The sequence below is a fragment of the Neovison vison genome, chromosome 12 (assembly GCF_020171115.1).
Source record: "Neovison vison isolate M4711 chromosome 12, ASM_NN_V1, whole genome shotgun sequence".
NCBI lineage: Eukaryota > Metazoa > Chordata > Mammalia > Carnivora > Mustelidae > Neogale > Neogale vison.
In genome coordinates this window covers 96,420,625-96,540,771 of record NC_058102.1, presented here as the reverse complement: position 1 = coordinate 96,540,771, position 120,147 = coordinate 96,420,625, and the positions used below count along the sequence as shown (strand labels likewise).

The following is a 120,147-nucleotide window of genomic DNA, read 5'->3' as shown; positions in this document are numbered from 1 at the left end:
CAAAATATAAGAATAATCATGTAAATTACCCAATATGAGTTTCAGATCAGGTTTTGTTGCCATAGGACTTCCAGAAGTACTGGGTTTTAGAGTTGCTTTGATTTGTCTACTGCAGATAAAAGATTGTGTACCTACCAAAGGTACACAAAGTCAGATCATGTGGGGCCCTGTAGGCCCTGGCCAGCTCTGGACTTCACTCAAATTGTGATGGTAAACAATGAGATGCTACTTCACAATCTCTAGGATGGCTTTAATAAAAAAAAGACCATAAGTTCTACACAATATGTGACAAAGTTGGAACCCTTGTACACTGCTGGTGGGAATGTGAAATGATGCATTTTGGAACACAGTTCTCAAAAGTTCCAGTTAACATATGACCCAGCCATTCTACTCCTAGATATATACCCAAGAGAACTGGAAATATATATTCACACAAAAAGTTGTTGTATATGAATGTTCATAGCAGCATTATGCACACTAGTCAAGAAGTAAACAATGAAAGTGTTCATTAACTGGTGAACGAGTGTTCATTAACTGGATAAACAAAATATGGCATATCCATACAAAGAAATATTTGGCCATGAAAAGAAATGGGGTGCTGCTATATGCTACATTGATGAACCCTGAAAACATGCTAAGTGAAAGAAGCTAGTCATAAAAGACCATATGTTTTATGATTCTATTTACATGAAATGTCCAGAATATGCAGATCTATAGAGATAGAAAGTAGAGTAGTGTTCACCTAGGGATAGGAAGGTGGGAGGAGAGGGGTGTGATTGTTAAATGCATGGGGTTTCTTTTAGGGGTAATGAAAATATTCTAAAAGTGATTAGTGGGGCGCCTGGGTGGCTCAGTGGGTTACGCCGCTGCCTTCGGCTCAGGTCATGATCTCGGTGTCCTGGGATCGAGTCCCGCATCGGGCTCTCTGCTTGGCAGGGAGCCTGCTTCCCCCTCTCTCTCTCTGCCTGCCTCTCTGCTTACTTGTGATCTCTCTCTGTCAAATAAACACATAAAATCTTTAAAAAAAAAAATAAAAGTGATTAGTGATAGTGACAGCTTTGTGGACCATACTAAAAGCAGTTGAATTGGGGCATCTGGGTGGCTCAGTGGGTTAAGCCGCTTCCTTCGGCTCAGGTCATGATCTCAGGGTCCTGGGATCGAGTCCCGCATCGGGCTCTCTGCTCAGCAGGGAGCCTGCTTCTCTCTCTCTCTCTGCCTGCCTCTCCATCTACTTGTGATTTCTCTCTGTCAAATAAATAAATAAAATCTTAAAAAAAAATAAAAAATAAAAGCAGTTGAATTGTATACTTTAAATCATTGAATTATATAGTATGTAAACTATAGCTCAGTGCAGCTGTTATAAAAATAAAGCATGAAAAAATAAAGTGTGATGGTAATCCGTGAGAGTTGTTTTTCTTTCTTTGTTTTTTCCATTGGAGACTTTGGAGCACAGCAATGACATGATCTGACTTAGATCTGTGAGTTCAGGAAAAATCTTGGCTATTCATTTTATTATACCACAACTAGCTCTGAAATACTAGATGAGTATTTCCTGACTTCAAGAACCTGTGTGCCTCCTTTGGTATTTCTCCCGTACCTACACTGAATTGACTTACTCCTTACATATATTTATCATGAAAAAGGAAATCATATCAATATTCTAAATGGAAAACAAATTAACTTTTGCCATAAATAGAAGGTAATTTTAAAAAACTACTTAAGCTTTTAAATTAAAAAAAAAAAAAGTTGGGGGGGGGCGCCTGGGTGGCTCAGTGGGTTAAGCCTCTGCCTTTGGCTCAGGTCATGATCTCAGGGTCCTGGGATCGAGCCCCACTTCGGGTGTTCTGCTCAGTGGGGAGCCTGCTTCCCCCACCCTCTGTGCTTACTTGTGATCTCTCCCTCTATCAAATAAATAAATAAAATCTTTTAAAAAAATAAATTAAATTGGGGCGCCTGGGTGGCTCAGTGGGTTAAAGCCTCTGCCTTCAGCTCAGGTCATGATCCCAAGGTCCTGGGATCGAGCCCCGCATTAGGCTTTCTGCTCCGTGGGGAGCCTGCTTCCTCCTCTCTCTGCCCGCCTCTCTGCTTACTTGTGATTTCTCTCTGTCAAATAAATAAATAAAATCTTAAAAAGAAAATAAAAAATAATTAAATTAAATTAAAAAATAAATTTAAAAACAAAAGTTGGGGAACCTGGACGGCCCAGTCAGTTGAGTGTCTGACTGTTGGTTTTGGGTCAGGTCTTGATCTCAGGGTCATGAGATCAAGCCTGTGTCAGTCTCCACACTCAGTCTCCTTAAGATTTTCTCTCCCTTGCCTTCTCCTCCTCCCCCACATGCTCGCTCTCTCTCTAAAAATAATAATAATAATAATAATAATAATAATAATAAATCTTTTTAAAAAGTTGATTGCTATTTTTTATCACCAAAATGATTTTTATCACCAAAAGTGATACTACCTGGAGTCATCCTATATATATCCACTGGAAATGTCTCTTGAGCTGTAAGCTTATGAGGTTAGGGACAATGTCTAGATGGTCAATTATATTGCCTGACATACAGTAGGTGCTCAACATTTGTGGATAACTAAACATGCTGGGCTTATTGAAAAGTCAGGGATGAATGAAGTCTCCTTTGTGTGACTAAGAATCACCTGTGCCAGTTGAATAAATTTCATTCCTAATCCTACCTCCACAAAGCAGGATTCAAAGATCTTGAGTGTATGGGGCACCTGGCTGGCTCAGTTGGTAGAGAATGTGACCCTTGATCTTAGGGATCCTGAGTTCCATCCCCATGTTGGGCATAGAGTTTACCTATAACAACAACAACAAAGGTCTTGAGGGTAGAGTTTGGGAATCTGCATTTTAATAATTTCCCAAATGATTCTGATACAATGGGTCTACAGACCATACCTTGAAAAATATCAAAGAATTGTACTAGAAAAGAAAAAGAATATGCATGATTAGGTTTTCTCTAGTTTGGGAATAGAAACATGGAACTTATGGAGTTACTTCAGTCATGATTGGTGGTGAAGGAGTCCAAGATCAGTTGAGAGAGAGGGGAAACCAAAAAAGAACTGATTGGGAAAAGTAAGGGTGGCTGAGGGACTGAGGGTGTTGAGCAAGAGGGCAAGGTCAAAAGGCATAGGGGATGTGGTAAAACATATTAAGAAATATTTAAGACCTATAACAGATACTTTTATATCCACCTCCCAGCTTAAGAAAGAAAGGGTTACCTGTAGAGTTGGATCTGTCTGTGAATTCCTCACCGATTGCATCCCACTCTCTCCCTCCCAGTGGTAACCACTACACTGAAGCTAACTTCATCATTCATGTGAATTTCTTTGTGCTGATATTTTATATATATATCTTCACATTTTACATCCAACTGAAAATGTTAAGTGGACAGATACAAATGTTTGGAGTTTAAGGGAAAGAGGCCTAGGCTGGAAAAAATTGGGGTATCATCACTTTATAATTGGTTTTTAAGTCATGAAATTGGATGAAGTTGGCTAGGAAGGGAATATATAGATGGGGAGATGGGGAGAGAGAGAGAGATAGAGAAGACTAGAGACTGAATTCTATATACTTCAAGGTTTAGTAATCAGGGAGAGGAGGAGAAATCAGCAGGAGAAAATAGGAAAGGCCAATGAGGTAGGAAGAAAACTAGGATATGATGAGGGTCCTAGAATTCAAGTGAAGAAAATGTAAGAAGGAGGAAGTGATCAACTGTGCCAACTGCTGTTCATAGGTTAACTAAATTAAGAATTGGGAATATGGAATTATTGGTGACCTTGGTGAGAAATTTTAATGAAGCTGGTCCAATGGTAGTGGGTTATCAAAACTTGTTAACATTAGTGTCACTAAAGCTGGTATACAAACCCCCACTGTTAAATTTGACTGGCTTAAAAAAATTTTTTCAGTGAAGAGTTGGAGGCAAAAGCATGATCATAATAAGTTCAAAAGAGAATGGGTAGAACGTCTCTAACATATTATTGTTAAATATGATCCTAACTGTAAAGAGAGAATGGGATGGGAGAACATTGAAGACATCTTTTTCAAACAGATTTGCTAAAAAAGGAAGGAGGACAGTGGCTGGAACACTGCTGTGGGGTCAAGACAGGGATTTTATAAGATGGTAGAGGGGCGCCTGGGTAACTCAGTCCAGAAGTCTCTGCCTGCGGTTCAGGTCATGATCCCAGGGTCCTGGGATCGAGCTCTGCATTGTGCTCCCCACTCAGTGGGAAGCCTGCTTCTCCCTCTCCTACTCTCCCTGCTTGTGTTCCCTCTCTTGCCATGTCTCTCTGTCAAATAAATAAATAAAATCTTTTAAAAAAATGGTAGAAACATCATCATGGTTGCTTAAGGATGGGAAAACAGAGAAATAGAGAAAAGTAGGTGATATTGGAGACAGAGAAAGCCATGTACTTGAACAGACAAGGGGTGGAGTCCAGGGCGCGGATGAAGAGGTTGGCCTTGAGTAGGAGCACAGACAGTTTACATAAATAACAATTTAGAATACATAATGTAAAAGCAGATGGGTTGTGTAAGGACCTATTTAGCCAGAGCGACTCCATCTTGGCTAAAAGCCATTTTGTTGTTTGTGCAGTAAAACTTAAACTGACCCTGCCCTCCCCCCACCCCCCACCTCCCAAGAAACTTACTTAGAAGCCAGTCTGGGAAACCAGTAAAATATGGTCGGCCAGTTCCTGATAACAGAGCCCAGAATACAAGGACGAGTCAGGCCAGGTGGAGACATCCAATCAATAAAAGTACACATGCTGTCTCCCTAACCACCAAAGAATGTAAACTCCGCCTTTTTGGCGCCAAACTTAAGCGCCAGTTCTAACCAGAGTAATAGATTAGTTCAAACAGCTACTAAAGGGTAAATTGTAATTCAGTTGGCCACCTGCGTGTGACCTAACATGGCTATGCAACTTTCTCTATGTGTTACAATCTCATTGGCCACCTATGTGTGGCCAGGCTTTTGCTCTATATAAGGTAATCTGTAAGATGGGAAGTGGTCGCTCTCTTCAGAGGCGGCCCTAACCAGTCAATCAATTCTTGAGGATGTAAGATGGGGAGGGGTCGCCCTCTTCAGAGGTGACCCTGACCGGTCAGTCAATTCTTAAACCTGTAAACGGGGGGGTGGTCACTCTCTTTAAAGATGGCCCTGACCAGTCAGTCTAACTTCAAATGCTTAACATAAAATAGAGCTTTGCAGAACTTTCACTTTGTCTCAGTCTCGTTCCCCTGGCCGATCAATCTAACTTCTAATACTTGTCATAAAATAAAACTTTAAATAACTTTCACTTTGTCTCAGTCTTGTTTTGTTTAATAACGGACCTAACATTGGGGGCTCATCTGGGATTAAATGACGAGAACTGAGCCAGCATCAGAATTTCTGGGAAAAGCCTCCGGAGGTAAGATCCTGTCTGTCTGTCTGTCTGTCTGGTTGCGGAGCTCCGGGGGTATGGCCCACTGGAGAGAAACTGGACGCAGTATTGCTCCCAGGGCTGGAGTGGATGTGGGGACGCCCCATCCCTCCATTGGTGGATCGCCAGGGATTTGAGTCCCCATAGGCAGGCAGGGGACCAAAAAAATCCCCACCAGTGGCAGGTTGTGTTTTTGAGTTGGGATTATATCTTGCACACCCTTTGACTTGATATCTGGTTGAGGAAGGGCCACTGGGTCTGTGGTTGTCTTTGTTTTGTCTTTTTGTTGTCTGTTGTGTTGTTTGTTATGCTTGAAGGAATGGGGCAAGCAGAGAGAAAGAGAACTCTGACTTCTATCTCTCCGTTTCTCCTAATAGATATGAGGCTTCTCCCTTACTCATTTCTTGTGTTAATGGCTATAACTGGAGCCAACTGTGGTTCATCTAACTCGAGACAGAGACTTCAAGGAATATTCCCAAGCAGCTACCAAAACTCCCTTTGTTTTGGAGACGTTCCCTGTCTTCTCTGGCCCGATATGGATAGCCTAACCCCTCCCTCCTTGCTGGCGGGAAAGCATGGCATCTGCTCCTCTGTTGAAACTAATGAGCTCTAAAACTGGAATCCTTTCTCTGCCTTCTGGCAGCACTTTGTTCTTCTGTCTCCCCCTTCTGTTTCTACACCAACCTGGGTCTTGCCTGCATAGCTGGCCTCTAGACCATCCTCGGTGCTTCCTGCGCCATGGCTCTTTCTCTGTCAAGGAATGAAAAGAACACCCCCTGAACCTAACATCCCCCTACTCCAGATCTTCCCACCCGTGTCTCAGGTAAACATTCTAAATGAGTGGGCCCAGGTGGAAAGTGAATCTGTATTTGAGCTAAGTTAAGTTTGCTGGTTTAATTAAGATAGACATGTCTTTGAAGTTACAGCAATAAATGTGAAAACTTTATTCTATCAAAGTTTACTTAAGGTCAAATAAGCTCATGTTATTTGTTAAAATCTGTTAGCAAAAAATGACTGGACTGATGGTTAATTGTCTGTCTCAAAGTTTTAATGGGTAATTGTTAAAGTACCTTTCAAAGTCTTTGGTAACCTGAAACTTTAAAGTTTTGGATGACAAATTAAATTAAATTATGGACATCTAGGTCTTAACCAAATGGGATAAAATGCTAAAGCATTGAGTACTCGATATAGGTTTGTGCCTTTGACTTCCTAATGCAAAAAAACTAAAAATATTTAAATCTGTTGGTAAACATGTTTTGTGCTTAACTGATTCATAATTTGCCTCCTAAAGAATTCTGTTATAACAGTTCACAATTGGTTTATACTTAGTCTTCACTAGAGATTAAGATGTTTCTTTTTTTTTTAAAGATTTTATTTATTTATTTGACAGACAGAGATCACAAGTAGGCAGAGAGGCAGGCAGAGAGAGAGAGGAGGAAGCAGGCTCCCCGCTGAGCAGAGAGCCAGATGTGGGGCTCAATCCCAGGACTCTGAGATCATGACCTGAGCTGAAGGCAGAGGCTTTAACCCACTGAGCCACCCAGGCGCCCCAATTAAGATGTTTCTAAGAGTACAAAATTCTACTAAATGTAAGACTGATGAAAATTTAAAAAAAAATCCCTGTATGTAGGAAAGTAGGAGATATGTAAGAAAGATTTAAGAAATAAAAATTCATTTTGTTAAAGATAAAAGAAGGTAATTTTGTCCTAAATGAGAAGGTTGTTTGGAAGAAAATGGCTTGGGACAAAACCTAAATGCAAAAGCAAGTTGTAGAAGGTTTGTGAAGGGAAATCTTCAGAAAAGGAATTTTAGGTATGGTCAGGACAGACTAAGATTAACTGTACACATGAAAAAGAGGGCCTAAGAGAGTGAATAGTTTTATCTTAAGGTAAAAATATCTGGTCGCTCCAGAACATGAAAGGAGATAAACTTGAGGGTATGAAATAAGTCATAGAAGGCTTAGGGAAAGTAACTTTTATTTGCCTTGGTTTATGGGTTTAAAAGAAAACAATAAGGGGCGCCTGGGTGTCTCAGTGGGTTAAGCCGCTGCCTTTGGCTCAGGTCATGATCTCAGGGTCCTGGGATCGAGCCCCGCATCAGGCTCTCTGCTCAGCAGGGAGCCTGCTTCCCTCTCTCTCTCTCTGCCTGCCTTTCCATCTACTTGTGATTTCTCTCTGTCAAATAAATAAATAAAATCTTTAAAAAAAAAAGAAACAATAAAATATGTTGAAAATTTAACCATGTTAGATCAGTTTTGGTGAATTTATTCACAAGAGAAAAAAAGGCTAATGAATCTTTTCCTGTAAAATGTTTCCATTCAAATGAGACATAGTATTTATTTTTTTTAATTTTTAAAAAGATTTTATTTATTTATTTGACAGGCAGATCACAAGTAAGCATAGAGGCAGGCAGAGAGAGAGAGAAGAGGAAGCAGGCTCCCCGCTGAGCAGAGAGCCCAATGTGGGGCTTGATCCCAGGACCCCAGGATCATGATCTGAGCCGAAGGCAGAGGCTTTAACCCACTGAGCCACCCAGGCACCCCAAAATGAGACATAGTATTTAAAAAAGAAAGACTAAAGCCCTGTGTCATGACAAATCTATATTGGTGATCCACTCAAGTACAAAGTTTTCCTAGATTAATTGATCTACTGTTAAGAAGAGAATGTAAATGGTTTTCTCTTTACCTGCCCAGAAAAAACAGTTTCTATGTTTTGTTTTATCAGGTATTTAACATCCGTAATCCTATTTAGGCATGTATTTTAAAAGATTTCAACAAACTTCCTCAAGATTAAAATATTGAGCAAAATCTTGATTCTCTTATAAAATGAGTTTTGTCTTAAAGGAGATTCACATAAAGAACTTTCAGGACAAAGACAGGTCTTTGATATGTTAAAAATCCTAAAACTGAAACAGGTAAAATGTCCAGAAGTAAAAACTGCATTCAAAGTAAACCAGAATTAGTAACATGGGAATAAACAAGCTAAAAGATTATAATGTTATGTCTCTTAATGTTTTATCTCATTTTAAACATTGCTGGTTCTCTAAAGTTTGCTTTTCCAGACTAAGGGCATTTTTTTCTTAAGTTATCTATAACTTACAGAAATGTAAAAATACTCATTTGTAAAGAAAGCAAGACATTCAACTTTTCTCTCTGTCTGAACCCTCTGAAACCAAAGGTCTCAGCAAGTATCCTTTCTTCCATGGTAATCAGTCATTTGCATAAGTTCCATAAGAATCTGTTCTCCTAAAAAAAAAAAAAAAAGAATCTGTTCTCCTTGTAACAGGACACTATTAAAAACTCTAGTTATTTTACCAAGACTTTGACTGGAATGTCATATTTTAAAAAGACTCAGACAACTTAAAGGAACTAAGGTTGACTTTATAAAACCTGGAGCCATAAAGCCCCTTGAAATTGTTGGCCTGATACCTTGCTTACAGAGTTCCCAGCAGCCTCACCAGGTGAATAAAAAAATGTCACTTCCTGGAAGGTGCAGGAACCTCAGGATACTTTGGGGACCTCAGTAAGAGAAATTTGTCCAAATCAACAAGTATTGCAGGCATGTCTGATAGCAAATATATGGCTTGGCTTCTGGCCTAGAGAGACTCCTTATAAAATTTCCAGCAAAGCAGATTCTAAAAGATCTATATGATCACTCATTGTTCTTATTGAGTTTATGTAGATAATTAGGCCAAATTTGTTAAAACTGGAACTGTTTTTTGGGGCACCTGGGTGGCTCAGTGGGTTAAGCCGCTGCCTTCGGCTCAGGTCATGATCCCAGGGTCCTGGGATGGAGCCCCACATCGGGCTCTCTGCTCAGCGGGGAGCCTGCTTCCCTTCCTCTCTCTCTGCCTGCCTCTCTGCCTGCTTGTGATCTCTGTCTGTCAAATAAATAAATAAAATCTTTAATTTTATATAAAATTAAAATTATATAAATTTTATATAAAATCTTAAGATTTTTTATAAATAAAATCTTTAATTTTTTTTAAGATTTTATTTATTTATTTGATAGAGAGAGATCACAAGTAGGCAGAGAAGTAGGCAGAGAGAGAGAGAGAGAGAGGAAAGCAGGCTCTCCACCTAGCGGAGAGCCCGACGTGGGACTCGATCCCAGGACCCTGGGATCATGACCTGAGCCGAAGACAGCGGCTTAACCCACTGAGCCACCCAGGCGCCCCAAAATCTTTAATTTTATATAAAATTAAAATTATATAAATTTTATATAAAATCTTAAGATTTTATTTATTTATTTGACAGACAGAGATCACAAGCAGGCAGAGAGGCAGTCAGAGAGAGAGGAAGGGAAGCAGGCTCCCCGCTGAGCAGAGAGCCCGATGTGGGGCTCGATCCCAGGACCCTGGGATCATGACCTGAGCCGAAGGCAGCGGCTTAACCCACTGAGCCACCCAGGTGCCCCAAATAAATAAAATCTTAAAATTAAAAAAAAAAAACTGGAACTGTTTTTCAAATAAATTGGTCCTGATTTGGCTATCACTAAAAATGAGGACTATTTTAGAAAAATATTATGTTTTAATAATACACCTTTAGGGACACCTGGGTGGCTCAGTTCGTTAAGCGGCTGCCTTTGGCTCGGGTCATGGTCCCAGGGTCCTGGGATCGAGTCCCATATCCGGCTCCTGGCTCGGCAGAGAGCTTGCTTCTCCCTCCCACTTTGCCTGCTGCTCTCCCTGCTTATACTCTCCCTTTCTGTTAAACGAATAAATAAAACCTTAAAAAAATTCTTTAAAAAAAAATACACCTTTATTGATGTTAAATTCTAGATTTGATTGTCTTTAAATGTTTGTTTACCTAAACTAGACAACTTAAGGTAAACTTCAGAAAATTACACAATAGCTCATTTGTTGGTCTTGCCTTTACCAGTCAGTTAGCTCCAGATATAAGAAAGAAACTTCAGAAAATTAAAGAATTTAAAGAAAAACAATCTGACTGAGTTAATGGGAATAGCAAAAAGATGTTTAAGAACAGGAAAAATATGGGCACAAATATATGTTAGTTTTTTTTTAAAGATTTTATTTATTTATTTGACAGAGAGAAATCACAAGTAGGTGGAGAGGCACGCAGAGAGAGAGAGGGAAGCAGGCTCCCTGCTGAGCAGAGAGCCTGATGCGGGACTCGATCCCACGACCCTGAGATCATGACCTGAGCCAAAGGCAGCGGCTTAACCCACTGAGCCACCCAGGCACCCCTATATGTTAGTTTTTATGGATACCTTTTCAGGCTAGGTAAAGGCTTTTTCCACCAAACATAAAACTGTAGAAATAGTAGCCAAAAGCTACTAAAAAATAATTCCTAAGTTTGGATTATCTCTCATGATCGGGTCAGACAACAGCCCTGCATTTGTGAGTTCAGTCTCACAAACATTGGCCAAGACCATGGGCACTAATTGAAAACTACACTGTGCCTACCGGTCCCAAAACTCCAGATAAATAAAAAATAATAAACCAAACTCTTCAAGAAACCTTGACAAAGTTAATTCTGGAGACTGGCAGTAAATAGATAAATCTCCTTCCCTTCACCCTCCTTAGGGCACAATATTAAATTAAATAATACATATGAGATCTCTTGACAAGTTTTCTCCCACTTGCCAGTAATCCTCTATAATCAGAATATTATTACAGATGATCCTTACCATGCACAGAGACATTTCTTCACTGTCAACACTGGATTCAGCTGCCTCCATCTTTCGTAACTCCCCTACATTCCTCAACTGATCAATGTTGACCCAAATAGATAGGGACAACTCTACGCCCCTATTCAGCAGGAAGAAGTTACAGAAGATGAGACCTTCCACCTTCAACTACCTTAAAGATTTAAGGGTCAAAATTGTTCAGGCAAGGGCACCTGGGTGGCTCAGTGGGTTAGGCCGCTGCCTTCGGCTCAGATCATGACCTCAGGGTCCTGGGATCGAGTCCCGCATCGGGCTCTCTGCTCAGTGGGGAGACTGCTTCCTCCTCTCTCTCTCTCTCTGCCTGCCTCTCTGCCTGCTTGTGATCTCTGTCTGTCAAATAAATAAAGTCTTTTAAAAAAAATTGTTCAGGCAAAATAATAAAAGAACAAAAAACTAACTGATGGATTAACACACTATTCCTAAAAAAGGGGGGGGGGTTCTGCATAACCCTAAAAAAGAAATGCTGCTTCTGGATAAATCACTCTGAAGTCATTAAAAACAGTCTGACAGGGCACCTGGGTGGCTCAGTGGGTTAAGCCGCTGCCTTTGGCTCAGGTCATGATCTCAGGGTCCTGGGATCGAGTCCCGCATCGGGCTCTCTGCTCGGCAGGGAGCCTGCTTCCTCCTGTCTCTCTCTGCCTGCCTCTCTGCCTGCTTGTGATCTCTCTCTGTCAAATAAAATAAATAAAATCTTTAAAAAAAAAAACAGTCTGACAGCTGTTAAAAAGACTAGATGAATGCAAACAACAGCAAAACTCCTAGGGATAATATAAAAGTTTGTTCAACTGGTCTCTGTAAATAACTTCCCTAATATCAGCAATTGCAGGCCCCTGGTTTTACTATTACTAATGTTACTTTTTGGCCCCTACATTATAAATGCCCTAATGTCATTTGTACAAAAAATTGAAACGATAAAAATGTTAGTCTTACATGCTCAATATAAGCCCTTACAAAAGGAGGACATAAAACTGACTGAAAAGGGGCGCCTGGGTGGCTCAGTGAGTTAAGCCGCTGCCTTCGGCTCAGGTCATGATCTCAGGGTCCTGGGATCGAGTCCCACATCAGGCTCTCTGCTCAGCAGGGAGCCTGCTTCCTCCTTTCTCTCTGTCTGCCTCTCTGCCTACTTGTAATCTCTCTCTGTCAAATAAATAAATAAAATCTTTAAAAAAAAAACTGACTGAAAAATTGAAAATTTGACTAATCTCTAAAGAAAAGGGGGGAATATAAGGACCTATTTAGCCAGAGCGACTCCATCTTGGCTAAAAGCCATTTTTTTTTTTAAGATTTTATTTATTTGTCAGAGAGAGAGAGAGAGGGAGAGAGAGCGAGCACAGGCAGACAGAGTGGCAGGCAGAGGCAGAGGGAGAAGCAGGCTCCCCGCTGAGCAAGGAGCCCGATGTGGGACTCGATCCCAGGACGCTGGGACCATGACCTGAGCCGAAGGCAGCTGCTTAACCAACTGAGCCACCCAGGTTTGTGCAGTAAAACTTAAACTGACCCTGCCCTCCCCCCACCCCCCACCTCCCAAGAAACTTACTTAGAAGCCAGTCTGGAAAACCAGTAAAATATGGTCTGCCAGTTCCTGATAACAGAGCCCAGAATACAAGGACGAGTCAGGCCAGGTGGAGACATCCAATCAATAAAAGTACGCATGCTGTCTCCCTAACCACCAAAGAATGTAAACTCTGTCTTTTGGGCGCCAAACTTAAGCGCCAGTTCTAACCAGAGTAATAGGTTAGTTCAAACAGCTACTAAAGGGTAAATTGTAATTCAATTGGCCACTTGCGTGTGACCTAACATGGCTATGCAACTTTCTCTATGTGTTACAATCCATTGGTGGCCAAATCTCTGGTGGTTACAATCTCTATGTGTGGCCAGGCTTTTGCTCTATAAAAGGTAATCTGTAAGATGGGGAGTGGTCGCTCTCTTCAGAGGCGGCCCTAACCAGTCAATCAATTCTTGAGGATGTAAGATGGGGAGGGGTCGCCCTCTTCAGAGGTGACCCTGACCGGTCAGTCAATTCTTAAACCTGTAAACGGGGGGGGGTGTGTGTGTGTGTGTGTGTGTCACTCTCTTTAAAGACGGCCCTGACCAGTCGAACTTCAAATGCTTAACATAAAATAGAGCTTTGCAGAACTTTCACCTTGTCTCAGTCTCGTTCCCCTGGCCGATCAGTCTAACTTCTAATACTTGTCATAAAATAAAACTTTAAATAACTTTCACTTTGTTTCAGTCTTGTTTTGTTTAACAATGGACCTAACAGTTTCTTTGCTACTTCTTCTCAGTGAAGTAGGAGGCAAGGTCATCAGCTGAGAATGAGAATACAGGGAGGGGGAGTCAGAGGTTTGAAGAGAGAGAGAAGAAAGAGTGGAATAAGCATCCGGGAACGGAAAATGAATGGGCTAGGAAGTACACACTGATGAAGTATGATTGCTGAGTAGCTTTTGAGGTTAGAAGGCATGAATGTGAAGTGAGACCAGTTGGCATGATTACGTATTTTTTCCCCAACTCTTCGATTGCATGAGTGTCAATCCAAAATGGACAGAGAATTGGGGCACCTGGGTGGCTCAATTGGTTAAGCATCTGAGTCTTGATTTTGGCTCAGGTCATGATCTCAGAGTCGTGAGATCCAGCCCCGAGTCAGGCTCTAGGCTGAATGTGGAGTCTGCTTCAGATTCTCTCTCTCCCTCACCCCACTACCCCACTCCTGCGTGCTCTCTCTCTCAAAAATAAAACAAAACAATGGATAGAGAATTGGATTTAGCCAGAGCTGTGGGTTAGCCAAATGAGCACACTAAAGTGAAGGGGAAAAAGAATTGAGAGTATATTCCTGGGAGTGATTATAATGACCACCATGGGAGTTAAGGTGGATCAGAAGGAAGGATAAGGACGCCTGGGTGGCTCAGTGGGTTAAGTAAGCATCTGCCTTTGGGCTCAGGTCATCATCTCAGGGTCCTGGAGTTGAGCCCTGCATCCTGCTCTCCGCTAAGTGGAAAGCCTGCTTGCTTCCCACCTTCCAGGCCTACTTGTGATCTCTCTTTGTCAAATAAATAAATAAATAAAATCTTAAAAAAAAAAAAAGGAAGAAGAAGGAAGGATAAGGCATGAGGAGGGTGAGGCCCAAAGGAAAAGGGGTAGGTATGATCAACAGGTTTGAATTTTGGTTGGTACTAATGACAGTAGAGCTGGTAGAAATAGGAAATCAGAGAGTAGGATGTTTAAGATGGAAAATACAGTGTGTTGGGTGACTCAGTTGGTTAAGCATCTGACTCTTGATTTTGGGCTGTGGTCTCTGGGTCATAAAATTAAGCCCATCTTTAGCAGGGACTCTGCCTAAGGATTCTCTCTTCCTGTCCCTCTGCCCTTCTCCCCTTCTCTTTCTCTCAAATAAATAAAATCTTTAAAAATAAATAAAACAGGGGCACCTGGGTGGCACAGTCTGTTAAGCATCTGCCTTTGGCTCAGGTTGTGTGGGATCGAGCCCCACATTGGGCTCCCTGCTTGGAGGGGAGCCTGCTTCTCCCTCTCCCTGTGCTGCTCCTACTGCTTGGGCTCTGTCACTCTCTCTGTCAAATAAACAAATAAAATCTCTCTATTTAATTAATTAATTAAAAATGGGAACTAGAGGCGCCTGGGTGGCTCAGTGGGTTAAGCCGCTGCCTTCGGCTCGGGTCATGATCTCAGGGTCCTGGGATCGAGTCCCGCATCGGGCTCTCTGCTCAGCAGGAAGCCTGCTTCCCTCTCTCTCTCTCTCTCTGCCTGCCTCTCTACTTGTGATCTCTGTCTGTCAAATGAAACAAATAAAATCTTTTTTTAAAAAAATGGAAACTATCCAGGGTCTTTAGTTACTGGTCAAGGGTCCTTTGGGGAGAGCCCATGGTGAAAGGAATGTTGAAGGTGGGGATTTTACTGATGATGAACTGTGACTTCATAGGGCCGTGAAAGAGGAAAACAATCAAAAGGAAAAAAGCAAAGTCTTTTTTCTGTCTTTTTTTTTTTTTTTTTTGAGTGAGAGAGAAAGCTTTTGAGCTGGGGTGGGGTGTGGCCAGAGAGAGAGGGAGAGAATTGTTTAATTAATTAATTAATTAATTTTTGACAGACAGAGATCACAAGTAGGCAGAGAGGCAGGCAGAGAAAGGATGGGGGGAGCAGGCTCCCTGCTGAGCAGAGAGCGTGATGTGGGGCTCAATCCCAGGACCCTGGGATCATGACCCGAGCCAAAGGCAGATGCTTAACCCGCTGAGCCACCTAGGCATCCCGAGGGAAAGAATCTTAAGCCTACTCTACACTTAGCACAGAGCCTAATGCAGGGCTCAGTCTCACAACCCTGAGATCATGACCTGAGCTGAAATCAAGAGTTGTATGCTTAGCTGACTGAGTCACCCAGGCGCCCGTGAAGGGAAGTTCTGAGGGTATATCCTTTTCCCCAGTATAAAGCATTACCTGGCCTACCTGGATCCAGGCCATCTGGATTAAAGTTGGGTTAAAGATGATGGGGCAGAAGCAGGAAGCCAGTTTCAGTACTGAAGGTGATCACAGAGGCAGCATAGTGCAGTATTTAGGAGCTCAACTTTGGAATCCGACAGACCTGAGTTTGAGTCTTTCTTTTGTTGTGCTCTGTGACTTGGGGCAAAGTACTTACACTCTCTGATATTCCATAACTTTATTTAAAAATTCTAGGGGTACCTCTCTGGCTCAGTTGGTAGAGCATGTGACTTTTTTATTTTTAAAGACTTATTTATTTATTTATTTATTTATTTCAGAGAGAGTGGGAGCAAGGGAGGGGGAGGGGCAGAGGGAGACAGAGAACCTCAAGCAGACTCCTCACTGAGCAAGGAACCTGATGTGAGGCTTATTCCACAAAACCAAGAGTTGGAAGTTCAACCTACTGAGCCACACAGGCACCCTGAGCATGTGACTCTTGATCTCAGGGTTATGAGTTCAAGCCCCACATTGGGTAGAGATATTGCTAAAAATAAATAAATAAACTTAAAAAAAGATATACTAATTAGGGGGTGCCTGGCTGGCTCAGTGAGTAAAGCATGTGACTCTTGATCTTGGGGTTGTAAGTTCAAGCCCCGTTTTGGGTGTAGAGATTATTTAAAAATAAAATCTTTAAAAGGGCCCCTGGGTGGCTCAGCGGGTTAAAACCTCTGCCTTCAGCTCAGGTCATGATCCCAGGGTCCTGGGATTGAGCTCCACATCAAGCCCTGCATCTGGCTTTCTGCTCAGCGGGGAGCCTGCTTCTCCCTCTCTCTCTGCCTGCCTTTCTGCCTGCTTGTGATCTCTGTCTGTCAAATAAATAAATAAAATCTTTGAAAAAAAATAAATAAAATAAAACCTTCAAAGATTTTATTTATTTGTTTGTTTGAGAGAGAAAGAGAAAGCAGGGGAGGGAGATGGACAAGCAGATTCTGTGCACTGATCATGGAGCCCAACACAGGGTTCAACCTCACAGCACTGAGATCATGACCTGAGCTGAAACCAAGAATTGGGTGCTCAACAGACTGAGCCATCCAGGTGCCCCTAAAAATAAAATCTTTTTTTAAAAATTGCAATAGCTATGCTTCATAGGACTGTTTAGAGAATTAAATGAAATAATATATGCAAGGGACTTTGCATAGAACCTGATAGGTAATGTACCATTACAAATGGCAGTAGTTATTATTCCTGGCCCAGTCTTCAGTTTTGCTAGGTCTTAAAAACTCAGTTTTAAAAATTGTTTTATTGTGGGTAATTGATAAACAGTAAACTGTAGATATTTAAAGTATACAATTTAAAAAGTTTTGACATGTGTGTATACCCATAAAACCATCACCATTCTCAAAATAATGAACATATGGATCACCCCCAAAATTGCCTGGGAGTGTCTGCCTTCCGCTGAGGTCCTGATCTCTAGGTCCTGGAATGGAGCCCCATGTCGGGCTCCCAGTTCAGCAGGGAGTCTGCTTCTCCCTCTCTGCCTCTCCCTATGCTTGTGCTGTCTCTGTCTCTGTATCTCTCCCAAATGAATAAATAAAACCTTTTTAAAAATTGCCTCAGGGCGCCTGGGTGGCTCTGTGGTTAAAGCCTCTGCCTTCCGCTCAGGTCGTGATCTCAGGGTCCTTGGATTGAGCCCCGCCTTGGGCTCCCTGCTCGGCAGAGAGCCTGCTTCTCTCTCTCCCTCTGCCTGCCACTCTGCTTACTTGTGCTCTCTCTCTCTGTCAATTAAATAAATAAAATTAAAAAAAAAATTTCCTCTTACTTCTTTGTAATCTCACCATCCTGTCACTCCAAGCCCCCTCCCAAGGCAACCACTTATCTGCTTTTTGTCACCATAGTTTGCATTTTTCTAGAATTTTACATAAATTAAATCATATAATATAAACTTTTTAAATCATGCCTTTTTGCATTCTGCATAATTATTTTTTGAGATTCATTGTTGCATGATTGCTTTTTATTGCTGAGTAGGGTTTCATTATGTGGATTTACCACAGTTTATTTATCCATTCATCTGTTGATGGGCACTTGCATGCCTTTCCAGTTTTTGGCTATTATAAAACTGCTATAAACATTTATATACAGGGGTGTCTGGGTGGCTCAGTTGGTTAAGCCCCTGCCTTCAGCCCAGGTCATGATCTCAGAGTCCTGGGATCGAGCCCCACATCGGGCTCTCTACTTAGCAGGAAGCCTGCTTCCCCCTCTCTCTCTGCCTGCCTCTCTGCCTACTTGTGATCTCTATCTGTCAATTAAATAAATAAATTTTTTAAAAAAAGAATTTAAAAAAAATTTAAATTTTAAAAAAATTTTTAAAAAAATTTAAAAAAAAATTTAAAGTTTTGCATAGCTATTTTTAAAAAAACTATTTATATACAGAGTCTCGGTGGACATATGCTTTTGTTTCTCTTTGGTAAATACCTAGGAATGGAATCACTGGCTGGATGAGTCACACTGTAAGTATATACTTAACTTTTAAAAAAACTTAAAAAAATTTTTTTTTAATTTTTTAAAGATTTTATTTATTTATTTGACAGAGATCACAAGTAGGTGGAGAGGCAGGCAGAGAGAGAGAGAGGAGGAAGCAGGCTCCCTGTTGAGCAGAGAGCCTGATGCGGAGCTCGATCCCAGAACCCTGGGATCATGACTTGAGCCGAAGGCAGAGGCTTTAACACACTGAGCCACCCAGGCGCCCCATATTTTTTTTAATTAAAAAAAAAACATTTTATTTATTTATCTGACAGAGAGAGAGAGCACAGGCAGGGGAAGTAGCAGGAAGAGGGAGAAGCAGGCTTCTTCCCAGGCTGAGCAGGGAGCCTGATGCAGGACTTGATCCCAGAACCCTGGGACCATGACCTGAACCGAAGGCAGATGCTTAACCAACTGAGCCACCCAGAATTCCAGGCAATATGAATAGTTAGATGGGGAAACCTTGTCTACATAGTACCCGGCATAAGGTCATACATAGGCCCTGAGGAAACATGCCTATACATTGTATGTTATGTAAAGGAGACTGAGGCTCCTCCTTGGACAGAGATTTTAGAATTATAATTTAAGTCATTCCAGAGGTCACACCATGATCCATCTGCTCTGCCACCAGTCAGGTTTAGCTCAAAAGGTCTGGGTGGGGGCACCTGGGTGGCTCAGTCGTTAAACGGCTGCCTCGGCTCCATGATCCCAGGGTCCTGGGATTGAGCCCTATACCGGGCTCCCTGCTTGGTGGCAGGAAGTCTGCTTTCCCACTCCCACTCCCACTCCCACCGCTTGTGTTCCCTCTCTCACTGTGTCTCTGTCTGTCAAATAACTAAATAAAATTAAATTAAAAAATAAGATCTGGGTGTTCTGAGCAGTGGGAGGTCTTGTCAGGGCAGTCACCATCACCTGGAGGGTGGTTTTGGGTTTCATTTGTCTGAGTTAAGGAAAGAGGGAAAGAAGAGCTTAGGAAAAAAAAGGTTAGTGAGGTGGTGGACAGTAAAGGACTAGTCATGGGGTGTAGCTGGTGACAATAGTGCTGTCTTCTTATGGTTTTTAATTCATTTCTCCATAATAACTAATGATATTGAACATTTTTTCAGGTGCTTAATTGACAGATATATCTTTTTGGTGACTGTCTGTTCCAATCTTTTGCCCATGTTTTTAAAATCGGTTTGCTTATTTTTATTGAGTTGGTTTTTGGTTCTTTTTTTTAAGTAATCTCTACACCCAACATGGGAGTTAAACTTAGAACCCTGAGATCAAGAGTTGCGTGCTCCACTGACTAAGTCAGCCAAGTACCACTTTACTGAGTTTTGTGAGTGCTTTGTATATATATATATATATATATATATATATATATATATTTTTTTTTTTTTTTTAAATAAGTTTTTATTGAGAGGGGTGTTTTTGTTTGTGGGGTTTTTTGGTTTTTTTTTTAAAGATTTTATTTATTATTTCTTTGACACAGAGAGAGAGAACACAAGCAAGGGGAGCAGCAGGCAGAAGGCAAGGGGGAAGCAGGCTCCCCACTGAGCAAGGAGCTGGATGAGGAACTTGATCCCAGGACCGTGGGATCATGACCTAAGCCGAAGGCAGACAACGGACTGAGCCACCCAGGCATCCCAGGAGGGTTTTGTTTTTGTTTTTGAGAGTTCTTTATTCTGAAGACAAGTTATTTCTTAGGTATGTAACTTGCATATTTTTTCTTCTACTTTGTGACTTTTCCTTTTATTCTCTTTTTTTTTAAAAGATTTTATTTATTTATTTGACAGAGAGAGATCACAAGTAGGCAGAGAGGCAGGCAGAGAGAGAGAGGAGGAAGCAGGCTCCCCGCTGAGCAGAGAGCCCGATGAGGGGCTCGATCCCAGGACCCTGGGATCCGACCAGAGCCGAAGGCAGCGGCTTAACCCACTGAGCCACCCAGGCGCCCTCCTTTTATTCTCTTAACAGTGTCTACTGAAAGTAGAAGTTATTAATTTTGTTGAAACAAATTTGCTTTCTTTTATAGATCATGCTTTTGGTATTGAATCTAGAATAGTTTCTTTATTCAAAGTCACGGAGTTCTTCTCCTGAAAGTTTATAGTTTTAGATCCATGATGCACTTAAATTTTTGTATGTGCTACGAGATGGATCAAAGTTCTTTTTTTTTTTTTTTGCTTATTTCCAATTTCCAATTGTTCCAGCACCCAATTGTTGAAAAGACTATCCTTTCTCTATTGAATTATCTTTGTACTTTTGTCAAACATCAATTGACTATATATTTCTAGACTTTATTCTGTTCCATTGATATATTTATCTATCTTTATACCAATATCATTATCTTTTTTTGAAGATTTTATTTATTAGAGAGAGAGAGAGAGAGAGCACAAGCAGGGGGAGCAGCAGGCAGAGGGAGAAGTAGGCTTCTCACTGAACAAGGAGCTCAATATGGTACTCAATCCCAGGATTCTGGGATTGTGACCAGAGCCAAAGACACATGCTTAATGGCTGAGCCACCCAGGTGTCCCCGAATATCATTATCTTGATCACTGTAGTGAGTGTTGAAGTCAAGTAGGGTAAGCTGCCAATTTTGTTCCTCTGGCAATTTATACAAAAAAAAAAAAAAAGAAAGAAAGAAAGTTTGAGATTTGGGGGATTGCACTGAATGTATGGATCAACTTGGAGAGAATTTGACATATTGGGTCTTTCCACCAAAGAGTGCAGAATATCCCTCCATTTGTTTAGGTTTTCTTTAATTTCTCAATATTTTATAAGAAAACTCAATTTTGAAAGCTCACTTAGAGTCAAACTAAGCATACACTATGGGTCAGAAAATTAGCCAAATCATTGAAGGAGTAGACTCAAGTTATAAAGGCCTGGGTTGAAATCCCAAATTTTACTATCTATATTATATTGAGCAAGTTATTTAAACTTCTGGTGACCTAATGTCCTAATCTGTAATGTGAATAATACTAGTAAATTCCTTATGGTGTTTTGAAGATTAAATGAGGTAATAGGAGGGCACCTGGCCCAGTCAGTAGAGTGTGTGACTCTTAACACCAGGTTCTGATTTCAAGTCCCACAATGGGCCTAGAGCTTACTTAAAAAACAAAATTAAATGAGGCAATATGTTCAAGACATTTAGGATAGCAGCTGGCACACAGTAAGTACACAATAAATGTTACTTATTATTACTATTTATAAGGCATCTCATTTACATTTCAATTCCTGAGACACCTCTCCTTTTAGATCCAATCTTTGATGATACATTCCTAGCATTTCAGACATTCCCTTTACTTTTTTTTTCAAATATTCCCTTTAATGTTAGCCTCCCATTTACACTAAACACAATCTACCAGCTTAACTCCCACTGAAGCTAAAGGTTCACTGCTCTTTCATTTATTTCTATTGATTTTCCATCACAAGATTGGAGATTTTATTTTTCTGTTTTTCACTATTTTCTCTCTCTCTCTCTCTCTCTTTTTTTTAGAGAGAGAGAGACAAGGACAGAGAGAGCACGGGCAGGGGGAGGGACACTAGGGAAAGGAAAGGGGATTCCCTTTTCCCTTCCCCTAGGGAGAGAAGGGGATTTGGCCACTGGACCAGTCCCAAGACCCCAAGATCATGACCCAAGCTGAAGTCAACTGCTCAACCAACTGAACCACCCAGGTCCCCCTGTTTTCTACTACCCTTAAAAGTTTATGGGGTGCCGGGGCGCCTGGGTGGCTCAGTGGGTTAAGCCGCTGCCTTCGGCTCAGGTCATGATCTCAGGGTCCTGGGATCGAGTCCCGCATCGGGCTCTCTGCTCAGCAGGGAGCCTGCTTCCCTCTCTCTCTCTGCCTGCCTCTCCATCTACTTGTGATTTCTCTCTGTCAAATAAATAAATAAAATCTTTAAAAAAAAAAAAAAGTTTATGGGGTGCCTGGGTGGCTCAGTGGGTTAAAGCCTCTGCCTTCGGCTCAGGTCATGGTCCCAGGGTCCTGGGATCGAGCCCCACGTCCCCGTGTCCAGCTCTCTGCTCGGCGGGGAGCCTGCTTCCTCCCCTCTCTCTCTGCCTGCCTCTCGGCCTACTTGTGACCTCTGTCTGTCAAATAAATAAATAAAAATCTTAAAAAAAGTTTAATAAAATTGCAAAATACAATGTAACTATGGTATTCCATTTTTTAAGTGGGCAGAATCTTTTCTTCAAGTAAGCATCTCTCAGAAGCTTAATATTTTTTTTAAAACATCTTTTTTTTTTTAAGATTTTTTTTTATTTATTCATTTGACAGAGATCACAAGTAGGCAGAGAGGCAGGCAGAGAGAGAGAGGAGGAAGCAGGAGCCCGATGCGGGGCTCGATCCCAGGATCCTGGGATCATGACCTGAGCTGAAGGCAGAGGCTTTAACCCACTGAGCCACCCAGGCGCCCCTCAGAAGCTTAATATTGTAACTGGTGAAAGTTTGCACTTGCTGGAGCAGGACGTATATGTGTCTATGAGGTTCTCACACTCTTCACTTCTCTTCCTTCTGCCAAAAACGCAGAAACACCTCCAGGGTTCCCTGCCAGGTGAGCTAACTCAGGAGATCTGTAAACTAAGGGTTTAACTATAAACTAAGGGTTGTTTTCAGCACTGAAGTGGTAAACTGCCTTCTTCTACTCTAGGGACAGTTTTATCCAGGAAAGGTCTTTTCTGTATAAATACAACATACCCTCTTATGACTCTGTAAGTAGGCTATATTCCTACTAACTTTTCCCAAACCTCATTAAAAAAAAGTTTTTTTTAAATGCATTTACTATGTTTGTACATGGAACATTTCTAGAAGGATCTCCAAGATTAAAATGGATAAGGAGATAACAGTGGTTGCCTCTGGGGGTAGAACTGGATGACTAGAGGACAGAGGGAGGAAGGTTTCTTTTTCAGTTGCTGGGACGCTAGTCACAGCCACAGCTGTTGCCTCTCACCTATATTACAGCAGTGACCTTATCACTGGTCTTCTTGCCTCAACTATTACCCATCACTCTTCATCGCCACATAGCAACATTCATATTAATGAAAAAATAAATCCAATCTGTCACTTCCCCACTTAAATCTGTGGATACAAGCCTCTGCCTGATCTGGCTCTTCCCTTCCTCTCTGACCTCCTTCCCATTATTCTTTCTGCTCCAGCCACCTGGGTCTCCTTTCTGTTCCTCAGGCACTCCGAGCTCATTCCTTTCTCAGGACCTCCGATCAACACACAACTGGCTCCTTCTCATTCAAGACTTGGTGCAAACATCACCTCAGAGAATCTCCCTCTGATATTGTACCTAAAGGAGCCCCTCCCCACACACACCAGTGATCTCTTCCCAATACTTTGTTTTGTTTTCATCATGCCACTTACTACTGAAGCTATTTCTTGAATTATCTGTTGAATGTCTTCCCTTCCTAGAATGTAGGCTCCTTGAGGGTAAAGGACTAGTCTCTCATTTTACCATTGTTTTCTCAGCATTTAGAGCAGTGCATGGTACTGAATGAATGAATCTGTGCATAAGGTCATGTAGGAAGGTGTCAGGTGGTGGACGGTTGTATTACTGACAATGGTTGCTGTAACAAATTACCACAGACTCAGGGGCTTAACACAACACAGGTTTATTATCTTCCAGTTCTAGACATCAGAAGTCTGAAATGGATTCTACAGGGCCAAAATCAAGATACCATCCCAGCTGAGTTCTTTCCGGAGGCTCTAGAATGCATTTCCTTCTCTTTTGCAGTTTCTAGAGGCTATCTGCATTCCTTGGCTTGGGGCCTCTTCCTTCATCTTCAAAGTCAGCAGCATAACATCAAATTTCCCTGACAGTCATGCCCCTCTTTTATAAGGACCCTTGTCATTTCACTGGGCCAACCCAGATAATGCAGGAAAATTTCCCCAGCTCAAGATTCTTAACTTAGGGACGCCTGGGTGGCTCAGTTGGTTAAGCGGCTGCCTTCGGCTCAGGTCATGATCCCAGCGTCCTGGGATCGAGTCCCACATCGGGCTCCTTGCTCTGTGGGGAGCCTGCTTCTTCCTCTGCCTCTGCTGCCATTCTGCCTGCCTGTGTGCTCTCTCACTCTCTCTCTCTCTCTGGCAAATAAATAAATAAAATCTTTAAAAAAAAAAAAAGATTCTTAACTTAATCGCATCTATAAAGTTTTTTTTGCCATGTAGGTAACATCACCACAGGTTCATGGATTAGGGTATGGACATCTTTAGGAGCCATTAATCTACTACGACAGCCATAAACCTCTGCCCTGGAACCTATCCTGGTTATCTTAACTCAAGCACTCCATCTACCCTGAAACCTTGTCAGACCCTGTTCCCTGCATAAACTGATAACCAGTCCTCCATTTGTGCCTGCTTCAGAGAGGTCAATGAATCTATTTACCTGCCTGCCCCTCCATTAGGGCTGTGAGCCCTTTGGGGCAGATTCTAATGTTATTCATCTTTGTGTCTTCAACACCAAAAACACTGATGGCTTCGTTAATTAACTGATTCATTCAAAAAATATTTATTGAAGGCCCAGTATGCTCAAGGTACTGAGAATATAGTGCTAAACAAACATAGGCATGGCCTCTGCCCTCAAAGAGCTTGCGGCGGCGGTCCATCTAGAAAGAGAGTCAAACTACCCATAACCATAAAAGGAGGCCAGTGAGAGGGTAAGTGCAATGGAGAGCACAGAAGGAGAATCTATCTGCTCTTATCTGGAGGTGTCAGAGAGGGCTTCCAAGAAAGTCCTGGTAGAGGTCCCAGATGAGAAGGAATTAGCCATAAGTGGAATCTGGGGGAGCAGGTGGCAGCCCCCATGACCACAACTAAGGCAGCACCACTACCTCCATGAGCCCCCCCACACCATAGGGTCCAGCCCAGTGAGCAGGTGCCCACAAGGCAGCCACATGCAAGGGATGCATTAGAAATGAGTGCTTCAGGGGTGCCCAGCTGGCCAGGTTAGTGGAGCTTGCAATGAAGAGATGGAGGGAAGGAAGGAAGGAAGGAAGGGAGGAAGGGAGGAAGGAAGGAGAGAAGGAAGGAAAGGGAGAAATGAGTGCTCCTGGGAAAACTTTGAGGGTCATAGGTATCTTCATTATCTTGACTGTGATGATGGTTTCAAATACATATGTCAGAGCTTAACTTACACACTTGCACTTTACTCTATGTCAGCTATACCTCAATAGGGCTGTTAAAAATAGTAACGAACTGGGGCACCTGGGTGGCTCAGTTGGTTAAGCATCGCTTTCTGCTCAGGTCATGATCCTGGGGTCCTGGGATCAAGTCCTGCATTGGGCTCCCTGCTCAGTGGGGAGCCTGTTTCTCCCTCTGCCTGCTGCTCCCCCTCCTTGTGCTCTCTGACAAATAAATAAATAAAATCTTTTAAAAAGTAAAAGTAAATCATTATTAAAAATAAAGTAATTAAGGAGTGCCTGGGTGGCTCAAAGGGTTAAGCCTCTGCCTTCAGCTTGGGTCATGGTCTCAGGGTCCTGGGATCAAGCCCTACATGGGGCTCTCTGCTCAGCAAGGAGCCTGCTTCCCCTTCTCTCTCTGTCTGTCTCTCTGACTACTTGTGATCTCTCTCTCTCTCAAATAAATTAAAATCTTAAATAAATAAATAAATAAATGAAATTTTAAAAAATAGGAGCGCCGGGGTGGCTCAGATGCTTAAGCATCTGCCTTTGGCTCAGGTGATAATCCCAGCATCCTGGGATCGAGTCCGGCATTAGGCTCCTTCCTCAGCCCAGACCCTGCTTCCCCCTCTACCTCTGCTGCTGTTCCCCCTGACTGTGTTCTACTCTCTCTTTTCTCTCCCTGTCAATTAAATAAATAAAATCTATAAATAAATAAATAAATAAATAAAATTTGGAAAAAAATCATTATCAAGTAGAGTTTATCCCAGAAATGCAAGAATGGCTCAGTAACAGAAAATCTAAAAATGAAATTTATCACATTAATAGACTCAATGATGAAATCATAGGATTATCAAGGAGAGACCTCCTCCAACCCCCAAAAAAAGGTTTTGGTAAAGTTCAATGTTATTTATTATAATTCTCTCTCTCTCTCTTTTATTTTTTTTATTTTTTTTTTAAGATTTTATTTATTTATTTGAGAGAGAGACAGTGAGAGAGAGCATGAGTGAGGAGAAGGTCAGAGAGAGAAGCAGACTCCCCGTGGAGCTGGGAGCCCGATGCGGGACTCGATCCCAGGACCCCGGGATCATGACCTGAGCCGAAGGCATTCGTCCAACCAACTGAGCCACCCAGGCGTCCCTCTTTTTTTTTTTTTTTTAGAGAGGAAGAGAGAAAGAGCGTGTGTGCACCCAGCCATAGAGCAGGCGGGGAGTGGGGGGTGCAGAGGGAGAAGAAGAGAGAATCTGAAGCAGGCTCCTCGCCCACTGCCAAGCCCAATGCCAGGCTTGATCTCGAGACACCTAGGTCATGCATGACCTGAGCCAAAATCCAAGAGTTGAATGCTTAACCAACTGAACAACTCAGGTGCCCCTGACCTTTCAATTTCTTAACCATCTTGTCCCGCATGATCTTTCCTCACTCCACCAATCATAACTTAAACCTTGACATCACCAAAAAACTTTCATCTTAGAAACCTCAAACCCTGGGGCACCTGGTTTGCTCAGTCTGTTAAGTGTTTGGGTCAAGGCAATCATCATCTTCAACAACCACGGGAAGTCATGGCTCTCCAAGTTCTACCAGACAGACTATAGTGAAGACACAGAACAGCAAATCATTAAGGAGATGTTTCATTTGGTATCTAGGAAAGGTGAAAAATTTCCTAGAAGGAGGATTGTTAACTGGAGGATCTGACAAATTGATTTATACACATTATGCAATATATATATAATTTAAGATTTTTAAAATTTAATTTCAATTAATTAATATATAGTATATTATTAGTTTCAAAGGTAGAGATCAGTGATTCATGAGTCTTATATACCACCCAGTGCTCATTATATCACATGTCCTCCTTAATGTCCATCACCCAGTGACCCCATCCCTTCCCCCCTCCCCTCCAGCGACCCTGTTGGGCTCTCTGCTCAGCGGGGAGCCTGCTTCCCCCTCTCTCTCTGCCTGCCTCTCTGCCTACTTGTGATCTCTCTGTCAAATAAATAAATAAAACCTTTTAAAAAAAAAGAGTCCCTTATGGGGGGCACCTGGGTGGCTCAATGGGTTAAGCCTCTGCCTTCTGCTCAGGTCATGGTCTCAGGGTCTTGGTATCGAGCCCTGCTTCTCTTCCTACTTGTGATTTCTCTCTCTCTGTCAAATAAGTAAATACAATCTTTTTTTTTTTTAAAGAGTCTCTCATGGTTTTTCTCCCTCTCTGGTTTTTCTTGTTTTATTTTTTTCTCTCTTCCCCTATCATCCTCTGTTTTGTTTCTTAAATTCCACATATCATTGAGTTCATATGAGAATTGTCTTTCTCTGACTGACTTATTTCACTTAACAAAATACCCTCTAGTTCCATCCATATCATTGCAATGGCCAGATTTCATTTTTTGATGGCTGAGTAATATTCCATTGTATATAACTACCACATCTTCTTCATCCACTCATCCATCGATGGACATCTGAGCTCTTTCCATAGTTTGGCTATTGTGGACATTGCTGCTATAAACATTGGGGTGCAGGTGCCTTTTTGGATCTTTGGGGTAAGTACCCAGTAGTGCAATCGCTGGGTCATAGGGTAGCTCTATTTTAAACTTTTTGAGGAACCTCTATACTGTTTTCCAGAGTGGCTGCACCAGCTTTCATTCCTATCAACAGTGTAAGAGGGTTCCCCTTTCTCTGTATCCTCACCAACATATGTCGTTTCCTGACTTGTTAATTTTAGCCATTCTGACTGGTGTAAGGTATCTTATTATAAGATATCTTAATGTAAGGTATCTCATTGTGGTTTTGGTTTGTATTTCCTTGATGCCAAATGATATGGAACAATTTTTAATGTGTCTTATGGCCATGTGGCTGTCTTCTTTGGAGAAATGTCTATTTATGTCTTTTGCCCATTTCTTGATTGTATTATTTGTTCTTTGGGTGTTGAGTTTGCTAAGTTCTTTACAGATCTTGGATACTAGCCCTTTATCTGATATGCCATTTGCAAATATCTTCTCCCATTCTATCTATTGTCTTTTGGTTTTTTGGCTGTTTCCTTTGCTGTGCAAAAGTTTTTTTTTATCTTGATGAAGTCCCAGTAGTTAGTTCCTTTTTGGCTTTGTTTCTCTTGCCTTTGGAGATGTGTCTAGGAAGAAGGTGCTGTGGCCGAGGTCAAAGAATTTACTGCCTATGTTCTCTTCAAGGATTTTGATGGATTCCTATCTCACATTTATGTCTTTCATCCATTTTGAGTCTATTTTTGCGTATGGTATAAGGAAATGATCCAATTTTGTTCCTCTGCATGTGGCTGCCCCCATTTTCCCAACACCATTTGTCGAAGACTGTCTTTTTTCCAATGGATATTCTTTCCTGCTTCGTCAAAGATTAGTTAACCATAGAGTTGAGGGTCCATTTCTGGGCTCTCTATTCTGTTCTATTGATCTGTATGTCTGCTTTGTAGCAGTACCATGGTGTCTTGATGAGTATAGCTTTGCAATAGAACTTAGAATCTGGGGGGCTGAGCCTGGGCTCAGTGGGTTAAAGCCTCTGCTCTCTCTCTCAGAGAGAGAGAGCACAAGCAGGAGGAATGGCAGGCAGAGGGAGAGGCAGGCTCCCCGCCGAGCAAGGAGCCCGATGAAGGACTTTGCCAGGATCAAGATCCCATGATGGTATCATGTCCTGAGCTGAAGGCAGCCACTTAACCGAGTCACCCAGGCATCCCTGTTGATAGATTTTTGGTTATGGATTCAATTTCCTTGTTTATGGGTCTGTTCAGGTATTTTATTTCTTCCTGGTTCAGTTTTGTTAGTTTATCTGTCTCTAGGAATGCATCCATTTCTTTCAGATTGCCTAATTTGTTTGCAAATAGCGGCTCATAATATGTTCTTACAATTGTTTGTATTTCTTCAGTGTTGTTTGTGATCTCTTTCATTCATGATTTTATTTATTTGGGTCCTTTCTCTTTTCTTTTTGGTAAGTCTGACCAGGGGTTTATCAATCTTATTAATTCTCTCAAAGATCCAGCTCCTAGTTTTGTGAGCTGTTCTACTGTTCTTTTGGTTTCTACTTCATTGATTTCTGCTCTAATATTTATTATTTCTCTTCTCCTGTTGGGTTTATGCTTGATGGGCTGTTCTTTCTCCAACTCCTTCATATGTAAGGTTAGGTTGTGTATTTAAAACCTTTCTTATTTCTTGAAGAAGGCTTGTAGTGCTATATAAAAAGATGCCTTTGCTGCATCCCAAGGATTTTGAATAGTTGTATTTTCATTTTCATGAATTTTTAAAATTCTTTAATTTCCCGGCTAACTCATTCATTCTTTAGCAGGATGCTCTTTAGCCTCCATGCAACACGATATTTTGTCTTTCGTGTAGATTCTTCAGAAAGTAAACTGGCATTTTAGATCTAATCCAAGTTTTTTTAAACTTTATTTATTTATTTGAGAGAGACCAAGCATGAGCAGTGGGGAGGGACAGAGGGAGAGGGAGAGGCAGACTCCCCACTGAGCAGAGAGCCCGACGTGGGGCTCCATTCCAGGACCCTGAGATCATGACCTGAGCCAAAGGCAGACGCTTAACCAACTGAGCCACCCAGGCACCCCTGTCACATATACATAATATGTGTTGCATGAAAACATGACCTTTTTCTCTTAGTTTAAATAAACTCCAAGGTACCTGGACTTCTAAAAAAGAAAAAAAAATCAGGGCACCTGGTGGCTCAGTCGATTAAGCATGTGGCTCTAGGTTTCAGCTAGGGTCATGATCTCAGGGTCATGGGATCAAGCCCTGAGGCAGACTCTGCACTCAGCAGGGAGTCTGCTTAAAATTCTCTCTCCTTCCCCCCGCTGCCTCTTTCTCAGCAGGCACTCTTTTTTCCTCTCTTAAATAAATAAATTAATTAAATCTTTAAAAGAAATTAAAACAAATGTAAAAAATAAAAAAAATCATGGTTCCCAAAGGCACAGAAATGAAAAAATTAGAATATCTCAGTTACTCATTTGCCTTATCCCACATTACACATTAGTCTCAAAATAACTAGTAATATTACCTCCACTAATTACAGAAACAGATACTTTTTTTTTTTGCAAGTGCTATACTCATTCTCTTGCCATTTTCTTATGGTTATAATATCTACCTTTTCAGATCATATGGCCATTACATAATATACTTTCTCTTTTAACCTTCATTTAGTCTCAGTTCTACAAGTAACTAATATTACGGTGTTTACTCAGAGCCCTTATGTTGATATCTCTCCAGACAGTTGGTTGTCTGAATTGAATTCTCCAGTGGATTTCCCTTTCTTTTTTTTTTTTAAGATTTTATTTATTTATCTGACAGAGATCACAGGTAGGCAGAGAGGCAGGCAGAGAGAGAGGGAGAAGCAGGCTCCCCACTGAGCAGAGAGCCCGATGTGGGGCTCAATCCCAGGACCCCGGGATCATGACCTGAGTCGAAGGCAGAGCCTTTAACCCACTGAACCACCCAGATGCCCCTCCAGTGGATTTCCTAGGAAGGGCTCATGGGGACAATATTCTCTGAGTTCCTGCATATTGATATCAGTTTGTCTCTGTCCATTATAGTTAAGGGTTAGTTTGCTTTGGCTCACATGTCCTTTTCTTAAATATTTAAAATACATTAACTTCATTTTCTTCCTGCAAAAGCATTATTTTCAGACAAGTCCGAAAAGTATTTAATTTGTCCCTTATGAGTCTATGCTTTTTTTTTTTTTAAGAGTCTATTTATTTAGGACTGCCTGGGTGGCCCAGTGGGTTAAAAGCCTCTGCCTTTGGCTCAGGTCATGATCCCAGGGTTCTAGGATGGAGTCCCGCATCAGGCTCTCTGCTCAGCAGGGAGCCTGCTTCACTTCTTCTCTCTCTCTGCCTGCCTCTTTGTCTACTTGTCATCTCTGTCTGTCAAATAAATAAAATCTTTTTTTAAGATTTTAAATCTTAAAAAAAGATTTTATTTATTTATTTATTGGTCATTGAGAGAGAGCACAAGCAGGGAGAGCAGACAGAGCAGGCCAGAGGGAGAAGCAGACTCCCCACTAAGCAAGGAGCCCGATGTGGATGGGACGTCTGGGTGGCTCAGTCTGTTGGGTGTCTGCCTTTGGCTTGGGTCATGATCCAAAGGTCCTGGGTCCTGCAGGGAGCCTGCTTCTCCCTCTGCCTGCTGCTCCCCCTGCTTGGACTCCTTCTCTCTTGGTCTCTCTGACAAATAAATAAAATCTTAAAAAAAAAAAAAAAAAAGGAGCTTAATGTGGGACTTGATCCCAGAAACCTGAGATCATGACCTGAGCTGAAATCAGTCAGTTGCTTAACTGACTGAGCCACCCAGGTATCCAGAGCCTATGCTCTTTTTGGCTGGTTAAAGGATTTTTTTCCCTTAAAGCCTAGGGGCGCCTGGGTGGCTGTCAGTTAAGCAACTGACTGATTTTGGTTCAGGTCATGATCTCAGGGTCGTGAGATCCAGCCACATGTTGGGCTCTGTGCCAGGTGTGGAGCCTACTTAAGATTCTCTCTCTCCCTCTGCACCACCCCCCACCTGCACCTGCTCTCTCTAATAAATTAGAATATGCCTTGGTCTTGGTCATCATAGGTAAATATTTTAGGTACCTTCTGTGTTCTTTTTTTTTCTTGTCAAACAATTTACTTGAGGCAACAACTGAAGTATAATTTTTTTCTTTTTGTTAAGAGAGAGAACATGCAAGCATCATAGTGGGAGTGGGTGTGGAGGGAGCAGAGGGAAAGGGAGAGAGACACATATTTTTTCTTTTTAAAGATTTTATTTATTTGACAGAGAGGAAGAGAGAGAGAGCACAAGCAAGGGGAGCAGCAGGCAGGGGGAGAGAGAGAAGCAGGCTCCCCACTGAGCGAGGAGCCCAATGTGGGGGTCATTCCCAGGACCCAAGATCATGACCTGAGCCAAAGGCAGATGCATAACCGACTGAGCCACCCAGGCACCCAGGGAGACAGGATCTTTTTTTTTCCCCCCAGAATTTTTTCTTTTTTTTTAGGGGGAGAGAGTCTTAAGCAGGCTCCGCACGCAGCATGGAGCCCCACAGAGAGCTCAGTCTCATGACTCTGAGATCATGACCTGAGTTGAAAATCAAAAGTCCAACACTTAACCCACTGAGCCACCCAGGTGCCCCCAACTGGAGTGTAATTTAATTCAGCAGGAAATATCACACTTAAAGGGAAAAGAGAGGTAGGGAACCCTTAAATTAAAGTCAAACATTTTTTTCCAAGCCACAGCACTGACATTTTCAAATTGACAAAATAAGTTTGTTTCCGTAAAAGAAAATCATGAGTTCAAAGTTTGCCTTTGAAACAGCTATCCACTTGGTCTCCATTTCTCAAGGCTCAGGGAGTGATACTTGTGGCCTTCCTCAGGGACACATAATCAGTGGTGACATTGAATGGCAGCCTCTGAGTACAGGAAAACTCTTCAGTGGTGCTGAACTCCAGCTTGCTCTGGGGGTCTGTGTAGTTGGCAAGAAGGCCTAAAACATCAGAAGACTTCTTCACTGGTTTAAAGATGGAGAAGCATCAGTACTGGAGTTGCCATGGCCAGGCCCTTTGAGAAGGGAGAATTTGTTTCAAGTGCTTCCAGGTTCTATTCTTCTTGCCAGCTACTGCGCCACCATGGCCAGAGTGCACAAAGTTTGGGTCCTTAAATGGCAATGGCTTGGCAGCATTTTCCATAGGTCTTGTGCTGAAATCAGAGGGCACCATTTTATTCTCACTCATGGCTTCCATGCTGATACCTTGCCTAAAGCTGGTGGTAGACACTTTTTTTTTCCTGGCACTATAACCCCCAGAACTCCTGCCCTTGTGGGAATGACTGGCCAACCTCTTCTTGCTGTTCTGGGCTATTCTGGGCTGGAAGTAGTGGCCACAATTGGAATTTGAGCCACCAATCCTACCCTCCTTGTATCCTTTAATATGTAGTTTTGACATTTTTAATTTCAGGAAGATCTCTTTTTTCTTTAAAGGCAGAAGAATATTCTTTTTTTTTTTAATAAAGATTTTATTTATTTATTTGACAGAGAAAGAGAGATCACAAGTAGGCAGAGAGGTAGGCAGAGAGAGAGGGGGAAGCAGGCTCCCTGCCAAGCAGAGAGCCCGATGCGGGACTCGATCCCAGGACCCTGAGATCATGACCTGAGCCAAAGGCAGAGGCTTTAACCCATTGAGCCACCCAGGCGCCCCTCAGGAAAATCTTGAGTAATTTTTTTGTTTGTTTCTTTGTTGTTCGGGTTTTGTTTCGTTTTGTTTTGTTTCTGTCCCTTTGCTTTAGTTTTTTTTTTATCAGAGATTTCTATTAACCTGTTAGTGGAGGCCTTGAAAATGCTCAAAGGAAGTTGCCTAAAGAAAAGAAATGTGAGCCAAGGATTGATTTTATTTACTTATTTATATTTTATTTTTTCAGTGTTCCAAGGTTCATTGTTTATGCACCACACCCAGTGCTCCATGCAATATGTGCCCTCCTTAGTTACCCACGACCAGGCTCACCTATCCCTCCCCTCTCCCCTCCAAAACCCTCAGTTTGTTTCTCAGAGTCCACAGTCTCTCATGTCTTGTCTCTCCGTCTGATTCCCCCTCTGATTCACTTTACCTTTCCTTCTCCTAATGTCCTCCATGTTATTCGAGCCAAGGATTTTATATCTTCCTTGTCTGTCTTTACTATTTGTCACTTTCTATTGAAACCTCTTATTTCATTTGTTTTTACTTAAAAATTTTTCCCTTTAATTATTATTTTACTTTTTTTTTTTTAAAGATTTTATTTATTTATTTATTTGACAGAGAGAAATCACAAGTAGGCATAGAGGCAAGCAGAGAGAGAGAGAGGAGGAAGCAGGCTCCCCGCCGAGCAGAGAGCCCGATGCGGGACTCGATCCCAGGACCCCGAGATCATGACCCGAGCCGAAGGCAGCGGCTCAACCCACTGAGCCACCCAAACATTTTTTAAAATTTTAATTAATTATTTTAAAAAGATTTCATTTACTTATTTATTTTGAGAGAGAGAGAGCAGGGGGAGAAAAGAGGCAGGGAGAAGAATGGGTAAAGAATCCCAAGCAGACTCCACACTGAGCAACCCTGAGATCATGACCTGAGTTGAAACCAAGCATCAGACCCTCAACCAACTGAGGTACCAAGGTACCCCTAACTTAATTTTTTAAAAAGATCTTATTTATTTGAGAGAGAGAAAGAGAGATGGAGAGAGCACCAGAGGGGGAAGGGGAAGAAGGAGAGGGACAAGCAGACTCCCCACTGAGCCGGGTGCCCATCCTGGGGCTTGATCCGAGATAATGACCTGAGTCGAAGTCAGAAGCTCAACCAACGGAGTCAACCAGGTGCCTCTTTATTTTTTAAATTTATTTTTTATTTATTTTTGGCATAACAATATTCATTATTTTTTTCACCACACCCAGTGCTCCATGCAATCCATGCCCTCACCAATACCCACCACCTGGTACCCCAACCTCCCCCCCACCTGCCAATTCAAACCCCTCAGATTGTTTTTCAGAGTCCATAGTCTCTCATGGTTCACTTCCCCTTCCAATTTCCCCCAACTCCCTTCTCCTCTCTAACTCCCCATGTCCTCCATGCTATTTGTTATGCTCCACAAATAAGTGAAACCATATGATAATTGACTCTCTCTGCTTGACTGATTTCACTCAGCATAATCTCTTCCAGTCCCTTCCATGTTGCTACAAAAGTTGGGTATTCATCCTTTCTGATGGAGGCATAATACTCCATAGTGTATATGGACCACATCTTCCTTATCCATTCTTCCATTGAAGGGCATCTTGGTTCTTTCCAGTTTGGCGACTGTGGCCATTGCTGCTATAAACATTGGGGTACAGATGGCCCTTCTTTTCACTACATCTGTATCTTTGGGGTAAATACCCAGGAGTGCAATTGCAGGGTTATAGGGAAGTTCTATTTTTAATTTCTTTTTTTTTTCCCAATTTATTTATTTTCAGAAAAACAGTATTCATTATTTTTTCACCACACCCAGTGCTCCATGCAAGCTGTGCCCTCTATAATACCCACCACCTGGTACCCCAACCTCCCACCCACCCGCCACTTCAAACCCCTCAGATTGTTTTTCAGAGTCCATAGTCTCTCATGGTTCATCTCCCCTTCCAATTTACCCAAAAGCACATACCCTCCCCAATGTCCATAACCCTACCCCCCTTCTCCCAACCCCCCTCCCCTCTATTTTTAATTTCTTGAGGAATCTCCACACTGTTCTCCAAAGAGGCTGCACCAACTTGCATTCCCACCAACAGTGTAAGAGGGTTCCCCTTTCTCCACATCCTCTCCAACACATGTTGTTTCCTGTCTTGTTAATTTTGGCCATTCTAACTGGTATAAGGTGGTATCTCAATGTGGTTTTAATTTGAATCTCCCTGATGGCTAGTGATGATGAACACTTTTTCATGTGTCTGATAGCCATTTGTATGTCTTCACTGGAGAAGACTCTGTTCATATCTTCTGCCTATTCATCAAAATCAAAAGCTTCTGCACAGCAAAGGAAACAGTCAAAAAAACAAAGACGCAACCCACGGAATGGGAGAAGATATTTGCAAATGACAGTACAGACAAAAGGTTGATATCCAAGATCTATAATGAACTCCTCAAACTCAACAAACACAAAACAGACAAGCATATCAAAAAATGAGCAGGTGCCTCTTTTAAATTTAATTTTCAGAAATTTTATATCTAGTGTGGGGCTCCCGCTGGATCCCACCCCAGGTTCCGGGATCACACACTCTTCCAAGTGAGCCAGCCAGGGGTCTCAAATCTTGGCATTTTTTGTTTAAAGCTTTTATTTATTTGTTTATTTATTTATTTATTTATTTGAGAGAGGGAGAGAGCAGAGACAGTGACAGAGATACGGAGAAAGAGCATGAGCAAAGAGGAGATGGAGAGGCAGACTCCCTGCTGAGCAGGTAAGGCTTGATCCTAGGAACCTGGGACCATGATCTGAGCCAGAGGCAGATACTTAACAACTGAGCCACCCAGGTGCCCCATTACTTTTTATGTGCCCATGCTCTTTTTATGGGCAAATAATATTCAATTTTCTGGATATGTAAAGTTTTGTTTATCCATTTTTCAGTTGATGGACATTTGGGTTGTTTCCATTGTAGGGGAGGCAAACTTTACCTCTACCCATCTTAGGTTCTCAGCTGGAGCTCTTTAACAAGAAAGATAGATTAACAAGATAAAACAGAGAAGTTTTTAACACATGCAGCACTCATTAGAGGGGAGGAACCTCAATGGAGAGTAATTCAAAGTGGTGGCTTAGAACCTGTAATATAACATCTTCAACAAAGAGCAAGAAATCTATGGGAAAATGACAAGAGAGGACAAAGGAAAAAAGAGTTTTTCACTTCTAGGGGCAGCAAATGGTGGGATGGTAAACATATGGGAGGACACTAATGGAGTGAGGATTGTTTGCTGATTTTTCTGGTGCCATTTCTGGGCTGATAAGAGTCTAGAGCATCTCCAGTAAAGAATTTATATTCTGCCTTTAGGCAGAAAAGAGGGGGAGAGAGAGAGCTTTTTAGTGTTTGCTGCTTCTTAATTGCCTTTAGTTCAAAATAACTTCATGTCAAAGAGGTATATTTTGGGGTGACATTTTGGTTTCCTTCACTATCTTTTGGCTATTATGAATAATGCTGCTATAAACATTCATGCACAAGTTTTTGTGGAGAGCCGTGTTTTCATTTCTCTTGGGTATATAATCAGGAATGGAATTGCTGAGTCATTTTATCTACTCTTTGTTTCGATTAATGGACATAGTCTTCAGGATGTGCTAAATGGTAGTCCCATCTGTAATCTGTTATTCAATCCTGGACAACACACATTGACAACTGGGCCATGTACAGCGAAGAGAGGCCAGTGCAATCGAGAAGCGATTCTTAATCAAGTCACCTGAAGATTAAGGGGAAGATGTGCAGACATCTAGCTGGAGAAAGGAAAACTAAAGGGGAAAGGAGGGACATATTCGAAGATCTAAAGGGTTGTTATATAAAAGGGTGATCAACCAGAGGGTAGAACTAAGTGTACTAGGTAGAAGTTTCAGAGAGATATAACTGGTCTGAAGATTTTCCTCCCTCCCTCCCTTCCTTCTTTCTTTCCTTCCTTCCTTCCTCTCTCCCTCCCTCCTTCTTTCCTTTCCAATTATTTTATGTTTTGATTACATAAAACATGAATAAAACATGAAAAGTACAAAAAATGTACAATGGCATCTTGCATTCAGCTTCCCTTCATATAGGCAGTTTCTTATATATCCTTTGAGATATATAAACAGATTTTTAAATTTTTTTAAGGATTTTATTTTTATGTAATCTCTGTTCTCAATGTGGGGCTGGAACTCTCATCCCCAAGCTCAAGGCTAAGGCTGTTCCATCTGATCCAGCCAAGCACCCCAGATTTTCTAATTTTACAAGAAGAAATTTACTTTGCTTTAAAAGAGAGTGAAAACATTTCTAACTTTAAAAAAAAATTTGGAGGGGCACCTGGGTGGCTCAGTGGGTTGGGCCTCTGCCTTCAGCTCGGGTCATGATCTCAGGGTCCTGGGATTGAACCCCACGTCAAGCTCTCTGCTCGGTGGGGAGCCTGCTTCCCCCTCTCTCTCTGCCTCTCTGCCTACTTGTGATCTCTCTCTGTCAAATAAATAAATAAATAAAATCTTTAAAAACATTTTTTTTATTTTACTGTGCCCCAATCCTATGATGACTATCTCAGGCATTTGCTATCCTGGAGATATTAAGGAGAAATACACAAATGATCATCTCTGAATCTTATGGGGTATTTTTTTCTTGCAGTTTATTTGTTGAGGACGCTTAATTGTTATCCTATAGAATTTCCCATTTCTAGATTTTGCTGGTAGAATTTTCTGCATTCTGAATTTTGCTGTGTGTTATCTTTCCTTTGTTTTATGAATTTCTTGCAAATTGGTATTGGATTGAGAGGAAAAGATTCAGATTTGATTATTTTAGTAAGCCTACCTCATAGAAGGTGATGAGTTTCTTACATCAGGAGTTATATAATATCTGGTTATCTCTTTTTGTGATGTTAGCAATTATTATTGCCCAAAATTCTGGTGTTCTCATTGTATCATTCCTTCTTCATGTATTAGCTGCCATACTTTTTTTTTTTTAAAGATTCATTTAATCTTAAATGAGTGAGGAGGGGAGGGCCAGAAGGAGAGAATTGTCAAGCAGACTTCCTGCAGACCACAGAGCCTGACTCAGGGCTGGGTCTCGCAATCCATGAGATCATGACCTGAGCCAAAACTAAGTTGGACGCTTAATTGACTGAGCCACCCAGGCACCCCAGCTGCCATACTTTTATAATGAAGAACTTCCCCTCAAAGTAGTAGTTGGCAAGGCAAGATAAATTTTTGTTACTTTATCCAGAGTTTTCAGAATAGTGGGTTGGTTCCCTATCATCTTACATGACTAGTATTTTTTTTAAAGTAACATTATGAATTCATGGATTTAAATCTATTTAAGGTGTTCCATTGTGGTTATTATTCCTGTCAAATTGGGATGGTTACACTGGGAGCTTCTTCAGTTTGGCTCTTGAGTTCTTTTGATAACACCTTAGTAGTTGGGCACCTGGGTGGCTCCGTGGGTTAAGCCTCTGCCTTCAGCTCAGGTCATGATCTCAGGATCCTGGGATCAGTCCCGCGTCGGGTTCTCTCCTCCTCGGGGATCCTGCTTCCTTCTCTCTCTCTGCCTGCCTCTCTGCCTGCTTGTGATTTCTCTCTGTCAAATAAATAAAATCTTAAAAAAACAAAACAACCTTAGTGGTCTTTGATAGTTTCTCCCATTCTCTCTTCAACCCACTATAAATTAAGTGTAATCCCCATCATGTGAGACAATATGTCTTGTTAAGGTCATCAAACACCTCCTTATGTGGTCAAATCCCTGCTCAACTCTCAATCTTCAACTTTTTTGCCCTCCTAGTAGTATTTGTGCCTGCTTATTAGGTCTTCTTTGCTTATCTTCTGAAACCATCTTCTTTTCTGGTTTTCCTCCTACTTCACTGAACACGGGCTTTCTGTCCTCTTTGCTGGATCTTCCCCTCTTCCTAAGATCAAACTCTAAGACCAAGGACCAAACTCTAGAACCCTCTATTGTTTACAGGTTAAAAAGAAGAAGAAGATATAGCAAAGGAAGAGCAAACTAAGCCAAAATCTAGCAGAAGTAAGGAAATAATAAATACTAGAGCAGAGCTAGAGAATAGAAAAATAATGATAAATGAAACCTGAAGTTGGTTCTCCAAAAAGAACAAAACTAACAAACCTTAGCTAGTCTAAGAAAAAAAGAAACACAAATAACTAAAAATCAGAAGTAAAAGTGGAGATGATACTACCAAACTTACAGAAATAAAAAAGACTGTGAGAGAATACTATGAACAATTTTACACCAACAAATTGGATTATCTACATGAAATGGGCAAATCCCTAGAAACACAGGAATTACTAAAACCAACTCAAGCAGAAATAAAAAATCTGAACAGACCTATAACAAATAAAGATAATGAATCAGTAACCAAAAACTTCCCAACAAAAATAAAGTCCAAGACCAGATGGCTTCACTGGTGAACTATACCAAACATTTTTTTTTTAAGATTTTATTTATTTATTTGAGAAAGAGTGAGAGCACAAGCAGGGGGAGTGGAGGAGGGAGAGGGAGAAGCAGGCTCCACGCTGAGCAGGGAGCCAAATGTGGGGATCCATCCCAGGACCCTGGGATCATGATCAGAGCCAAAGGGAGATGCTTAAGTAACTGAACCACCCAGGAACCCCTGAGTTCTACCAAAAATTTTAAGAATTAATACCAATCCTTTCAAACTTTTAAAAAAAGAAAATAAAAGAGGAGGAGGGGGAATGTGCTAACTCATTCCATGAAACCAATATTACCTTGACACAAAAATCAGAAAAAGACATCCCAAGAAAAAAAATTACAATTCAGTGTCATTCGGTTTCTTTACAATACTGTACAATCATCACCTCTATCTAGTTCCAAATAATTTTCTTCACCCCATAATAAAACCCCATATTCATGAAGTAATCACTCCCTTTATTCCCCTACCTCCAGTCCCTGGCAACCATCATTTTTTCATTTTTTGTGGATTTACCTATTCTGAATCATTTATATAAATGGAATCATACAATATGTTATCACGTATGTCTGGCTTTCTTTCACTCAATACAACGTTTTTGAGGTTTAGTCACATTGTAGGATGTAACAATTGTTTATTTTCTTTTTTTTAAAGATTTTTAATTTATTTATTTTATAGAGAGACAGAAAGTTTACAAGTAGGCAGAGAGGCAGACAGAGAGGGAGGGGGAAAGGAAGCAGGCTCTCCACTGAGCAGAGAGTCTGATGCCGGGCTTGATTCCAGGACCCTGAGATCATGACCTGAGCTGAAGGCAGAGGCCCAACCCACTGAGCCACCTAGGCGCCCCCAATTGTTTATTTTCTAAGACAGTAGAAAACTTTCAATATTTTGCCCTTAGATGTATATGATATTTGCTGTAGGTTTTTGGTAGATACCCTCTATCAAAAAGAAAAAAATTTTTTTTTTTTTTTTTTTTTTTTGTCAGAAAGAGAGAGAGAAAGCACACAAGCAGGCAGAGAGGCAGGCAGAAGTGGAGAGAGAGGCAGAGAGAGAGGCAGGCTCGCGCCAAGCAAGAAGCCTGATGCGGGACTCAATCCCAGGACCCTGGGATCATGACTCCAGCCAAAAGCAGCGGCTTAACCCACTGAGCCACCCAGGCATCCCATCTATCAAAAATTTTTAAAGTCTTATCCATTTCTAGTTTGCTAATAAGTTTTTTAATCATCAGTGGTTGTTGAATTTTATCAAATACTTTTTCTGTGGGGCGCCTGGGTGGCTCAGTGGGTTAAAGCCTCTGCCTTCAGCTCAGGTCATGATCCCAGAGTCCTGGGATCGAGCCCCGCATTGGGCTCTCTGCTCTGCCGGGAGCCTACTTCCCCCTCTCTCTCTGCCTGCCTCTCTGCCTACTTGTGATTTCTGTCTGTCAAATAAATAAATAAAATCTTTTAAAAAAAATACTTTTTCTGCAACTATAGAGAGGATTACATGATTTTTCTCTTTTATTCTATTAATGTGGTAAATTGTATTGTTTGGTTTTCCAATGTTAAACCACACTGGAATTACTGAAATAAAGTCAAGCTGATTATAATGTTTCTTAATGTCTTTTAACATATTGATAGATCCTATTTGCTATTATGTGTGGGATTTTCACATCAAAGTTTATGAGAAAGGACTCTGTACTTGCCCTACTTTATCATTTAAACTTATATTTAAATTATATATAATTCAAATTTTTCTTCACGTTATATTGTCTCAAGATGAACTGGAAATTTTCTTTTTCTCTATTATCTAGAAAAGTTTTTGTAAGATTGGTGTTATTTCTTCCCCAAATGTTTGGAATAATTCACTAATACATCCATCTGGGTTTATAGTTTTCTTTATGGGAAAGCTTTAAATTATGTATTCAGTTTACTTACCAGATATAGGACCATTCAGAACTTTCTATTACTTCTTTGATCAGTTTAGCAAGTTTTGTTTTCCTAAGAAGGTATCTGTTTCAAGTAAATTTTAAATTTTATTTATTTATTTTCTTTTTTTTTTTTTAAGATTTTGTTTACTTGACAGAGACACCGAGAGGAGGAACACAACCAGGGGGAGTAGGAGAGGGAGAAGCAGGCTTCCCACTGAGCAGGGAGCCTGATGCGGGGCTCGATCTCAGGATGCTGGGATTATGACCTGAGCTGAAGGCAGATGCCCAACAACTGAACCACCCAGGCGCCCCTAAATCTTATTTATTTATTTATTTATAAAGATTTTATTTTTTTATTTATTTGACAAAGAGAGATCACAAGTAGACGGAGAGGCAGGCAGAGAGAGAGAGAGGGAAGCAGGCCCCCTGCTGCGCACAGAGCCCGATGTGGGACTCGATTCCAGGACCTGAGATCATGACCTGAGCCGAAGGCAGCGGCTAACCCACTGAGCCACCCAGGCGCCCCAATTTTATTTATTTTTAAAAGATTTTATTTTTAAGTAGGGGCACCAGGCTGGTTCAATCCGTAGAGCATATGAATCTTGATCTCAGCGTTGTGAGTTTGAGCTCCACCTCCAGTGTAGAGATTACTTAAAAATAATTTTAAGATTTTATCTTTAGAAAATAAACCTTTCAGAAAACATGGAGTTGTTCCTTTGGCCACAAACATGTAAATATAAAAGAAATATGATATTGTAGACATTAAGGAAATGGGCACTATTCATAAAGGAACACTGCAAGGGGCGCCCAGGTGGCTTAGTCAGATGAACGTCTACTTTCTGCTCAGATCAAGAGGAATCGAGCCCCATGTGGGGCTCCCTGGTCTGTGGGGAGTCTGCTTGTCCCGGCTCCTCCTGCTTGTGCTCTCTCTCTCTCTGTCAAATAAATAAATTGAATCTTTAAAAAAAAAAAAGGAAAGAAAGAAAAAGAAAAAAGGAAACACCCCACAAATGTTACCATGGCAAAACCAGAGAAGTCTATGATGTTACCCAGCATGCTCTGCATTGTTGTAAGCAAACAAATTAAGGGCTAGATTCTTGTCAAGAGAATTAATATACATATTGAGCATAATAAGCACTCTAAGAGCTGAGACAGTTTCTTGAAATGTGTGAAGGTAAATGATCAAGAAAGAAGCAAATGAAAAAAGTACTTGGGAAGCACCCGCTTGTGCTACCCAGAGAAGAATACTTCGTGAGAACAAGTGTGGAAAGGGGACTGGGCTGCTGGAACCCATTCCTTATGAATTCATCACAGGCGTATGAAGAAGAAAAGACCACTGAACTGTGGGGGGGGGATAAAAGGCAAAAGTAGTAGTCCCCATCATATCTTCATTTAATCCACCAATCCGGCCCCTACAAAAACCAGGTACTGGAGGATATTTGTGAACCACTATATAATTCAGCCAAGTAGTAGCCCTAATTGCAGGTGCTTTGCCACACATGGTATCATTGCTAGAGCAGATTAGCAGGGGCCCAAGTATATGGTATGCAACCCTTGATCCGCAAATGCATTCTTTTCCATCCCTATCAGAAAGAAAAGAAACCCTTCACGTTCACTTGTAAAAGGCAACACTGTTCACTTACAGTCTTACCCCAGGGCTCTGTTTATTCTTCTGCTCTCTGTCATTAAATGATCTGAAGAGAGCTAACCGGCTAGACATCTCTCACAGATCCCAGATGGATCTGCTACATTGATAACATCATGCAACATGGACTGGTTGAGCGGGAAGTGGCAAGTATGTCACGTGCCTTCGTACAACACTTGCTCTATAGAGGGTGAGACATTAACCTTTTTTCAGAGTTGAAGCCTTTTGACTGCTCAGCAATCGCCTTCTCCTATCCAATCTTGCTTCCTTTCTTTCCTTTAAGTGTTGATTCCAAGAGCACTCAGTAATAGACTGCCTATATTCTATTGTCCATCTTAGAAATGGCTTCCCTAGAAACTCAATCTGTGATCAAGGGAAAAACTTTGCCAGGCAAAAATAAATAAATAAATAAACCGAAAATAAATTGGGGTTTTAATATGTGATAAAATTCTAAAAAGAGGGGCGCCTGGGTGGCTCAGTGGATTAAGCCGCTGCCTTCGGCTCAGGTCATGATCCCAGTGTCCTGGGATAGAGCCCCACATCGGGCTCTCTGCTCAGCAGGGAGCCTGCTTCCCCTTCTATCTCTGCCTGACTCTCTGCCTACTTGTGATCTCTCTCTCTGTCAAATAAATAAATAAAATCTTTTAAAAAAAATTCTAAAAAGAAAAAATGTTTTTGAAGATTTTATTTATTTATTTGACAGACATCACAAATAGGCAAAGAGGCAGGCAGAGAGAGAGGGAGAAGCAGGCTCCCTGCTGAGCAGAGAGCCCGATCATGCCCTGGGATCATGACCTGAGTGAGCTGAAGGCAGAGGCTTAACCCACTGAGCCACCCAGGCACCCCTATTTTCTTAATTAAAAAAAAGGGGGGTTGCCTGGCTGGATTAGCTGGTGGGACATGCAACTATTGATCTCAGGGTCATGATGAGTTCAAGACCCATGCTGGGCCTGGAGCCTACTTAAAATAAAAAATTTTTAAATGTAACGTGTGATAAAATTCAAAGCAAAAAATTATGGGGCCACGGCACCCGAGGTGGCACAATCAGTTGAGGATCAAACTCTTCATTTCGACTCCAGTCATGATCTCAAGGTCCTGGAATCAAGTCCCAAATCAGGCTCTCTGCTCAGTGGAGAGCCTGCTTCTCCCGCTCCCTCTTCCTGTTGCTCTGCCTACTTGTGCTCTCTCTCTCTGTCAAATAAATAAAAACCTTTTTAAAAAAAAGATTCTCTCTCCTTCTGCTCCTCCCCCCCAAATAAATAAGTCTTTAAAAAATATGTGGGAACAAAGAGAGAGTATTATATAATGATAAAACGAAGAAAATATAACTAACATAAATGTGCTTGGCAATACAGGCTCAAAATACATGAATAGTAATAGTTTGGGTCACGTGGCTGACTCGGTGAGTAGAGCATGAGACTCTTGATCTTGGGGTTGTAACTTTGAGCCCCACATTGTGCACAGAGATTACTTAAAAATAAAATCTTTAAAGGTGATTTGGTTGCCCTAACCAACTCTTAATTTTGGCTCAGGTCCTGATCTCAGGATTGTAGGATCAGCTGCGAGTCAGGCTCCAAGCTGGACATGGAGTCTGTTTAGGATTCTCTCTCTCTCCCTCTGTTGTCCTCACCCTCTCCCTTTTGAAGAAGAAGGAAAAAGGAAGATGAAGGGGGAAGAGGAGGAAGAAGAAGAAGATGGGAAGGAGGAGGAGGAGGGGAAGGAGGAGAAGAAGAAGAAGAAGAAGAGGAAGAGGAAGAGTTTAAAACCAACTAGATAGGGGTGCTGGGTGGCTCAGTGGGTTAAGCCTCTGCCTTCTGCTCGGGTCATGATCCCAGCATCCTGGGATCGAGCCCGGCATTGGGCTCTCTGCTCAGTGGGGAGCCTGCTTCCTCCTCTCTCTCTCTCTGCCTGCCTCTCCCCCAACCTGAGATCTCTGTCTGTCAAATAAATAAATAAAATCTTAAAAAAAAAATCAAGATCAGGGGCACCTGGGTGGCTCAGTTGGTGATCCTGGGGTCCTGGGATCGAGCCCCACATGGGGCTCCCTGCTCAGTGGGGAACCTACTTCTCCCTCTTCCTCTGCTGCTCTGCCTGCTTGTGCTCTCTCGCTCTCTCTGTCAAATAAATAAATAAAAGGAAAAAAGGTAAAAAAAAAAAAATCAAGATCACAAACCATAAGAAGTAAAATCGATTAGATTATACCAAAAAACAGGATATCTGTCCAATAAACAATATTGACAGAGTTAATAATAAAAGTTGGGAAAAGATATTTGCAATGTCTAAAATCAACAAAGGACTAATATCTAAACTTACAATTAACTGATGCAAATCAATGTAAAAAATTTGGGAATCCTTTGGGCGCCTGGTTGGCTCAGTTGTTAGGCGTCTGCCTTCAGCTTGCGTCAAGATCCTGGGGTCCTGGTACTGAGCCCCACATAGGGCTCCCTGCTCAGTGCGAGGCCTTCTTCTCCCTCTCCTACTTCCCCTGCTTGTGTTTTCTCCTCTAGCTGTTTGTCTGTCAAATAAATAAAATCTTAAAAAAAAAAAAATGAGGTGCCTAGGTGTCTCAGTTGGCTAAGCATCTACCTTCAGCTCAGGTCATGAGCCTGGGGTCCTGGGATCAAGCCCCGCATCAGGCTCAGGCTCCCTGCTCCATGAGGAGTCTACTTCTCCCTCTCTTTCTGCCCCTCTCCCTGCTCATACGCTCACCCGTGGGCTCTCTCTCTCTCCCCCAAATAAATAAATAAAATATTTTTAAAAATGTGAATTCCTATAGAAAAATTGGCAAAGGAAAACAAAGAGACAATTCATAAAAGAGAAAAACCAAAAGTAAGAATAAATTTAAGATGTCAAACATATTAGTAATTAAATAAATTGAAGGAGATATTTTAAATTCATGGCAAATGAGAAAATTGGAAACCTGAATAACATTAAGTGTTGTCAAGCAAAAAAGTTGAGATATAGAAATCCCACCATTGATGGTCTGGCATTTCAGAGAGTGTGGAGCTCAAAATGCACAAGAAATGACCACAGAACTAAAGGAGAAATGTCCACACGCGGCATCACTTGGGGTAGTAGGAAGCTGAAGGCACTTACTGGAGTAGTGAACAAATAAAAGCATAGGGATCCACATAATAGTGTATCTTGCAGCAGTTAGGAGCAAAGGACTAGAAAGCCATGAGATCAAAGAAAGTTAGTTTTTACTTATTTATTTATTTATTTTTATTTTTAAAGTGGGTTTTTTTTGTTTTTTGTTTTTTTGGTTTTTTTTTTTTTGGACAAACAGAGATCACAAGTAGGCAGAGGGGCAGGCAGAGAGAGAGGAGGATGCAGGCTCCCTGCTGAGCGGAGAGCCGGATGAGGGGCTCCATCCGAGAACCCTGACACCATGACCCAAGCCGAAGGCAGAGGCTTTAACCCAAAGAGCCACCCAGGTGCCCCTAATTTTATTTTTTTTTAAAGATTTGTTTATATATTTATCAAGGAGAGAGAGCATGTACCCACGAACAGGGGGAATGGCAGGCAGAGGGAAAAGTAGGCTCCGTACCGAACAAGTAGCCGGATGTGGGACTCAATCCCAGTACCCCAGATCATGATCTGAGTCAAAGGCGGATACTTTAACGGACTAAGCCATCCAATTGTCCCGGAAGTTTATTTTATTTTTAAGGTGGCAGATATTACTGCACATTTGTATGCTAATGTGAAAGATCTAGTAGAAAATTTGATAATATAGGAGAAAGGGAAGAAGAAATAGACTGAGATACAGAACTGATACCTATAGACTGAGGTATAAGAAGGTGGGCATGGTGGTGAGGGATGGAAATGGGAGGGGACAGCTGGCTTAAACAGAAGCAAGAATGATTCATTGTAACAAGATGAAGTCCCAGTATGTAAAAGAGGCTGGAGGTAAATTGGCCAGATTGGTGGTAGAAAGATAACTATGTTTTCTTTTGATTATTTCTATTTTCACAGTAAAATAAGAACCAGTCATCAGCTAAGTGTAAGGAAAGATAAGGGATGCTAGAAAGATAAGGCAGAGACTTGTAAATAAAGTCTCCCTTTCTTCATTTATGCAGTGAGGGCAGCACCTAACACAACTGGCCACTTAAGTGTGTCAGCTTTATCCGCTTTATCCAGTGTTCATATCCCTGATTCTTAGCATGATGTCTAAGTATAAGAATATATACCAGTAAACACACCCTGGGATCTAGCTGGAGAGGGAGAAAGTGGGGTTGCTCATAGAGGGAATAAATAGAGGTAGCATTCATTGAATGCTTTTTTTTTTTTTTTAAGATTTTATTTATTATTTGACAGAGCCAGTGAGAGAGGGAACACTAGCAGAGGGAGTAAGGGAGAATCAGGCTTCCTTCTGAGCAAGGAGCCCAATGAGGGGCTCGATCCCAGGACCCTAAGATCATAACCTGAGCTGAAGGCAGACACCAACTGAGCCACCCAGGCGCCTCCATCATCTGCCTTCAGATCCAGACATGATCTCAGGGCTCTGGGGTTGAGCCCCAGGTCCAGCTCACTGCTCAGCAGGGAATCTGCTTCTCCCTCTCCCTCTGCCACCCGCCTTGTGCCTACTCTCTCTCTCAAATAAATAAATAAAATCTTTTAAAAATTCATTTAATTTATTTATTTGAGAGAGGGAGGTGGAGAGGGGGAGGGAGAAAGAACCTGAAGCCAACGCCACACTGAGCCAGAAGGGTAGCTGGATCCCACCACCTGGAGATCATGATTGGAGAGGAAACTGAAAGTTGGTGGATTAGCAGACTGAGACATCCAGGTGCCCCTCATTGAATGCTTTTTTTTTAATTGAAGGCTTCTTAAAGGACCAGCATGACACTGTAATTAAGAGCTCTACTAGCCTTTTCTCACTGCATTCTAACAACAGCCTTATAGATTGATAGAACTGTTTTACAAAGAAACTAAAGAGGGTTTTCTCTTTCAAAACCAGAACCTTGAACATCAGGTGGATGCTTAATAAAAGGAAAGGCCCCTGAAAATGCTCAGTTAGCTGATGAGAACTTGATTCTGAGCAGATGAAGCTCCAGTCTCTGTGATGGAAGAAACCTGCAACGAACCCTGAGCTCCCTCTCCTGATACACCTGATTCACCGTCAGGGAGTGGGTGACCTTGAAGGATCCACCCATTTCCAGTTCTGCAAAATCAAGTGATGTTGCCTACCCCACAAGTTTATGTTAAGTGAAATATCTATCTAAGTTTGGGGAAACGTTTGCAAATGAAGTGATATATGTATGTATATGTTAATGTTTCCCTGTTGATATTACTATTATGACTGTTATGCAAGCGTCCAGGGCAAGGCCAACGCCTGAGGGCAAAGGTGAGCCTCCCGTAGAGAATCGGCGCTCTGGGTGCATATCAATATAGAACAAGTTTATAAAGAATTCTAGGCGGAGGGGCGTCTCAATAGGGGCGAAATCTTTCTCCTTCCAAGTCTGGGTCTCGGGCTGGAAACTTGGGGAAATAATTAGGGTCTCTGGATTTCAGGCTCATCCGGAATGCCAATCTTAGGGATCTGAAATGCGACGCCGTGTGGGGCCTCACTGCCGCCCGTTGGGCACCAGGGGGCGCCCATCGGATCCGTCCGGAGGCTGGCCGGGTTTGGGGCAGCCAAGCCATTCGCGTTGCGCGTGGGACATCAGGATCTGGGAGCTGGTGCTGGAGGTGCCAAGTGTCCGTGCCGTTCGTGGACGCAGTCTCTGCTGCCCTCTTTGAGCCCCCCTTTCCAGCGAGAGCCGGGGCTTGGAAGGCGCCCGAAAAGGCGTGAGCGCCTGTAGTGGGGACGATGTAGCCGGTGTGGGTCCGCATTAAAGCGGCGGGAATTCCGGCCGCCCCGACGGCTCGGTGACTCGTGTGGAAGGGAAGGCAGCTGTTCTCCCAGGCGGCCGTCGGGGGCAGCAGAGGGGACCGCGACAGGTGCGGGAGCCCCTCCCGCGGTGGAAGTGAAAAGGCGGGCTTCGGGACTGTTCCCAGGCTGGAAACCGCCCCCGCCCCCCGCCCTGAGCCAAATCCCCCGGAGAGGCCGGGCCGGCGCCGGGTCTGGAGGAGGAAGTTGCCGGAGACAGTGCGATTTCACGCGGTCTCTGGGGCTCGGGTTCCTCGGCAGGGTAGATGAATTATGGGGTTTCGGAGGGTTTCCGGGGAAACTGAGGTGGCCTAAGAATGAGGCAAACACCTTTCTCCTCAAACACACACACACACACACACACACACACACACACACTCACATTCAGAGAGAAAAACCCCCAAGTGACCCAACCGGCTAGGGAAGTTGAGTGATTTGGTTAATGGGCGAGGCCAACTTTCAGGGGGCCGGGCTTTGAAGCGCTCTCTCCACCCCCAGTACCTTTTCCCTTTGGAGGCATTTGGGGGCGTTTGGAATCTTGGCCTCCCCTTAGTCCAGCTCCCGAAGAGAAATTAGGGCGAGACCCATGCCCGATGTGCGTGACTCTCGTGGACCCGCACTAGCGCGTGGGGTGCGCTCGCGGCGGGCGGTCCGCAGCTCCAGCCTTCTCCACGCCGGCCTCGCGCCGGAGGGGGCGCGGCCGTGAGTCACCCCCTCCCCCTGCGCTCCCTCCTTCGCCCTCTCAGACATACACCCCTCCCCTGCTATCCCGCCCCGGACTCTGGCTCCGGCTCCGATTGCAGTTTGCAACCTCCTCTGCCGCCGCTACCAAGTCACTGGCGGTTCAGGTGGCTCCGCTTCGATGTCCTAGTCCAGGCCCCCCCGCCGCCCGGGCTGGATTCGGCGGGGCCGCCGTCACCCTCCGCTGGAGTCATGAGGGTGAACGCGGCTCTGCAGGTGCTGGGCTTTCTTCTCAACCTGGCCCAGGGCTCCGAGGTGGGCAACTCTCAGGCAGGTAAGCCGCGCGGGAGCAGCGACCGTCTCGGAAACTGGGATCCCTAACCCAGTGCGCGGAATCCTGGAGGGCAGGGGGTAGGATCTGGGGCGATGCGAGGTTGGGGTGCCGACCCTGGGTCCGCTGGGACCACCTAGGCAGGGACCGTCAGCTTCGGGTTCTCGGCGCGGTCCGGGCGGGGTCGGGATTCCTGACATCCCCCCCCACACACACACACACACATACACACACCCCACCCTCCGGAGCGCGTCGCCGGCCTTCTAATTTGTCTCTCTCGGGCGGGGGTGGGGGGTGGCTGACGCCGACAGATCACACTTCCGAGGGACTCTGTAGGGAGGGGAGCTGCGACCTCCTTCTGTAAACGTGAGGAGATGATCGGAGGTGGAGGTCTTGGAGAAAGGGGGGGGGTCTCTGTTTGTTCCCCAGCCCCATCCCTCGGGTTTCAGCACCTCTAGTTTCGTTGTTTTGCCGACAGGGCGGAGCTATGGAAGGGTTGGGGGGGTTGTTGTTCTCAACGTTTGGAAAAACAAGAATGGCACCTCCTCTTCCGTGAGTGGGCCTGCCCTGGGAAGGGCTGAGTCTAACCAAAGGGCCAAGTACAGGTGACATCAGGGTGAGAGGCCACTCAGAGGCTGACCTCCCTCTTCTCCTGAGGATAATAAAGCTGCTGGTCCCCAACTTGATCAACCGCTCTTTGTCAAGACCCAGACTGATTCAGTTGTTATTTATTGAGCATCTACTATGTACAAGGCCCTGGGTCAGGAGCTGTAGGGTCAAGGACTTCCAGCCTCTGCTTCTCAGTTTGTCTTTTCCCTCCCCAACCTGAGACCAGCAGGGCATCACTCCCACCTTCTGAACTTCCTGTATCCTGGGAGTCCTTCCTAAACCCAGCTTCTCCTCCACCTACATTGTTTATTGTTGGATATTGCTGGTCTGTTTCTCCAACTCTCATACCATCAGAGCCCACCCCCTTGGGTGTCTCTGGGACTCTGGACACCTGAGGGTGCTGGTGCTGCTCACACTGGAGATATCCTGTTGCTCTCTTCCCCTCCCCCAGACCTCAGCTTGGGGTTTGGCACAGCCAGGGCCTCTTCCCCAGAGTGGGAGTGGGAGAAACACCTGTGCTTCCCCCACAGTTGCTGGGCCTAAATTTAGACCTGGGATCTTGAATGTAAAACTCCCAGCTGGTGGAGGGCGGAGGGGTCTGGGGACTGGAGTGGGAGGGACCAAATAGAATGACTGCATCATGGTCCCATCCAGACCCTTGCAATCTTCAACGAGGAGCCCAGGAGTCCCAGATCCTGGCCACCTTCCCTGAGGGAGACAGGAGGCAGGCATGGTTGGGTTTCTTTACCCTTTATCTGGATCCTGCAGCCTCTGGGCATCCGGCCCTGTCTCAGTCCTTCTATAGTCCCTTTGTCCTGGCTGCGATGGGGGTGGGGGATATTGGAGAGGAGGCCTCTGGTTGAGGAGGGGCTGAGGATTCCTGGTCTGACCCACCCCAGTGCTCTCTACCAAAGGAGCGCCCAGGCCCCTCCCTAGGCCCCTGGTGCCTGGGTATGGGGATCTTTATTATTCCCTTCCCCCAGCCCTCCTCCCCAGGCTGCGTGTTCCTCCTTCGAGGTGGTTTTCATGTTTTTTTCCTGAGCAGGCCCTTTGCTCCCTGTTTGTGTAATATGGACTTTACCCCCAGGGTGGCAGAGAACGGGGACCTCTAACACTGTAGCCTCCCAGACACAGACAAGAGTCTGCACAAACACATAAAGGCAGGTGGGATGGATGGGGCCACCTGAAATACTTCCTTATAAGGAAACCCAAGGACAGAACCAGTATAGATTTCTGGGCCAGTGAGGGAGCTGGGTACACGCTTGTCTGTGTGTGTGTGTTGCAGATGCACGTACACACACACACCCCACTTCTCTGTGTAGAAATCTTGGCTCCTACCTTATCTGGGGAGGATTGGCGCCTTGTTTTGGAAGAGAGGGTGTCCTGCCAAGAAGGGGTTTAGGGTGGGGCTGTTCCCTAAATGACTAACCTTCCTAGTTTCTCTCCATTCACCCCAAGGACCCTAGAGTTCCCAGGCTCCTCTGGAAGCTCCCAGTCCCTGCACCTGTCTGCTAGGTCTAGCCCACCCCCCTTCCTTTCCATTGTGGGGAGCGATAGGGAATGGGCGGCCTCAAAGGTCTAGTACTGGTCAGACTAGGGGTATACCTAGGAGGAGGGGCTGGCCCTCACTAATGTCCCTTCCTCCATTCCCACTCCCGCCCCCTACTAAACCACCAGTGCCTCAGGGAAGGGTGGTTGGAACAGGTGGTTTCTACCCTCACCCTCCCCACAGTCTTTCCCAGAGCCAGAGGAAAGAGACCGGCCTAGGGCTTCAGGGTCCAAGATTTCCCATACCCTCTCTATCCTCCATACTTACAAGGTCACGTGAACCCCCAAGACTGGCATGCCTCATGAGGATTGCCATGTTGGAAAGTTTTTTAATGAATCTTTTGACAGTGAAATTGGGTGGAAGGCTTAGAATAGTGGTGGTGGGGGGAATCCTCTGCTGTTGCCCTCCAGGCTACTGTGTATTTGCTGGAAAGTGATGCTGAGGAGCTGGGGTGTGTTGGGATAGGGGAAGGGAAAAGGGAAGTCAGAGTTTAGGAGGAGGGGATGTGTGGGGTAGGCAACCAGCTCCTTATCTTTCAGCTTTAAAGACAAAGCTCACATTGACCCCTTCTCCCCACCAGAGCTCCCCCTCTGGTGAGGTCACTTGTCTGAGCCCAGGGCTTGAGGTGGGGGGACGGGTGCTACTGAGGACAGGGTGTCTCGGGACAGGGTGGAGCAGCGCCCCTCTCCTAGATAGAATTGCCTCATTGTGGGCTGAACTGTGGCCCTGGGCACTGCCCCCACCCTCTGCCCCCATCCCACCCTCAGTAGACACAATAGGGGCTGTGTGCTAGCCCCAAAGAGATATTTATTCCAGGACCCAGAGAGAGGCAGGATGGGGGTAGAAAAGTAAGTACCCTGGTCAGAGAGGGGGAAGGGAAGAGGAGGGTAACCAAGTTGGAGTCCTTTTCTAACCTCTCTAGGGAGGGAAAGAAAACCCTACATCCTCTTTGATTAACTCCTTAATACCCAAAGTCATACCTGAAAGGGGCACGGAGGAGGCCGTGGTGGAAAAGGGAAACCTTTTCACCTGCCTGTTCAGAGAGATGGTGAGGGGATTCTGAGAGAGGGGGGAGTTCAGGCTCTCAGTCCAACGTAGGCTTTTGTGTCTCTCTCTAGGGGTGACGGTTGGAGGTGGCTGCTTCCTGATCCTGTTGAATGTTACTGTAGGAGGCAACCAAGGGGATGGTTTTGGGGGACCGGGCTGAACACTTGTGTCCAGCTCTTTGCCATTCTACCTCCACTTTGAGCAGTGTGTCCTGGGACTCTGAATGGGCTGAGTGTGACGGGCGATGCCGAGAACCAGTACCAGACGTTGTACAAGCTGTACGAGAGGTGTGAGGTGGTGATGGGGAACCTTGAGATTGTGCTCACGGGACACAATGCTGACCTCTCCTTCCTGCAGGTTAGAGTCCCTCACTCCCTCCCTCAACCTCTTCCCCCTTAATCCTCCCCATAGAAGGCTCCTTCCCTTCCTCAGGGTTATCCTCTGCTGGAGTTCAGCATTCCTAAAACTCTGCATTTCCAAAGAGCCAAACTTGTGTGTTTATGGGGACCGTGACTGGACTCTGGGACCTCTGGTCTGGTCAGGGTCGCCAGGGATGCACAGGGGATAGGGATGAGAAGCAGGCACAGGTAGAATAGTGTTACGCACTGGGAGCCAATGGAAAGAGGCACCTAGGAAGGTGAGGAAGGGACCAAGTGAGGACCCTCCTGGCATGAGGAGCTCTGAAAAGTAAAGGGTAGGAGATTAGAATTCCTGTCACTTCTGCCGCCTGTCTTCCTTGGCAGAAGAGACACGGCAGTGTGACATCAACTCCTCCCTACTTGGAGTAGGAATTAGAAAGAATTAGAGGGGTTGGGGATTCCCTAATGAGGGGATCGAGCCTTTTGCCCTGTTTTCCCTCCCACTGACCTGATCTGTTCCATCACAGTGGATCCGAGAAGTGACCGGTTATGTCCTCGTGGCCATGAACGAGTTCTCTACGCTGCCACTGCCCAACCTCCGGGTGGTGCGGGGGACTCAGGTGTACGATGGGAAGTTTGCCATCTTTGTCATGTTGAACTATAACACCAACTCCAGCCATGCCCTGCGCCAGCTCCGCTTTACTCAGCTCACTGGTCAGTTCCTGACGATTCCTTCCAGTCTTGCCCCTCAACCAACCTGCAGACAGGTCCCTCCATGATGATAACCCAAGACTGCCCATTAAGTGCCCCCTTTGTGGGGCCCACCACCTTGACCACTGTGCTCTAAAGGTCCACTACTCCCCACGAGGAGGGTCCCCATGTCCCGCGGGGCTGGAGTTAGCTAGATCTATTACCCACTCCTCTACCTTTAAAACACGGCATACTTTGATGTCCCTTCTTCCCTGGGAAGGGGAGTCCTATCTCCTCCCCCTCACAATTCCCCGCAGGCTGGGGGGAATATCGGGTTTAATACCACAGGGCTACCTTTTACTTCTCCCTGTTCCAGTCAGTTGGAAAACACACAGGTAGGGCGGAGGAAGGAGGCGATTGAGTCAGGGATCTTTTCTCTTTCTTTCCCTTCCCCTCCCCCACTGGCTAAACCGGATCTGGACAGGTGTCTGAGGAGGCAGGAGTTTCTTTTGGCCTGGCTCCTCTACCTCACAAGGCAAGCCTTCTCTGCAGTGTAGATTTAATTAGACATACTTGTCTGCCCCATCTCCCCTTCTCCTGAGGCTTGGGTGGCCTTTTGGGTTGGTGGGGGAGGGAAGAAGAGGTCTGCTGTAGCCCTTATTCCTGTCCCTTCTCTTCCCCACCTCAGAGATTCTGTCAGGGGGCGTTTATATTGAGAAGAACGATAAACTTTGTCACATGGACACAATCGACTGGAGGGACATCGTGAGGGACCGAGGTGCAGAGATAGTGGTGAAGGACAATGGCAGGAACTGTGAGTGACCATGATCAAGACTGCTCCCCTACCCCCACCAAATAGAGTGACCTCTTTCCAGTCATCATTATATCCCTAATGTGAACCCACCTCTCCACTGGGGGAAAAAAAACCACCTCAGGCCCTAGACCCAAGGAGCCTGCCAGGAGAGAGCAGGCCAGTCTCCTAGAATCTAAATTCCCGAAGCATTATGTGAAGAAGAGGAGCAAAAGACTTCTGTATACTAGGTGGGGAGGCCAGATCTTTGGACTCCATATCCACATCTCTTTCCATTACAACATTCTCTCTTCTCCCTAATCACAGTCTGCTGGTCCCGGTCCACTCAAACGCACGTATTCCTACTGGGTTCCGTTTGGAAGGAGTCACCAAGTTCTGGGCTGGGACTGGGGCTGAGCTTGGCAGTTGCCCGGGACCCTCCCATTCAGCTGCCCTGTGGGTGGTGCGGAGGTGTGGTTCCGCCCCTTGTTGACCCATTCGCTGGAGCCCAGCCCTGCTCTGCAAGGGGAAGGAGGGACACTGCCCTAGCTCTTTGCTTCGTAGGACTGGGGTGCCTGTGTGCTGACATCATACCCTGTTGATTCAAGCAGGCCTTTCTTAGCCCTGACAGCCCTTTGTTGGTTTCTTTCCCAACCAGGTCCCCCATGTCATGAGACCTGCAAGGGGCGATGCTGGGGTCCTAGACCAGAGGATTGCCAGACATGTGAGTTTCCTCCCTCGAAAAACTTCAAGCTCATCCACTTTCCTATCCCTACCCACCCCGACCTGTGTCAACATTGTGGGAAGGGACAAGCCTAGAAGGCAAGAAGTTGAGCAGTGGCCTCAGAATATAATCTTAAGAGCCCTCGCTGCTATGCTTTCTGTCTTTCTGTAGTGACCAAGACCATCTGTGCCCCTCAATGTAATGGTCACTGCTTTGGGCCCAACCCCAACCAGTGCTGCCATGATGAGTGCGCAGGCGGCTGCTCAGGCCCTCAGGACACAGACTGCTTTGTATGTACCACCATTCTCCTGGATTCAGAAATGGGGATGTGGGCTTTGGGGAGGAAGTAGGGATACACACATAACGTGAATTTTATGAATCTCCTATGTCCTTAGGCCTGTCGACTTTTCAATGACAGTGGGGCCTGTGTGCGCCAGTGTCCACAGCCTCTAGTCTACAACAAGCTAACTTTCCAGCTGGAACCCAACCCCCACACCAAGTATCAGTACGGAGGAGTTTGTGTGGCCAGCTGCCCCCGTAAGTGCCTAAGAAGAGGAACAGGGGTTGTGAAACCAGGATTTTAGACAAAATTTTAGGAGGTAAAAAGGATCAAGTTGGGTGGGAAATCAGGCTGTTGGTTGTGATCCTCTAACCACTTCCAGTGAATGATTCCTGTGTCCTACTCCCTGTCTACTTCCCCAAGATTTTTAGCCTAGTTCTGCAACAAAGCGCAAAGGGCCTTTCTCATCAGTAGGACAGTGCTTAAGGAACCCCGGGTAGCGGATTGGGACAAACCCAGCACAAGGCAGGAGGGAGCAAGGTTTAGCCGGTCGTTGGCAATGTTTCTCCTCCCTCATCTCTAACGGTGCCCTCCTCTTTCCTAGATAACTTTGTAGTGGATCAAACATCTTGTGTCCGGGCCTGTCCTCCTGACAAAATGGAAGTAGATAAAAATGGACTCAAAATATGTGAACCTTGTGGGGGGCTCTGCCCCAAAGGTGAGTAGGAGATGGTGAGGAGGTGGTGAAGAGACCTCCTTTCCCCAGAGACCAAACAGGCCCCACCCACTGAGCCTCTTTTGTGTTTACAGCATGTGAAGGGACAGGCTCTGGGAGCCGCTTCCAGACTGTGGACTCTAGCAACATTGATGGATTTGTGAACTGCACCAAGATCCTGGGCAACCTGGACTTTCTTATCACTGGCCTCAATGGGTTAGAGATTCTGCTTCCCCTCTCTAATCCCCTACTCCAGCCATCGCCTCACAGTTCATTGCATTTGGCTCAACCCTTCATATGGGCAGCTGATGAGGAATATAAATTTATCATAAATAGAAATCAAGCCCTATTCTGCTCTGTGCTTGAGATTCTCTCCCTCCTCCTCTGCTCCTCCCCCTGCTTTCTTTCTCTCTCTCAACATTAATAAATAAAAATCTTCTTTTAAAAAAAATAAAAGATCAGAGTGCCTGGGTGGCTCAGTGGGTTAAAGTCTCTGCCTTCAGCTCAGGTCATGATCCCAGGGTTCTGGGATCAAGCCCTAGCATCGGGCTCTCTGCTCAGCAGAGAGCCTGCTTCCTCCTCTCTCTCTGCCTGCCTCTTTGCCTACTTGTGATCTCAGTCAAATAATAAATAAAATCACTTAAAAAAAAAAGTAAATGAATAAAAGAGGGACTCCTGGATGGCTCAGTTAATTAAGGGGCTGGTCATGTCCCAGGGTCCTGAGATGAGTCCTGCATGGGACTCCCTGCTTGGTGGAGAACCTGCTTCTCCTGTGCCTGCCACTCCCCCTGCTTGTGTGCTCTCTCTCTCTGACAAATAAAGTCTTTAAATAAATAAATAAATGGAATATAAATCATAGCATTTTAGAGGACACACAGTTCCTGACCATACCTAAGTCTGTTTCCCACCCAGGGCTTGAATCCCTCAGAGACATCCCTAAGCAATCTGATACCATCTAGTTAAGTGGCAGGGGACAAGGACATTGTGTCCTCCTCCTCCTCCTTTTTGTTTTTTCTTTTTTTTTCAAAAAGATTTTACTTACGCTATTTATTTGTTTATTTTAGAGAGAGAGAGCAGGAAGTGGGGGAGTGAGGGCGAGAGGGAGAGAGAGAATCCCAAGCAGGTTCCATGCCAGGCATACAGGTTCGTGCAGAGCCTGATTCATGACCTTGCAGTCATGATCTGAGCCGAAATCAAAAGTCTGATGCCTAATGGACTGAGCCACCCAGGCACCCCTTAAGATTTTATCTTTATGGGGGTGCCTGGGTGGCTCCGTGGGTTAAAGCCTCTGCCTTCGGCTCAGGTCACGATCCCAGGGTCCTGGGATTGAGCCCCGCATCAGGTTCTGTGCTCAGCGGAGAGCCTGCCTCCTCCTCTCTCTCTGCCTGCCTGTCTGCCTACTTGTGATCTCTGTCAAATAAAATAAAATCTTCAAAAAAAAAAAAAAATAAGATTTTATCTTTATGTAATCTCTCACCCAACGTGGAGCTTGAACTCACAACCGTGAGACCAAGAATCATGTGCACCACCAACTGAACCAGCCAGGTGCCCCTACCTGAATCAAAAAAAAATTTTTTAAGATTTTATTTATTTATTAATTAGAGAGAGAGTGAGAAAAAGTGCACATGGGGGTCAGGGGAGAAGCAGATGGGGAAGGAGGAAGAGGTGAGCACAGACCTGACCTGGGGCTTGATCCCTTGACACTGGGATCATGATCCCAGCTGAAACTAAGAGTTGGATGCCCAACTGACTGAGCCACCCACCCCCTAAATCAATTTTTTTAAAAGATTTTATTCATTTATTCGACAGAGAGGGAACACAAGCAGGAGGAGTGGGAGAGGGAGAAGCAGGCTCCCCACTGAGCAAGGAGCCTGATGTGGGGCTCAATACTAGGACCTTGGGATCATGAGCTGGGCCAAAGGCAGACACTTCTAAAGACTGAGCCACCCAGGCGCCCCTCTAAATTTTTAATGAGAGTTGCCACTTGATGATTTTCTAATTCCATTATTCCTTATTCCTTCTGCATTTATTTGTTGGCATTTTAGTGTTAGGAAGTCTTTCCTTCCCATTGATTGATTGAGAACTATTTCAGTCCTTTATAATCTTTTATAGTCGTTATTTTGGTGTTCGGCTGTCGCTGATCTGGTCACTGGGGGCTTCTTCAAGCTGGATCCTGTGTTCTTAGGGCTTGTACCCTTCATTCTCTGACCACTTCCTTACTCTTTTGCATCAGCTGCTGTAAACTCATGTTATATTTCTCCTGCCCTAGCCATTTCTCCAAGGAGCCCTGTTTCCTTTTAGTGGAGAATGGTATTTAGAAACTAGGTTCTGGGGGTGCCTGGTTGGCTCAGTGGGTTAAAGCTTCTGCCTTTGGCTCAGGTCATGATCCCAGGGTCCTGGGATCGAGCCCTGAGTTGGGCTCTCTGCTTATCGGGGAGCCTGCTTCCTCCTCTTTCTCTGCCTGCCTCTCTGCCCACTTGTGATCTCTATCTGTCAAATAAATAAATAAATCTTTAAAAAAAAAGGAAAGAAAAAAATAGAAACTGGATTCTGAGGCTAAGCATGCTTGTTGCTACTGGGTTCTACCTCTACCTTGTTGACTGGTTTTTACTGTTCTCTCCAGAGACCCCTGGCACAAGATCCCTGCCCTGGACCCTGAGAAGCTCAATGTCTTCCGGACTGTACGGGAGATCACAGGTGAGTAGGGGGAGAGGCTTCCCTTTCTGGAAGAGGTGAACCACTGGCACAAATTGTTATTTAGCTACTTACAGAATCATGTACCCAGTAAGAGGGGAGGGACTGATAGAACCTGAGAAAGCAAGGGGAGAAGACTCCAGGCTCACGTTCCTCTTTCCAACCCTTCAGGTTACCTGAACATCCAGTCCTGGCCTCCCCACATGCACAACTTCAGTGTCTTTTCCAACCTGACAACCATTGGGGGCAGAAGCCTATACAAGTGAGTAGTAAGGAGTGCGACGGTGGTAGCATGAACCCACGCAATGAACCTTGTTTCTTACGCAGCCTTGAGAAAAATACAGGCATTGTCTCACACAACACGCCCAAAGCGTCTGAGAGTTTGAAGGGGGAAAGGCGGAAGGAAGGGGAATTGCTCTTCCTGGTCTGACTGATCCAGAGAAATGTGTTGAATGAAAATGAATCCACTGTGTGGTCATTTTTCCCAGTATAATCTCCCTTACCCTGTCGTCTTGTTCTCAGCCGGGGTTTCTCTTTGTTAATCATGAAGAACTTGAATATAACATCTTTGGGCCTCCGATCTTTGAAAGAAATTAGTGCCGGGCGTGTCTACATAAGTGCCAACAGGCAGCTTTGCTACCACCATTCTCTGAACTGGACCAGGCTTCTTCGGGGGCCTCCTGAAGAGAGACTAGACATCAAGCATAATCGGCCCCGCAGAGACTGTGGTGAGGGGAAGGGCCCCTGAGGTGGTGGGGAGAAGGAAGTCAGGGAGGAGAGGGTAAGTGTAGAGACTTCTCGGGCCTGGAAGCAGGAATAGGGATTAGGGGGGAGTGGGTAGAGCCAAGGAAAGGGGAGTGTTAGGCTGGAGGCATTTATGAGGAATAGTTCAGAAGAGGGCATGTGAAGAGACCCCTCCTAACTCACCCCTTCTTTCCAGTGGCCGAGGGCAAAGTGTGTGATCCCCTGTGCTCCTCTGGAGGATGCTGGGGCCCAGGTCCTGGTCAGTGCCTCTCCTGTCGAAACTACAGCCGAGGAGGTGTCTGTGTGACCCACTGCAACTTTCTGAATGGGTAACGCTGAGGGGCGAAAGAGTCAAGCAGCAGTGGGGGGATGGGGCCCTGGGATGGAGCTATTCAGGTGGCACCTGAAAGCCTTTAGTCAACTTCCTTTTTTTTTTCTTTTTTTTTTTTAAGATTTATTTATTTATTTTAGAGATGGGTGGGGGAAGGGCAGAGGGAGAGAGAAAACCAGGCAGACCTGAGCCTGACATGGGGCCTGATCTCATGACCTTGAGATCACAACCTGACCTGAAACCAAGAGTTGGACACTTCACTGACTGCACCACCCAGGTGCCTCTAGGCAACTTTCTACATGTGTCTTGGTGGGAATGAGTAAGGGGCTGCTGTGGTTAGGGAGCAGGACATAAAGGTCAGGACTTAGAAGTGACCTCTCTCCCTTTGCCCCCCCCGCCGCCCCCAACTACAGGGAGCCTCGTGAGTTTGCCCATGAGGCTGAATGCTTCTCCTGCCACCTGGAGTGCCGACCCATGGAGGGTACTGCTACATGCAATGGCTCGGTACGGTAGCAGCACCAGGATCTCTAAGGGAAAGAGGGGAAGGGCAACACAAGAATGTCTTGGGATGACATGGCCAAATCACAAGGCCAACACGGGGAGGCCAGACAACGCTAGGGTCTGTGGTTGGAGCATCCTAAATGTCTGGGTGGGCCCTGGCTGGGAAGTATGAAATTGACCTTGAGATCCCATTCTTCCCAACCTTCTTTTTCCACCCAGGGCTCTGATGCTTGTGCTCAGTGTGCCCATTTTCGAGATGGACCCCACTGTGTGAGCAGCTGCCCCAGTGGCGTCCTCGGGTCCAAGGGCCCCATCTACAAGTATCCAGATGCTCAGAATGAATGTCGGCCCTGCCATGAGAATTGCACCCAGGGGTCAGTGATGGGATGATAAGGGGGGAGGGGAAGAAACAAAACTAGGCGGGAAAGAAGAGGGTAAAGTGGGGCTGAAAGAAGAAAAGGACTATGATTTAAGAATCATTCCAAGCTGTATCAGGAAGGATTGGAGAAAGGGGATCTCTCAGTAACAGCACAAAATGATACTGGGTTTCGAGAACTTGGAATAACCTCAGCTCAGGGGACTTTCCTTCAAGAGAGGGACCGGGGGAGAATTGGCAAGCTAGAGATATGGGGGTCGTGTCTCACATGATGGGGCTTCAGGATGGGCTACCATGGTAGGGTCTTAAACAATGTCGTATGTTGAGGCTGTCAGAATTGTGCTTCCCATGAGAGTCTCCCAAGCTTCCATTTAAGGAGATGACTTTCTTCTCCAGGTGCAAGGGACCAGAGCTACAAGACTGTTTAGGTCAAACACTGGCACTGATCAGGTATGATGGGCTTGGAGATTTAGTTAGCTGGGGATATTGGGAGAGAAGCTAGGGAGGGGGCAGTTACTTGCTGGGAAGAGAGGAGTCTCTATTCATTGTGGCTTTCTATACACACCACTGTCACTGGACTTGGATACACAAGAATCCAGGCTTCTGGCATTCCCTTCCTTTTATTCTTTTTTTTTTTTTTTTAAGATTTCTTTTGTTTATTTGACAGAGAGAGATCACAAGTAGGCAGAGAGGCAGGCAAAGAGGGGGAAGCAGGCTCCTCGCTGAGCAGAGAGCCCAATGGAGGCTTGATCCCAGGACGCTGAGACCATGACCTGAGCCAAAGGCAGAGGCTTAACCCACTGAGCCACCCAGGCACCCCTGGCCTTCCCTTCCTAAAATTAATTTATAGTATCCGCAGAAGGTCCAGATTTAGGTTAACCCTTTCAGTGCTCAAGGATATGTGTATGTGTGAATGTTAATTTCTTGCCTCAGATCTGTACTATACATTTAATGTAAGCATAGGTGACATTTATAAGGGAGGTGGAGACCCAGGATAATGCTGGACTTCCCTATCCCACAGCAAAACCCATCTGGCAGTGGGTTTAACAGTGGTAGTAGGATTGGCAGTGATTTTCCTGATCCTTGGAGGCACTTTCCTCTACTGGCGTGGGCGTCGGATTCAGAATAAGAGGGCTATGAGGCGCTACTTGGAACGGGGTGAGGTGAGTGTCTAGTTTACACTTGAAAGGTAACCTGTATACCATCAGTCTTTAAGAGCCTCCACTTTTCCCAGAGATTTGATTCCTTTCTTCAAGGAGGTAATATGGTCCATCAGAAAGAACTCTGGCCAGAGAAATGGGAGAAAATTAATTAATGGCAAAATTAATTTTGCCATTAATTGCCAACATGACTTTGAAGAAGTTAGCTTTCCTTCTCTGTGCCTCATTTTATGCACGTTACAGAAGAAATAACAACATTGATCCTTATAAGATGCCTGTAAGGGTGAAAGGGGATGATGTATGTGAATGGAATGCTCTGTATGCTTTGGAAAGCATAGAGAATGATAGAAAAAGTGATAGCATTACCAGCTCTCCCCTCTTCCTCCCATCAAAGAGGAAACCCAGCCCTCTTGATTCTTGATCTCATGAACACAACAGCGTCCTCAGTCCTTAGGGTCTGTTACTCCCCAATATGCCTGCAATGCTTTTTAAGACCGTTCTTCTTGCTCCCCACCCCTTTGGGCCTTGTTGCTCTGGGCATCCACCCATAGGAAGGGGGTTGGAGTGGGACATGGGAATGGACTTCCCTGAGTATTTTCTTCCCTTCTGCTCCTCAGAGCATAGAGCCTCTGGATCCCAGTGAGAAGGCTAACAAAGTCTTGGCCAGAATCTTCAAAGAAACAGAGCTGAGGAAGCTTAAAGTGCTTGGCTCAGGCGTCTTTGGAACCGTGCACAAAGTGAGTGGCCCACAGGAAGTCTGTGGAAGAGGAAGGGAAAGGATCTAGGGTGAAGGAGAGAAAGAGTTGAGGAAAAGGGCTAGCCCCAGGAAGAGTGACCTTATGCTGACTCCTGCCCAAAACTTTGCAGGGAGTATGGATACCTGAGGGGGAATCAATCAAGATTCCAGTCTGCATTAAAGTCATTGAGGACAAGAGTGGACGACAAAGTTTTCAAGATGTGACGGATGTAAGTGAGGGAAGGGTATTGTGTATCCCCACTGGGAGAGAGGTCACTATTAGACAGGATTTTGTAGAAGCATGGGCCTGTATTAGCAGATACTGTTAGCCATAATAATGTCCTTGAATGTTGGGATAGGCCTGGTCGGTATATATGAACCTTTTTGATTCCTGGATGACCCCTCCTATATCTCGTAGCATATGCTGGCCATTGGCAGCCTAGACCATGCCCACATTGTACGGCTGCTGGGACTGTGCCCAGGGTCATCTCTGCAGCTCGTCACTCAGTACTTGCCTCTGGGTTCCCTGCTGGATCACGTGAGACAACACCGTGGAGCGTTGGGGCCCCAGCTGCTGCTCAATTGGGGAGTACAGATTGCCAAGGTGAGAGGAACCTGGAAGAGCTCTATGAACTGCCTGGCGGGTTGCTGGCAGGGAGGTTGAAGTTCTGAGAGGTGCCTTCAGGGTTTGGGATGATTCTGGATCTCAAGGATCAATTCCCCCGACCTTAAGAACACTTCCTTCCTCTGTAGGGGATGTACTACCTTGAGGAGCATGGTATGGTGCACAGGAACCTGGCAGCCCGAAATGTGCTACTGAAGTCACCCAGTCAGGTTCAGGTGGCAGATTTTGGGGTGGCTGACTTGCTGCCCCCTGATGATAAGCAGCTACTACACAGTGAGGCCAAGGTGAGGTTGCATGAAGGGCTGGGTAAGGAGGTGGGGGGTAGAGTGAAGCATGGGAGTAGGGGGCAGTCAGTGGTCTCCTTCAGAGGCAACAGAAGCTGCACAGTAAGTTCAAGGAGAGGAACCTGGAAATACTAGAAATTCAAGTTCAGAAAACAACAAAGAAAAGAAAGATTAAAAACTTGGGGTTTAGAAGTGCTGAGAAAATTTGTGGAAGTCAACTGATGACACTTTTGCCCTTAATTCCCCAGACTCCAATTAAGTGGATGGCCCTGGAGAGTATCCACTTTGGGAAATACACACACCAGAGTGACGTCTGGAGTTATGGTCAGTCCATTTGGATATCCTCCATACCATCACTGGCCCACATTCTATAGTTGCCTCTTGAGAGGCCCTTCTTAGAGTTTCTAATCCGTCTAGATCCTTGTGTTGGATCAAGTTCTGCTTTCCCTCCATTTTCACGCCCTTGTCTACTGTTTCACCATCAACCAGTCATGTCTTCCTATACCAGGAGTGACAGTTTGGGAACTGATGACCTTTGGGGCAGAACCCTATGCTGGGCTACGACTGGCTGAAGTACCGGACCTGCTAGAGAAGGGGGAGCGACTGGCACAGCCCCAGATCTGTACCATCGATGTCTACATGGTCATGGTCAAGTGTGAGTTACCTGCTGATCCCAGCCATTTCCTTCCTTCCTTCCTACCTTCCTGCCTGCCCTTCTTGCCTCCCTCCCTTCCTCCCTCTCTCCCTCCCCTCTTCTTTCTTCTTTCTTTCTTTTTTTTTTTTTTTTTTAAGATTTACTTACTTGAGAGAGAGAGTGCACATGGGCGGAGACGGGGTAGTGGTGAGAGAGGCAGAGGAAGAGACAGTGAGATTCCCATGCAGACTCCGCACTGAGCAAGGAGCCTGATTCTGGACTTGATCTCATGACCTGAGCTGAAACCAAGAGTCAGGGTTTAACTGACTGCACCACCCAGGTGCCTCCAGCCATTTTCTAGCCGACTTCCCTCCCTACTCCAACTCCCCTCTTATGGCTCTACTTCTTGCATCTTAACCCCAGGTTGGATGATTGATGAGAACATTCGTCCAACCTTTAAAGAACTAGCCAATGAGTTCACCAGGATGGCCCGAGACCCACCACGGTATCTGGTCATAAAGGTGAGCAGTGATTAGGAGTTGTCAAAGAGATCTAGAGGCAACGGGACTTGGCTGGGACTAGGACCCACCTTAACCATCACCTGTCCCTACAGAGAGAGAGTGGGCCTGGAATTCCCCCTGGGGCAGAGCCCCCTGCTCTGACAAACAAGGAACTGGAAGAGGTGGAGCTAGAGCCAGAACTGGAGCTAGACCTGGATTTGGAGGCAGAGGAGGATGGTCTGGCGGCCACACTAGGCTCTGCCCTCAGCCTACCCGTGGGAACACTTAATCGGCCCCGTGGGGTAAGGTGCTTCCCAGCATTTTAAGACTTTCTGCACCCTGAGCCCTCTACCTATCTGCACCCTCATGAACCCTACTGATGCCCAGATTAACTACTCGGAGGTCCCCATGGTGAGTAGATTTCTCCCTTAACCTAAACCTTTTCCTCACCTTTTTCATCCTAGAGCCAGAGTCTTTTAAACCCATCATCTGGATACATGCCTATGAACCAGGGTAATCTTGGGGAGACTTGCCAGGTAAGGTCTGTCTCTTCAAGGGGCTGCTGAGACGCTGGGTGGCAGTGTCTTAGGATCCATAGGGACAGTGTGGGAGACTGTAGAAATCAGAGGTTTAATCAGTGCCCCACAAAAAAGAAGCATTGAACAACCCAGTCTTCTGAAGAAATACCTCTTCCCTCTTCTCTCTGTAAATCTCTGTGTATTCCTTTCCTCCTTAGGAGTCTGCATTTTGTGGGAGTGGTGAGCGGTGCCCCCGTCCAGCCTCTTTGCACCCAATGCCACGGGGACGCCTGGCATCAGAGTCCTCAGAGGGCCATGTGACAGGCTCTGAGGCTGAGCTCCAGGAGAAGGTGTCAATGTGTAGGAGCCGGAGCCGGAGCCCACGGCCACGTGGAGACAGTGCCTACCATTCCCAGCGCCATAGCCTGCTCACACCTGTCACCCCACTCTCCCCACCAGGGTTAGAGGAAGAGGATGTCAATGGATATGTCATGCCAGATGCACACCTCAAAGGTGCTAGACTCTTCCTAGAGCTTTCCTCAAATCCTTCTCTGATCCTTTCCCTAGGCTCCTCTTAATCCTTTCTTCTCTGATCTTGTTCCCTCCCTTTTCATTTTTTCCTAACTTTCCCAACTCCCCACTGTCTACCACCACATTCTCCACATACCTATCCTCCTTCTCAATCCCTAGGTACTCCCTCCTCCCGGGAAGGTACCCTTTCTTCAGTGGGCCTCAGTTCTGTCCTGGGTACCGAAGAAGAAGATGAAGATGACGAGTATGAGTACATGAACCGGAGGAGAAGGCGCAGTCCAACTCGTCCCCCTAGGCCCAGTTCTCTTGAGGAGCTGGGTTATGAGTACATGGATGTGGGATCAGACCTCAGTGCTTCCCTGGGCAGCACACAGAGTTGCCCACTCAACCCTGTGCCCCTCATGCCTGCTGCTGGCACAACCCCAGATGAGGACTATGAATATATGAATCGGCGACATGGTGGAGGAGCTCCTGGGGGAGATTACGCAGCCATGGGGGCCTGCCCAGCGGCTGAGCAAGGTTATGAAGAGATGAGAGCTTTCCAGGGGCCTGGACACCATGCCCCCCATGTCCACTGTGCTCGCCTCAAAACTCTCCGTAGTTTAGAAGCCACTGACTCCGCTTTTGATAACCCTGATTACTGGCATAGCAGGCTTTTCCCCAAGGCTAATGCTCAGAGAACATAACCTCTGCTCACTGAAGTACTCAGGGAGCATTTGATGGCAGCTATTGCCTCTAAAGGGTACCCCTCTTCTCCCTAGTCCCTCTCTCACGGGTCTTAGCCCTATTTCCCCAGCCCTAGACAATTCCATTCAACCTTTGGAGGCTTTTAAACACTGCAACAAAATTCTTGTGAGATGTAGCCAGCTGTGCACTTTCTTCCCTTTCCCAATCCAGGAAAAGGAGATTTTCCCCTATTTTATGTGTGTTCCTAATCCCATTCCTCAGCTTCCTCAGGGAGACTCCCTGGAGATATGAAGGATTACTCCCATGTCCCTTTCTCTCAGACTCTGACTTGTTGAGATTAGGCTTTAAAGTGTGCTTTTGTTTCCTACCAGACTAGTAAGGAAGGGGAAAGTGGGTTGGGGGGAACGAGGCAGGGGAAAGTAAAATTTTGGCTGATGACTCAGCCCCCTGGAAAGAATGGAAAGCTTCAAATCTTGAGTGAAGAAAGAGGTTGGGCACAGATATTTAGAGTACTATTAATTCTGCATCTACTATGCCAGGCATCATGCTAAAGTTTACCTATGTTATCTCATCTAATGCTTACAACGATTCTGTGAGCTAGTTATTCTCCCATTTCACAAATAAGGAAACTGAGCCTTAAAGAGATTAAGTACATAAAGTGGTGGGTCCTGGATTCAGAATCTCCCATTTGCAGGTTTTCTCCCTGTAAGGTATCAAGGCAAACTGGTAAGTCAGAGTCCTTGTCAGGGCATTGTCGTCTTGTTTTTGCACTGAATCAAGTCTAACCCCAACAACCCCAGCCTCCTCCTACACCCAGACTTCTCATCTCAGGAAGTGGGGGAAGGGGATGGTCGGAAGGAAAAAATAACTGGACATTTTTGTGTAAACCATAATCCATATGTGCTGTAAATGATCACTTCTTACCCAAGGGACAGATTCACAAGAGTCCCAAGAGCCACTTTTAGGGTCTGTACTCATCCAGGGAAACAACCAGTTGGGATAGAAAGAGGACCCAGCTTCAGGCCTTTGCTCGGATGGGAAACGGGGTGTCTTGTTATCACTGAAGATTTTTGTTTTGTTTTTATACGCACCTGAATAAAAAAATGCCGGTTTTTCAGCTTCCTGTCTGTCAAATGTAAGAAAACCTTTAGTGTGTAAAGTCACCCCTTTGCTCCTCAGCAGTGGGTAGCCGCCACCGCATGCTGTTCTGTCTTGTGACCCCTTCTATTCTGCATCTTGCAGTTTACTCAGCCCTACTTTTCTTTGTATCTGCTGAAGACAAGCATAGCACACAGTCCTTTTCACTGAAAGCTTTTACTAGGGATCTCTTTACAGGACAACCCACCGGGAATAAGAAAAAAAAACCATGGGGCGCCTGAGTGGCTCAGTGGGTTAAGCCGCTGCCTTCAGCTCAGGTCATGATCTCAGGGTCCTGGGATCGAGTCCCACATCGGGCTTTCTGCTCAGTGGGGAGCCTGCTTCCTCCTCTCTCGATCTCTCCCTGCCTCTCTGCCTACTTGTGATCTCTGTCAAATAAATAAATAAAAATCTTAAAAAAAAAAAAAAAAACCAGAAAACCCACGTTTGCGAAAAAGCCTTATTGATGTGCCTCATGAGGTGGAACACTGAAACTCCCGTATGTTTCAGAACTCTTACTCTTGAAAAAGTCTATATGAACACTTCCCTTAGTTGCCATCAAAGCCTATTGTTGGAACAACAGTGCCATCTTCAGTGGAGTCTGGCTCCTAGACTGGGAGGCTGTGAATGGATGATCTCTCCGGACTCTTCGCTGCCCAGTTAGCCCCCGCTCGTTGCACCCTTGGTCTCCTACCACAGCGCTCTTGCCCCTCCCCGACCCCCAACATCAGAGGATGACTGGACCGGATGAGCCGGTCCCGCCGGCCGCTCTAGGGATCCGGGGAAGGGCGCACCCAGCCTCCCCGCCCCGACTGTATTCACTCCCCCATCGCCGAGGCTCCACCCTGCTCCACCCTGCGGGGCTGCCTCTACTCTCCAGGCCCCGCCGTAGCTCCGCCCCTTCTCCCTTTAGCCCGCCCCTCCCTGTTACGAGTTCTAGCTCAGTGCTCCTGGTGGATGTGGTTTTTCCGGGAGAGACCACGCTTCCCCTCAGGCTCGCCAACGGCTCCGCCTTCCTGCCGGAGCCTGACCCTTCCCGGCGTGCTTGGCGACTCCGGCGTGCGAGGCCCTCGGAGGGCAAGGCCCCAGGGCCTGGCTGAGGGGCGCGAAAGGCGGGCTGGGAATTGTAGTTCAAGAGTCGGCAAGGTCGGCTAGAGGCGGGGTGTAGAAAGGACTCGTCGTCCCAGCGTGCCTTGTGCTTCAGCCCGCGCGCTCTCAGCTTCTCGCTCTCGCCCGCCTGCCTGCTCCCCTGCTAGCTCGCGCTTTTGCTCGCGCTCTCCTCGCGGATCGAAGGGGCTCTAGCCACAGCCTGCGGCTAGAAGGGAGGCAGAGGCGGCGGCTCAGGGGGAACGAGGTTGCAGTGGTGGTGGTGGTGGTGGTGGGAAGATGTCTGGCGAGGACGAGCAGCAGGAGCAAACTATTGCCGAGGACCTGGTCGTGACCAAGTATAAGATGGGGGGCGACATCGCCAACCGTGAGTGCGGGCCTCGGGGGTCCGGGGATCGAGGCTGAGAGGGGGAGGCAAGGGGGACGGGGCTGGACTGGCTCCGGAGGGGCTGGAGCGGTGGGGTCATGCAGAGTGAGCTACTGAGGGCCCCTCTCCGGTCCGCTGGGGGTGGCGTGGTGGGAAGACTCCGTGTTGCGCCTGGGACCTGAGCCGCCAGGCCTGGGCTGGAGTCTGGGGAGGTGCGGGCCCGCTACCGGGAAGAGCGCAGAGCGAGGGCCCTCAGCCGTCTCGGACCTTAGGCCGTTAATCAGGAGTCAGGGTGCATCTTAAGCCCCTCACCCTTAGCTCCGGCTCCCTGCCTTCTCTGGTTCTGGCAGCGGCAAGGCCACCTCGAAAAGGAAGCGCCCAGCTGTTGGCGACGGAAGCGCCCCTCTATTTTGTTTTGGCTCCGCGGCGTCAGGGGCCCAGCCGGCACGTGTCGCCGGGTTCCCATGCGGATCGCCGGCTCTCTTCTTCCGCTACCGTCCCTGACACCAGCTTCCTTACCACGTGCTTTACTGGAGTCTTGCGTTTTTTACTAAAACTCCTTAGCTGGTGGGGCCCCCTTCTACCTTTGGGCCAGCTCAGGGACCGTTGGAGGGAACTCCTGGAGATCTAACACAGCTCTTGAAGATCTATCTGGCTTTCCTTGAAGTTACTCATTACTACCAACAATCTGTGCAGATAGCCTTAGTTAGCCATCAAATTTGATTGTTCTCTGGGGCTTGTCAATTCTGGGAGTGTTTTGAGGTTCTCACCTCAACTAGGCAGTCTTGTGAATAGTACTGAAGGGGGGGCTACTGATTTTAGGGTCTCAGACGTCATCCTCATTAGGACTGTGCTCTGACCTTAGCAGCTGCCTGCCAATCTAGGCAGATGTCTTACTTTCTATTTTCTCTCTATCCAGTTCACCTTTTCACTTTAATACCCAGTTAGGAAGACAGAAAATGGTGGGGTTTGGGCTTTTAAATGGTTTTGACAGTAAAGATAGGTATTTAGGATCTCTTTAGTCCTATGGCTGAAAACCTGAACCTTTCACACTTCCAAAGATTCACCAAAACCTAGAATGACAAAAATCAAACCTGTAGTTCAGGATAAGCCATGGAGAGGAGGACATCCACTGAACAGAACAATGCTTTATAACATAATGGGCATTTAATGTAGTACCCCCGCTTTGGGGTACTTTTTAGTATTAGTGGTTTGAATTAGAAAAAAATGTTTTCCCTTGCAACTTAGAACTCCGGGGCACTTGTGATCCCAGATACCAGTTTGAAACTTTTTTTTGGGTCTTAACACCTCTTTGAGATGTGCTAAGATCTGTAAGCCATGAGCCTGTTGAAGCCCAGGAAACTTAGGTTAAGTCCCCTTGGTTTATATACTGGTTGATGAGGAAATAAATTTACACAGATTGAGATTACTAACATCTAATTGGGGTGTCTGAGAAGGGAAGAAGGTAGCATTTAACAATGCATCAGCTTCGAGTCAGCATTTCTGTGTCTACCTTCCTGTTGTTCCTGACGCTTATAAATTTCTTCTAGTCTGCTTTGCAACATATGTTGGTTACCTTGGTGAGCACCCCCTTGAACTTCGTAACTGTCTTACCACGCTGCAGGGATCTTTGGAAGGTCTCCCTTGACTGGGGAGACAGATGGTGTTTATCCAGTTGTCACATTCTATAGGGAGGGAAGGGTGTGTTGACGTATTATTTTAGGAAAAGGAAGGTAGAAATTTAGTGATCATCGGTAGGTATATTCCAGGAGGCAAAACTTGTTCACTCTTTCAACCTTTGGGCAATGGCACTAGGGAATATTAGAAGCTCTAACTTTAGGTATTGTTTGGATGGTAACTTAGACAACACATGCAGGGCTGACATGGTGGGATTCTGTCCCCAGGGGTACTTCGGTCTTTGGTGGAAGCATCCTGCTCAGGTGTGTCGGTACTGAGCCTGTGTGAGAAAGGTGATGCCATGATTATGGAAGAGACAGGGAAAATTTTCAAGAAAGAAAAAGAAATGAAAAAAGGTAAAAAAAAAAAAAAAAATCCCTCACTAATTCCCCAAGTTTGACCCTTATTCAGTCCTGTTTGTTTTATTGTAATGCTATAACCCCTGCCCGAGCTTTGGTTGAGATATTTGGAAGTTTGGAATGGCAGGTGGGATACAAGCAGTTTCCTACCCAATCCAAACTGATTAAACAGGCAAGACCCTGAAGAAAATCCTTCCATTTTTCTGAGGGGCAGCAGGACTCCAAGAGAGATTGGGCCAGAGAGACAGCAAGGCAGTAAGGCTGATGATTGTCTCTTTACAGGTATTGCCTTTCCCACCAGCATTTCAGTAAATAACTGTGTATGTCACTTCTCCCCTTTGAAGAGCGACCAGGACTATATTCTCAAGGAAGGTGACTTGGTAAAAATGTAAGCTTAAGCCATTTTAGAGCACTTATCTTTTTCCTAAGCATTTGCGTAGTGCCAGTTGCTAATACTGTGCTCTGCTCTTGCCTTTTAGTGACCTTGGGGTCCATGTGGATGGCTTCATCGCTAACGTGGCTCACACTTTTGTGGTTGATGTAGCTCAGGTAGGTGGCCTGCTTTGAACTCTTCCACCTGTGGAGAATGGGGGAGAATACGCTGCTGCTTGCTTCTTATTCCCAACCCCTACCACCAAATACGTTCTGAGAGAGTCCCTAGAGAAATAAAAGGAAAAAAGTGTTTTCTCTCCCACTCATTGGCTAGCCACTCATAGTGACCAGTTGAGTTAAAGTGCTTTCCTGATTGCATTTCCTTATCCACAGGGGACCCAAGTAACAGGGCGGAAAGCAGATGTCATTAAGGCAGCTCACCTTTGTGCTGAAGCTGCCCTGCGCCTGGTCAAACCTGGAAACCAGGTAAGCTGTTTAGTCCCAGCTCCAAAGATGATAGAGCTAAAGATGCATTAGTCATCTATAGTTGTTCTCTTGAATTTGAGTTGCTAGCTTCTTCTGCAGCTCCCTTATAAAGCAGCTTTTTTTTTTTTTTTTTTTTTTTTAAAGTAAGCTGTATACCCAAGGTGGGTCTTGAATTCACAACCTGAGATCAAGAGTCGCCTGCTCTGCTGAGTGACCCAGCCACGCACCCCTGGCTAGTTTGTTGTATCTTAGGGCACTTGGGTGGCTCAGTGGGTTAAGCCTCTGCCTTTGGCTCAGGTCATGATCTCAGGGTCCTGGGATCAAGTCCCACATTTGGGAGGGGGGTGTCTCTGCTCAGCAGGGAGCCTGCTCCCCGCTCCCCCCTGCCACGCCTGCCTCTCTGCCTACTTGTGATATCTCTCTCTCTCTCTCTATGTCAAATAAATCTTTATTTTTTTTTTAAGTTAGTTGTATCTTAGAATGGGATATCTGAAAGAGAAGAGACAGTTGACTAAACAGCAGTTAACTCTGAGTGCCTATCATAGATAAGTTCCATGCTTGGTGTATGGGAATATATGGTCCTTTCTTTATGGAGCCTAGAGATCCTTCCTTATTCATGTTTTGGATGTGCATCTTTTTCTAAAATAGTTTGAAGTATATCACAGTAAAACACATGGAAAAAAGAAAAAGACTTTTTTTCCCCCTTTTCCAAGTAACTTAATTACTTAACTAATCTCTATACCCACTGTGGGGCTCAAACTCACATCCCTAGGATCAAGAGTGATCCTTCCAACTAAGCCAGTTAGGTACCCCCCCCCAAAATGCAACTTTAGAAGCTTATAAGACAGAAATCATCATACCAGTAGACTGGTGGCAGAGAGGGGCCAAAAGTTAGTTCTGTGCCTTACAAGATAATATTAGGAAGCCCAGCAATTAGGAACTGTCGTGAATTAATACAATTTTACATTTAGATTATGAGTGGAGATATTTTTTCTAGCATTTCATTCTTCAGGGTCCTGTTCAATACTTAAAGCTTCCTCCCTTTTTTCCCCCATGCTCTCATGTTCTTCATCCTTTTAATCAGTTTGTACCTTATCCCTGTCGTTACTCAGTTGCATCATTTTTACTTAAACCTCTGTCTTGGTTTCCTTATAATGGTACCTACTTCATACAGCTGTTATGAAGCACTTGAAGAGTGCCTGGCACGTAGTAAGCACTTGTGTTGGCTATAATTACTTTGCACATTGATTTTTTTTTTTTCTTTATATACTAACTACTGTGTTTCTCCCCTAGAAGGTAGTGTCGTATAGTGGCTGTTGTATAGTTAGGACATAGATCAGAATTCTGGGTTCTTGCCCTGTTGCCACCCCTTACTGTTTAAAAATTACTTTGAGGGGAGCACCTGGGTGGCTCAGTGTGTTAAGACTCTGCCTTCGGCTTGGGTCATCGTCCCAGGGTCCTGGGATCAGGCCCCACATTGGGCTCTCTGCTCGGCTGAGAGCCTGCTTCCTCCTCTCTCTCTGCCTGCCTCTCTGCATACTTGTGATCTCTGTCTGTCAAATAAATAAATAAAATTTAAAAAAAAATAATAATAACTTTGAGGGCACCTTGGTTGCTCAGTTGGTTGGGCGAATGCCTTTGGCTAAGGTCATGATCCTGGAGTCCCAGGATCAAGTCCCTCATTGGGCTCCCTGTGTGGCGGGGAGTCTGCTTCTCCTCCTGACCCTTCCACTTCTCATGCTTGCTCTCTCTCTCTCTCAATGTCTCTCAAATAAATAAAAATAAATAAAGTTTCATCCCTTTGGCATACATACATCTCCTTCTTTAAAAAATAAATAAATAGGGGTGCCTGGGTGGCTCAGTCATTAAGCGTCTTCCTTTGGCTCGGGTCATGATCCCAGAGTCCTGGGATCAAGCCCCGCATCGGGCTCCCTGATCATCAGGAGGCCTGCTTCTCCCTCTCCTACTCCCCCTGCTTGTATTCCCTCTCTTGCTGTGTTTCTCTCTGTCAAATAAATAAAGTCTAATACATAAATAAATAAATAAATAAATATAGCTTTGAATTCTCATTTCCTTATCTACAAAAAAGGAAAAATAAAATTGTCCCTTATTATCACAGCATTGTTGTGACAATTGAGATGAGCCTTACAAAGTACCTAACACATAGTTTAATAATATTAGTTTTGTTTTTCATTTTGTTTAATGAAACAAATGAAATAGCTTAGATGGGGATCAGATCATACTCGAAAGAGGTAAAGAAGGGATAATCAGAGCTTGTTGTCCCCCTCTCAACAGAGATCTTGGAATAAACACTGGATTTGTCAGATTTATCATCAGAAAACCTGAGTTTTTTCCAGTTTCTTTCAGTTAACTGGCTTACCCCTGGGCAGATCTCTTAATTTTTCTAAGCCTCAGTTTCTATATCTTCTAAATTGGGATATGGGATATAGATCTACCCTATCCACTTTTAAGAATTGTTTAGACCATCTTTGAAAGCACTTTGTAAAATGATAAGCAGACATGAAGTATTGTTAGGTAGTAGGGGTAATAGGGCTATGAAATGAAAAACCAGTGAGAATCATTGCTCTTGATGGAGGATATGGGGATTCTTAGTTCTTTTATCCTTTTCATTTGCATGGTAGAGAACTTTTTGGCCCCTCGTACATATCTCACCTGTTATTTGATCTTGTACTTCTAGAACACACAAGTGACAGAAGCCTGGAACAAGGTTGCCCACTCGTTTAATTGCACACCAATAGAAGGTGAGACCTCACATAACAGGGTTGAGGGTCTGAGTGCTTTAGTAGAACTAAGGATTTTGTTCCTTTGAGGACCCATCCTGGCTCTAGCACAGTCTAAGCCAAAACCCTTACTATCCCGAGTTTTCATAACCAGGCATTTTCCCTTCATTGCCTGCTCCATCAAATGATGTAGGTGGGTGGATTTGGAAACCTTTTGGGATTCTAGATGGCTTTGTCCTGTCTACAGGTATGTTGTCTCATCAGTTGAAGCAGCATGTCATCGATGGAGAGAAAACAATTATCCAGAATCCCACAGACCAGCAGAAGTAGGTGCCAGTTCCACCCTTCACCTTTCCTCCATCTGACACTAGTCCTAGTGTTTTCTTCCATACTCCCAGCCTCATTGTGTCTGCCTTCTACTTCAAACTCCAGGAACTACTCATTGTTTTTATGATTCCCTTTTTATTTCTTTTAGGAAGGACCATGAAAAAGCTGAATTTGAGGTACATGAAGTATATGCCGTGGATGTTCTTGTCAGCTCAGGAGAGGGCAAGGTGAGGAGAGGTTGCCAGAGCTAGCAAAGAGGGGTGACTGAGTGTGTATCCTGAAAGCACCAGCCCAAACATGACCTAACTTATTACTCTTTTAGGCCAAGGATGCGGGACAGAGAACCACCATTTACAAACGAGACCCTTCTAAACAGTATGGCCTGAAAATGAAAACTTCACGTGCCTTCTTCAGTGAGGTTGAAAGGCGTTTTGATGCCATGCCATTTACTTTAAGGTACTACAGCCTCACTTAGCAAGAACAGGACTCGGAACCAGTCTGACTCATAGGCCACACACCCAGGAACACTGTTCCTTCTCCCAGCACACCCCCTCCCACCCCGCCCCTGCCTAGACTTGTAGCTCCAGCCTGCATGCACGCCTTCTCTCCCTCTCCCCATTGCCCTCTCATTGAAGGTAATGGGAAAGAGTGATCCTGAGCATGATTGCTACCTGAGGGTAGGAGCTATTTAAAGCCATGAGGAAAATGCTAAGACTTGGAGGGGGTTAAGGAGACCTGAATTTGTCTTCCCCCACCAGAGCATTTGAAGACGAGAAGAAGGCCCGGATGGGTGTGGTGGAGTGCGCCAAACATGAACTGCTGCAGCCATTTAATGTTCTCTATGAGAAGGAGGGTGAGTTCTGAGAGCTTTGCTTAGGAGCCCCTGGTTAGGGTCCCCTCCCTCTAGCTTACAGAAAAGAGTACGACGAGGGGGCATTTTACCAAAACACTTCCTTTCTCCTATAGGTGAATTTGTTGCCCAGTTTAAATTTACAGTCCTGCTCATGCCCAATGGCCCCATGCGGATAACCAGTGGTCCCTTTGAACCTGACCTCTACAAGTCTGAGATGGAGGTCCAAGATGCAGAGCTAAAGGTCAGTGTGTGATGGAAAGTGTGGTGAGCACATGGCACCTGTCCTGGGAGTGAGGGTGAGGTGTCAACAAAGTCCTGAAAAGAGGTGTGATACTGAGAGTGACACTTCGTGTTTCCTCTGCATTGCTCAGAATTTGTTATCCTTCTTCCTCCTCTTGTCAGGCCCTCCTCCAGAGTTCTGCAAGTCGGAAAACCCAGAAAAAGAAAAAAAAGAAGGTGTGTTTTGATCTTTGCTGTCGGGCATGATGAACCTGATTCCTCTTTAGTCTACCTTCCTGGGTTGTGGTGGGCATACATATTTCTGTATAACCTTATTGCCCCCCTCCCCCCTCCCCCCACTTCAGCCCTGACCTAGAGCATTAGTATATTTTTGCCTTTGGTCTCCCAGATACTATTGCAAGTAGCTGGGAACTGAGAAGTCTTCCTCTCCTTTCCATGAATATAGGCCTCCAAGACTGCAGAGAATGCCACCAGTGGGGAAACATTAGAAGAGAATGAAGCTGGGGACTGAGGTGGGTCCCATCTCCCCAGCTTGCTGCTCCTGCCTCATCCCCCTCCCACCACACCCCAGGCTCTGTGAAGTGCAGTTCGTCTTCTCCACCCAGGACCGCCAACAGAGCAGGGTCTCCCTGCCCCCATCCCTGTCCCCACCCCAACCCCTTCCAACAACAACCAGCTCCAACTGACTCTGGTCTTGGGAGGCCAGGCTTCCCAACCACTGAAGACTACTTTAAATAGAAAAGAGAAATTGAATAATAAAATCAGGAGTCAAAATTCATCGTCTTCAAGCCCCTCTTTCTAGCCTTTTTCTACTACTCTCTGCTTGGTCAAGGTTTATGGCCCTACACCAGAACAGGGAGAAGGCTAAAGTAGCCACCACCACTAAAAACTCAGCTGAAATTTTTTTATACCACTTTGGTGTCAGCATTTTCCCATCTTTGGGGCTTGTTCCTCTCTTTTCCCACTCTCCCCAGGTATTTTATCAGGCCTCAAAATAGGAGCTATATTCCTCAGATTGTTTTTATTCACATGCGGCAGATTCCTTTTGTGATCCAGACTGTCTGGTTAGGCCCCTCTCATTTTTAGGAGCCGGAGCCTTCATTTACCAAGGGATTCTCATCTGTCAAATGGATCCTCATTTGTAAATCTCTTCAGTCATTTTTGTTCCACAGGACTTTTTTTTTTTTTGTCTTCACAAAGCTGTAAAGGAGTAATCCATCTCAACCTTGTCCATTTCTTTGGAGTCAGTGGGGGTGGTACATTCCCCTGCTCCATTTTAGAAACCTGGGCTGGAAGCTCAACTGTGGTTTTGTTCCCTATTTGAAATATTTTGACCTCCCTCCCTGAAAGAAAGACCAGGAACCGGAGGAGCAGACTGACTGAAGAGACAACTCCTAGCTTTTTGAAGCTGTGGACTTGGATTGGATGAATTGCTAGGGGTTTGGAGAGAAAGGTGATGGATTTCAGTACCTCTGGCATGTTGTCCCAGGGAACTAGGGCTCCCGCTAACTTATGAGGTTTTTAAACATGTTGAAAATGACATGGCGTTAAAATAAATTTGGATTTGCTCATAATCATGTGCCTTTGTATGCTGCTCTTATTTAATGGGAGGTGGGGGAAATGTTAGTTGATGTGATGGCCATTTGGAACTAGTTCTACATTCCCATATTCTGCCTTTCTAAAATGAGAGATCGTGTGGGTTGGGAAAAACCTAAATCCTGGGTTTTCTGAATGAAGACAGTACATTTTTTATGAAAGTTTCTGAATAAAGTCTTTTTTTTAAGATTTTATTTATTTATTTGATAGATCACAAGTAGGCAGTGAGGCAGGCAGAGAGAGTAGGGGGGGAAGCAGGCTCCCTGCTGAGCAGAGAGCTTTGCAGGGCTTCAAACCAGGATCCTGAGATCATGACCAGAGTGGAAGGCAGAGGCTTTAACCCACTGAGCTACCCAGGTGCCCCTAGAGTAACCTTGTAGGTGACAGTTTGGGATAAGGTGTACTACAAAAAATAAAGCACTGTTTACAAATGTTTATTTTGATTTAGGAAGCCAGGAAGAATGCCTTTACTAGTATTCAGTTTTTCAGGGCCAGTCTGAGATGGATAATTAGGCTATCTTAGATGTGAAACATTGCTGACCAGGATATACTATAGTAAACAAAACTGGACATAGCTCCCTTCATAAGAGCTTATAGGCTGCAGTCAACCCCTGAACAATAGCATTTTTGACTTCACAAAGCTTAATAAAGCCTGCTGTTGACCAGAACCTGTAGGATAACAGTTCATTAGCACATTTCACATGTTATATGCATTATATACTCAACTACAGAGCTAGGGAAAGCGAGAAAATCAGAAGAGAAAGTGCATTTACATTATTGTGTGTATGGGCACCTGGGTGGCTCAGTGGATTAAGCCTCTGCCTTCAGCTCAGGTCATGATCCCAGAGTCCTGGGATGGAGCCCTGCATCACATCTCTCTCACACACACACACACACACCCGCACCCCCCCCTTGCTCTGCTCAGCAGGGAGTCTGCTTCTCTCTCTCTGCCTGCCTCTCTGCCTACTTGTGATCTCTATCAAGTAACTAAATAAAATCTTTTTTAAAAAGGTTTACAGTATTCTGTGTAAAAACTACACAGGTACCTGTACCAATGGCAGTCAAACCTGTTTAAGTGTCAACTGTAGTAGCCAATCAACAGGTGAAATCCTGGTGAACTTGATATAATGTTGCTGGGGTTTTTTATTCTCAAAAATTTTTCATCATCTGTATATGTGCTGCCGAAGCAAGCACAATTTTTCATATTCTGATTGTGACAATACTAGAACTACTTAAAATCTTGGAACATGAGCCCTAAGTGTTAAAAACAAGAAACGTTTTTTTCCAGAGTTAAAAAGGTGAGGTGTTACTGTATAAATTATAAAGGGAAATTATGAAAAAAAGATGATCACAAACAGCCTTACAGTCTCTTACTATATAAGTAAGGTGGGGGTGGGGGGCTCCTGGGTGGCTCAGTCGTTGAGCGTCTGCTTTCAGCTCAGGCCAAGATCCTGGTGTTCTGGAATGGAGCCCCGCACCAGGCTCTCTGCTCTCTCCGCCCCACTCCCCCTGCTTGTGTTCCGTCTGTGTTTCTCTCTTTGACAAATAAAATCTTTGGGGGTTTTCTTAATATATTTTTTAAAGATTTTATTTATTTATTTGACAGAGAGAGACCACAAGTAGGCAGAGAGGCAGGCAGGCGGGCAGTGGGCCGGTGGGTGGGGGGGTGGGAAGCAGGCTCCCCGCTGAGCAGAGCGCCCGATTGGGGGGCTCAATCCCACAACTCTGGGATCAAGACCCGAGCTGAAGGCAGGGGCTTAACCCACTGAGCCACCCAGGTACCCCTAATCTCTGGGGTTTTTAAATATTTTTATTAGCGCGAGAGAGGGCACACAAGCAGGGGGAGTGGGAGAAGGAGAAACAGGCTCACCGCTGAGAGAGGAGCCTGATGCGTGGTTCGATTCCAGGACCCCAGGATCATGGTCTGAGCTGAAGGCAGACACTCAACGACTGAGCCACCCAGGCAGCCCGATAAATAAAATCTTACAAAGAAAAAAGGTGAAGTCTGTATGGTATGGGGTTCTTTTTCATCCTTCCTAAGTCAAGTTTCCCTATAGCAAAAACTATGGGTATGTTTTCCGAGTGCTTTTGACCTGACCATACCTTGTGACTGGAAGTTCTCTAACAGCAAACATTCTCACTCTAGAGAAGACAGCTGATCTAGCTTCCTCTGTCCATTGATCTGATCTTCACCCCGAGGTAGAGGGAAAGTCACGGAAGTATTTTCTGAACAAGATGCATTGTGCCCAGGAACCTTGTGACAGCCTCAAGTATTGTGGGGAAAGACCTTACGAAGTTGACAAGGAAAAAGCGTTGATCTAAATGAAAAGGTCTCTTTTTGTAGTATGAAGGCTTTCTCGACTCCCCACTTTACATCCTCCCAAGTAATCTTCGGACCTTCGTAAGTTCCGTGATAGAATCTCCCTAAAGCAATTTAGAAAACAAACCAGTAAAACAAATTGGTAATTTTTGTAGACTCCGCACCTATCCATAATAAAATGGAGGATATCCCGCGAAACTGTAACTCCCATGAAGCTGTGAGGGGGAAGGCGGAAGTCGCTATCGTTTGCTCGTCCGCACGTCTCGGTCCCATATTGGAAATATGTGCTCATGTTGAAATAATACAATGTCCTCATAATAAAACTGGGCGAGGGGAATTTTGAAACGCAAATAAAACGTTTCCAAGAGAACTGCTAACGCAATCACTTAATCCGGCACCTTAAAGGCCACTGTTACTCTACTTTGGCAGCCCCGCCCCTCGAAGGAAGATCCAAACAGCGGAAGTGACGACACAGCTCTCCGTTAAATAGCTGGAGGCGGGCCGCCGCCCCTCTCTCGGCCTTAGCGCCATCTTCTTGGGTAAGTGTTGTTTGTTTCTGTGTTGGGATTCGGTGCACAATCCATTAACATCTGGTCTCTACATTTGCCATCATTACAGCAAACTAACTGTAGCCTTTTTCTCTTTACCTGTAGAAACCTCTGCACCATGAGAGCCAAGGTAAGCAGTTCCTGGCATTAAGCTGAGGCACTAGCAATGGGTGATGGGTGGAGGGATAGCCGGGCAAGAGAAGTCCGCCATGGTTCCGAGCCGCTGGGTTCTCAAGGGTGCCCAAGAGCTAGTAGGGGAGGAAAAATAATTTGGGGAGAAGCAGAGGAGGGGAGTAAGTACTGTGGGTAGAGGGGGCGGGAGTAGAAAAGCGCACGCAAGATTCAGGTTTATATCCGCGGGTGAGAGTGGATATAAACGTTTTAAATAATGTCCTTCACACCCCTGCCTAGACCTGTACTAAAGCTAATCTCTTGTTTTATTCACTGCGTTTGGTTATGATCGATTGCCAGTGGAGGAAGAAGCGAATGCGCAGGTATGTTAAGACTTGACCGTCCGAAACAGGAAAAGGGAAGTGCAGCGTGCCTTGGACAAGACGTGGCAGGAATATTTGGTTTAGAAATAGAACTTAGGGGGGCGCCTGGGTGGCTCAGTGGGTTAAGCCGCTGCCTTCGGCTCAGGTCATGATCTCGGGGTCCTGGGATCGAGTCCCGCATCGGGCTCTCTGCTCAGCGGGGAGCCTGCTTCCTCCTCTCTCTCTGCCTGCCTCTCTGCCTACTTGTGATCTCTCTCTGTCAAATAAATAAATAAAATCTTTAAAAAAAAAAAAAGAAATAGAACTTAGGTGAAAAACAATTCTAAGTATTGACTTTACTAGTACGGGATTGAACACAATAAAGATGGTAGGACCGAAGTGCTCGTTTGTTTTGCTACCCCAGGTATCTGATGCACATTTTTAGGATGGGAGGGAAAGACTGAATTTGGGTTTGTGGGCAGGAGATGTATTTCCGTCTCTGCTTTTCAGGCTGAAGCGTAAAAGAAGAAAGATGAGGCAGAGGTCCAAGTAAACCGCTAGCTTGTGCACCGGTGGAGCCACAGGAGCAGAAATAAGGAAAGCCAGAGGCCAGGGACGCTGGTACCAATTGTTGGGCTGTATGCCTACTCCCTAGAGCTTGAGTCAATGGATCTAGACCATCCATCGCCGTCTGATCGCAGCTACCACCTTTGAGAGACCCGCCTTGTTCATACCAAAACCGACTCTTTTGGCCCTTTGCCCTGGACCTGTGACTTTTCGGGACTAACTCTTTTCATTTGTGGCTGAATGTAACACGTGTACAATAAATCATCTCTTCTGCTGTCTTAGCTGAAGGAAAAAAATGATCTTGTCTGATACGTGGTTTTTATGGTTCCATTGGCTGGGGTTCTGGATCACTGGAGCAGATCTTGAATACCCCGTGCTGTAGAGTGTCACACCACATGGGCTACAGCCGGGTTGTGAATCTGGCCTTGGCCAACCGGCCCCACGGCTCTCGGAGCTACATAATTGGGTGGCTCTTCCCGTATTAGGTGTAGTACACGCAAGGGGACGGGTTTAAACCTGGTTCGCGACCAAGTTAGGGGCAAACGACGATCCCTCCCCAACTCTTGTCAGAACCTCGGTTACTAAGTTCCCGCTTTGGGGGCCTTACTGTGCCGCTGGGTTGGGTTGCTATGGTGACACGCAAAGCTTGCTGGGAACTTCCTGCGGCTAGTCGCACAAGTACTTTGCGCACCATAGAGTAGTTCCGGGTCTGTAGCTAGAGCGTCATTGCTTCCGCAGGAAGCGGAAGGGCGATAGGGTAGGCGGCTCTTTGTCGAAGCTACAGGACCGGCAGGCGGCAGCAGCAACTACGGCGGCGGCGGCAGGTGAGGGAGGCGGGAGACTTAGGTGGAGGCCGCGCCCGGAGGGGAGGAGTCGGGGCCGGCCCAGCAGCTGGGCTCGACCGGGCTACACAAGACCCCCCAGGACCGAGCTGTTTCTTTCTCACGCCCCAGGGCCGAACCCTTTTTCTGACTGACCCTGCTTCGCGAGCAAACGCCAGCTTCGTGACGTCACAGCCCTGCCCATCCCCTTAGCTTGATGTCACCTGGAGTCCCCCCTTCCCGCTTCACTTGTGCTTCCTTAATGTCTTCTTCGTCTGGTTCACGGCTGAGCGCCGGTCGCACTGCACAGAACCTGGCAAACTAGAAGACTTGCTGTGGGAAACTCCTAGGACTTTCCCCCCAAACTCTGGGGTGTTGCGAAGCGTCATAATCACCGCCTCCAAGTCTAATCAGCCATCCCATTGCACTGTCAGTTGCTGCCCTTGCACAGCTCCCCATTCGTAGTGAATTAACCTCAAGCCTAGGCCGGGCTCTGATCCCCACATATTCCTTCATCTTTTGGTCACCCAGGGCTGGTTTTCCAACCCATTCTCCTAGGCTCTCCAGATTAGTTCTGTCTTACTCTTCTTACTGACAACTTCTCCCTTTGACAGGTGAAGTTCAGCTTGAACTCGCAGGAAACCTTGGAAGTGTTCAGAGCTCTTGCCATTTTGTCAAACTTCTTTATTGTAACATCTTATAGTTCTCTGTTCTTACCCCTTCTCCCACCCAAGTCTCTTGTTTTTTATTCCTGTTCAGAACCCAGCAGTGATGTGGAGGTGGAGAACCACAGGAGCCCCGGACTTCACCTGAGCTACCTCAGGTATTGAACTATCCTGGGAGAGTTGGGTGGGGAGGAGTATCATATCTGATTATCAGCCTCTGGTGGGAGCTGCAGCATGGTTCAGACTCAGAGAGATGGTATTTATTTTTTTACCAGGTCCTTTCACTTTTAGTAAAAGTTTGATTCTTCCTTAATATCCTTCTTTTTAACTTGGTTGTTTCGATTTTGGGACTACAACCTTTTGGAGGAAGAGGATCCCTCTTCTTTTACAGATTTACCTGTAATTCTGGTCTCTGATCTGGTTGGTTCATTTTAGGAAGGTTTGAAGGCAAAGTCAAGGCAATGGAAAAGGTGGTTGGGGGGAGATGAAGACCAAAGAAACCAGTAAAGATTTCCTTATACTCAAGTGGAAACAGTATGAAGTTTTCCTATTTGAACAGCAGGGGGAGCCTGATCACTGCCTTAGAAAGGCTTATGAGGTCAGACACGTGGTGGCAGGGACTCCTAGTCTTTTTGGGGGTGGGGAGAGGGGAGGGCTCGAACCAGGGCAGTGGACTGACATTCCAGAGCTCTCTTGGGAAAGAGGAGACTTAAAAAGCTTTTATAGAGTCTATAAATAAAGAGGATCTTTATGGGGTGAGGAATGGTGTGGTTTGATGTCAGTGGGATCTAATGGGGAATGAAAGGGGTGTGTAGAATGGAAAAGAAAGGTCACTGGTTCTTGTGAAATTAACTCCTTCCTCCCACCTTGGTCTTACCGCAGATGGTTTTGTCCTTTGGGGGTCTAGAAGTGGAGATTCCAGCTGTAGAACTCTTACCCTGAAATGGAGTAGAGGGGGGTGACCACATGGATTGAGAACAGTGGTGAGCTGGGAGGGAATACTAAAAAATAATAGATTTAGGGACTGCCCTCAAGCTGGTGACACCAGTCTCTTAGGACTTCCTGGGGTCTAGAGATCTGATACTTCACAGTGCCTTCATGTAAAAGAGGGGTTAAAAGAAGTTTTGTCTGCAGTGCCCCATTATCCAGAGCCCTAGTAAGCTCACCAGCCCATCTTGGCCACTTCCCAGTCTCCTCCTAACCTATTGAGACACTGAGACAGCAGTTTTAATTTCACTTCCTCAACTTTAATAAGGTCAGCTCGGAAGGGGAAATAAAACCCAACACTCTTTTCTCCTTGCCCCCTCTTTGGCCTAACATCATTGGTGAGATGAGGTGGCTTCACCCCAGCTCCCTCCCTCCCCACCCCATTAGCCAGGCTAGTGTGAATCATTCTGAACCAGACCAGGTGCACAAGGGCCTGGGCGGGACTTCTGACAAGCCAGCCAGTCCAGCCAGAATTCTCATCCCTTAGATTTTCCACCTCCAAAGCCATTGCCCCTCTGGCCTGCTTTTTGCTGGACTGCCTGCTCTATAGCTGGGAAGAATGTGGCCTCTCTGGAAGATTCCTGTTTGACACGGTTCTCCTCTTTCCTAGTGGTCACCAAGGGTGGCAAGAAAAAGAAGAAAGCCCTGAGTTGGGGGGGACCAGGATGCCTGACCGGGACAGCTATGCCAACGGCACTGGGAGCAGCAGTGGAGGCCCTGGAGGCGGTGGCAGTGAGGAGGCCAGTGGGGCAGCGGCAGGCAGTGGCGGGGCCAGCTCAGATGCCATCTGTAGAGACTTCCTAAGGAATGTGTGCAAGCGAGGCAAGCGTTGCCGCTATCGTCATCCAGACATGAGTGAGGTATCCAACTTGGGGGTGAGCAAAAATGAGTTCATCTTCTGCCATGACTTCCAGAACAAGGAGTGTAGCCGCCCAAACTGCCGATTCATCCATGGCTCCAAGGAGGATGAGGATGGTTATAAGAAGACAGGAGAGCTTCCCCCTCGGCTGAGGCAGAAAGTGGCAGCCGGCCTGGGCCTTTCACCAGCTGACCTGCCCAATGGCAAGGAGGAGGTCCCTATCTGCCGTGACTTTCTCAAGGGTGACTGCCAGAGAGGAGCCAAGTGCAAGTTCCGCCACCTGCAACGGGATTTTGAGTTTGACGCTCGGGGTGGAGGAGGCAGCGGTGGCGGCGGCTCAGCAGGCCCGGTACCCCCAGGACGACGTCATGACCTCTATGATATCTACGACCTCCCTGACAGGGGCTTTGAGGACCACGAGCCAGGCCCCAAGCGCCGGCGAGGTGGATGCTGCCCCCCAGATGGCCCCCATTTTGAATCCTATGAATATAGTCTGTCTGCACCGAGAGGCGTGGAGTGCAGGCTGCTGGAGGAGGAGAATGCCATGCTCAGGAAGCGGGTGGAGGAGCTAAAGAAGCAGGTCAGCAACCTGTTGGCCACCAATGAGGTACTGCTGGAACAAAATGCCCAGTTCCGCAATCAGGCCAAGGTCATGACCCTGAGCTCTACTGCACCAGCGACAGAGCAGACTCTGGCCCCCACCGTGGGCACTGTTGCCACTTTTAACCATGGCATTGCCCAGACTCACACTACTCTCAGCAGCCAGGCTCTACAGCCTCGCCCTGTATCCCAGCAAGAACTGGTGGCCCCCACTGGAGCTCCAGCTGCTCCCCCAACTAATGCTGCACCTCCTGCTGCTCCACCACCCCCACCCCCACACTTGAACCCAGAGATCACGCCATTGTCGGCTGCTCTGGCTCAAACAATTGCCCAGGGGATGGCACCCCCACCTGTCTCCATGGCTCCCGTGGCTGTATCTGTGGCTCCTGTGGCCCCTGTGGCTGTATCGATGGCCCAGCCCTTGGCGGGAATCACGATGAGCCACACCACCACTCCCATGGTGACTTACCCCATCGCTTCCCAGAGCATGCGTATCACAGCCATGCCACACTGAGGGAGCTAATGGACACTCCCGGGGTATAGCCTCCCAGGGCTGGGGTCGAGGGGCCCTTACCCGCTCACCTAGCCCTCCCAGGCCCTGTCTGAAGGGCTCACTTAAGAACTAGGATGAGAGACTACAAGGAGTTTGCTTTTGAGAAGGGATTGGGCTGGTCTGTTTTCTCTCACCTCCCTTTTATGAGGGTCCTCTTGTCCATCTTCCTTCAAGCCTCACAGAGGGGGGCTTGCATAGGAGTGCAGACTGAAGCCAGCAGAGAGGAAGGACTGACCGAGGGGCTGTATGTCCCCTGATGGGAAGATGGGGACATCCTGGTCTTGTCCTCTCTTCTGCATAGCACAGGTTTCAGCACTGGCTTTGTAAGAGAAAAAAAAAAAAACAAAAACAAAAAAACAAAACCCTGCCGAGAGGGAAAGCCAGGAAAGATTGGGAAGCAGGTGGCCAGGAGAGAAGGCCTGATCGGAGCCTTTAGACAATTGGAGGCCTAGCGGAGTTGGACAATACAGGAACTGTTCCTGGGCCCATGGGAAGGTGGGGACCACAGTACTCCAGCCCAAAGACGAGGGGAGCTTTTCTTACCTTGGCTTGGCCTGGAAATCCATAGGGCAGGGCCCACCACTTTCCAAAGAAATAAAAAAATAATTATTTTTAACAAATGGAGGCAGTGAAAACTTGCTTAGATATTCTGTATGGAAGATAGGAGCGGTAAATAGATCTCATGCCAAAATGGGATAAAGATCCCCCACCCTCACATAGTTTGGGTAAGGTTGGGCTGAGGCCAGGTGAAGGGTAGAGACCCAGAATAAGACCAAATGGATCTTTGTGGGGTAAAAACACTGGAGCCACCCAGTCTAGTTTAAAAATAGTCCCATCTGTTTCTGGTTTCTATCTGCATGTACTACTCCCAGGATACCTTAGTAACCAGGGCTCCTGGGGTCATTTAGGGGGGCAGGTACTAAGGAGGGGTGGCTGTACTGGGAAATGGCAATGGGCTATGTATTGACAGATCCTTTCCTTATTCAAATAGTAGGGCAGGTGGCAGTTGCTCTCTGAGTTGTTGATGGCAGTTAATATCCCCCATCCCTTCCTCAGTTACAATGCCTTAAGCCTTCAAGGCTTGGGAGGTGCTAGGAAAAGGAAAGTTCTTCTGGGGACACGAGCCTCGGTGTTCATCTCTTCCCGCTGCCTCCAAAAAGAACCACAGAGGTTTTAAATCCATTTTTAAGAGTCAGTAAGGCCAGGGACCCCCATAGCCAATCCTCAGTTCCTCCTGAGCTCATGGTTGATGTAGGGGAAACAACTCAGGTGTCTGATGGGACAGTGGATTTGGGGTAGAGAAAGTGATCCTGAGTTGTGCTTCCCCCATTGTATCTCCTGCTACCTCTTGCTTTCTTGTCTGGTTGATCACTCAGGTTACACCTGGGGTTGGAGATGGTGGGCTAAGTCAAGGTTGGTCATAAAAAAAGAAAAATGGCCTAAAGACTAAAAGTGGTCAAATACTGAAATACTGTTTGTGGACTTTAGAAACCACACGTTGATAAGCTTAATGTTGATTTTTTTTGGCACAATTCTGGATTATTAAAAGAGATGGTTTATAAACATTTAGAGACAAATGTGATCATAGATACCAACATGAGTTCATCCCAGCCAAATCCTGTTTTCTTTTTGCTGAGTATCTCTAAAGAGGTAGTTGGGAAACTGTAGACATTGTATGTTCTTTATTAACATCAGACCAGCTAAAGGTCACCAGGAATACACCTATAGCCAAATAAGCTGAGGGTAATGCTCATTGCATTAGTGGAGAAAGCATGGCACATGGGATCCATGGTGTGTCCTAGCAAGGGGCCATTAGAAAGGACTTTGAGGACTTGGACTTTGGTTGAGTGATTTGGGGAAAGGTTCAAGGGAGTGGGGCTTCACTCTGGATTGGGTGCTATCAGGGAAGCAGGGACACTTCTATGATTGGGTATCTTTTTTTTTTTTTTTTTAAGGATTTTATTTATTTATTTGACAGATCACAAGTAGGCAGAGGGGCAGGCAGAGAGAGAGGAGGAAGCAGGTTCCCTCCCGAGCAGAGAGCCCGATGTGGGGCACGACCCTGGAATCACCACCTGAGCCGAAGGCAGAGGCTTTAACCCACTGAGCCACCCAGGCACCCCTGTGATTGGGTATCTTTATCTTATCCAGAAGGGAAGACTAGAGTGAAGCTGAAATTGGTGACAAAGCAGCAGTAACTCATTAGCTGGGAAAGGGGGATGGTTGCTATTTCATGATTTGCACACCGACCATATTTAATATTTAAACAGAATTGTGAAATATGATCTTGCTTTTTGCTTCACTTCATCACAGTCACTGAGTTCCTTTGTGTGACATTAGTGTTTTGTGAGATTGTGTCCAGTAGGAGAGCACCATTTCCCAGCAGTGACCCCAGCTCAGCCACTAACAGATCCGAAGCCCTGTCGTGCCAAGCCAGTTCCCAGATGGCAGGGCTGCTGTCCTGCTTCTCACCTAAGTCATTGTGGATAAGAGAATAATCATGGCTCAGTTAATAGTCGAGTTTGGTGGAGTCAAAACTCAACATCTATGCCTAGTAAATGTTGATTAGTGCATTTTGTTAGAGAAACCTCTAGTCTCTAGTGATATACCCAAGAGCTATGTTCTGTTTTTAAAAAAAGGAAAGGGGCGCCTGGGTGGCTCAGTGGGTTAAGCCGCTGCCTTCGGCTCAGGTCATGATCTCAGGATCCTGGGATTGAGTCCCGCATCGGGCTCTCTGCTTGGCGGGGAGCCTGCTTCCCTTCCTCTCTCTCTGCCTGCCTCTCTGCTTAATTGTGATCTCTCTCTGTCAAATGAATAAATAAAAAAAAAAAAAAAAGAAGAAAGGAAAGAAAAACTTGTGTAAAAATACAAGAAGCCCTATTATCAACAGTAACACAAGGAAGTACCAAGTACTCCTGAAAGTGCTGTAACGTGGATTCACTGAATTAATCCAAGAGATCAGTCTGGATCATTTGGATTCACCCTCCCCCTAAAAAATTGCTTGAGCCCACCCGAGGAAGAAATGCAGAGAACTATATTAGCAGTAACTCACATGAAAACAGCACAGTACTTCCAGCTGATTACAAAAACAAGTCCTTCTCAGTCCTTCTAGTAGGTGATTCATATATATTAAGAGTCTGCTATATTCTAGGCACCTCTTGAGGAGCTCCATAAGGGTAACAGAACTGGAGTAATGCATTGTAAATAGAGCGGTTCTACCATGTCTGAGTAGCACCACTCCTAAATATTCTGTGTTCTAAATGTAATTTTTAAAGAGGCAAATTGATAAACCAGTGAGGTAGCAGGGGGGGAAAAGGGAAAAGACTGAGGGGAGACCTAATAGACATCTTCAGATATTTGAAGACCTCCCCAAAATTTCCTGTCTTGCTGCACAAGAGATAAACGGAGTTCCAGAAGACTAGTTATGTACTTAATAATAGAAGCCAAGGCACTGTGCTAACACTTCACGTGCGTCGTCTCACCAACAGTGGGTAGTAGTCTCGAGCCTGTTTTGTAGAGTAGAGAGCAGGCATACCGAGAGTCAGCTGCCCAGGGTTCTGCAACTAGTAAGGTTTGGAGCCAGGAGTTTATTCAAGGAGTCTTGACTCCAGACTTGACAGAAAATTCTAACGATAGAACTACTTTGCAGTAACTTTTGAGTAATAATAGAGGAAATTTCCTCAAATCTCGTTGTCCCTTCCATCTTGAGGAGAGGGCAAAGACTAGATTACCACGTGTAACCCTCTGCTTCCCCTAGGACATAAACGAAGTTTCCATACAGATGCAAATTGCAAATCCAGGAAGTCTCGGCGTTTCCCTCACTTCTCTAATATAACGGCCATGCTTCCCCCCCCATTACTTATTTACTGCTTATCGCCACCAGGTGGCACCTGGACAGCAGAATTGTCTCTGGGCAGGGACCCACCCTGTTTACTTCTGGTCCCTGCATTGCAGCTGCTGATCCTGTGGCTGCTGGGCCCCAGCTGGGAAGAGCTCTTCCTGAGGATGGGCTTTTGTCTTCCAGAGACCGTCTTTAGTAGAAGGGTCTGATGATCGAGATGGGGTGAGAAAGTGGAGAAGCTTGGAAAGGAAACCCCATTGGTGGTGCTCTCCACCCCTAGTGAAGTGACCTGCTCCTTCTACTCTAGTACTTGACACATTTAAGTTTACAGAGAGGTTTCCCTCTAAGGAGGCTCCTTCATTTTCCTGCTGTAGTTCTGCTTCATCAGTTGATGAGCAGGTCACCCTTACCTCTTCCAAACTCGATGAGCTCCTTCCCACCTGCTTACCCCTGAGAACATGGAAGATGTACACAGAAGATAGAAAGCTGTTCCCTATGTAGTTCTGCACACTGAAGGAAGCGCTCTAGATACTGTTAGCCTCAGGGAAGTAGAAAAGGGGAAGTGGGAAAATTTAAGATTAAGGGGGTAAGGGGGTAAGGCTGATCAGGGCTAGGTTTGCAACAGTGAAACAGTCTGATGAAATCTGTGCCCTGCAGAGGCAGATAATATTTATCAGCTGCAGATCTGGGCTCTCCACCAATCAACCCTACTCCCCCTGCTGCACCAAACAGAAACACAAGCCCCACACAGAGTGCATTAAAAGAGAATCGTTTTATGACCAACTCTTCCCTCCTGGGCTTCCAGTTTAGTTTCTAAGTCCCTGGACAACACTGGTAAGTGCAGTTAGCTAGTAACAGTAGTTATCAGTATAACCTGCACTTCTCCCTTCCTAAACTTACACAGCACAACATGGAATTGCAGTAGTTCTCCATCTGACTGTATTCCAAACTTTCCTTCTAACTCAGGCAAATAAGAAACAGAATTGTCTCATTACTCTTGTTTTCTCATTTTAATGTTCTAGCAGTTCCTCAGGGTCAGAAAATCCTTGGAAAATGTAATCAAACCCATTGCAGCTGAGGCGCCCCCCTCCCCCCACCTTTTGCAAGCCAATTTAATTTGTCTTCTATGATAGAAATAACTACGTCTTGGAGAGTTCTAAAAATATATATATATAATAATAAAGCCTCACTTCCTAGTCACGCTATCTCTCTCTCCCTCTTCCCTGAAGGCTGGATAATCTCAACTCTGTAATTCTCGTATTTTCCAGTTTTTTCCTAGCTGCTGTCTTTGCACTGCACAAAGTAGAGGACGGGACAAGATAGTCAGGATCGGTCATCGAACATTTTCATTCCACACAGGGTGTTTTCCTTTTCTTTTTTAAGGACAGCCAGGGAAACACTGAAGGCTAAGTAATGTACTCAAGAGTATAAAGACTAGGGGAAACTGACAAATGAACATGTAGGAATTCCAGACAAATCCTGCCAAACCGTGCGAAGGGAGTGGAAGTAAATCTCGATCCTCCACAACCCCATCACTTCGCAACCCCAAGTCCCGGTAAAACAGTCATTGGCTGCGCGGCTCCGCATGACGTCATACCGCAGGCACTCCAATCCCACGTGGGGGAGTGCCTGGTCCGCCTCTCCTTAAGCGGTACGTCACGCCTCCTTCTCTTTCTGACCAATCAAATGCCGCCCTTTAGCCTCTTTCCGACCTTTCCCGCCGTCCCAGACCGCCCATCTGGGCCCGCCGGTCTAATCAAGGAGGTCCTGCCTCTCCCGAACCCTACCCGCTCCCGGCGGAAGAGGGGCAGGGTTTCTATCTTTCGACTCCACCTTGGTCTGTGCTGCGACGGCCAACCCGAGCGGTCAGATGAAGGGGGCGTGGCTTAGGGTCCCCTCCCCCAGCGTGGGGTTTACTGTTTGCAGGGGGCAGCTGGGCGCTAGACCTAGCAACCTCTCTGCGGGGTGTGGGTTGGGCGGGTCCTCCCAGCGGTGGCACCATGGAGCGCTCTCCTGCCGACGGCTCCAGTCCCAGCCTCGTGGACCAGCCCTCTACTCCCTCCGACCCTTCTGACCAGCCCCCTGCTGCTCACTCAAAGCCGGACCTGGGTTCTGGGAACCAACCTGCCCGCCCAGGCGCTGCGGGTGAGGCCATGGCGTTGCTGTCTTCGTTCGGGCGGCGGCTGCTGGTGCTGGTGCCGGTGTACCTGGCCGGCGCAGTGGGACTCAGCGTGGGTTTCGTGCTCTTCGGCCTCGCCCTCTACCTGGGCTGGCGCCGGGTCCGCGATGAGAAAGAACGGAGCCTTCGAGCAGCGCGGCAGCTGCTGGACGATGAGGAGCGGCTCACGGCGAAAACACTTTATATGAGCCATCGAGAACTACCTGCCTGGGTGAGCGAGCACCCTCAGTGCTACATAGTCCCCCTACTAGTCCCCCGTTTCTAGGGATCTTCTTTCTGTCCCTAACGGCAGCTCCCCACCCTGGGACCATGGGAAGGAGACTCCCCTCTCGCTCCGCTAGCCACCTCCCTGCTGGGACGCGCCACTCTTGGGACCGAGTAGCCACTCTTCCCCCTCCCTCCTTTCCCCGCGTCCAGATCCCGATCCTTCTACAGAACCAGGACTTCTTCCTCTGCTCCTAGGCAAGCAGTAAGAACATCTGGGGAATCGGTCTCAGCCGTGGCCCTCCCTCCTAGCCATGCTCCTTGAGCGCTCCTCTCTTCTGGTGCGGCTCGCGCCTTCTGTTCCCGGACATCCCTGTTGCGGCTCAGAGGGTTCTCTAGTCTCTCCAGTCTTCCTTGAGACTTTATTTATTTATTTATTTATTTATTTCCTATTTATGGCCATAAGGTTCTCCCTTTTCCCGCTCTTATTCCTGGAGACCCGCTGGCACCCAACCCCAGGAGCACTGCCCAGGAGAGCCACCGCCCCCGACAGACCCCCGGCCCTCGCCTTCCAGCCCCAGGCGGTTGGGCCGCAGCACAGCAGAGGCGGCTGCGGGACGAAGGGCGGGGGTGCGGGGGGAGGGTAGTGAGACTGCTGCAGTGCCCGCTGCCCACACTCCACCGGCCCTGGTCGGCCCCACCCTTTTCCGGACTGTGCGCTGCGCTTGCTCGGTTGGGACCCGGACCCTAGGTCTGCACCCCCTCACCTCCTTCCTTCTCTCGGCCCTGCGGGGGCAGAGCCCGTTACCCGGCCCCTCCCTGCCTCCGCTTTGCTACCCTTCCCAGCAGAGGTGCCAGTTTAGGGGGAGAATGGCAGAAGAGAAGAATCAAAGTTGACACTTGGCAGATAGGGCCATGGGTGCAGGCCCGGGGCTGGAGAGGGGAAAGCGGGGGAAGTCCCAGGGGACGTGCAGCCCAGGCAACAACTGTCTTTGTTCCTCCTACTCCTCATCATAGAAAGCCGTCTTCTTTCTGAAACAACTATCCCTGTTCCTCCCCAATACAAAGCACAGGTGTCTTTCTTTCCCATAAAAGGAGTCATACTGATAAAAAGGAGGAGGAAAAAAACAAAAACAAAAACCGGCTAGGGCCTAAATGACTCTGCTGGCCCCTCCCTAACTCTAGGAGCTGCTTCCCCTCTTCACCTTCTGGGTGTAGAAGCTCTAGTTCGAGGTGAGGTGGGAAGGCTGCAAAAAGAAGCGAAGACTTCTCCAAATCCCAGGATTTCCTCCTTAAACTGATTTGTCAGGACCTCCCCCTCCAGAAAGAATGTGCCCTTCTCCTTCCCTCCCCCTCTGCTCCAGCAGCTGTCATCACTTCACATCCCCCAGCTGTCCACAAAGCAACGTTGTGTGGCCCACACCCGGTCGGGGCCCCTCATCAGAGCTCCGTGCCCCAAACCCTGTGGAGGAGTGAATGTTCTGGACATCCCAGCCCCTTCACACTGAACCCTGGGTGTGGGGAGGTCCTGCCACAGCTTTTGTTTTCTCTGTGGGCATGCGGCCCAGCATCTCGGTAGGAAACCACAGGTGGAAGGTGTGCTCATCTCTCCCTCTCCCTTCCTCACCTCTAGGTCAGCTTTCCGGATGTGGAAAAGGCTGAGTGGCTAAATAAGGTGAGCACTGGCTTTTTCTTGAGTGGGGAATGGGGTTTGTTTCTCTAGGCAGACCCTGCCACACTTCAGGTCTAGCCCCAGTGCTCTCTGTGGGGAGGATTCTGAAGGAACTTGTCTTTAGGGGGAAGATGAGGCTCTCCTGTGACAGGTTCCCTCTTCTTCCAGATTGTGGCCCAGGTCTGGCCCTTCCTGGGCCAGTACATGGAGAAGCTTTTGGCTGAAACTGTGGCCCCAGCTGTTCGAGGCTCTAACACCCATCTGCAAACGTTTACATTTACACGAGTGGAACTGGGTGAAAAGGTATGTGTGTAGAAAAGAAAGTAATGGGAGGAAGGAGACAGGGCAGGGAAGGTGGGGGGCCCAGAAGAGTCTGAGATACTCCTCCCTTTCCCTCTTTTCTCTCTGTTAAGAATTCATCTCTCCACAGCCATTGCGCATTGTAGGCGTCAAGGTTCACCCTGGTCGGAGCAAAGAACAGATCCTGTTGGATTTGAACATCAGGTAATACTGCTCATTCTTCCAGCCCCCTCTTCAGCAGGATCCTGGTCACTCTGACAGCTTTGTTCCCTCTTCCTCCATTTCAGCCCGGTACCAACCCTCTTTTTTCTCTTCCTTATCAACTGCCAGCTATGTAGGTGATGTGCAGATTGACGTGGAAGTGAAGAAATATTTCTGCAAAGCAGGAGTCAAAGGCATGCAGGTGGGGCAGATGTCAGGGGTCCCCATAATAGGGAGCCTTTGCCCTAAATTTCATCAGATATGGGGAAGTGGGGGGTTTGGAAAAACCAAGGCTGGGAAAGTTTGGGACCAAAAGAAGGCATTTTGGGGGCGCCTGGGGGGCGCCTGGGTGGTTCAGTGGGTTAAAGCCTCTGCCTTCGGCTCAGGTCGGATCCCAGGGTCCTGGGATCGAGCCCTGCATTGGGCTCTCTGCTCAGTGGGGAGCCTGGTTCCTCCTCTCTCTCTGCCTGCCTGCCTACTTGTGATCTCTCTCTGTTAAATAAATAAATAAAATCTTTTTTTTTAAAAAAATAAAGGCATTTTTTGGAGAAATGGTCTGTTCTTCTCCTCTTGCCCCAGCTACATGGTGTTTTACGGGTGATTCTTGAGCCTCTCATGGGGGACCTTCCTATCGTGGGAGCTGTGTCGATGTTCTTCATCCGACGCCCGGTAAAGGAAAACATTGAGGGGCCTGGGGGAGAAGGGAAACCAGAGAAGATTGGGAGGGAGAGGGTGGCCAGCTCTGGGGCTTGGGGGAGGAAAGCCTGAGGGGTCTGGCAACTGTTGGGTGGGTGTGACCATGCCACCAGGTGCTCTGTCCTGACCCTGCTGCTCTTTCCTTCCAGACCCTAGATATCAACTGGACGGGGATGACCAATCTGCTGGATATCCCAGGACTCAGGTGTCAAGGATTTATTTTTATTTATTTCTTTATTTATTTTTAAGATTTTATTTGACAGAGAGAGAGATCACAAGTACACAGAGAGACAGGCAGAGAGAGAGAGAGGGAAGGGGGCTCCCTGCTGAGCAGAGAGCCCGATCCCAGGACCCTGAGATCATGACCTGAGCCGAAGGCAGAGGCTTAACCCACTGAGCCACCCAGGCGCCCAGATTTATTGAACACCTAAATGTTCCAGCCCTGGGCCTCAGGTTTTTGGGATACAAAACAGTAAAAGAGGGGTGCCCGGGTAGCTCAGTCGTTAAGCATCTGCCTTTAGCTCAGGTCATGATCCCAGGGTCCTGGGATCCAGCTCCTCATCGGGTTGCCTGCTCCTCAGGAAGCCTGCTTCTCCCTCTCCCACTCCCCATGCTTGTGTTCCCTCTCTCGCTGTCTCTCTCTGTCAAATAAATAAGTAAAATATTAAAAACAACAAAAAACAGTAAAAGATGCAGCCAGGAGCCTTGATCATCCTAGCTGGAGAGATGACAAATACCCCTGAGAAGCTCCATACTGTGATTTTCTCCTGTGGGGGAGCATGCAGGGTAGAGTGAAGAGGGCTGCAGGCTTCTCTGTAGGGGTAAACAGAAAAAGAAGAGCTGAGATGGCAGTGAAGGTTCAGAGCAGTAGGTGAGGAACTGGGGTAAAAGAGTCGCAAAAAACTATTTTTTTTCTTAAGATTTCATTTATTTATTTGACAGAGACACACCAAGAGAGGGAACACAAGCAGGAGAAGTGGGAGAGGGAGAAGCAGGCTTCCCTCTGAGCAGGGAGCCTGATGCGGGGCTTGATCCCAGGACCCTGGGATCATGACCTGAGCCAAAGGCAGAGGCTTAACCACTGAGCCACCCAGACACCCAAAAAATTATTTTCTTTTTTTTTTTTTTTAAAGATTCCATTTCTTCATTTATTTGACAGAGAGAGATCACAAGTAGGCAGAGAGGCAGGCAGAGAGAGAGGAAAGCAGGCTCTCAGCGGAGAGCCCGATGCGGGACTCGATCCCAGGACCCCGGGATCATGACCTGAGCCGAAGGCAGCGGCCTAACCCACTGAGCCACCCAGGCGCCCCCAAAAAATGATTTTCAAGAAAGGATGTCCCTCTAGCTTTAGGCATTTCTTAGTTGTGGGAAACATCTGGGGCTGGGGGTATATTGGAAGTTGGAGCCACACTCACCTCCTTTTCCGCTCCCTCATCCAGCTCCCTCTCTGACACCATGATCATGGATTCCATCGCTGCCTTCCTTGTGTTGCCCAACCGATTATTGGTGCCCCTTGTGCCTGACCTTCATGATGTGGCCCAGTTGCGTTCCCCTCTGCCCAGGGTATGGCCTCTCCCCCATCTTGACAGATCGTCCTCTGAAGAACCTCGTGCTGGGTCCTTGGTTTCTCATGATCTGATTCCTCTGCACAGGGCATTATTCGGATTCACCTGCTGGCTGCCCGAGGTCTGGGCTCCAAGGACAAATATGTGAAGGGCCTGATTGAGGGCAAGTCAGACCCCTATGCACTGGTGCGAGTGGGCACCCAGGCGTTCTGCAGTCGAGTCATTGATGAGGACCTCAACCCCCAGTGGGGAGAAACTTACGAGGTGGGAGAGCTGAGGATGTCAGATGGGGGCGGGGGTGTCCTGGGGGCCGTGAGAGAAGATGCTCATCAGATGATCCTCACAGTGTAGCTGGTGAGACCTTTCTCCCTGTGTGTGCTTCAGGTGATGGTACACGAGGTTCCAGGGCAGGAGATTGAGGTGGAGGTGTTTGACAAGGATCCAGACAAAGATGACTTTCTGGGCAGGTGAGATTGTGTGTGTTAGGATTCTAAAGCTTCAGTGCTACCAGGGTTGCAGAGGTCATTATAATGCTTTTCCAGGCCCGAGAACTGTGTATCATTTTCCTTCCCGACTTCCCCACCCCTTTGCCTCCACCACACACGCACCTGAACACACACGTAAGTATCTATAGATTATAAGAAGGGAGTGTGAGAGTCGCCGTTTATTTCTAGGTGGGTGAGTGGAAGGCCAATGACATGCTCCTAATGTCCACATTCTCCTTTTTCTCCACTCACTGCCACCCCTCCCTGCCCCCTCCAGGATGAAGCTGGACGTGGGGAAGGTGCTGCAGGCTGGAGTACTGGATGATGTAAGTTGAGAGCAGAGGAAGAGGGTGGCCTCACCTACTGGGGTGACAGGAGTTGCTACATTGGTGGGGAAAGGGTTGTGTGAATATCTGATCTGCTATACCTCACTTTCTTCTGCTTCTCCCTCCAGTGGTTTCCTCTGCAAGGTGGGCAAGGCCAAGTTCACTTAAAGCTAGAATGGCTGTCACTTTTGCCAAATGCAGAAAAACTAGAGCAGGTAACCAACATGGGAAACAGGAAGCTGGAAATACAGGTGACATGAGGGCAAGGGTCTGACTGCTCCCACCCCCCTTCCCTCCAGGTTCTGCAGTGGAATCGAGGAGTCTCCTCCCGCCCAGAGCCCCCATCGGCTGCCATCTTAGTTGTCTATCTGGATCGGGCCCAGGATCTCCCTGTGAGTGTGGATTCTGAGGGCAACTGAACAGGAAGCTCTGGATGTAGTTTTCCCAGCCCAGCTCTTGCCCCCACCCCACTCAGCTGCAGAAGCAGCAGCTTGTAACACAAGGGTTCCAAGGAGGGGATCACAGCCACCTCGGAAAAGACTGAGAGCCTACCTTCCTTCACTGAGAAAAAAACAGAAACAGCCAAGATGGTGACTTCTGAATTCTACCCCCACAGCTGAAGAAGGCGAACAAGGAACCCAACCCCATGGTACAACTGTCAATTCAGGATATGACCCAGGAGAGCAAGGTGAGGGCCAGGACGGCATTGTGGGAGATTGTGTGTGCATGTGTGCATGTGCGCATGCACATCTGATTGGGAGGGCTGTTCTTAGGAGGGCGTCTCCCCTTTGGGCTGCCTGTAGAGGGAAAGGCTTTCTGGAGAAACAGGACTGGTACTGCGGCACATATCCTTACTCCCATCCTGTGCCCCTCCAGGCTGTCTACTGTACCAATAGCCCAGTGTGGGAGGAGGCTTTCCGGTTTTTCCTACAAGACCCTCGAAGCCAGGAGCTCGATGTACAGGTGAGATAATCACCTACTGAGCCTCTTCTAAATACCCAGTTCTGCCTTCCCAGGTCTGCATCACGTCCCTCTCTCTCCCCTTTGATTATATTCCAGTCTGTCTACCTAGACTCTCCATCTCCATGCTCTCTGCTCTTCCCCAGTGATCTCCCTAGAATCATTTTTTTAAGGATTTTATTTATTTGATAGAGACATAGCAAGAGAGGGAACATAAGCTGGGGGAGTGGGAGAAGGAGAAGCAGGCTTCTGGCAGAGAAGGGAGCCCGATGTGGGGCTGGATCCCAGGATCCTGTGATCATGACCTGAGCTGAAGGCAGACGCTTAATGTCTGAGCCACACAGGCGCCCCAGAATCATTATTTTTTAAGATTTTATTTTGGAGTGTGTGCGTATGCAAATGGGGGGAGAGGCAGAGAGAGAGAGAGAACCTCAATGAAACTCCCTGCTGAGTGCAGAGCCTGGTACGGGGCTTGATCCCAGGACCCTGAGGTTGTGACCAGAGCCAAAACAAAGAGAAGGTCAACCGACAGCTACTCAGGCACCACTCTAGAATCATTTTGTTTTCGTTACAATTTTATGTATTTATTCGACATAGATCACAAGTAGGCAGAGAGAGAGGAGGAAGCAGGTTCCCCGCGAAGCAGAGAGCCCGATGCAGGGCTCGATCCCAGGACCCTGGGATCATGACCTGAACCGAAGGCAGAGGCTTAGCCCACTGAGCCACCCAGGCACCCCTAGAATCATTCTTTATAGGAGTGCCTGGCTGGCTCAGTTGAAGAGCGTGCAACTCTTGATCTTGAGGATAGGAGTTCAAGCCCTATGACGGGTATGGAGATTACTTAATAAGCTTTTTTTAAAAAAGATTTGAGGGAGGCTGCTCCCCCACCCCCACTTGCCTCTCTGCTTACTTGTGATCTCTGTCAAATAAATAAAATCTCTTAAAATTTAAAAAAAAGATTTTATTTAGAGAGAATAAGAGCAAGAGTGGGGGGGGAGTGGCAAATAGGGAGAAGCGGACTCCCCACTGAGCAAGGAGCCCACGTGAGACTTGATCCCAGGACCTGAGCAGAAGGCAGACACTTAACCAACTGAGTCACCCACGTGCCCTAGATTCATTCTTTATAACTGAGAGTTGTATACTTAAAATGAGTGATTTTTATGGCAAATAATGCCTCATTGAAATTATTGAGTATGTCCCTGTTTTCCACTTCACTACATCCCCTCTTCCTGTGCCTCTAGGTGAAGGACGACTCCAGGGCTCTGACATTAGGGGCACTGACCCTGCCTCTGGCTCGCTTGCTGACTGCCCCCGAACTCACCTTGGACCAGTGGTTCCAGCTCAGCAGCTCTGGCTCAAACTCCAGGCTCTACATGAAATTGGTTATGAGGGTATGGAGACAGAGAAAATGCTGGAGGTGGTGAGGGGCCTTATAGATTCCTTGGTATGAAGAATAAAGAAGAGGAATCTTCTAAGATCTAATGAGCTAGTGTATGTGGAAGCATCTAGCAGGCACACAAAAACATCTGTTGACCAGACTGGGGAAGAAATGGTGTTTGAGTAGGAGGAGTGTGGCAGGAACCCTCTAGAGATGAGCCCAGCCAAGGCATGGACCGGTTTCTCCTGTCCCAGCCTCTGCTCTGCCCCCAACCCCACATCCCTTGCCTGCTGGTGCTAGCTGCACTTCTTTGATTGGACAATACACCACTCTCCCTAGATCTTGTACTTGGATTCATCAGAAGTGCACTTTCCCACTGTGCCTGGAACTCCTGGGGCTTGGGACCTGGACGAGAGCCCCCAGACAGGCAGCAGCGTGGATGTCCCACCTCGACCTTCTCACACCACTCCTGAGAGTCACTTTGGGATGGAGGTGAGTCTAGATCTAGAAAGGGCGAAGTAGGATCTGTTGCCTAAGCATGTGCAAAAGCCTGTTTCGGGCTGGTTTTAATAGGTCTCTCTCTACCTACCGTCTGGTGCCTCTGTCTGTCCCTTTTGCAGAATGTGCTTCGGATCCATGTATTAGAGGCCCAGGATCTGATCGCCAAAGACCGTTTCCTGGGGGGACTGGTGAAGGGCAAGTCAGACCCCTATGTCAAACTAAAGCTGGCAGGACGAAGCTTCCGGAGCCGTGTGGTTCGGGAAGATCTCAATCCCCGCTGGAATGAGGTTTTTGAGGTCAGAACTGCGCAGCCAGGACTCCTCCAAGTCCCTTCTCTTTCTTCCCTCTAGCTCTGAGAGTGGTCTGAAAGCCCACTGGGGTTCAGGTGGTTGAGGGTGAGGTTCCCAGTCATTTGAAGAAGAAAAAGAATCCGACTTCGCACTGTTTTCTCCCTCTAGGTGATTGTCACATCAATTCCAGGCCAAGAGCTAGACATTGAAGTTTTTGACAAGGACCTGGACAAGGATGACTTTCTGGGCAGGTGAGAGGATAGAAGTCCGGAGGGGAAGACAAAGGTTTTGAGGAGATGGACACTTGGCTGTGGCCACTGGCCTCTTGTTTTAATTTTTCTCTTCTCCAGGTGCAAAGTGAGTCTCACCGCAGTCCTGAACACAGGCTTCCTCGATGAGGTGAGCAAGGAATTATAAGCCATAATCCCTCCTATCTTGACCCATGTCTCAATCTCCTAGTCCCTCTGTCCCCACATCCCCAAGGCTTAAGCCTGCCTATGCCCACAGTGGCTGGCCCTGGAGGACGTGCCATCTGGCCGCCTGCACTTGCGTCTGGAACGTCTGACACCCCGGCCCACGGCTGCTGAGTTAGAGGAGGTAGGGACGGGACTCCGGGTGGGTCATGGCGAACACTCCCATCCGTCTCCCAGGCGTGGCCGGGACACGGCACATCCAAAACGGGTCTCCCAGCCCGCGTGTCCTCCCTCAGGTGCTGCAGGTGAACAGTCTGATCCAGACGCAGAAGAGCGCAGAGCTGGCAGCGGCCCTGCTGTCTGTGTATCTGGAGCGGGCGGACGAGCTGCCGGTGAGAGCCACTCCCCGCACCCCATAGCTCCCTGGCCCTTCCTCCGCCTCCCTCAGGTTTGGATGCTCCAGGAGATATTTGGAATAATAAATTCCAAATTCCTCTTTCCCAGGGTGGTGCTGGGGTGGGAAGAATGGTCTGTTGAAGGCCAGGAGGGTAGTGGCTGTCAAGTGACCATGGGGATGTGATCTGGGAGGGGAGCAGGAGATCTGCCTCACTAGGTCTCTCAGTTCAAGACCATATTTAATGGTCAGTGCACTGTTCTCTCTCTCCAGCTCCGGAAAGGGACCAAGCCTCCCAGCGCTTACGCTACTCTCACCGTCGGAGACACTTCTCATAAGACGAAGGTATTAGGAAATGCTGCAGGGCTGTTTGGGAGGGCTGAGAAACGCAGAGGAGAATGTTCCAAGCACTGACCTTAACCCCTCATCTCCACCAGACAATTGCCCAAACCTCAGCCCCTATCTGGGACGAGACTGCCTCCTTTCTCATCAAGAGACCACACACCGAGAGCCTGGAGCTGCAGGTACCATAAATTCATTCTGTGAACATTTTGCCACTGCGGGCAAGTCACTGAACCAGGCATAGGGAGAAAAGATTTAGTTCCTATCTTTATGTAGCTCACACTCCCTTTGGGGAGAGTAACCAAGGAAAACTTCCAGACTGACAAACTGCTGAGGTAAAAGGCACTGTGGGGAAGAGGGCTTCTACCTCAGACGAGAGAAAAAGGTGGAGGTAGTAGTAGCAGTAGCCCTAGATGACCCCTGAGCTTAAGGGGAAACAGGATGTGACCAAGAAGAGAAGGAATAGTCTCAGGCTGAGAAGGGAATGAGGACAAAGAAGGCAAACTGTAGATCACAGAGGCAGACAGGAGCAGGATCAAAAGGGCTCTTGACTCTTATGCTAAGAATGTGGATTTACCCTAAAGGCATAAGGGAATATTTGAAGGAGTGAGGGGTGACATACCCAGATTTGCACTTTACAAAGGTCGTGCTGATGGCAGGGTGAAGGGTGGACTGAAGGAAGATGGTGCTGGAGGCAGGGAGGTCAGCTAACAGGCTATGAAGCAAGACATGACGAAGGGCAGTGGTATTTAGTGGTGGTTATTTTGACATGGGAGAAGGAACAAAGAACAGCCTAGACACGAACTCCTGGACAGAGAAGGGAGCCATTGCCAACACAGGGAATGGCCAAAGCAGGAGTGCTTGAATTTGAGACCTCTGAGATCATCCAAGGGGAAACAGCTATCCAGAAGGCAGATCTGTGGCCCGCTATGGGGTTCTCACAGCTCCTTTGTTTGAGCACCAAGCACACCTAGTACCTGTAGTCCCGGGTGTGCAGGAGCACCCTGAGGGCCTACGGAGAGTGAGAAGACAAAGGAGGGACATGCTGAGCATGGCAGCAATGACAGAGCAGACGGAGGAAGAGGAGCCCTGCAAAGGGCCTGAGGTGTAACAGGGGCAATGGGGTGTTTGCCAGGAGAGAAGGGGGTATGGAAGCCAAAGAAGAGTGTCTGAAAAGAAAGGAAGTGGCCAGATGTTACCGAGAAAATGAAATGAGATGACTGAGAATGACTGACGTTGAGGTAACAGAGTAGAGCAACTTCAGTGGCAAGCACGGAGTAGAAACTAGATTTCAGGGGGTTCAAGGGCGAACAAAGGTAAAGAGGTATGGGAGCAGGGAGAGGGTGGTAGAGGTAATACAGGGGTGCTTTTCCTCTTCTGGAGTGTGAGTCAAAGACCCTCTAAAGTTGATACAGTAATAAGTTGAGAATTACATGAACAGAAATCAAGAGACCTTAAAATAGTGTAACTGTTAACAACACTAACAGAGGTAGAGAAGATAAGTCAATGAGCTCCATTCCTTACCTTGCACCGCAGGGAATCAGGAGATACAAAAGCTGGCAAATAGTGGTAAGAGAGATACAGGCATATTAGCTAGAATTATTCTGGAACTCAGAAGACAGGAAGGGTTTGCAGGTCATTACATCTGGAGTGTGGAAATGGGGGTTAGGTGGGCAAGAACCCTGTAATTCCATTTTTGCTGTTCTTTTTCTCCACGCTGTGCAGCAGCTATGGCCCTGGGGTGTAATTTGTTAAAGTTCAGGAAGTAGAGAGGCCACAGTCTAGTCTGGCTGGGAAAGGAAGGGAAGCGGGGCCAGCAACATGGCTGCCGTGTGGCCGTCACAAAGTGGAATCTCTCTCCAAAACCACCCAAGTGTTTGAACCTAGAACACCAGGGTTAAATCATCTGCCTCTTGATTCCACAGGTCCGGGGTGAGGGGACAGGCACACTGGGCTCGTTCTCCCTGCCCCTCTCGGAGCTACTCGGAGCTGACCAGCTCTGCCTGGACCGTTGGTTTCCACTTAACAATGGTCAAGGGCAGGTGCTACTGAGAGCCCAGCTGGGGGTGAGTAGCAGGAGGTGACGGGCCAAGTGGGGGACAGAGACCAGGGGCTGTGTTCTCGTAGTCAGGGAGCTGAGCTAGACTCGGCCCAGCTCGCAGCTCTCTTGCCTCCCCAGATCCTGGTGTCCCAGCATTCGGGCGTGGAAGCACACAGCCATAGCCACAGCTCCTCCTCGCTGAGTGAAGAACCGGAGCTCTGGGGGGGACTCCCTCACAGCACCTCCTCCGCCCCGGAGCTGCGGCAGCGCCTGACACATGGGGACAGGTGAGGGGCTAGGCCAGAAAGACCATGTGAGCTCAGGAGTACGAAGGCTCCCGGGGCACTATCTCCGTTTCTCCCCACAGTGCCCTGGAGGCTCCAGCTGGGCCCCTAGGCCAGGTGCGACTGACCGTCTGGTACTACAGCGAAGAGCGAAAGCTGGTCAGCATTGTTCACAGCTGCCGGTGAGACCCTGTCCGCCCTCCCCTCCTGCCCCCCTGATCGTCCTCCCCTTGGGCTGCCTTCTTACCTTCAGCTTCCTGTGCAGGGCCCTTCGACAGAATGGACGGGAAGCCCCTGACCCCTACGTGTCACTGTTGCTACTGCCAGACAAGAACCGGGGTACCAAGCGGAAAACCTCGCAGAAGAAGAGGACCCTAAACCCTGAATTCAATGAACGGTCAGTCAGTAGGCATTCAGGTGGAGAGAAGGGCGGCTCAGGAAGGAACCCCTTCCCCTAATGCCCAGTGTTCCCCTCCTCCCAGATTTGAGTGGGAACTGCCCCTAGATGAGGCCCTGAGGCGAAAGCTGGATGTCTCTGTGAAGTCTAATTCCTCCTTCATGTCAAGGGAGCGTGAGCTGCTGGGGAAGGTAAGAGGGTGAGGGTGAGCAAGGCGAAGGTAAGGCTTGGAAGCTGCTGGGAGCAAGGCCATCCTCCCTCAGGGACCGGGGAGGAAGGACCGCAGGTGACACTACTATACATGTGACCTGATCCCCTCGGCACTGGTTTGGAGCAGGAGTGTGGAACTATGGGACATGGTCTTTGGAGATCTCAAAGTAACATCCGCACCCTCGCCACACCTCCTCCAATGCAGGTGCAGCTGGACCTTGCTGAGATAGACCTTTCCCAGGGAGCGGCCCAGTGGTAAGTACCCAATGGGCTGGGGGTGGGCCTGGCTGTGTAAGCCAGAGAAATCCCAGTCCTGGGCAGGGAGAAGAGCATGCGTTCTGAGGTAAGAACCACTGATTCTCTGCAGTCCAAGAGCCGTTGGCTCATGCTTCATTTCTTGGAGGACACAAGTCCCCTTTCTACCTGAGCCTTCTCTGCTTCTTCCCCAGGTATGACCTCATGGATGACAAGGACAAGGGCGGCTCCTAGGAGCCAAAGATTCCCAGCCTGACCACAGTCTCCATGCCTTGCCCCTCACTGCATCACCACCTTGATGTGATGAGCCTAAAGCTAGGGCCCGAGGGCAGAGCCTGTGCCCCTCAGCCCTCTCACCTCCCAGCCTCCATGCTGGGGCCTTTGCTTGACCAAAGAGGAGGACCATGTCACCCTTTACTGCATGGCCTTGATCCTTCTGGGCTCCTGGGGCAGAGACCTGAGCTGGCTGCTTCCCATTCTGCCTGCACGTTATCCTCCTTTGTTCCTCCGCCTCAGGGCCTTCTGTACCTGTGCCTGGCCACTGGCAGCACTAGCAGCGGCCTTCGCTTATGCCAAATACAGCTTCTGGAAAGACCTTTTCTCCTCAAGCGGACAGCCACCTTCTTCCCTACCATGAACAGTCAGGGAGGGCAAACATGTGGGTGGGAAGGAAGACGGGCTAACCATTCAAGCCAAGAGCCTCTGGGACTAGTGCATGTCATCAGCATACGGTGACCCAGACCCCCAAGTCCAGTTCTGCCCCCACTTCTCAAGTTCTGTCCCGAAAAATCACACCTGCTGCGATGACCAGGGCCAGTCTCTTGATGCATTCTGGGAACCAGAATGCTTAGCCACTACTTGGAAGACGTGGAGAGAACCTCTGTCTTAGGGCTTCTGGCTGGCGCCGTGCAGCCTTGGAGGATGGGAGGCAGCAGGGCCAGTATCGGTTCAGGTACCTAGGCTGTTAACTCACCAACTAGAACCGAATCTCTTGGTTTTGCACCAACTCTGCCAACCCACTGTACCTTATATTAAACATTATACTCAAACCAGCTGTGGCTCTTTTCTTTAGGGAAAGGGAATTTAGCCTACCATTATTATTTGCCAATGTCGTGGTACGTAGAGAAAATCCTTAAGACTCCACCAAAAAAACTGAGAACTAAAAGTTCAGTAAAATTGTAGGATACAAAGTCAACATACAAAAATCTGTTGCATTTCTCTACACCAATAGCTATTAGATAAAACCCATTTACAGGTGCTTCAAAGAGAATAAAATACCTACAAATAAATTTAACCAAGGAGGTGAAAGATCCATACAGTGAAAACTATATGGTATTTAGGAAAGGAACTGAAGATACAGAAGCTATTCCATGCTTAGCTTTGGAATTGTTAAAATGGACATTTTAAAATGGACATTGTTAAAATGTCCACACTATCCAGAACAAACTACAGAGTCAATGCAATCCCTATCAAAAATCCAATGGCATCTTTCACAGAAATAAACAATCCCAAAATCTGTATGGAACCACAAAAGTCCCCGAACAGCCAAAGCAATCTTGAGAAAGAACAAAGCTAGAGGCATCGTACTCCTTGACCTCCAACTATATTATAAAGCTATAGTAATCAAAACGGTATGGTGTTGGCATAGAAACACTCAGAACAACAGAAAGCCCAGAAACAAACCCTTTCAGGCTTCCCCTGCTACCTGAAAGTACAGTGTTCCTATGAAACCTTTGATTGATTGATATAAAGCAAAAATATCAATTACTGTTAGTTTAGATGGAGAAATTTTCAAGAATTCCCAGACCCTCAAAATAATCTCTTTAGGCGTCTCTGACACTTGAGGACACATCTTGCTAAAGGACGCACAAAGTAAATTCAAATAAGGCACAGATGCACACAGTTCAAAGCTATGGCATTCAGGGACGCCTGGGTGGCTCAGTTGGTTGGACGACTGCCTTCGGCTCAGGGTGTGATCCTGGAGTCCCGGGATCGAGTCCCACATCAGGCTCCCAGCTCCATGGGCAGTCTGCTTCGCTCTCTGACCTTCTCCTCGCTCATGCTCTCTCTCACTGTCTCTCTCTCTCAAATAAATAAAATCTTTAAAAAAAAAAACAAAACTATGGCATTCAGATGCTGTGCATATGCCAAGGGAAGCAGCTTGGGGGGCCACTTTCCCGGCGTGGGGTGCTCACAGCCTCTATGATGGCTCACTGCAACAAAAGCTGAATGTCATTTTTGCTTTTCAGTCTCCTCAGTAAAAGCAAAAATCCCCTTTGGATTTCTTTTGGTTAGTGAAAACAGGTCTTGATGTAGCCTTTTTTTTTTTTTTTTTTTTTTTTTTTAAGATTCCCTTTATTTATTTGACAGCAAGAGAGGGAACACAAGCAGGGGCAGGGGCAGAGGAAGAAGCACACTTCCTGTCAAGCAGAGAGCCCGATGGGCTGAGATCACAACCGAGCTGAAGGCAGACACTCAATGACTGAGCCACCCAGGCGCCCTTTAATGTAGGTCTTCTTAAAAGCAAAGTGGCCTCGGGGCGCCTGGGTGGCTCAGTGGGTTAAAGCCTCTGCCTTCAGCTCAGGTCATGATCCCAGGGTCGATCCCAGGGTTCTGGGATCAAGCCCCACGTCAGGCTCTCCATTCAGCAAGGAGCCTGTTTCCCTTCCTCTCTCTCTGCCTGCCTCTCTGCCTACTTGTGATCTCTGTCAAATAAATAAAATCTTTTTTTAAAAAATAAACTAAATAATTAAAAGCAAAGTGGCCTAACATGAACTTTCACAAAGCAGGGGCTATCTGCATGTGGCTAACTAATTTATGATAAAGGAGCCAAGTATTCTATATAATGGGAAAAGGACGGTCTCTTTAATAAATGGCACTGGGAAAACCAGACAGCCACATGCAAAACAATGAGACTGGAGCATTATCTTACACTCAACAAAAAAATTAACTAAAAATGGGCTAAACACTTGAATGTAAGACCTAGAACATAAAACTAGAAAAAATATGCAATAAGCTCTTTGACACAGGTCTTGGTGATGAGATTTTTTTAATGTGATACCCAAAAGCAAAGGCAACAAAAGCAAAAAAAAAAAAAAAATCATCTATATCAAACTAAAAAGTTTCCATACTGCATACATAACCAACAAAATGAAAAGCCAAAGTACCAAAAGGGAAAAAATATTTGTAAATTATGTATCTGATAGGGGGTTAATATTTGAAATACATAAGGGACTTGCACAACTCCATAGCTAAAAAAAAAAAAAATGGCTAAAAAATGGGCAGATCTGAATAGAGATTTTTCCAAAGAAGACATACAGATGGCCAACAAGTATCTGAAAAGATATTCACCATCACAAATCATCAGGAAAATGCAAATTTAAAGATTTTATTTATTTATTTGACAGACAGAGATCACAAGTAGGCAGAGAGGCAGGGCAGAGAGAGAGCAAGGGAAACAGGCTCCCTGCTGAGCAGAGATTCCTGATTCGGGACTTGATCCCAGGACCCTGGGATCATGACCTGAGCCAAAGGCAGACGCTTAACTGACTGAGCCACCCAGGCACCCCAAGGGAAATGCAAATTTTTTTTTTTTTAAAGATTTTATTTATTTATCAGAGAGAGGGGAGGGGGTAGAGAGCGAGCACAGGCAGACAGAATGGCAGGCAGAGGCAGAGGGAGAAGCAGGCTCCCTGCTGAGCAAGGAGCCCGATGTGGGACTCGATCCCAGGACGCTGGGATCATGACCTGAGCCAAAGGCAGCTGCTTAACCAACTGAGCCACCCAGGCGTCCGGGGAAATGCAAATTTAAACCACAATCAGACATCACCTTACACCTTTCAGAATGGCTCTCATCACAAAGACAAGAAATAACAAGTGTTGATGAAAAAGGGAGTCCTTGTACCCTATGGGATATAAACTGGTGCAAGCACTAGGTAAAACAGCATGGAGGGGCCTCAAAAAACTAAAAACAGAGGGGCACTTGGTGGCTCAGTCGGAGGCCTTCCTTGCTCAGTGGAAGGCCTACTTCTCCCTCTCCCACTCCCCCTGCTTGTATTCCCTCTCTCCCTGTCTCTCCCTCTGTCAAATAAATAAAATACTTTTTAAAAAATGGAAAACAGAACTGCTGCATGATCCAATAATCCCACTTCTGGGTATATATCTAAAGGAAATCTCTATCTCAAAGAGATCCCTGCACCACCATATTCACTGCACCATTATTTACAATAGCCAAGACAGGGACACAACCTAAGTGACCACTGAAGAATGAATGAAGAAAGAAATGTGGGGTGTGCATGTGTACACACATACACACACACACACACATACACACACAGGAATATTATTCAGTCATAAAAAGAAGGAAACCTTACCATTTGCAAACAATATGGACAGGCCTTGAGAGCATCATGCTAAGTGAAACAAGTCAAAGACAAATACTGTATGATCTCACTCACATATGGAATCTAATAATAATACTGAAAAAAAAAAAAGCTCATAGAGGGGTGCCTGGGTGGCTCAGTGGGATAAAGCCTCTGCCTTTGGCTCAGGTCATGATCCCAGGGTCCTGGGAGAGAGCCCCATATCAGGCTTTCTGCTCAGCAGGGAAACTGCTTCCCCCTCTCTCTCTGCCTGCCTCTCTGCCTGTGATCTCTTATCTCTGTCAAATAAATAAATAAAATCTTAAAAAAAGAAAAAAGGCTCATAGATACAGAGAACATATTGGTGATTCCAGAGGTAGGGTAGGAGAGTGGGAGAATGGGTAAAGGGGGTCAAAAGATACAAACTTCCAGCTATAAAATAAGACCTGAGACACAATGCACAGCATGGTGACTATAGTTAAAATACCATATTGTATATGTGTAAGCTGCTAAGACAAGAGATCTGAAAAGTCTCATCACAAGGAAAAAAAATTTGTAACAATGTAAGGTGATGGATGTTAACTATAACTAGACTTACTGTTTTTCATTTTGAGATTGTATAAATATTGGAATGTTATATATCTGAAACTAATTTAATGTTCTATGTCAATGCTAATTTTTTTTTCTTTTAAAGATTCTATTTATTTTATTTAACAGACAGAGATCACAAGTAGGCAGAGAGGCAGGCAGAGAGGGAGGAGGGAGCAGGCTCCCCGCTGAGCAGAAAGCCCGACACGGGGCTCGATCCCAGGACCCTGGGACCATGACCTGTGCCGAAGGCAGAGGCCTCAACCCACTGAGCCACCCAGGCGCCCCAATGTTAATTTTTTTAATGAAAAAAGGAAAAAATACAAGTTAAAATTAAAAAGCCTTTCAATTAATGAATCATGTCAGTTTAATTAATGGTCACAACCTACTGTGCATCCAGCCACCAAGAATGCTGGTTCCGTTGATTATGGTCAAGGCATCTGTGTGAAGCTGCTCCCTTTGAGCTTCGCAGTGAGACTCATTCCTAGTCTCGGTGATGAGCGAAGACAGCTCCCTGTCTATGGTCCACTGCCCATTATGATCCCCTGCGCTCTGCAGTGAAAGGACTCTAAGCCACAAACATGGACGCTCTGCGGCCCAGCACGGGCTCAGTGTCTCAGTGGCAGGTGTCTTTTTTTTTTTTTTAATTTATTTGACAGACAGAGATCACAAGTTGGCAGAGAGGCAGGCAGAGAGAGAGAGGAGGAAGCAGGCTCCCTGCTGAGCAGAGAGCCCAATGCGGGGCTCGATCCCAGGACCCTGGGATCATGACCCGAGCCAAAGGCAGAGGCTTTAACCCACTGAGCCACCCAGGCGCCCCAGTGGCAGGTGTCTTAGTGGCAGGTGTCGCCAGACTCACAGAGGCTTCAGGCCCACCTGATAGGCAGTAAAATGAGAAATATTTTCTAGCCATTCAGTTATGCTCACTTTGAGCTCTGCTCCTTTGGAGACCCCTCCTTGAATGGCAACTAGAGAGGCTGTACTCCATCAGTCCTAACTACCACATGGAAGGAGAGTGGACCAAGTGATTTCAGAACTGCCTTGGGAGCGGGGGATGCTTTGTCATCTTCTCTGGAAAAATATAAACCTTAGGATGCTATCCTCTGGGAGGAGAGAAAAGGGCTCAGAGGAAAAAACAAAACTCAGTTCCACAAGGCATTGTCAAAATTCACCTTATTAGCAAAAGCTGAATTCAAATTTCATGCCATCCTGAATGCAGCTCCTATTTTTTCAATAACTTTCATACTCACTGCTGGTCCTCTGCTGCCTCTGTTTCCTTCCCACCAACTTATGAGGATTTTCAAGCTGTGGCCATGGGAGCAGAGCTGCCTTCCCCCCAACCCAGAAACTTAAGGAAGGAAAACCCAAGAAACACAGGGCAGAGGAACTTACATTTCTAAGGCCTCTTATTGAGTTATTCGATACTGGGCATGCGGCCCAAGGCCTGCTGCTCTAGCTGGCTTCAGATAATACAAACAGGGATCTTGTAATGTGTGACTTTAAAAAGTACTCTTGACCTAGTTCATCACTTCAAGTAGTTACATTTCCAGAAAACTAGAGGACATGGCACAAATTCTCCCATCCAGGAGGTCCCTAATCTTTCCCAACCTTTGCCAGTTCCGGATATATAAGGGAAGAGGTACTGATCTACATATTAAATGCAAGACAAGACACAATTCAGTACATTGTGGTACTTATATATACAAAGAATGGAACAAATTAAGGGTCATTAATCACAAGAATTAAACAAATGTGTATCTGTTACTTCTCAAACAGCTGGCCTAGATACTAACACATACAAGATGCCTGCTTCTTTCAGAGAAAGGCAGATACCACTGCATATAGGTAGACTATCACTGATATCTGCAAATACTACTCTCTTTTTTTTTTTAAGTTTTATTTATTTAGGTAATCTCTATACCCCATGTGGGGCTCGAACTCACAACCTGAGATCAAGAGTCATATGTTCTTCTGACTGAGTTCACCAGGTGCCCCACAAATACTGCTCTCTTGAAATGTGACTTTACTGGCCCAAAGGGCTGTAGTTAACTGGATGTGGCAGTATAGTTGTCTGCCCAACAGTCATTTTCCCCTCTTCCCTACATACAGAATCCTAGAGCATTCCTGACAGTGCCAGCCCCAGGGGATTCATCACAATCCTCTTTGCTGGATACTCTTTCCCAGCCTGCCCTGTAATGTGGGGTGGCTCTGTGTAGCCCCAGCTCTAGTCAATAAGATGTAAGAGGAAGTCAGCTGGGGACTAGAGTGTCAACAGAAGAAAGCCCTTATTGCCTCCTTCCTTTACCATTGGGTCACTATGGGAAGGATGTAATGCCTGGAGCTGCAGCTGCCTTTTTTTTTTTTTTTTAAGATTTTATTTATTTATTTGACAGAGAGAGAGAACACAAATAGGCAGAGAGGCAGGCGGGGTGGGGTGGGGGGAGCAGGCTCCCTGCTGAGCAGAGGGCCAGATGCGGCCTCGATCCCAGGACCCTCACATCAGGACCTGAGATCAGGACCTGAGCCAAAGGCAGAGGCTTAACCCACTGAGCCACCCAGGTGCACCGGCAGCTTCTTCTTTAAAGCCATGAGGTGACTACCATAAGGAGGAAAAGCTAACATGATTAAGGAATACATATTTTATAAATTAGAGTCATGTGGCATACCATACAATAAAATATTATTCAGCCATTTAAAAAAAAAAAAAGGAAAACGTGCCATTTGCAACAATATGGATGGGCCTCCTGGGTATTATGTGAAATGAAGTAAGTCAGAGAAAGGCAAATACTGTTATGACTTCACTTGAATGCAAAAACAAACAAAACACTGAACTCACAGACTGTATATTTGAAAGTTGCTGAGAGGTAAGTTTTCATCATAAGAAAAAGATTTTGGGGGGGCGTGTGGGTGGCTCAGTCATTAAGCGTCTGCCTTCAGCTCAGGTCATGGTCCAAGGGTCCTGGGATTGAGCCCCGAATCACACTCCCTGCTCAGTGGGGAGCCTGCTTCTCCCTCTCCCACTCCCCCTGCTTCTGTTCCCTCTCTCACTGTCAGATAAATAAAATCTTAAAAAAAAAAAAAGAAAGAAAGAAAAAACTTTTTCTTTTTATTTGACAGACAGAGATCACAAGTAGGCAGAGAGGCAGGCAGAGAGAGAGAGGAGGAAGCAGGCTCCCTGCTGAGCAGAGAGTCCGATGTGGGGCTCAATCCCAGGACTCTGGGATCATGACCTGAGCCGAAGGCAGAGGCTTTAACCCACTGAGCCACCCAGGCACCCCGAAAAAACTTTTTCTAACTATGTGTGGTGATGGACATTAATTACACTCACTGTGGTGTTTACCTCACAATGTACACAAATATAGAATCATTGTTACACACCTGAAACTAACATTACATGTCAATTATACCTCAATACAAAGAAAAAAAAAAGAACTAAAAATCTAAGATTAGGCAAACAGAGTGATTATATACATAAAACCAAACATAAGAAAGGCACAAAGAATAAAGGGGAGCTAAGGGACGCCTCGGTGGCTCAGTTGGTTAAGGGTATGGCTTTGGCTCAGCTCATGATCCCAGGGTCCTGATCTGCCCAGCTGGGGCCTCCCAGTGAGGCCCCAGCTGGGAGCCTGCTTCTCTTTCTGCCTGCCACTCCCCCTGCTTGTGTTCTCTCTCTCTCTGACAAGTAAATGTTTAAAATCTTTTTAAAAATTTTTAAAAAGGACAGCTAAGAGAGGAGATAAGGGACCTTGTATCATCTCTGCAAACCTATGTCTACCTAACACCTCCCGTCCACTCTACTCCTTAAAATTATTTTTACACAAAGTTCACTCTGGCCTCCTCTGAAATCTGGCTCACCTCCCAAGAGACCTCATTCACCTGGAGCACCCTCAAGGGGAGACTGCTCCTTTCTGTGAACCCCATATTCTTATACTGGGAAGTGAGGTCCACATTCTCCTTGGACCCCAATGCTGTTTCCCCACTGTTATTTTCAGAGCAGTAAAAATCTCAGCTCCTCTGGAGTTGATGCCAATCTGATACACTGTCTCTACCTTTTCTATCTCTGTCATTCACTAAATACACAGACACTCAGTATTTACTGAAGGGTATGGCACTCTGAATACTGCTGTCACCGTGGCATCTGCAAGGTATAATGTGGGCTATTCAGTAATTAACATCATAGTTCCTCATTGCAGTGGACAATGTAGGTTTCCTCCCCAGTGTCCCAAACTCTTCCCCATTTGGATGGACTCCAGTCCACGTCCAATGGCAGACCGACCCTGGCTGGCGTATCAGAGTAACATCTCCTTGTCACGGAGGCGGGCAAAACCCCACGCCTAAGCCAAACAGGGCATGTTATTTCCCTAGTCATGCTGATTAATTCAAAGATGGATGGGCATTTTTCTTAGTCAGTCTAGTCAAAGTGAAGTTCAGGAACTGATTCCAATGGTGAAGAAAAGCTCACGCTGCTGTGCCTGGTTGGCTCAGTCAGTAGAGCATGAGACTCCTGATCTCAGGGTCATGAGTTCAAGCCCCATGTTGGTGTAGAGCTTATTTAAATAAATAAATAAATAAATATTTCCAAAATAAAAAAGAAAGAAAAGCTCCCTCTCTTCCTCCTGTGATATAAGGATGTGATACCCATGCAGCTAAGAAGGTATGGCTCCAGGAGGGAATCCAAGTACGAAGTCAACACATGATGGGCAGTGGTAAAAAAATTAGAAAGTCCTTTTGTGATGTCATAAAAGTTCTGGATCAAAATGAACTTGAACCCCACCCTACCTCTTGACTTTTCAATCACTAAGTCAATAAACCCTCCCTATTGGTTAGCCAGTTTTATTTATTTTATTTTTTAAGATTTTATTTATTTATTTGTCAGAGAGAGAGAGAGAACGCATGCACAAGTAGATAGAGTGGCAGTCAGAGAAGCGGGCTTCCTTGCCTTTGGCTCGGGCAAGGAGCCTGATGTGGGACTCGATCCCAGGACACTGGGATCATGGCCTGAGCCAAAGGCAGCAGCTTAACCAACTGAGCCACCCAGGTGTCCCAAGGTTAGCCAGTTTTAGTCAGGTATTTACTACTTGCAACTGAAAAAGCCCTACGGAACATTCTCCTCAGAGCCAATAACCTTCACATCCCTACCCTTCCAACCATTCACTCTCATGGCCACTCAATCTAGTTCCTATCTTCCTCTATATCCTTTAAATATAGGATATATATTCAAATGCACTATTTTCTCCAACTAAACTCTGAGAGCTCCAATCATCTTGCTTCTTCATCCTCGAGACCCAAGCCTGTTAGTGACTTTCTATATTCTCTCAATCCAATAGGCCACTTTTTTTTTTTTTTAAAGTAAGCTCTACACCCAATGTGGAGCTTGAACTCATGACCCTGAGTTCAAGGGTCACATGCTTTATCCTCTGAGCCAGCCAGATGGCCCTAATAGGCCACTTTTATACTCATTCTGCTATGTGGCCTAAACCACAAACCCTCTTTTTTTTTTTTTTTAAGATTTTATTTATTTATTTGACAGACACAGATCACAGGTAGGCAGAGAGGCAGGCAGAGAGAGAGGAAGGGAAACAGGCTCCCTGTTGAGCAGAGAGCCCGATTCGGGGCTCAATCCCAGGATCCTGGGATCACGACCTGAGTCGAAGGCAGAGGCTTTAACCCACTGAGCCACCCAGGCGCCCCTACAAACCCTCTTTGATTCAGATTCTCAGTCGCTTCCATGTTCGTCCATCATCCCTACTCCACAAAACTCCAACCCATTACCATTTCCAGCTGCTGCTCTGTTCTAGCTCAATCATCCAACCAGCTGAGTACAGCTGGAAAAAGAAATCACTACCTCGTGGACTGGCATCATTACAAACTCATGATCTTCCATGACAACCACCCTCCATGCTACTCAGCAAGTTCATGTAGGGAGCACAGAGAAGGCAACTCAGTAAATGTCAAATGAGTATTTGTGAATGGGTCCCCAGTAAGCCACCTCCCACTTTTCATAGCACCTGTTTCAAACCTTCACCACTTTCTCAAGCCACCTCCTCCTCCTTCCTCTTTTAGCAAATCAATCACCTCATGTTCTACTATAGGGTAAAAATACCCAGGAACTCTATCTCCTAAATCCCTAATCTATTTCCTAATTAACTTACTAGTGTCAGTATCCATCCTTGACCCTTCCCTTTTATCCAGAGAGCCATTCACTCTCCAGATATTTGACTGCCCAGTACATGCCAGACACCGTACTCTGCTTGGCCCCAGAAAGAGTGTGTGTTAGTAGAGATAGGGGACAGAGACAGAAAAGACAGTGGCAACAACCTGAAAAAAAGGAACATGATCCCTCTGAAGATCTGAAAGCTAGTAGATGTGGCTGGTATAGAGGTGTGGGTGGTACAAGCAAGCAGCGTTTGAAACTGCCGGGTTTTTTGGCCCAACTAAAGATTCAGTCTTTATCAAAACACATGGAAGGATTTTAGGTAGGGAGATGACATAATCAAATGCACATTTCAAAAAGATCACTCCTCTTATTAAAGCTGTAGTTACCTATGTTAGTTTGTTCTCTGTCCTTTCTGTAGCTAAAACTATCTTAAATAGATTTCCAGACCTAACACAGACCTAGAGTCAGAAGCTCTGCAGGCAGAGCCTGGAAGTCTGTCTGTTTATAAAGTTCCCAGGAGATTCTAAAGAACAGCTAAGTCTTGGGGTGCCTGGGTGGCTCCGTGGGTTAAAGCCTCTGCCTTCGGCTCGGGTCATGGTCCCAGGGTCCTGGGATCAAGCCCCACATTGGGCTCTCTGCTCAGCAGGGAGCCTGCTTTCTCCTCTCTGCCTGCTTGTGATCTCTATCTGTCAAATAAATAAATAAAATCCTTAAAAAAAAAAAAAAAACAGCTAGGTCTGAGAACCATTATTTTAGAGCAGTAAAAAACAAAAGAAACTAGCATACTTACATATATTTCTTTTTCTGCTTATATCTTGCATCTAGTGTGGGCTTATTAAAAATGGGACTTGGGGAGCGTCTGGGTTGCTCAGTTGTTTAAGCATCTGTCTTCTGCTCAGTTCAGCTCAGGTCATGATCCCAGGGTCTGGGATTGAGTCCCACATCCGGCTACCTGCTCAACGGGAAGTCTGCTTCTCCCTCTGCTCCTCCCCTCTCCTTGTGCTCTCTCTCACTCAAATAAATAAATAAATAAAATCTTTTAAAAAATGGGACTGGGGAAAGACTTTATAAACTACCCCTGTATCATAAAACATCCTTATTATCCTCCTCCTTCTTTCTGTTATGGGTAACCATGAAAACCATTCCTGGTCAAAATGCCAAAGGACTGGGATGCCTGGGTGGCTCAGCTGGTTAAGCAGCTGCCTTCGGCTCAGATCATGATCCCAGCGTTTTAGGATCGAGTCCCACATTGGGCTCCTTGCTCAGCAGGGAGCCTGCTTCTCCCTCTACCTCTGCCTGCCATTCTGTCTTCCTGTACTCACTCTCTCCCCACCCTCTGATAAATAAATAAAATCTTTAAAAAAAAAAATGCCAAAGGACTGAGGATATTATTCCTAACAAATTCTCTCCTATTTACTTAGGAAATAGTGTTCTCTCTTCCTAAACTATTATACATCTTAACACATTAGCTAGTGTTTAAAGAACTAGTTAAGCTCTATAGGGTGAACGTGCAATTATAGTTAAGCTCTACAGGGTGAACCCACAATTAATCGAGTAACTGAAGATCTATAATGCTGTGTAATTCCAAGAGTTGTTCTATTAGTTTTTTTTGTTTGTTTGTTTGTGTTTAAGAGGGAGAAAATGCATGCACGCAATGCAGGGGAGAGAGGCAGAGGGAGAAAGAACGTTAAGCAGGCCCTGTGCCCAGAATATAGCCCACATGAGGCTCCCTCTCACAACCCTGAGATCTTAAAGAGAGTTGAAATCAAGTCAGATGCTCAACGGATGCTCAACTGACTGAGTCACCTAGGCGACCCTGTGCTCTTAGGTTTTTTGTTTTTTTTTTTAAGATTTTATTTATTTATTCCAAAGAGTGGGAGAGCACAAGCAGGGGTAACAGTGGAGAGAGAGAGGGAGAAGCAGACTCCCTGCTTCGCAAAGAACCAGATGCAGGGCTCAATCCCAGGACCCTGGGATCATGATCTAAGCTGAAGGCAGACACCTAACTATCTGAGCCACCCAGGCGCCCCTCTCTTAGGTTTTTAATGTGTATTTTTCTTTTACTTTTAAAGATGTGCCCTTTCTAATTATTCTATGTTGAGACTAATATTAGAATAAATATGTAATCCCTAAAAACTTACAAGTCAAATGCTATGTGTGGAGAGAGGAGAGAGGCATTTGTCACAGAAAATCCAAAATCCACACGTGTTGAAGAAATCACCTATGCCTGGTTAAGATCATGTTCAGTATAGTTTGCATTATTTATGATTTAAAAAAATAGTACGAAAAACAAAGGACATTCTCCAATCTGTTTGCCAAGAGTCCTCATGTTTTCTCTTTGCACTACTTCTTTATAAAGCAGAAAAAAATGCTAGGAAGTGGGGCGCCTGGGTGGCTCAGTGGGTTAAAGCCTCTGCCTTTGGCTCAGGTCATGGTCCCAGGGTCCCAGGGTCCCAGCGTCCCAGGGTCCCAGGGTCCCAGAGGCCCAGCGTCCCAGGGTCCCAGGGTCCTGGGATAGAGCCCCGCATCGGGGCTTTCTGCTTAGCAGGGAGCCTGCTTCCCTTCCTCTCTCTTCCTGCCTCTCTGCCTACTTGTGATCTGTCAAATAAATAAATAAAATCTTAAAAAAAAAAAAAAAGCTAGGCAGTCAGATGATGCCATAACCGCTTCTACTTGACAAAGTGCCAAAAGAGGGCTACAGCTAGACCAAGGGGAAGAGGGAAGAAGAAAAATCAGATAAACCACACTTTCCAAATCAACTACTGCTAACATGATAAAAGACACAAAAAGGCATTTGTGATACAGCTCTCCCCCAGCCTCCTAACCAAACACTTATGAGAACATATTTCTTCTTGCTCCATTTCTTCAGGTCCAGTGATCGTTTACGGGTAGAAAATGGGGGAAAACCAGCAACTTCATATGTTGGGAAGAGTAAAGGAAATTTACTTCACACTTACTCACTACTTACTCTGTGCCGTGCCCCATTCTATTTTACAAATATTAACAGATCTCCTCCTCCCAACAGCCTCATGAGCTAGCTACTACTATCCTTATTTTACAGATGGGGGAACTGAGGCACACAGAGGTAACTACACTTGTTGGTTACCAGCAAATACCTAGTAGAAACTGGGTTCCAATATAAA

The 120,147-nt window shown here is 46.2% G+C and overlaps 4 protein-coding genes, 1 long non-coding RNA gene and 1 pseudogene across 6 annotated transcripts; 5 read left to right on the top strand and 1 right to left on the bottom strand.

Moving 5' to 3' along the window:
- Positions 1-32,503: 32,503 nt before the first annotated feature.
- LOC122890983 lies at positions 32,504-48,987 on the bottom strand (annotated as a pseudogene).
- Positions 48,988-49,914: 927 nt separating this feature from the next.
- ERBB3 (erb-b2 receptor tyrosine kinase 3) lies at positions 49,915-68,426 on the top strand. Of its 2 annotated transcripts, none has more exons than XM_044226295.1 (28): positions 49,915-50,228; positions 53,636-53,787; positions 54,317-54,503; positions 55,168-55,293; positions 55,928-55,993; positions 56,165-56,283; positions 56,389-56,530; positions 56,878-56,991; positions 57,084-57,204; positions 59,612-59,685; positions 59,854-59,944; positions 60,205-60,410; positions 60,623-60,755; positions 61,171-61,261; positions 61,478-61,632; positions 62,031-62,084; positions 62,656-62,797; positions 63,412-63,531; positions 63,662-63,760; positions 63,949-64,134; positions 64,284-64,439; positions 64,688-64,763; positions 64,948-65,094; positions 65,497-65,594; positions 65,687-65,875; positions 66,038-66,109; positions 66,310-66,604; positions 66,782-68,426. In XM_044226295.1, the coding sequence occupies exons 1-28, from the start codon at positions 50,147-50,149 to the stop codon at positions 67,306-67,308; spliced, it is 4,020 nt and encodes a 1,339-aa protein (XP_044082230.1). In that variant the 5' UTR covers positions 49,915-50,146; the 3' UTR covers positions 67,309-68,426. The 2 variants fall into 2 exon arrangements, with proteins under 2 accessions (XP_044082230.1, XP_044082231.1); XM_044226296.1 differs by lacking the exon at positions 49,915-50,228 and adding an exon at positions 53,076-53,231.
- Positions 68,427-69,630: 1,204 nt separating this feature from the next.
- PA2G4 (proliferation-associated 2G4) lies at positions 69,631-78,549 on the top strand. The gene is made up of 13 exons (XM_044227245.1): positions 69,631-69,920; positions 71,825-71,953; positions 72,239-72,344; positions 72,436-72,505; positions 72,722-72,814; positions 75,513-75,576; positions 75,803-75,881; positions 76,031-76,109; positions 76,205-76,338; positions 76,641-76,735; positions 76,849-76,976; positions 77,138-77,191; positions 77,421-78,549. Exons 1-13 carry the CDS (start codon positions 69,833-69,835, stop codon positions 77,484-77,486), a joined length of 1,185 nt encoding a protein of 394 aa, XP_044083180.1. The 5' UTR covers positions 69,631-69,832; the 3' UTR covers positions 77,487-78,549.
- Positions 78,550-81,436: 2,887 nt separating this feature from the next.
- LOC122891126 lies at positions 81,437-82,778 on the top strand. The gene is made up of 3 exons (XR_006381252.1): positions 81,437-81,569; positions 81,911-81,933; positions 82,423-82,778. It is a non-coding gene; the product is annotated as an uncharacterized LOC122891126 (long non-coding RNA).
- A 493-nt stretch (positions 82,779-83,271) lies between these two features.
- On the top strand, positions 83,272-88,580 carry ZC3H10 (zinc finger CCCH-type containing 10). Its single transcript, XM_044228019.1, has 3 exons — positions 83,272-83,303; positions 84,060-84,123; positions 85,563-88,580. The coding sequence occupies exon 3, from the start codon at positions 85,618-85,620 to the stop codon at positions 86,923-86,925; it is 1,308 nt and encodes a 435-aa protein (XP_044083954.1). The 5' UTR covers positions 83,272-83,303; positions 84,060-84,123; positions 85,563-85,617; the 3' UTR covers positions 86,926-88,580.
- A 4,136-nt stretch (positions 88,581-92,716) lies between these two features.
- On the top strand, positions 92,717-106,950 carry ESYT1 (extended synaptotagmin 1). The gene is made up of 31 exons (XM_044226589.1): positions 92,717-93,195; positions 94,822-94,863; positions 95,029-95,163; positions 95,291-95,364; positions 95,491-95,563; positions 95,941-96,030; positions 96,207-96,262; positions 97,497-97,620; positions 97,710-97,886; positions 98,007-98,089; positions 98,385-98,433; positions 98,562-98,648; positions 98,733-98,825; positions 99,050-99,121; positions 99,310-99,396; positions 100,635-100,784; positions 101,111-101,263; positions 101,392-101,568; positions 101,731-101,813; positions 101,913-101,961; positions 102,070-102,159; positions 102,272-102,367; positions 102,643-102,714; positions 102,807-102,893; positions 104,637-104,777; positions 104,891-105,039; positions 105,120-105,218; positions 105,302-105,433; positions 105,519-105,624; positions 105,849-105,898; positions 106,093-106,950. Exons 1-31 carry the CDS (start codon positions 92,806-92,808, stop codon positions 106,130-106,132), a joined length of 3,306 nt encoding a protein of 1,101 aa, XP_044082524.1. The 5' UTR covers positions 92,717-92,805; the 3' UTR covers positions 106,133-106,950.
- Positions 106,951-120,147: the final 13,197 nt, after the last annotated feature.

Bases quoted from the DNA above. Each gene is read 5' to 3' on its own strand.
- PA2G4 (XM_044227245.1), top strand. From the start codon at position 69,833: ATGTCTGGCGAGGACGAGCAGCAGGAGCAAACTATTGCCGAGGACCTG. The intron at 71,954-72,238 runs GTAAAAAAAAAA...GTCTCTTTACAG, and splicing joins AGAAAAAGAAATGAAAAAAG to GTATTGCCTTTCCCACCAGC. The intron at 76,977-77,137 runs GTCAGTGTGTGA...TCCTCTTGTCAG, and splicing joins TCCAAGATGCAGAGCTAAAG to GCCCTCCTCCAGAGTTCTGC.
- ERBB3 (XM_044226295.1), top strand. From the start codon at position 50,147: ATGAGGGTGAACGCGGCTCTGCAGGTGCTGGGCTTTCTTCTCAACCTG. The intron at 57,205-59,611 runs GTTAGAGATTCT...TGTTCTCTCCAG, and splicing joins CTTATCACTGGCCTCAATGG to AGACCCCTGGCACAAGATCC. The intron at 63,761-63,948 runs GTAAGTGAGGGA...TATATCTCGTAG, and splicing joins GTTTTCAAGATGTGACGGAT to CATATGCTGGCCATTGGCAG.
- ZC3H10 (XM_044228019.1), top strand. From the start codon at position 85,618: ATGCCTGACCGGGACAGCTATGCCAACGGCACTGGGAGCAGCAGTGGA.
- ESYT1 (XM_044226589.1), top strand. From the start codon at position 92,806: ATGGAGCGCTCTCCTGCCGACGGCTCCAGTCCCAGCCTCGTGGACCAG. The intron at 95,564-95,940 runs GTGGGGCAGATG...CTCTTGCCCCAG, and splicing joins CAGGAGTCAAAGGCATGCAG to CTACATGGTGTTTTACGGGT. The intron at 101,264-101,391 runs GTGAGTCTAGAT...TCCCTTTTGCAG, and splicing joins AGAGTCACTTTGGGATGGAG to AATGTGCTTCGGATCCATGT.